General features: G+C 48.1%; 2 protein-coding genes and 4 long non-coding RNA genes across 13 annotated transcripts; 3 read left to right on the top strand and 3 right to left on the bottom strand.

The window, feature by feature from the left end:
• The first annotated feature begins 15110 nt into the window (after positions 1-15110).
• LOC310835504 lies at positions 15111-74263 on the top strand. Its single transcript, XR_014559683.1, has 6 exons — positions 15111-15147; positions 20570-20639; positions 22394-22478; positions 24866-24926; positions 71720-71804; positions 74191-74263. It is a non-coding gene; the product is annotated as an uncharacterized lncRNA (long non-coding RNA).
• LOC310835505 lies at positions 28796-42426 on the bottom strand. 4 transcript variants are annotated; one of them, XR_014559684.1, is made up of 6 exons: positions 42330-42426; positions 39433-39523; positions 34812-35007; positions 31657-31745; positions 30294-30432; positions 28796-28924 (listed from the first exon to the last, which is right to left on the bottom strand). It is a non-coding gene; the product is annotated as an uncharacterized lncRNA (long non-coding RNA). The 4 variants fall into 4 exon arrangements; XR_014559686.1 differs by lacking the exon at positions 42330-42426 and adding an exon at positions 41319-41358; XR_014559685.1 differs by lacking the exon at positions 34812-35007 and having other exon boundaries at positions 42330-42424.
• Positions 42812-50122, top strand: LOC310835503 (zinc finger RNA-binding protein-like). The gene is made up of 5 exons (XM_083720126.1): positions 42812-42878; positions 43581-43815; positions 47539-47653; positions 48681-48899; positions 49287-50122. The coding sequence occupies exons 1-5, from the start codon at positions 42832-42834 to the stop codon at positions 49880-49882; spliced, it is 1212 nt and encodes a 403-aa protein (XP_083576252.1). The 5' UTR covers positions 42812-42831; the 3' UTR covers positions 49883-50122.
• Positions 62303-63683, bottom strand: LOC310835482. The gene is made up of 3 exons (XR_014559676.1): positions 62769-63683; positions 62575-62630; positions 62303-62392 (listed from the first exon to the last, which is right to left on the bottom strand). It is a non-coding gene; the product is annotated as an uncharacterized lncRNA (long non-coding RNA).
• A 4071-nt stretch (positions 74264-78334) lies between the features above and the next one.
• Positions 78335-90942, bottom strand: LOC310835506. Its single transcript, XR_014559688.1, has 5 exons — positions 90909-90942; positions 89025-89115; positions 81196-81284; positions 79833-79971; positions 78335-78463 (listed from the first exon to the last, which is right to left on the bottom strand). It is a non-coding gene; the product is annotated as an uncharacterized lncRNA (long non-coding RNA).
• A 1378-nt stretch (positions 90943-92320) lies between these two features.
• LOC310835550 (zinc finger RNA-binding protein-like) lies at positions 92321-112303 on the top strand. Of its 5 annotated transcripts, none has more exons than XR_014559698.1 (19): positions 92321-92468; positions 93168-93402; positions 97144-97258; positions 98287-98505; positions 98893-99191; positions 100676-100861; positions 101156-101393; positions 102244-102404; positions 102723-102842; positions 103500-103624; positions 104694-104835; positions 105498-105721; positions 106033-106204; positions 107040-107181; positions 108836-108933; positions 109181-109320; positions 110097-110208; positions 110980-111077; positions 111979-112303. XR_014559698.1 is itself a non-coding variant. In XM_083720246.1 (19 exons), exons 1-19 carry the CDS (start codon positions 92422-92424, stop codon positions 112153-112155), a joined length of 3006 nt encoding a protein of 1001 aa, XP_083576372.1. In that variant the 5' UTR covers positions 92321-92421; the 3' UTR covers positions 112156-112303. The 5 variants fall into 5 exon arrangements, 4 of the variants coding, with proteins under 4 accessions (XP_083576372.1, XP_083576373.1, XP_083576374.1 ...); XM_083720246.1 differs by having other exon boundaries at positions 109225-109320; XM_083720247.1 differs by having other exon boundaries at positions 107043-107181; positions 109225-109320.
• The last annotated feature ends 1550 nt before the right edge of the window (positions 112304-113853 follow it).

A 113853-nucleotide genomic window follows, 5' to 3' on the forward strand; every position in this document is an offset into this window, starting at 1 on the left:
ATGGCCACACGAGGGCACTGTTTATTTTCCTATTGAGGTCTATTCCAGTAATGGCCACCCGAGGGCACTGTTTATTTTCCTATTGAAGTCTATTCCAGTAATGGCCACACAAGAGCACTGTTTATTTTCCTATCTATGTCTATTCCAGTACTGGCCACACGTGGGCACTGTTTATTTTCCTAACCATGTCTCTTCCAGTACTGGCCACACGTGGGCACTGTTTATTTTCCTAACCATGTCTCTTCCAGTAATGGCCACACGAGGGCACTGTTTATTTTCCTATTGAGGTCTATTCCAGTACTGGCCACACGAGGGCACTGTTTATTTTCCTATCGATGTCTATTCCAGTCCTTGCCACACGAGGGCACTGTTTATTTTCCTATCGATGTATATTCCAGTACTGGCCACACGAGGGCACTGTTTATTTTCCTTTTGCGGTCTATTCCAGTTATGGCCACACGAGGGCACTGTTTATTTTCCTTTTGAGGTCTATTCCAATTATGGCCACACGAGGGCACTGTTTATTTTCCTATTGAGGTCTATTCCAGTAATGGCCACCCGAGGGCACTGTTTATTTTCCTATTGAAGTCTATTCCAGTAATGGCCACACAAGAGCACTGTTTATTTTCCTATCTATGTCTATTCCAGTACTGGCCACACGAGGGCACTGTTTATTTTCCTATCTATGTCTATTCCAGTAATGGCAACAGCCTTAACCGTATAGTATTTTAATTTATTGGAATTGGGTTGGGGAAGCTCCCCTTAGCTACAGCAACACCAGAGTAACTGGCTGTGATGCTAATAATAATTATTAATTTCTTATTTATATAAAATAAAGTGCAAATCTCCATTGCTTTCCCCCTCAGGCCACCCTTAATGTATTGGAAACTGAACCTGAACAATGTATTGTGCAGATGAAGCACTGCTTGAAGCCGTTGTTTTGTAACCAGCTAATTCCTCAAGATCCCAATTCCTCCACTTTTTATTAAATACAGTTTCCTTGTGGTTCTTTTGTAGATTCCTGCCTTGCGGCGGGTGGGACTGGATGACCCTTGGGGTCCCTTCCAGCTAGATGCATAATAATAATAATAATAATAATAATAATAATAATAAATTATATGATTCTTTGGAAAGGGCTTCAGAAAGAATAAACAGGGGGGAAAGCACATTTCTTCCCGTTAGTCGTCTGCTGGCTCCTTTCCCACTTGATTCTTTCTTCCACTGCAATCTGGGCTGGACATATTCTATGTCTGCTTGGACGGGGACCCCTCTTGCCCTTCTTGGGAAAATAATGGACATTACTGATATTTCTTAGGTCTGAATTCCTTCTCTGAAAAGGAGGAGGAGGAAGAAACTTCGCCGGAAGAAGGGAGAAGAGGAGGTGGAGGAAAAGTCAGCTGCAGACATGAAGGTAAAAGGGGAAAAATAGAAATATACACATAACATTTAAGAACATTTTTAAACGCCCCCAGTCCTGATATATCACACCGACCCCGCCTAACTAGCACAGTAAAAATACAGTAAAAATACAGGAAAGTGTTTTTATTTCTTTGATTGGCACCTCCTGGCTTCCCCACACGTTGGTGAGGTTTGTTTCCTTTTCCTTTTCTTGTTAGGCCATCTAAAGGGGACACAGCAATGGGTGGAAAACTGAATTTCTTCAGATGAACCATTGCTTTAACCAGGTACCATATTTTTCTGAGAGGGCCAGGCTAATCTCAAAACAAAATAAAAAAATTCCTTCCAGTAGCACCTTAAAGACCAACTAAGTTAGTTTTAGATAGAGCTTTCGTGTGCATGCACACTTCTTCAGATACCTCTCGATAGCCTTAAGAGCTGGAAACCTGCATGGGCTGTTGATTTAAAGAGGAAAACATGCGCACACGGGAAAGAAATCCCCCAGGTTCCTAGACACAACCCACGCTTGATATTCACTCAGGTTCCAGGGGTGGCATTTTATTTTCCTACTGTTTATTTTCCTATCTATGTCTATTCCAGTACTGGCCACACGAGGGCACTGTTTATTTTCCTATTGAGGTCTATTCCAGTCCTGGCCACACAAGGGCACTGTTTATTTTCCTATCCATGTCTATTCCAGTCCTGGCCACACGAGGGTACTGTTTATTTTCCTATCGATGTCTTTTCCAGTAATGGCAACAGCCTTAACCGTATAATATTTTAATTTATTGGAATTGGGTTGGGGAAGCTCCCCTTAGCTACAGCAACACCAGAGTAACTGGCTGTGATGCTAATAATAATAATTAATTTCTTATTTATATAAAATAAAGTGCAAATCTCCATTGCTTTCCCCCTCAGGCCACCCTTAATGTATTGGAAACTGAACCTGAACAATGTATTGTGCAGATGAAGCACTGCTTGAAGCCGTTGTTTTGTAACCAGCTAATTCCTCAAGATCCCAATTCCTCCACTTTTTATTAAATGCAGTTTCCTTGTGGTTCTTTTGTAGATTCCTGCCTTGCGGCGGGTTGGACTGGATGACCCTTGGGGTCCCTTCCAGCTAGATGCATAATAATAATAATAATAATAATAATAATAATAAATTATATGATTCTTTGGAAAGGGCTTCAGAAAGAATAAACCGGGGGGAAAGCACATTTCTTCCCGTTAGTCGTCTGCTGGCTCCTTTCCCACTTGATTCTTTCTTCCACTGCAATCTGGGCTGGACATATTCTATGTCTGCTTGGACGGGGACCCCTCTTGCCCTTCTTGGGAAAATAATGGACATTACTGATATTTCTTAGGTCTGAATTCCTGCTCTGAAAAGGAGGAGGAGGAAGAAACTTCGCCGGAAGAAGGGAGAAGAGGAGGTGGAGGAAAAGTCAGCTGCAGACATGAAGGTAAAAGGGGAAAAATAGAAATATACACATAACATTTAAGAACATTTTTAACCCCCCCCAGTCCTGATATATCACACCGACCCCGCCTAACTAGCAAAGTAAAAATACAGTAAAAATGCAGGAAAGTGTTTTTATTTCTTTGATTGGCACCTCCTGGCTTCCCCACACGTTGGTGAGGTTTGTTTCCTTTTCCTTTTCTTGTTAGGCCATCTAAAGGGGACACAGCAATGGGTGGAAAACTGAATTTCTTCAGATGAACCATTGCTTTAACCAGGTACCATATTTTTCTGAGAGGGCCAGGCTAATCTCAAAACAAAATAAAAAAATTCCTTCCAGTAGCACCTTAAAGACCAACTAAGTTAGTTTTAGATAGAGCTTTCGTGTGCATGCACACTTCTTCAGATACCTCTCGATAGCCTTAAGAGCTGGAAACCTGCATGGGCTGTTGATTTAAAGAGGAAAACATGCGCACACGGGAAAGAAATCCCCCAGGTTCCTGGACACAACCCACGCTTGATATTCACTCAGGTTCCAGGGGTGGCATTTTATTTTCCTACTGTTTATTTTCCTATCTATGTCTATTCCAGTACTGGCCACACGAGGGCACTGTTTATTTTCCTATTGAGGTCTATTCCAGTCCTGGCCACACAAGGGCACTGTTTATTTTCCTATCCATGTCTATTCCAGTAATGGCCACACGAGGGCACTGTTTATTTTCCTATTGAGGTCTATTCCAGTCCTGGCCACACAAGGGCACTGTTTATTTTCCTATCCATGTCTATTCCAGTAATGGCCACACAAGGGCACTGTTTATTTTCCTATCCATGTTTATTCCAGTACTGGCCACACGAGGGCACTGTTTATTTTCCTATTGAGGTCTATTCCAGTCCTGGCCACACAAGGGCACTGTTTATTTTCCTATCCATGTCTATTCCAGTACTGGCCACACGAGGGTACTGTTTATTTTCCTATCGATGTCTTTTCCAGTAATGGCAACAGCCTTAACCGTATAGTATTTTAATTTATTGGAATTGGGTTGGGGAAGCTCCCCTTAGCTACAGCAACACCAGAGTAACTGGCTGTGATGCTAATAATAATAATTAATTTCTTATTTATATAAAATAAAGTGCAAATCTCCATTGCTTTCCCCCTCAGGCCACCCTTAATGTATTGGAAACTGAACCTGAACAATGTATTGTGCAGATGAAGCACTGCTTGAAGCCGTTGTTTTGTAACCAGCTAATTCCTCAAGATCCCAATTCCTCCACTTTTTATTAAATGCAGTTTCCTTGTGGTTCTTTTGTAGATTCCTGCCTTGCGGCGGGTTGGACTGGATGACCCTTGGGGTCCCTTCCAGCTAGATGCATAATAATAATAATAATAATAATAATAATAATAAATTATATGATTCTTTGGAAAGGGCTTCAGAAAGAATAAACCGGGGGGAAAGCACATTTCTTCCCGTTAGTCGTCTGCTGGCTCCTTTCCCACTTGATTCTTTCTTCCACTGCAATCTGGGCTGGACATATTCTATGTCTGCTTGGACGGGGACCCCTCTTGCCCTTCTTGGGAAAATAATGGACATTACTGATATTTCTTAGGTCTGAATTCCTTCTCTGAAAAGGAGGAGGAGGAAGAAACTTCGCCGGAAGAAGGGAGAAGAGGAGGTGGAGGAAAAGTCAGCTGCAGACATGAAGGTAAAAGGGGAAAAATAGAAATATACACATAACATTTAAGAACATTTTTAAACCCCCCCAGTCCTGATATATCACACCGACCCCGCCTAACTAGCACAGTAAAAATACAGTAAAAATACAGGAAAGTGTTTTTATTTCTTTGATTGGCACCTCCTGGCTTCCCCACACGTTGGTGAGGTTTGTTTCCTTTTCCTTTTCTTGTTAGGCCATCTAAAGGGGACACAGCAATGGGTGGAAAACTGAATTTCTTCAGATGAACCATTGCTTTAACCAGGTACCATATTTTTCTGAGAGGGCCAGGCTAATCTCAAAACAAAATAAAAAAATTCCTTCCAGTAGCACCTTAAAGACCAACTAAGTTAGTTTTAGATAGAGCTTTCGTGTGCATGCACACTTCTTCAGATACCTCTCGATAGCCTTAAGAGCTGGAAACCTGCATGGGCTGTTGATTTAAAGAGGAAAACATGCGCACACGGGAAAGAAATCCCCCAGGTTCCTGGACACAACCCACGCTTGATATTCACTCAGGTTCCAGGGGTGGCATTTTATTTTCCTACTGTTTATTTTCCTATCTATGTCTATTCCAGTACTGGCCACACGAGGGCACTGTTTATTTTCCTATTGAGGTCTATTCCAGTCCTGGCCACACAAGGGCACTGTTTATTTTCCTATCCATGTCTATTCCAGTAATGGCCACACGAGGGCACTGTTTATTTTCCTATTGAGGTCTATTCCAGTAATGGCCACACGAGGGCACTGTTTATTTTCCTATTGAAGTCTATTCCAGCACTGGCCACACGAGGGCACTGTTTATTTTCCTATTTATGTCTTTTCCAGTAATGGCAGCAGCCTTAACCGTATAGTATTTTTATTTATTGGAATTGGGGTCCCTTCCAGCTAGATGCACCATAATAATAATAATAATAATAATAATAAATTATATGATTCTGGGGAAAGGGCTTCAGAAAGAAGAAACAGGGGGGAAAGCACATTTCTTCCCGTTAGTCGTCTGCTGGCTCCTTTCCCACTTGATTCTTTCTTCCACTGCAATCTGGGCTGGACATATTCTATGTCTGCTTGGACGGGGACCCCTCTTGCCCTTCTTGGGAAAATAATCGACATTCTTGATATTTCTTAGGTCTGAATTCCTGCTCTGAAAAGGAGGAGGAGGAAGTAACTTCGCCTGATGAAGGGAGAAGAGGAAGTGGAGGAAAAGTCAGCTGCAGACATGAAGGTAAAAGGGGAAAAATAGAAATATACACATAACATTTAAGAACATTTTTAAACCCCCCCAGTCCTGATATATCACACCGACCCCCCCTAACCAGCACAGTAAAAATACAGTAAATGCACACTTCTTCAGCATGCACACTTCTTCAGATACTTCTCGATAGCCTTAAGAGCTGGAAACTTGCACGGGCTGTTGATTTAAAGATGTCTATTCCAGTACTGGCCACACGAGGGCACTGTTTATTTTCCTATCCATGTCTATTCCAGTACTGGCCACACAAGGGCACTGTTTATTTCCCTATCTATGTCTATTCCAGTACTGGCCACACGAGGGCACTGTTTATTTCCCTATCCATGTCTATTCCAGTCCTGGCCACACGAGGGCACTGTTTATTTTCCTATCCATGTCTATTCCAGTACTGGCCACACGAGGGCACTGTTTATTTTCCTATCCATGTCTATTCCAGTACTGGCCACACGAGGGCACTGTTTATTTTCCTATCCATGTCTATTCCAGTACTGGCCACACGAGGGCACTGTTTATTTTCCTATCCATGTCTATTCCAGTACTGGCCACACGTGGGCACTGTTTATTTCCCTATCCATGTCTATTCCAGTCCTGGCCACACGAGGGCACTGTTTATTTTCCTATCTATGTCTATTCCAGTCCTGGCCACCCGAGGGCACTGTTTATTTTCCTATCTATGTCTATTCTAGTACTGGCCACACGAGGGCACTGTTTATTTTCCTATCTATGTCTATTCCAGTCCTGGCCACACGAGGGCACTGTTTATTTTCCTATCTATGTCTATTCCAGTCCTGGCCACCCGAGGGCACTGTTTATTTTCCTATCCATGTCTATTCTAGTACTGGCCACACGAGGGCACTGTTTATTTTCCTATTGAGGTCTATTCTAGTATTGGCCACACGAGGGCACTGTTTATTTCCCTATCTATGTCTATTCCAGTATTGGCCACACGAGGGCACTGTTTATTTCGCTATCTATGTCTATTCCAGTACTGGCCACCCGAGGGCACTGTTTATTTTCCTATCCATGTCTATTCCAGTACTGGCCACACGAGGGCACTGTTTATTTTCCTATCCATGTCTATTCCAGTACTGGCCACACGAGGGCACTGTTTATTTACCTATCCATGTCTATTCCAGTAATGGCCACACGGGTTCACTGTTTATTTTCCTATCCATGTCTATTCCAGTACTGGCCACACGAGGGCACTGTTTATTTACCTATCCATGTCTATTCCAGTAATGGCCACACGGGTTCACTGTTTATTTCCCTATCCATGTCTATTCCAGTCCTGGCCACCCGAGGGCACTGTTTATTTTCCTATTGAGGTCTATTCCAGTAATGGCCACACGAGGGCACTGTTTATTTCCCTATCCATGTCTATTCCAGTCCTGGCCACCCGAGGGCACTGTTTATTTTCCTATCCATGTCTATTCCAGTACTGGCCACAAGAGGGCACTGTTTATTTTCCTATCCATGTCTATTCCAGTACTGGCCACACGTGGGCACTGTTTATTTTCCTATCCATGTCTATTCCAGTACTGGCCTCACGAGGGCACTGTTTATTTTCCTATCCATGTCTACTCCAGTACTGGCCACACGAGGGCACTTTTTATTTTTCTATTGAAGTCTATTCCAGTAATGGCAACAGCCTTAACCGTATAGTATTTTTATTTATTGGAATTGGGTCGGGGAAGCTCCCCTTTGCTACAGCAACACCAGAGTAACTGACTGTGATGATAATAATAATAATTAATTTATTATTTATATAAAATAAAGTGCAAATCTCCATTGCTTTCCCCCTCTGGCCACCCTTAGAATCAAAGAATCATAGAGTTGGAAGAGACCACAAGGGCCATCGAGTCGAACCCCCTGCCAAGAAGGAAATAATGTATTGGAAACTGTACCTGAACAATGTATTGTGCAGATGAAGCACTGCTTGAAGCCGTTGTTTTGTAACCAGCTAATTCCTCCAGATCCAAATTCCTCCACTTTTTATTAAATGCAGTTTCCTTCTGGTTCTTTCGCATTTTCCTGCCTTGCTGGGGGTTGGACTGGATGACCCTTGAGGTCCCTTCCAGCCAGATGCATAATAATAATAATAATAATAGTAATGAATTATATGATTCTTGGGAAAGGGCTTCAGAAAGAAGAAACAGGGGGGAAAGCACATTGCTTCCCGCTAGTCGTCTGCAGGCTCCTTTCCCGCTTGATTCTTTTTTCCACTGCAATCTGGGCTAGGAATATTCTATGTCTGCTTGGACGGGGACCCCTCTTGCCCTTCTTGGGAAAATAATGGACATTATTGATATTTCTTAGGTCTGACTTCCTGCTCTGAAAAGGAGGAGGAGGTAGAAACTTCGCCGGACGAAGGGAGAAGAGGAGGTGGAGGAAAAGTCAGCTGCAGGCATGAAGGTAAAAGGGGAAAAAATAGAAATATACATATAACACTAAAGAACATTTTTAAACCCCCCCAGTCCTGATATATCACACCGACCCCGCCTAACCAGCACAGTAAAAATACAGTAAAAATACAGGAAAGTGTTTTTATTTTTTTGATTGGCACATTCTGGCTTCCCCCACGTTGGTGAGGTTTGTCTCCTTTTCCTTTTCTTGTTAGGCCATCTAAAGGGGACAAAGCAATGGGTGGAAAACTGAATTTCTTCAGATGAACCCTTGCTTTAACCAGGTACCATATTTTTCTGAGACGGCCAGGCTAATCTCGATAGCCTTAAGAGCTGGAAACCTGCATGGGCTGTTGATTTAAAGAGGAAAACATGCACACACGGGAAAGAAATCCCCCAGGTTCCTGGACACAACCCACGCTTGATAATCACTCGGGTTTCATGAGTGGGATTTTATTTTCCTACTGTTTATTTTCCTATCCATGTCTATTCCAGTAATGGCCACACGGGTTCACTGTTTATTTTCCTATCTATGTCTATTCCAGTACTGGCCACACGAGGGCAATGTTTATTTTCCTATTGAGGTCTATTCCAGTAATGGCCACACGAGGGTACTGTTTATTTCCCTATCTATGTCTATTCCAGTACTGGCCACACGAGGGCACTGTTTATTTTCCTATCTATGTCTATTCCAGTAATGGCCACACGACGTCGCTGTTTATTTTCCTATCTATGTCTATTCCAGTACTGGCCACACGAGGGCACTGTTTATTTTCCTATTGAGGTCTATTCCAGTTATGGCCACACGAGGGCACTGTTTATTTTCCTATTGAGGTCTATTCCAGTAATGGCCACCCGAGGGCACTGTTTATTTTCCTATTGAAGTCTATTCCAGTAATGGCCACACAAGAGCACTGTTTATTTTCCTATCTATGTCTATTCCAGTACTGGCCACACGTGGGCACTGTTTATTTTCCTAACCATGTCTCTTCCAGTACTGGCCACACGTGGGCACTGTTTATTTTCCTAACCATGTCTCTTCCAGTAATGGCCACACGAGGGCACTGTTTATTTTCCTATTGAGGTCTATTCCAGTACTGGCCACACGAGGGCACTGTTTATTTTCCTATCGATGTCTATTCCAGTCCTTGCCACACGAGGGCACTGTTTATTTTCCTATCGATGTATATTCCAGTACTGGCCACACGAGGGCACTGTTTATTTTCCTTTTGCGGTCTATTCCAGTTATGGCCACACGAGGGCACTGTTTATTTTCCTTTTGAGGTCTATTCCAATTATGGCCACACGAGGGCACTGTTTATTTTCCTATTGAGGTCTATTCCAGTAATGGCCACCCGAGGGCACTGTTTATTTTCCTATTGAAGTCTATTCCAGTAATGGCCACACAAGAGCACTGTTTATTTTCCTATCTATGTCTATTCCAGTACTGGCCACACGAGGGCACTGTTTATTTTCCTATCTATGTCTATTCCAGTACTGGCCACACAAGGGCACTGTTTATTTTCCTATCCATGTCTATTCCAGTCCTGGCCACCCGAGGGCACTGTTTATTTCCCTATCCATGTCTATTCCAGTACTGGCCACACGAGGGTACTGTTTATTTTCCTATCGATGTCTTTTCCAGTACTGGCCACACGAGGGCACTGTTTATTTTCCTTTTGCGGTCTATTCCAGTTATGGCCACACGAGGGCACTGTTTATTTTCCTATTGAGGTCTATTCCAGTAATGGCCACCCGAGGGCACTGTTTATTTTCCTATTGAAGTCTATTCCAGTAATGGCCACACAAGAGCACTGTTTATTTTCCTATCTATGTCTATTCCAGTACTGGCCACACGAGGGCACTGTTTATTTTCCTATCTATGTCTATTCCAGTACTGGCCACACGAGGGCACTGTTTATTTTCCTATCCATGTCTATTCCAGTCCTGGCCACCCGAGGGCACTGTTTATTTTCCTATCCATGTCTATTCCAGTCCTGGCCACACGAGGGTACTGTTTATTTTCCTATCGATGTCTTTTCCAGTAATGGCAACAGCCTTAACCGTATAGTATTTTAATTTATTGGAATTGGGTTGGGGAAGCTCCCCTTAGCTACAGCAACACCAGAGTAACTGGCTGTGATGCTAATAATAATAATTAATTTCTTATTTATATAAAATAAAGTGCAAATCTCCATTGCTTTCCCCCTCAGGCCACCCTTAATGTATTGGAAACTGAACCTGAACAATGTATTGTGCAGATGAAGCACTGCTTGAAGCCGTTGTTTGGTAACCAGCTAATTCCTCAAGATCCCAATTCCTCCACTTTTTATTAAATACAGTTTCCTTGTGGTTCTTTTGTAGATTCCTGCCTTGCGGCGGGTGGGACTGGATGACCCTTGGGGTCCCTTCCAGCTAGATGCATAATAATAATAATAATAATAATAATAAATTATATGATTCTTTGGAAAGGGCTTCAGAAAGAATAAACCGGGGGGAAAGCACATTTCTTCCCGTTAGTCGTCTGCTGGCTCCTTTCCCACTTGATTCTTTCTTCCACTGCAATCTGGGCTGGACATATTCTATGTCTGCTTGGACGGGGACCCCTCTTGCCCTTCTTGGGAAAATAATGGACATTACTGATATTTCTTAGGTCTGAATTCCTTCTCTGAAAAGGAGGAGGAGGAAGAAACTTCGCCGGAAGAAGGGAGAAGAGGAGGTGGAGGAAAAGTCAGCTGCAGACATGAAGGTAAAAGGGGAAAAATAGAAATATACACATAACATTTAAGAACATTTTTAACCCCCCCCAGTCCTGATATATCACACCGACCCCGCATAACTAGCAATGTAAAAATACAGTAAAAATGCAGGAAAGTGTTTTTATTTCTTTGATTGGCACCTCCTGGCTTCCCCACACGTTGGTGAGGTTTGTTTCCTTTTCCTTTTCTTGTTAGGCCATCTAAAGGGGACACAGCAATGGGTGGAAAACTGAATTTCTTCAGATGAACCATTGCTTTAACCAGGTACCATATTTTTCTGAGAGGGCCAGGCTAATCTCAAAACAAAATAAAAAAATTCCTTCCAGTAGCACCTTAAAGACCAACTAAGTTAGTTTTAGATAGAGCTTTCGTGTGCATGCACACTTCTTCAGATACCTCTCGATAGCCTTAAGAGCTGGAAACCTGCATGGGCTGTTGATTTAAAGAGGAAAACATGCGCACACGGGAAAGAAATCCCCCAGGTTCCTGGACACAACCCACGCTTGATATTCACTCAGGTTCCAGGGGTGGCATTTTATTTTCCTACTGTTTATTTTCCTATCTATGTCTATTCCAGTACTGGCCACACGAGGGCACTGTTTATTTTCCTATTGAGGTCTATTCCAGTCCTGGCCACACAAGGGCACTGTTTATTTTCCTATCCATGTCTATTCCAGTACTGGCCACACGAGGGTACTGTTTATTTTCCTATCGATGTCTTTTCCAGTAATGGCAACAGCCTTAACCGTATAGTATTTTAATTTATTGGAATTGGGTTGGGGAAGCTCCCCTTAGCTACAGCAACACCAGAGTAACTGGCTGTGATGCTAATAATAATAATAAATTTCTTATTTATATAAAATAAAGTGCAAATCTCCATTGCTTTCCCCCTCAGGCCACCCTTAATGTATTGGAAACTGAACCTGAACAATGTATTGTGCAGATGAAGCACTGCTTGAAGCCGTTGTTTTGTAACCAGCTAATTCCTCAAGATCCCAATTCCTCCACTTTTTATTAAATGCAGTTTCCTTGTGGTTCTTTTGTAGATTCCTGCCTTGCGGCGGGTTGGACTGGATGACCCTTGGGGTCCCTTCCAGCTAGATGCATAATAATAATAATAATAATAATAATAATAATAATAAATTATATGATTCTTTGGAAAGGGCTTCAGAAAGAATAAACCGGGGGGAAAGCACATTTCTTCCCGTTAGTCGTCTGCTGGCTCCTTTCCCACTTGATTCTTTCTTCCACTGCAATCTGGGCTGGACATATTCTATGTCTGCTTGGACGGGGACCCCTCTTGCCCTTCTTGGGAAAATAATGGACATTACTGATATTTCTTAGGTCTGAATTCCTTCTCTGAAAAGGAGGAGGAGGAAGAAACTTCGCCGGAAGAAGGGAGAAGAGGAGGTGGAGGAAAAGTCAGCTGCAGACATGAAGGTAAAAGGGGAAAAATAGAAATATACACATAACATTTAAGAACATTTTTAACCCCCCCCCAGTCCTGATATATCACACCGACCCCGCCTAACTAGCAAAGTAAAAATACAGTAAAAATGCAGGAAAGTGTTTTTATTTCTTTGATTGGCACCTCCTGGCTTCCCCACACGTTGGTGAGGTTTGTTTCCTTTTCCTTTTCTTGTTAGGCCATCTAAAGGGGACACAGCAATGGGTGGAAAACTGAATTTCTTCAGATGAACCATTGCTTTAACCAGGTACCATATTTTTCTGAGAGGGCCAGGCTAATCTCAAAACAAAATAAAAAAATTCCTTCCAGTAGCACCTTAAAGACCAACTAAGTTAGTTTTAGATAGAGCTTTCGTGTGCATGCACACTTCTTCAGATACCTCTCGATAGCCTTAAGAGCTGGAAACCTGCATGGGCTGTTGATTTAAAGAGGAAAACATGCGCACACGGGAAAGAAATCCCCCAGGTTCCTGGACACAACCCACGCTTGATATTCACTCAGGTTCCAGGGGTGGCATTTTATTTTCCTACTGTTTATTTTCCTATCTATGTCTATTCCAGTACTGGCCACACGAGGGCACTGTTTATTTTCCTATTGAGGTCTATTCCAGTCCTGGCCACACAAGGGCACTGTTTATTTTCCTATCCATGTTTATTCCAGTACTGGCCACACGAGGGCACTGTTTATTTTCCTATTGAGGTCTATTCCAGTCCTGGCCACACAAGGGCACTGTTTATTTTCCTATCCATGTCTATTCCAGTACTGGCCACACGAGGGCACTGTTTATTTTCCTATCGATGTCTTTTCCAGTAATGGCAACAGCCTTAACCGTATAGTATTTTAATTTATTGGAATTGGGTTGGGGAAGCTCCCCTTAGCTACAGCAACACCAGAGTAACTGGCTGTGATGCTAATAATAATAATTAATTTCTTATTTATATAAAATAAAGTGCAAATCTCCATTGCTTTCCCCCTCAGGCCACCCTTAATGTATTGGAAACTGAACCTGAACAATGTATTGTGCAGATGAAGCACTGCTTGAAGCCGTTGTTTTGTAACCAGCTAATTCCTCAAGATCCCAATTCCTCCACTTTTTATTAAATGCAGTTTCCTTGTGGTTCTTTTGTAGATTCCTGCCTTGCGGCGGGTTGGACTGGATGACCCTTGGGGTCCCTTCCAGCTAGATGCATAATAATAATAATAATAATAATAATAATAATAAATTATATGATTCTTTGGAAAGGGCTTCAGAAAGAATAAACCGGGGGGAAAGCACATTTCTTCCCGTTAGTCGTCTGCTGGCTCCTTTCCCACTTGATTCTTTCTTCCACTGCAATCTGGGCTGGACATATTCTATGTCTGCTTGGACGGGGACCCCTCTTGCCCTTCTTGGGAAAATAATGGACATTACTGATATTTCTTAGGTCTGAATTCCTTCTCTGAAAAGGAGGAGGAGGAAGAAACTTCGCCGGAAGAAGGGAGAAGAGGAGGTGGAGGAAAAGTCAGCTGCAGACATGAAGGTAAAAGGGGAAAAATAGAAATATACACATAACATTTAAGAACATTTTTAACCCCCCCCAGTCCTGATATATCACACCGACCCCGCCTAACTAGCAAAGTAAAAATACAGTAAAAATGCAGGAAAGTGTTTTTATTTCTTTGATTGGCACCTCCTGGCTTCCCCACACGTTGGTGAGGTTTGTTTCCTTTTCCTTTTCTTGTTAGGCCATCTAAAGGGGACACAGCAATGGGTGGAAAACTGAATTTCTTCAGATGAACCATTGCTTTAACCAGGTACCATATTTTTCTGAGAGGGCCAGGCTAATCTCAAAACAAAATAAAAAAATTCCTTCCAGTAGCACCTTAAAGACCAACTAAGTTAGTTTTAGATAGAGCTTTCGTGTGCATGCACACTTCTTCAGATACCTCTCGATAGCCTTAAGAGCTGGAAACCTGCATGGGCTGTTGATTTAAAGAGGAAAACATGCGCACACGGGAAAGAAATCCCCCAGGTTCCTGGACACAACCCACGCTTGATATTCACTCAGGTTCCAGGGGTGGCATTTTATTTTCCTACTGTTTATTTTCCTATCTATGTCTATTCCAGTACTGGCCACACGAGGGCACTGTTTATTTTCCTATTGAGGTCTATTCCAGTCCTGGCCACACAAGGGCACTGTTTATTTTCCTATCCATGTTTATTCCAGTACTGGCCACACGAGGGCACTGTTTATTTTCCTATTGAGGTCTATTCCAGTCCTGGCCACACAAGGGCACTGTTTATTTTCCTATCCATGTCTATTCCAGTACTGGCCACACGAGGGCACTGTTTATTTTCCTATTTATGTCTTTTCCAGTAATGGCAGCAGCCTTAACCGTATAGTATTTTTATTTATTGGAATTGGGGTCCCTTCCAGCTAGATGCACCATAATAATAATAATAATAATAATAATAATAATAATAAATTATATGATTCTGGGGAAAGGGCTTCAGAAAGAAGAAACAGGGGGGAAAGCACATTTCTTCCCGTTAGTCGTCTGCTGGCTCCTTTCCCACTTGATTCTTTCTTCCACTGCAATCTGGGCTGGACATATTCTATGTCTGCTTGGACGGGGACCCCTCTTGCCCTTCTTGGGAAAATAATCGACATTCTTGATCTTTCTTAGGTCTGAATTCCTGCTCTGAAAAGGAGGAGGAGGAAGTAACTTCGCCTGATGAAGGGAGAAGAGGAAGTGGAGGAAAAGTCAGCTGCAGACATGAAGGTAAAAGGGGAAAAATAGAAATATACACATAACATTTAAGAACATTTTTAAACCCCCCCAGTCCTGATATATCACACCGACCCCCCCTAACCAGCACAGTAAAAATACAGTAAATGCACACTTCTTCAGCATGCACACTTCTTCAGATACTTCTCGATAGCCTTAAGAGCTGGAAACTTGCACGGGCTGTTGATTTAAAGATGTCTATTCCAGTACTGGCCACACGAGGGCACTGTTTATTTTCCTATCCATGTCTATTCCAGTACTGGCCACACAAGGGCACTGTTTATTTCCCTATCTATGTCTATTCCAGTACTGGCCACACGAGGGCACTGTTTATTTCCCTATCCATGTCTATTCCAGTCCTGGCCACACGAGGGCACTGTTTATTTTCCTATCCATGTCTATTCCAGTACTGGCCACACGAGGGCACTGTTTATTTTCCTATCCATGTCTATTCCAGTACTGGCCACACGAGGGCACTGTTTATTTTCCTATCCATGTCTATTCCAGTACTGGCCACACGAGGGCACTGTTTATTTTCCTATCCATGTCTATTCCAGTACTGGCCACATGTGGGCACTGTTTATTTCCCTATCCATGTCTATTCCAGTCCTGGCCACACGAGGGCACTGTTTATTTTCCTATCTATGTCTATTCCAGTCCTGGCCACCCGAGGGCACTGTTTATTTTCCTATCTATGTCTATTCTAGTACTGGCCACACGAGGGCACTGTTTATTTTCCTATCTATGTCTATTCCAGTCCTGGCCACACGAGGGCACTGTTTATTTTCCTATCTATGTCTATTCCAGTCCTGGCCACCCGAGGGCACTGTTTATTTTCCTATCCATGTCTATTCTAGTACTGGCCACACGAGGGCACTGTTTATTTTCCTATTGAGGTCTATTCTAGTATTGGCCACACGAGGGCACTGTTTATTTCCCTATCTATGTCTATTCCAGTATTGGCCACACGAGGGCACTGTTTATTTCCCTATCTATGTCTATTCCAGTACTGGCCACCCGAGGGCACTGTTTATTTTCCTATCCATGTCTATTCCAGTACTGGCCACACGAGGGCACTGTTTATTTTCCTATCCATGTCTATTCCAGTACTGGCCACACGAGGGCACTGTTTATTTACCTATCCATGTCTATTCCAGTAATGGCCACACGGGTTCACTGTTTATTTTCCTATCCATGTCTATTCCAGTACTGGCCACACGAGGGCACTGTTTATTTACCTATCCATGTCTATTCCAGTAATGGCCACACGGGTTCACTGTTTATTTCCCTATCCATGTCTATTCCAGTCCTGGCCACCCGAGGGCACTGTTTATTTTCCTATTGAGGTCTATTCCAGTAATGGCCACACGAGGGCACTGTTTATTTTCCTATCCATGTCTATTCCAGTACTGGCCACAAGAGGGCACTGTTTATTTTCCTAAGCATGTCTATTCCAGTACTGGCCACACGAGGGCACTGTTTATTTTCCTATCCATGTCTATTCCAGTACTGGCCTCACGAGGGCACTGTTTATTTTCCTATTGAGGTCTATTCTAGTATTGGCCACACGAGGGCACTGTTTATTTCCCTATCTATGTCTATTCCAGTATTGGCCACACGAGGGCACTGTTTATTTCCCTATCTATGTCTATTCCAGTACTGGCCACCCGAGGGCACTGTTTATTTTCCTATCCATGTCTATTCCAGTACTGGCCACACGAGGGCACTGTTTATTTTCCTATCCATGTCTATTCCAGTACTGGCCACACGAGGGCACTGTTTATTTACCTATCCATGTCTATTCCAGTAATGGCCACACGGGTTCACTGTTTATTTCCCTATCCATGTCTATTCCAGTCCTGGCCACCCGAGGGCACTGTTTATTTTCCTATTGAGGTCTATTCCAGTAATGGCCACACGAGGGCACTGTTTATTTTCCTATCCATGTCTATTCCAGTACTGGCCACAAGAGGGCACTGTTTATTTTCCTATCCATGTCTATTCCAGTACTGGCCACACGTGGGCACTGTTTATTTTCCTATCCATGTCTATTCCAGTACTGGCCTCACGAGGGCACTGTTTATTTTCCTATCCATGTCTACTCCAGTACTGGCCACACGAGGGCACTTTTTATTTTTCTATTGAAGTCTATTCCAGTAATGGCAACAGCCTTAACCGTATAGTATTTTTATTTATTGGAATTGGGTCGGGGAAGCTCCCCTTTGCTACAGCAACACCAGAGTAACTGACTGTGATGATAATAATAATAATTAATTTATTATTTATATAAAATAAAGTGCAAATCTCCATTGCTTTCCCCCTCTGGCCACCCTTAGAATCAAAGAATCATAGAGTTGGAAGAGACCACAAGGGCCATCGAGTCAAACCCCCTGCCAAGAAGGAAATAATGTATTGGAAACTGTACCTGAACAATGTATTGTGCAGATGAAGCACTGCTTGAAGCCGTTGTTTTGTAACCAGCTAATTCCTCCAGATCCAAATTCCTCCACTTTTTATTAAATGCAGTTTCCTTCTGGTTCTTTCGCATTTTCCTGCCTTGCTGGGGGTTGGACTGGATGACCCTTGAGGTCCCTTCCAGCCAGATGCATAATAATAATAATAATAATAATAGTAATGAATTATATGATTCTTGGGAAAGGGCTTCAGAAAGAAGAAACAGGGGGGAAAGCACATTGCTTCCCGCTAGTCGTCTGCAGGCTCCTTTCCCGCTTGATTCTTTTTTCCACTGCAATCTGGGCTAGGAATATTCTATGTCTGCTTGGACGGGGACCCCTCTTGCCCTTCTTGGGAAAATAATGGACATTATTGATATTTCTTAGGTCTGACTTCCTGCTCTGAAAAGGAGGAGGAGGTAGAAACTTCGCCGGACGAAGGGAGAAGAGGAGGTGGAGGAAAAGTCAGCTGCAGGCATGAAGGTAAAAGGGGAAAAAATAGAAATATACATATAACACTAAAGAACATTTTTAAACCCCCCCAGTCCTGATATATCACACCGACCCCGCCTAACCAGCACAGTAAAAATACAGTAAAAATACAGGAAAGTGTTTTTATTTTTTTGATTGGCACATTCTGGCTTCCCCCACGTTGGTGAGGTTTGTCTCCTTTTCCTTTTCTTGTTAGGCCATCTAAAGGGGACAAAGCAATGGGTGGAAAACTGAATTTCTTCAGATGAACCCTTGCTTTAACCAGGTACCATATTTTTCTGAGACGGCCAGGCTAATCTCGATAGCCTTAAGAGCTGGAAACCTGCATGGGCTGTTGATTTAAAGAGGAAAACATGCACACACGGGAAAGAAATCCCCCAGGTTCCTGGACACAACCCACGCTTGATAATCACTCGGGTTTCATGAGTGGGATTTTATTTTCCTACTGTTTATTTTCCTATCCATGTCTATTCCAGTAATGGCCACACGGGTTCACTGTTTATTTTCCTATCTATGTCTATTCCAGTACTGGCCACACGAGGGCAATGTTTATTTTCCTATTGAGGTCTATTCCAGTAATGGCCACACGAGGGTACTGTTTATTTCCCTATCTATGTCTATTCCAGTACTGGCCACACGAGGGCACTGTTTATTTTCCTATCTATGTCTATTCCAGTAATGGCCACACGACGTCGCTGTTTATTTTCCTATCTATGTCTATTCCAGTACTGGCCACACGAGGGCACTGTTTATTTTCCTATTGAGGTCTATTCCAGTTATGGCCACACGAGGGCACTGTTTATTTTCCTATTGAGGTCTATTCCAGTAATGGCCACCCGAGGGCACTGTTTATTTTCCTATTGAAGTCTATTCCAGTAATGGCCACACAAGAGCACTGTTTATTTTCCTATCTATGTCTATTCCAGTACTGGCCACACGTGGGCACTGTTTATTTTCCTAACCATGTCTCTTCCAGTACTGGCCACACGTGGGCACTGTTTATTTTCCTAACCATGTCTCTTCCAGTAATGGCCACACGAGGGCACTGTTTATTTTCCTATTGAGGTCTATTCCAGTACTGGCCACACGAGGGCACTGTTTATTTTCCTATCGATGTCTATTCCAGTCCTTGCCACACGAGGGCACTGTTTATTTTCCTATCGATGTATATTCCAGTACTGGCCACACGAGGGCACTGTTTATTTTCCTTTTGCGGTCTATTCCAGTTATGGCCACACGAGGGCACTGTTTATTTTCCTTTTGAGGTCTATTCCAATTATGGCCACACGAGGGCACTGTTTATTTTCCTATTGAGGTCTATTCCAGTAATGGCCACCCGAGGGCACTGTTTATTTTCCTATTGAAGTCTATTCCAGTAATGGCCACACAAGAGCACTGTTTATTTTCCTATCTATGTCTATTCCAGTACTGGCCACACGAGGGCACTGTTTATTTTCCTATCTATGTCTATTCCAGTACTGGCCACACAAGGGCACTGTTTATTTTCCTATCCATGTCTATTCCAGTCCTGGCCACCCGAGGGCACTGTTTATTTCCCTATCCATGTCTATTCCAGTACTGGCCACACAAGGGCACTGTTTATTTTCCTATCTATGTCTATTCCAGTCCTGGCCACCCGAGGGCACTGTTTATTTCCCTATCCATGTCTATTCCAGTCCTGGCCACCCGAGGGCACTGTTTATTTCCCTATCCATGTCTATTCCAGTACTGGCCACACGAGGGTACTGTTTATTTTCCTATCGATGTCTTTTCCAGTAATGGCAACAGCCTTAACCGTATAGTATTTTAATTTATTGGAATTGGGTTGGGGAAGCTCCCCTTAGCTACAGCAACACCAGAGTAACTGGCTGTGATGCTAATAATAATAATTAATTTCTTATTTATATAAAATAAAGTGCAAATCTCCATTGCTTTCCCCCTCAGGCCACCCTTAATGTATTGGAAACTGAACCTGAACAATGTATTGTGCAGATGAAGCACTGCTTGAAGCCGTTGTTTTGTAACCAGCTAATTCCTCAAGATCCCAATTCCTCCACTTTTTATTAAATGCAGTTTCCTTGTGGTTCTTTTGTAGATTCCTGCCTTGCGGCGGGTTGGACTGGATGACCCTTGGGGTCCCTTCCAGCTAGATGCATAATAATAATAATAATAATAATAATAAATTATATGATTCTTTGGAAAGGGCTTCAGAAAGAATAAACCGGGGGGAAAGCACATTTCTTCCCGTTAGTCGTCTGCTGGCTGCTTTCCCACTTGATTCTTTCTTCCACTGCAATCTGGGCTGGACATATTCTATGTCTGCTTGGACGGGGACCCCTCTTGCCCTTCTTGGGAAAATAATGGACATTACTGATATTTCTTAGGTCTGAATTCCTTCTCTGAAAAGGAGGAGGAGGAAGAAACTTCGCCGGAAGAAGGGAGAAGAGGAGGTGGAGGAAAAGTCAGCTGCAGACATGAAGGTAAAAGGGGAAAAATAGAAATATACACATAACATTTAAGAACATTTTTAAACCCCCCCAGTCCTGATATATCACACCGACCCCGCCTAACTAGCACAGTAAAAATACAGTAAAAATACAGGAAAGTGTTTTTATTTCTTTGATTGGCACCTCCTGGCTTCCCCACACGTTGGTGAGGTTTGTTTCCTTTTCCTTTTCTTGTTAGGCCATCTAAAGGGGACACAGCAATGGGTGGAAAACTGAATTTCTTCAGATGAACCATTGCTTTAACCAGGTACCATATTTTTCTGAGAGGGCCAGGCTAATCTCAAAACAAAATAAAAAAATTCCTTCCAGTAGCACCTTAAAGACCAACTAAGTTAGTTTTAGATAGAGCTTTCGTGTGCATGCACACTTCTTCAGATACCTCTCGATAGCCTTAAGAGCTGGAAACCTGCATGGGCTGTTGATTTAAAGAGGAAAACATGCGCACACGGGAAAGAAATCCCCCAGGTTCCTGGACACAACCCACGCTTGATATTCACTCAGGTTCCAGGGGTGGCATTTTATTTTCCTACTGTTTATTTTCCTATCTATGTCTATTCCAGTACTGGCCACACGAGGGCACTGTTTATTTTCCTATTGAGGTCTATTCCAGTCCTGGCCACACAAGGGCACTGTTTATTTTCCTATCCATGTCTATTCCAGTAATGGCCACACGAGGGCACTGTTTATTTTCCTATTGAGGTCTATTCCAGTAATGGCCACACGAGGGCACTGTTTATTTTCCTATTGAAGTCTATTCCAGCACTGGCCACACGAGGGCACTGTTTATTTTCCTATTTATGTCTTTTCCAGTAATGGCAGCAGCCTTAACCGTATAGTATTTTTATTTATTGGAATTGGGGTCCCTTCCAGCTAGATGCAACATAATAATAATAATAATAATAATAATAAATTATATGATTCTGGGGAAAGGGCTTCAGAAAGAAGAAACAGGGGGGAAAGCACATTTCTTCCCGTTAGTCGTCTGCTGGCTCCTTTCCCACTTGATTCTTTCTTCCACTGCAATCTGGGCTGGACATATTCTATGTCTGCTTGGACGGGGACCCCTCTTGCCCTTCTTGGGAAAATAATCGACATTCTTGATATTTCTTAGGTCTGAATTCCTGCTCTGAAAAGGGCACTGTTTATTTCCCTATCGATGTCTATTCCAGTCCTGGCCACACGAGGGCACTGTTTATTTTCCTATCGAGGTCTATTCCAGTATTGGCCACACGAGGGCACTGTTTATTTTCCTATCGATGTCTTTTACAGTATTGCTGGGAAACACACAAATGTCTGGGACTCTTTTGGATCTTATGGATAGAAATCCTGCAGGAGCCTTCATCTGAGGGCAGCCCTGTTTAGGGAAGCTTTTAATGTTGAAGTGGTTATTGTATTTGAGTGTTTTGTTGGAAGCCGCCCAGAGTGGCTGGGGAAACCCAGCCAGATGGGCGGGATATAAATAATAGCTTCTTATTATTATTCACCATGGGGTTAGTACCTTCTGCAACTTTTTTCTGAGATGTACCTGTGAACAAAAAATAGGATCCTGATAGCAGTCTCCTTTGTTGCATTGCCTGCATGTTCTTGTGTTGTTGCTTTAGGTGGCCTGCTTATATGAGCTGAAATTGCGCTTATATACTGCAAAATGCATGTTTTGACCAAATACTTACTGACTTCTTGCTGCTGCTAGTGGCCTAAATTCAGACCTGCTTTTTGTTTCCTTGCAGAGATCACCGAAGAGCAGCTTTTGGTTAGGATGCCTACAGAACAAGGACATCATCCAGAACTGGATCCCACTGGATGCCTCAGCAGGTAGTCCATCGTTCTCTCTTTCTCTTAGGGAATCTCCTGGGTGCTGGCCAGGGTGTGATCCGTGGCCTGACTGCGTGAAATACAAGCACCCAGAGTGGAGCCCCAGACTCGGCTTGGAGGCGCACACTCCGTTTGTGGGAGGTGGGAGCAAATGCATTGGTGGGGAGGGTCTGCTGGGAAAGGAAGCTCCAGCTCCAAAAGATCAAGAAGACCCTTGAGCAGGAATGAATCTCACTTCCTAAGACTCAAGGCCATCGAAGGGGAAATACAGTTCAAACAGATAAAATATTCCTGAGAAAATTCCATTCCTCAGCAGTTGGAACTGAGTGGTTAGAGGTAGGTTTGGGGCTGAACTAAAAGTTGTGAAATTCATTTTTCTGAAGGAAATGCTCCCTTTGAGGCTATGACCTTGACGGGAGAAGTACTTTGTGGTGGGAGAGAAGGTTGCTTCAAGTTTGGTTAGCTATTAGTCTTCTCAAAACCAGAATTGGTGTTAATGTGAAGAATCCTGAAACTACACATAATGTGAAATGTTGAGAAATGCGACTCAGCCAGGAAGCTTGGGGCCAGGTCATCAGCATAGCCAGGGTCTTTGTTGGAGGGCAGGACTTTGGAAAGGGGGACAGAGCCAATGGAATTGGTCAGATGGTTAAGGATTTCTAGTGCTGCCCCCCCCCCCCGCTCCCCCTTGGCTACATCAATGGGCCAGGTACTAATTCTGGATCCATTGAGATCAAGTTCATTTGTATGCTTCCGAGTCCAAATAAAATAAATGAGATAAATTAAAAGTTTGAAAGGGGAAATAATTAAAAAGCCAGATTCAAATTCCTAATTGGAAATAACTTACACCTAGAAATTATCATGAATTCTATTCCAGCCCTGGCCACACAGGGTCACTGTTTACTTTCCTATTGATGTTTATTCCAGTAATGGCCACACAGGGTCACGGTTTACTTTAGTACAGTGGTGCCCCGCAAGACGAACGCCTCGCAAAACGAAAAACTCGCAAGACGAAAGAGTTTTCCGTTTTTGAGTCGTTCCGCAAGACGAATTTCCCTATGGGCTTGCTTTGCAAGAAGAAAGCCCATAGGGAAATCTCCGGGGACCTCTTTTAAATGCTGGCGGTGGGGAGCAAAGCCTTTCGCCCCCCTCCGGCCTTCAGAAGAGGTCCAGGAAGGCCGGCGGGGGCCAAAAGGCTTTGCTCCCCACCGCCAGCATTTTAAAAGCAGTCCGGGATAACAGGGAATTGCACTGCACTTTCCCGCTATCCCGGACCGCTTTTAAAATGCTGGCCGTCGGGAGCAAAGACTTTCGCCCACCGCCTGCCTTCCCGGGATAGTGGAGTAGCGCAGCGCGTTTCTCCGCTATCCCGATGGCTTTTGAAGGCAGGCGGGGGGGGGAGCAAAGACTTTCGCCCTCCGCCAGCCTTCAGAAGGGGTCCTGGACCTCTTCTAAAGGCCGGCGGGGGGTGAAAGTCTTTGCTCCCCCCCGCCTGCCTTCAAAAGCTGTCGGGATAGCGGAGAAACGGCAGAGAGATCTCCGCTGTCCCAGGGACTTTTAAAATGCTGGGGGTTGGCAGCGAAAGCTTCGCTGCCGCCCGCCAGCATTTTAAAATCGCCCCAGGACAGCGGAGGCTTCGCTGCCGCCTGCCAGCTTTTTAAAATCCGCTGTCCCGGGGGCTTTTAAAATGCTGGCGGTCGATAGCAAAGCCCTCCTGTCCCCGGAGCTTGCGGGGCGGGAGGTGGGGAGAAGGGCTTTTCTTCCCACCGCCAGCCTTCAGAACAGCCTTCTGAAGGCTGGCGGTGGGAAAAAAAGCCCTTGCCCCCCCCCCCCCAGCCTTCAGAAGAGGTCGGGGGACAGACTGTCCCCGGACCTGGTCTGAAGGTGGTTTCCATAGGAACGCATTGATTGATTTTCAATGCATTCCTATGGGAAACCGTGCTTCGCAAGACGAAAAACTCGCAAGACGAAAAAACTTGCGGAACGAATTAATATCGTCTTGCGAGGCACCACTGTATTAATTTCTATTCCAGTAATGCTTTATATGCTTTCCAAGCTGTGTATGGGGGCTTAAAATAAATAACGAAACAAAGCAGCAGAGAGTAGCAATTGAAACAGACCCCCCCCCCCAATCAGCATTGTTCGAATGATCTCTAGTGTAAATGGAAGGAGACATATCTTTTAGGATCTCTTCTGTATATCTGAGGCAGGTGGGTTTGTGTGCCTGTGGCCTTTGTTGCAGGGAGGAGGTCTGTGTGTGGGTTTGTGGGTTTGGTGGTTGTTCTCTTCTGGGTTTTTCAGAAGAGCTGCCTCGGAGGCTAGGAGTTGGCCAAGGTAGATCAAAAGAACAGACCAAAGCTGTATTTTCTTCTTTATTTTCTTCCTAGATGGGCTGTTCTGCATCTGGCACAACTGGATGCCCAAGGCTGCCATTGGGGCGCAGAGCAGGTGAGGAGCGTCAGCATGACTGTCTAGTTTTTCATTTGTGATGATTTTTTTTTTATGTACACAAATATCCATGCATGACTGCCAGACACTTCTCTTGGCCTTTATTATGACCTTTATTATTTATTTAGTTTTAGTTACATTTTTTAATGTTTATATATACACACACATATACATATATATACACACACACACACACACACACATATACATATACACACACACATCTACAGTACATACATATATATATACACACAGTACATACACACATATAAACACACACATATATATGCATGCACACACACACACACACAGATATACTGCATATATACACACACACGCACACACACATCTACAGTACATACATACATATATAAATATATACATACATACATACACACACGCACAGTACATACACACACATATATATACAGTACATGCACACACAGATATACTGCATATATACAATACATAGACACACATATACACAGTACACATACATATATATACAGTACACACACACACACACATATACATATATATACACACACACACACACACACACATATATACATATACACACACACATCTACAGTACATACATATATATATACACACAGTACATACACACATATAAACACACACATATATATGCATGCACACACACACACAGATATACTGCATATATACACACACACACACGCACACACACATCTACAGTACATACATACATATATAAATAAATATATACATACATACATACACACACGCACAGTACATACACACACATATATATACAGTACATGCACACACAGATATGCTGCATATATACAATACATAGACACACATATACACAGTACACATACATATATATACAGTACACACACACACAGATATACTGCATATATACAATACATAGACACACATATACACAGTACACATACATATATATACAGTACACACACACACACACACACACACACATATATATATACAGTGTGTGTGTGTGTGTGTACATACACCTATATAAGCAGTACACACACACACACATATAAACATATAAATATACGTGTCTTTATGTTTATATATATACACACATATATACAATACACACACACATATACATTATGCAGTACATACATACGCACAAACATATATTATGCAGTACACACACACACGCACACGCACAAACACACACAGTACATACACGCACACACATCTACAGTACATACACACATATAAACAAACACACATATATATATATAGTGTGTATACATACACCTATATAAACAGTACATACACACACACATATACACAAATATAAATATACGTCTGTGTGTCTTTATGTTTATATATATACACACCTATATACAGTACACACACACAAATATATTATGCAGTACATACACCCATGTACACACACACACACACATATACAGCACACACATAAACAGTACCTACACACACATATAAACAGACAAACAAACACATATATGTACACACAGTACATACTGTATTTTTGGCCCCATAGGACGCACCAAGTTTTTTTGGGGGGGGGGGATTTTATTTTCGCTCAAGCCGCTTGTGGGGCTGGCAGTGGGGAGAAGCGCTCTTCTCCCCACTGCCCGCCTGCAGGCCAGGTCCGGGGACAGCGGGAAGACGCGCTGCGCCTCCCCCCCGTCCCCGGAACTTGTGGGGCTGGCAGTGGGGAGAAGAGCGCTTCTCCCCACTGCCAGCCCCACAAGCTCCGGGAACAGCGGGAAGACGCGCTGCACCTCCCTGCTGTCCCCGGAGCCTGTGGGGCTGGCAGTGGGGAGAAGCGCTCTTCTCCCCACTGCCCACCTGCAGGCCAGGTCCGGGGACAGCGGGAAGACGCGCTGCGCCTCCCCGCTGTCCCCTGAACCTGTGGGGCTGGCAGTGGGGAGAAGCGCTCTTCTCCCCACTGCCCGCCTGCAGGCCAGGTCCGGGGACAGCGGGAAGACGCGCTGCGCCTCCCCCCCGTCCCCGGAACTTGTGGGGCTGGCAGTGGGGAGAAGAGCGCTTCTCCCCACTGCCAGCCCCACAAGCTCCGGGAACAGCGGGAAGACGCGCTGCGCCTCCCTGCTGTCCCCGGAGCCTGTGGGGCTGGCAGTGGGGAGAAGCGCTCTTCTCCCCACTGCCCGCCTGCAGGCCAGGTCCGGGGACAGCGGGAAGACGCGCTGCGCCTCCCTGCTGTCCCCGGAGCTTGTGGGGCTGGCAGTGGGGAGAAGCGCTCTTCTCCCCACTGCCCGCCTGCAGGCCAGGTCCGGGGACAGCGGGAAGACGCGCTGCGCCTCCCTGCTGTCCCCGGAGCTTGTGGGGCTGGCAGTGGGGAGAAGCGCTCTTCTCCCCACTGCCCGCCTGCAGGCCAGGTCCGGGGACAGCGGGAAGACGCGCTGCGCCTCCCTGCTGTCCCCGGAGCTTGTGGGGCTGGCAGTGGGGAGAAGCGCTCTTCTCCCCACTGCCCGCCTGCAGGCCAGGTCCGGGGACAGCGGGAAGACGCGCTGCGCCTCCCCCCCGTCCCCGGAACCTGTGGGGCTGGCAGTGGGGAGAAGCGCTCTTCTCCCCACTGCCCGCCTGCAGGCCAGGTCCGGGGACAGCGGGAAGACGCGCTGCGCCTCGCCTGCTGTCCCCGGAGCTTGTGGGGCAGTGGGGAGAAGCGCTCTTCTCCCCACTGCCCGCCTGCAGGCCAGGTCCGGGGACAGCGGGAAGACGCGCTGCGCCTCCCTGCTGTCCCCGGAGCTTGTGGGGCTGGCAGTGGGGAGAAGCGCTCTTCTCCCCACTGCCCGCCTGCAGGCCAGGTCCGGGGACAGCGGGAAGACGCGCTGCGCCTCCCCCCCGTCCCCGGAACCTGTGGGGCTGGCAGTGGGGAGAAGCGCTCTTCTCCCCACTGCCCGCCTGCAGGCCAGGTCCGGGGACAGCGGGAAGACGCGCTGCGCCTCCCTGCTGTCCCCGGAGCTTGTGGGGCTGGCAGTGGGGAGAAGCGCTCTTCTCCCCACTGCCCGCCTGCAGGCCAGGTCCGGGGACAGCGGGAAGACGCGCTGCGCCTCCCCCCCGTCCCCGGAACCTGTGGGGCTGGCAGTGGGGAGAAGCGCTCTTCTCCCCACTGCCCGCCTGCAGGCCAGGTCCGGGGACAGCGGGAAGACGCGCTGCGCCTCCCCCCCGTCCCCGGAACCTGTGGGGCTGGCAGTGGGGAGAAGCGCTCTTCTCCCCACTGCCCGCCTGCAGGCCAGGTCCGGGGACAGCGGGAAGACGCGCTGCGCCTCCCCCCCGTCACCGGAACTTGTGGGGCTGGCAGTGGGGAGAAGCGCGCTTCTCCCCACTGCCAGCCCCACAAGCTCCGGGAAGACGCGCTGCGCCTCCCTGCTGTCCCCGGAGCTTGTGGGGCAGTGGGGAGAAGCGCTCTTCTCCCCACTGCCCGCTGCAGGCCAGGTCCGGGGACAGCGGGAAGACGCGCTGCGCCTCCCTGCTGTCCCCGGAGCTTGTGGGGCAGTGGGGAGAAGCGCTCTTCTCCCCACCGCCCCCTGCAGACCAGGCAGGCACACGTCTCCCCGCCGGCCTCCTCCACACTACATCGGGAGACAGCAGGATGGCGCCATTCCGCCTCCCCGCTGTCCCCCGACCTTGTGGGGCTGGCTGTGCGGCTCTCCTGAAGCCTGGAGAGCGTGAGGGGTCGTGCGCACCGACCCCTCTCGCTCTCCAGGCTTCAGCAAAAGCCTGCATTCGCCCCATAGGACGCATACGCATTTCCCCTTCATTTTTGGAGGGGAAAAAGTGCGTCCTATAGGGCGAAAAATATGGTATATAGACACCCCCCCATATTTACAGCCCCCCGATAGCAATTCAGGAATGCTCCCTGTTCAGAGGGAAAAGCAGCAATATACCAGACGATCGTCTTGTCCAGAGACTCATTCTTCAAGATGCAAACTTCACAGATATCAACTTCAACGAAGGAGCTACTTCGATTGTGCCGGAATGACTTCCTACCAAAAATAATAATAATAATAATAAAATTTATTTATATCCCGCCCTCCCCAGCCGAAGCCGGGCTCAGGGTGGATAAGAACAAGAAGATAATACAACATTCTAAAATCATTTCATTATACAATAAAGTAAATAAAAATAAAATAGAAATAGAAATAAAAGATTCTGCATCTAAGCAATCTCAAGTCTACACCCAGGTTTTCAAATCTCAATTCTACACCCAGATTTTCAAATCTCAATTCTACACCCAGATTTTCAAAGGCTGCGCCTTTTCTATTATATTATCTTTATATGATAGCTCCTGATATCTTTGCTTCTAAGCACCAATGGTTCCAAACTCTCTGCAGGAAACAGAGTCTGTTGTCAACGCAGAGAGGGAATTTGCCTGTTACATCGACAGGTCAATCCCCAGGTGAGAGCGGTAGATCCCTGCCAGAATAAAAATAAATAAATAAAATAAATAAAAATAAAAATGGGAGATCGTCAGAGGGGCTGATGGAAGTCCCAAAAGATTGTATAAGAGGTGGAATTTGGGATGATATGACTAGAATGTGTATCTGCTGTGTGGGGAGGAAACTTCTGATCCAAGGTCTTGAGAACTAACAAGCTCAGCTGTCCCAAGCTAAGTTATTCTCCAACTAGCTGACCATTGGTGAATTGAAACATAATCCAGAATTTTGATTGGATTTGGGTTCCGTTTCCACGTGGGGTTTTAGAAAGAAAGACCCTAGGAAAGGAGCTTTGAGTGCAAATCGCCCTTCTGTCCACCTGCCATTCGATTGCTTGTCTTTGCAATGAAGATTTCTACTGTCTTTGAGATGGAGATTCAACTGAGGACTCTGGAACCATTTTAACTTGGCCCTTGTTCTCATTTTGTAAGTACGTTAGCTAGCAATACTCTACCATGTTCTTATTTTTTCTGTCTGAAACGTTGTAAGAGATGGGCCTGCTTTTAAGTAGGTTTAATCTTGTTCTTAAATAAATTTTTAAAAGAGAGCTTTCTTGTTGTCCTGTGTGCCTTTCTGGGGGGAAAGCCTGAGACCAGAGTCTGACCTACTGAACCTGTGGAATTTCTGCCTGCATTTTGTGGAAGCAACTTGCAGGGTGGGCCAGCCGGGAACTAGGAAGAATAACCTTCTCCCTTGGCTTAATCTTCCGGCTCTCCCCGGGTACAAGGGAGTGGTGGCAGCAACTCCCCGTTCCTCTAAGCCTGGTCCCGCTGGGTTGTAGGACAGGGGAGGGAGGGGCGAGAACATTACTACATGGGGTCAGCGTGGTGGGACTACACCCCCTGACATTACTACACCACCCCTGAGGGATGTAAACCACAAAGGAGCACATTAGGATGCAAGAGGAAGTGGGACTTACAGGAGATCTCTCCAGGATGGTGGAAAGATGATCCGGAGAAATGGCCAGAGCAACTGCAAGACTCCAGGACCAGCCAAGCCCCAAACGCATCAGGCCGGGAGAACCAAGCGAGGCAGCGCAAACGCCCAGCAGACGCCTTCTGGAGAAAGAGACAGGCTTCAGTTCATTTGTCTGGCATCCGCATTTGATGAAGTATGCAGTTGAGCAGGGTCAGAAACTCAAGATATATAGGCCCATTTTCATAGTTCCAGATGCCCCATACTTATATCGTGTGCCCTGGGTCGCTGATTTACGTTGGAGCAGAGGCAGATGGGGCAGGGGGACGGCTGGAAGGGGACGATCCTGCTGGGGGTGGTCAGCTGGCCTTGCGCCCCTCTGCCTGCCGACAACCACACCTCCCTTCAAGGAAGGCTCTTTTCCTTTCTTCTTGAGATATCGGGAAGGCACCCCAAGGGTCATCCAGCCCAACCTGCTACCAGGCAGGAACTGGCCACCTCACCCCCTTTGTGTCCCCAGCCCAGCTGGACGCTGCCCTCTTCAAAGGCCCTTGGAGGGCGATTGAGGGATCCACGGAGGGATCCACCCTTCTCCTGCAGCTGCCCCCCTTGCCCTCTCCTTTGGCTGCCTGAAGTTCTCGGGGTGACTGCTCATCTGCTGACAACATTTATACCTCCAGGCAAAGGGAAAACCATGCGTCAACTCTGAAGGCTCAGAAATGTGGAAAGTGCTTTTCTTGAGAGCACCTCTCGGCTGCAAGTGTCCCAAACTGGGGTGAAGTTGCTGGTTTGTCAATATTAACTACTCCTCCTTTATTGATCTGAATTACTCAAACGGGTTCTAGTGCTGGCCAGTTCATCAGGGGCTGTAGACCCAAACTAGGTTCAGGGATGCTCCATTAGACAAACCAGCCAGCTCCCTGCCTCTCTAAGTCACTGGGCTTGCTTGCAAATGCCTCTTCCAAAACATTTATCTTAAGATGTACATGCAAGCGTACCAGTTTTGGAGGCTAATTCATCTCCGCTTGGATTATGTGGATAAATCGATAGGAGAAAGAATCAATTATCTGGTTAAAGCAATGGTTCATCTGAAGAAATTCAGTTTTCCACACATTGCTTTGTCCCCTTTAGATAGCCTAACAGGAACAGGAAAAAGGAGACAAACCTCACTAACAAGGGGGAAGCCAGGAGGTCCTGCCCTACCCCAATCAAATAAATAAAACACTTTACTGTATTTTTACTGTACTGTTTGGGTGGTTGGTGTGATATATCAGGAGAGGGGTTGTTTAAAAATGTTCTTAAGTGTTATATGTTAATTTCTATTTCTCTTTTTCTCTTTTTCTATTTCTATTTTTTCCCCCTTTTACCTTCATGACTTTTCCTCCACCTCCTCTTCTCCCTTCGTCTGGTGAAGCTTCCTTCTCCCCCTCCTCCTTTTCAGAGCAGGAATTCAGACCTAAGAAATATCAATAATGTCCATTATTTTCCCAAGAAGGGCAAGAGGGGTCCCCGTCCAAGCAGACATAGAATATGTCCAGCCCAGATTGCAGTGGAAGAAAGAATCTGAATTGCAACTTATTACCAAACTTAAAACCATGGAGAGACCTGGCCTGAACAAAGACATTGGATTCTTATCTCATTATACATGACAAAGCCATTTTTCGCCTTCTCACCCCTTGCTTTTTCCTGTAAGACCTATTGCAGTCGTTAAGAGTCGTCAACAGGCTCATCACAGCTATCTGCCAATCACCCATTCCCACCACCCTTCTGAGCAATACCCCTCCCCACCTTCTCACTATATAGAAGGGTCTGGTGACTTCTGTTTCAGTGTATCTGAAGAAGTGTGCATGCACACGAAAGCTCATACCTAGAATTAACTTAGTTGGTCTTTAAGGTGCTACTGGAAGGAATTTTTTGTTTTGTGCACCAAATGTTCCTCTCTTAAATGGCACTTTGAAGGCTGCTTAAGTATAGTTCAGGGATCCGCACCTCTCCTGCAGCTGCAAATTCAGCCAGGAAGCCAACATGGCCATCCACTATTCTTGACTGGAAACAGAGGAAGTGCTGCTTACATCCTCCCTGGGAGCATTTCAACAGTCAGGGGGGAGGCCCTGATCCCTAAGCCTAACCCCATGCCTCTCCCTAAACCCATCCCTAACAATGACGCTAGACTTACAACAGCAGACTTACAACTTCTGACCTTTGTAAAAGGTAAAGGGACTCCTGACCATTGGGTCCAGTCGTGGCAGACTCTGGGGTTGCAGCGCTCATCTCGCTTTACTGGCCGAGGCCGGCATATAGCTTCCGGGTCATGTGGCCAGCATGTCTAAGCCGCTTCTGACAAACCAGAGCAGCGCACGGAAACACCGCGACCTTCCTGCCAGAGCGGGACCTATTTATCTACTTGCACTTTGACGTGCTTTCGAACTGCTAGGTGGGCAGGAGAAGGGACCCTGCAAAGGGAGCTTATCCCGAAATGTTAATTCGAACTGCCAACCTTCTAATTGGCAAGTCCTAGGCTCTGTGGTTTAACCCACAGCGCCACCTGCGTCCCTTCTTTCTGACCATAGACCCCTAGTTAAAAACTACTTTCCGTGGCCTTTATTACTCCAACCCCAAATTGTCCTGCTTGTTGTGCATCGGGCTAGAAGTAGCATTTTCATTAGAGAAAACATCTCATAAAGAGATTTTTCTACACCTGCAGACTCAGGTGTGCATTGCAGGGGAGTCCCAAAAGAAAACAGTCTTCCTGACCCAGGGGGTAGGGGAATTAGGGTTAGGGGATAAAGACTATACTTTTTTTGGGAAGCCTGTTTTTTATGACTCGTTTCTACAGTTGTGTGTGCACTGCAGTTGTGTGTTGGTGAAGGAAAACGCAGACTGATCCTGGTGCAAGCGCACTGCTTCAGGAGACAGGGGTCCCGTCCCAACGCTCAACACCTCAAACCCAGAGGATTCCAAGACAATTTGGCTCCTACCGTTCTCCGTACGGGTGCTCCTCCTCTTCCGGGCAGGCGCTGGAGGTGGGATAAAGGCCTTGTCTGTCATGATTAGGGAGGGAAGACAGATTAGGGGGGAGAAGGCAGAGCGTTCTCTCCGTCTCCCCCTTCTGCCCAGAAGTGTGCGCAGGCAAGACCACTCACTTCAGGAATCCTCGTTTTCCCCCTCCCTTTCCTTTTCCATGCATAAGTAGGCTTGTGCCCGATGACACTAAGGAACAAAGCACAGCCCATGCAGAGAAATATCAGTGCGCCTGATTTCTTTCAGACGGACTGAAAGTGTAGGAGTATAAAACAGGCACAATTAAGTAGCTACCAGGGAAGGGGAAGTAGTTGGCCTAACCCCTAACCCTCTAAGCCCAACCCCTAACCCAGTGGCAGTGGAGGGGAAGTGGTTGGCCATTATACAACTAACCGGGAGGTGTGTTTTACTGTTTCTTCTTTTTGTGGCACTTTCTAGCTCTGAGGAATGTGCAGGCGTCTCTTACGGAGATCCTCCTGCAACCTTGGTGTTCACAGTACCAAAAGGTGGTAGCATTGAACTATTAGGAGTAACACCCTAAAGTGAGGAAACTTTCCCATGATACAAGTATTGCTCTTTCTGTTTCTTTCTGAAGCACATTCCAAAGAATCATATGCTGCTGCATATATATCAATATCTGGAAGGGACCTCAAGGGTCATCCAGCCCAGCCCACTACAAGGCAGGAATATGCAGGAGAGCCAACACCAACCTTGGTTGTGCTGTCAGTCTTGCCCTATGAAAGGGCACTTTTAAGGCACTTGAAACTGCAGCTGCAAGTTGCGCCATTCAGCACACCTTGCCATCCCCTTTTGCTGACTGAGAGCGGAGGAGGTGCTGCTTACAGTCTCCCCAGGAGCATTTCAACAGTCAGGAAGAGGCCTGAAGCCTTCAGGGAGATTGTACATCTGCTAAGAACATTTATGCCTCCAGAAAAGGAAACAACCATGAGCCTGCTCTAAGGGAACACTCATGAGCCTATAAAGTGCTTATGTTTAGAACACCTCTCTTAACATTACAAACTGCTCCAAATTTCCAAAACGCATACAAATACGTGCCAGTATTTGTCAATATAAATGATTCGAATGGCTTTCAGTTTTGGCCCCTGTTGCAGGGGCTCAGCCCATTTAGTCTGGTGGCATTAGGGCTCCAAGCCTATGTGCATAACGGGGGACAGTCTTAAATCTTTGCTTCACCCCTGCTGTAGGGCACATTACACAGTTGATTTTTAAGGACTGACACAAACCCCCACTGCCAAACTGTATTAAGACAGTACTAAATAATAGGGTTTCTATTTTTGGAGAGACCGGGGGGAAATGCAATCTCCCTGACCATCAAAGAATAGAGACTGTTCTCTGGGAGGTTGCCAGGGTTACGGGTGTGAGGATAGGAAAAGAGACACTTCAACCAGCTGTTTGAGCTGAAATCCACCTTTGGAGAAGGCAGGCTGCGCCTCTAGAAAGGACCGGGCCTTGTGGAAGTGTAGGAACTGTGCGGTCTTACCGATTTAGAGAGATAGCTAGGTATTTCCCACCGTTCCCTTTACTCCTTGCTGCTAAGAAGCGTTTCCGGTGGATGGAAGTGGACTTAGGCAGATGTGACATTCGACATTAAGGAATAAAGCATTGCCCATGCAGGCAACCCATCTTTTTCCACTGCTGCCTTGCCTCTTTTTCTTCTCTTTCCTTTGGCTGCCAAGCTGCTGGGTGAATCAGGTGTTTGGTTAAAGGAGGTGTTTGGGACTTGTCTCAAAAGATCCCCTTTCCCCCTCTTGCCCCACAAGGCAGCAGCAGGAGGACCATGGCACTGGCATCTTTGGGGCACTGGCATCTGGTCTCAAAAGATTCCCTCTTCTCCCTCCCTCCCTCTGTCCGGCAAAAATTCCCTCTTCCTTCTCCTCCCCCATTTTGGGAGAAGGAATTCAGCACAGCCCATAGAGACCTGAGAAATAACGGGGGGGGGGGGCATTTTTTTCAGGAGAACTGAAAGAGCGGTCTGCATAAAAACAGGCACAGGATCTGTCAAACCCTTTCCAAAGAATAATGATGGTATATAAGCCTCTGGAAGGGACCCCAAGGGTCATCCAGTCCAACCCGCTGCATCAAAGGAGTGCCTTACAGGGCAACAATCCTGCAACCTTACTTGTGTAGCAAATGTTGCCCTCTTAAATGGCACACCTCTCCTGCAGCTGCAAGTTCAGCCCTGAAGCCAACATGGCCATCCACTATTCTTGACTGGAAACAGAGGAAGTGCTGCTTACATCCTCCCTGGGGGCATTTCAACAGTCAGGGGGAGGCCCTGACCCTGACACCTAAGCCTAACCCCGACCCTAACCCCTAGACTTAAAACAGCAGACTTTCAACTTGTGACCTTTGTCAAGGGTAAGGGTAAAGGGACCCCTGACCATTAGGTCCAGTCGTGGCCGACTCTGGGGTTGCGGCGCTCATCTCGCTTTACTGGCCGAGGAAGCTGGCATATAGCTTCCAGGTCATGTGGCCAGCAGGACTAAGCCGCTTCTGGCGAACCAGAGCAGCGCACGGAAACGCCGGTTACCTTCCTGCCGGAGTGGGACCTATTGATCTCCTGGCATTTTGACGTGCTTTCCAACCTCTAGGTTGGCAGAAGCAGGGACCCAGCAACGGGAACTCAGGCCGTCATTGCGGGGCTTCGAACCGCCCATCGGCAAGTCCTAGGCTCTGTGGTTTAACCCACAGTGCCACCCACCTCCCGTAACTTAAAGGAATGCTATTTCTGTTTCTTCTTTCTGAAGCACATTCCAAAGAATCATATGATGCTGCATATATATCTATATCTGGAAGGGACCCCAAGGGTCATCCAGCCCAACCCAGTGCAAGGCAGGAGTATGTAGGAGAATCACCAACCTTGGTTGTGCTGTCCATGTTGCCCTATGAAAGGGCACTTTTAAGGCAATTTAAACTGCAGCTGCAAGTTGCGCCATGAAGCACACCTTGCCATCCCCTTTTGCTGACTGAGAGCGGAGGAGGTGCTGCTTACAGTCTCCCCAGGAGCATTTCAACAGTCAGGAGGAGGCCTGAAGCCTTCGGGGAGATTGTACATCTGCTAAGAACATTTATACCTCCAGAAAAGGAAAAAACCATAAGCCTGCACTAAGGGAGTGCTCATGAGTATATAAAGTGCTTTTCTTTAGAACACCTCTCTTAACATTACAAACTGCTCCAAATTTCCAAAACGCAAACATACGTGCCAGTCAATCTAAATGATTCAACTGGCTTTTAGTTTTGGCCCCCGTTGCAGGGGCTCAGCAGGGGACAGTCTTAAATCTTTGCTTCGCCCCTGCTGTAGTGCACATTGCACAGTTGATTTTTAAGGACTGACACACACAAACAGCCCCCAAACTGTATTGAGACATTACTAAATAATAGGGTTTCCATTTTTGGAGCTACCGTGGGAAAATGCAATCTCCACGACCATCGAAGAGTAGAGACTGTTCTCTGGGAGGTTGCCAGGGTTACGGGTGTGAGGATAGGAAAAGAGACACTTCAACCAGCTGTTTGAGCTGAAATCCACCTTTGGAGAAGGCAGGCTGCACCTCTAGAAAGGACCGGGCCTTGTGGAGTTGTAGTGACTGTGCGGTCTTACTGATTTAGAGATAGATAGGTATTTCCCACCATTCCCTTTGCTCCTTGCTGCTAAGAATCTTTTCCAGTGGATGGAAGTGCACTTAGGCAGATGGACCTGCCTTTTGTAACTTCATGGAGATGTCTGGGAGCTGCCTTGCCTCTTTTTCTTCTTTTTCCTTTCTCTGCCACGCTGCTGGTGAATCAGGTGTTTGGTTAAAGGAGCTGTTTGGGACTTGTCTCAAAAGATCCCCTTTCCCCTTCTTGCCCCAAAAGGCAGCAGCAGGAGAGCCCTGGCACTGGCATATTTGGGGCACTGGCATCTCGTCTCAAAAGATTCCCTCTTCTCCCTCCCTCCGTCAGGCAAAACTTCCCCCTTCCTTCTCCTCCCCCTTTTTTGGAGCAGGAATTCAGCACGCCCCATAGAGACCTGAGAAATATCAGGGGGGTGGATTATTTCAAGAACTAAAAGAGGGGTCCGTGTAAAAACAGGCACAGGATCTGCCAAGCTCACATTAATGTGCAAGGAATAATAAAGATGCTCACAGGAAGCAAGGTGACTATCGCATCATACAACTAACTGTAAAGAACGCTATTTCTCTTTCTTCTTTCTGAAGCCCTTTCCAAAGAATAATGATGGTATGTAAACTTCTGGAAGGGACCCCAAAGGTCATCCAGTCCAACCCGCAGCATCGCAGGAAAATGTGGAGTCCCTTACAGGGAACAGTCCCGCAACCTTGGTTGTGCAGCAAATATTGCCCTCTTAAATGGCACTTTGGGGATGCACACCTCTCCTGCAGCTGCAAATTCAGCCATGAAGCAAACATAGCCATCCACTATTCTTGACTGGAAACAGAGGAAGTTCTGCTTACATCCTCCCTTGGGAGCAGTTCAACAGTCAAGGGGAGACCCTGACCCCTAAGCCTAACCCCAAGCCTCTCCCTAACCCCAACCCTAACAACAACCCAAACCCCAACCCCTAGACTTACAACAGCAGACTTACAACTTCTGACCTTTGTCAAAGGTAAAGGGACCCCTGACCATTAGGTCCACTCGTGGCCGACTCTGGGGTTGCGCTACGCATCTCGCTTTATTGGCCGGCGTACAACTTCCGTTTCATGTGGCCAACATGACTAAGTGTTTGGCCATCATACAACTAACCTGTAGGTATGCTTATCTGTTTCTTCGTGTGGCACTTGGCAGCTCTTAGAAATATGCAGGCGTCCCTTATGGAGATCCCCCTGAAACCTTGGTGCTCACAGTACCAAGAGGTGGTAGCATTTAACTGTTAGGTGGCACAGCCTAAAGTGAGGCACCTTTGCCATCATACAACTTAAAGGAATGCTATTTCTCATTCTTCCTTCTGAAGCACATTCCAAAGAATCATATGATGGTGTATATATCTATCTTGAAGGGACCTCAAGGGTCATCCAACCCAGCCCACTGCAAGGCAGGAATATGCAGGAGAGCCAACACCAACCTTGGTTGTGCTGTCAGTCTTGCCCTATGAAAGGGCACTTTTAAGGCACTTGAAACTGCAGCTGCAAGTTGCGCCATTCAGCACACCTTGCCATCCCCTTTTGCTGACTGAGAGCAGAGGAAGGGCCTCTCCCGGAGCATTTCGACAGTCAGGAGCAAGCCTGGCGTTCTCGGGGTGATTGCACATATGCTAACATTTATACCTCCAGGCAAAGGAAAAACCATGAGCCTACTCTGAAGGCTCATAAATGTCGAAAGTGCTTTTCTTGAGAGCACCTCTCTGCTGCAAGTGTCCAAAACTGGTGTGAAGTTGCTGGTTTGTAAATATTAAATCTTCCCACTTTATTGATCTGAATTACTCAAACGGCTTCTAGTGCTGGCCACTACAGCAGGGGCTGATCCCCATTTCTTCTGCTGCTGTTCAATTCAGAGTATCTGCTCAAAAAATCAAACAGAAAGCAATGGAGGGTTGCCATTAAGGCTGGGGGGAGGGGGCAAACAGGGTCTTATAGACCCAAACTGGGTTTTGGGATGCTCCATTAGACAAATCAGCCAGCTCACTGCCTCTCTAATTCACTGGGCTTGCTTGCAAATTATCTTTTTTAATTTCTCCTCTTCCAAAACATTTATCTTAAGATTTAACGTGCAAGTGTACCACTTTGGGATGCTAATTAATTTCCGCTTGGATTATGTGGATAAATCGATAGGTGAAAGAATCGGTGCCTTGAGTAATTACCTGGTTAAAGCAATGGTTCATCTGAATAAATTAAGTTTCCAACCCATTGCTTTGTCACCTTTCAATAGCCTAACAAGAACAGGAAAAAGGAGACAAACCTCACCAACATGGGAGAAGCCAGGAGGTGCTAGCCTACCGCAATCAAATAAATAAAATTATTTTACTGTATTTTTACTGTACTATACTGTGGTGGTTAGGGGGGATGAGGCCAAGCCCCACTTCGATGGGTGTAATATAGAAGGAGTGGGGTTGTTTAAAAATGTTCCTATATGTTATATGTTAATATGTCTTTCTATTTTTTCCCTTTTACCTTCATGACTTTTCCTCCATCTCCTCTTCTCCCTTTATCACCCGAAGTTTCCTCCTCCTCCTTTTCAGAACAGGAATTCAGCAGAGCAGACCTAAGAAATATCAAGAATGTCCATTATTTCCACAAGAAGGGAAAGAGGGATCCATGTCAAAGCAGACATAGAATATGTCCAGCCCAGATTGCAGTGGAAGAAAGAATCAAGTGGGAAAGGAGCAAGCGTACGACTAACTGGAAGAAATGTGTTTTTCTTCTTTATTTTTTTCTTGCTTATTCTTGTTTCTTCTTTCTAAAGCACTTCCCCAAGAATCACCTAATGGTGCATCTAGCTGGAAGGGACCCCAAGGGTCATCCAGTCCAACCCGCCGCAAGGCAGGAATCTGCGAAGGAACCACAAGGGTTCATTTCATAATAATAATAAAAATAGTAATAAGTGAAAGAATTGGGATCTTGAGGAATTAGCTGGTTACAAAACCAGCAGTGCTTCATCTGAATAATACACTGTTCAGGTACAGTTTCCAAGACATTAAAGGCGGCCTGAGGGGGAAAGCAAGGGAGATCTTATTTTGTATAAAGAATAAATTATGATTATTATCACAGCCAGTTACTCTGGAGTTGCTTCTCCCCCCCAATTCAAATCAATAAAAATACTATAGTGCTAATGCTTAGGGGGGAAGAGGCCATGTCCCACTTGGGTGGGTGTAATTTATAATAATAATAATAATAATAATAATAATAATAATAATTTAACATTGAATGATTATAATAATGAATTACTCTTTCCCAGCCACCAACAGAATATTTTTTTTAAATGATAAAACCTAATATACTACAAACTTCCCTCACCTTTTTACAATAAAAACCATTAGAATAATGCTAACAATTTAAAAATGAAGGATAATCCTCATTTATTCCCCTTCCCCCACAGAATACTAAAAAATTCGACAAAACGTAATATATTACAAACTTCACTCGCATTTTCTAATAAGAAGAAGAATATAAAAATCCATGATGATGATAATCCTTTATCCTTATTTCCCGCCCACTCCCAAGGCCACCAAACTCACGCGCGTCCTTCGAGAAAATGGCGAGGGAAACGCTGAGGAGAAGAAGCGCCAAAAGCCGGCCATCATGCGACCTGGGATTGGCCCAAAGGCCGACCTATCGCCGCCGAGTTAACTGCTGCTGCGGCTGCGGGCGCGGGCGTGGAGCGAGGGGGTTCCTGGAGCGGCCATTTTGGACGAGGGCAAGGGGACTGGAAAGAGGGAACGGACCGGAGGGCCTTCGACGGCGATAGGTGGGCCTTTGGGCCAATCCCAGGCCGGGCGGTGGGCGGGGCCAGCCCTTTCCCGCTTTTTCTCCTGGCAGCTGCTTCTCCTCAGCTGTTTCCCACGCCCTGGTGTTGCTGCAGCCAAGGGGAGCTTCCCCGCCCCAATTCGAAGAAATAAAAATACTCTACTGTTAAGGCTTAGGGGGAAAGAGGCCACGTCCCACTTGGGTGGGTGAGATTTATAATAATAATAATAATAATAATTATTATTATTATTATTTATTACTCTTTCCCAGCCAGCAACAGAGTACTTAAAAACACGATAAAACACAATATACTACAAAGTTCCCTAACCCTTTTATAGTAAGAACAATTATAATAATGATGATAACAATTTAAAAAGTAATGATAATCCACATTTATTCCCCTTCCCCAGCCTCTGTGGGCTGCTCCCAACAGAAGATTAAAAAGGCGACAAAACAATATATATTACAAACTTCCCTAAGCCTTTTTATGATAATGACAAAAGTAATAATTTAAAAATCAATGGTGATACAGTAATCCTTTCTTATTGCTGGCTCCCAACAGAATCCAGTATGAAAAAGACGACAAAGCTTACAAGCCTCCTTCACGCAAAGGGCGCGGGAGACGCTGAGGAGAAAAGGCGCCAAAAGCCCGACCTGGGATTGGCCAAAAGGCCGACCTATCGCTGCCGAGCTTTTTAGTGTTCCTGTGGCTGCTGGGCGTGTGCGCTGAGCGGGGGGCATGACGGGAAAGAGGGAACCGGACCGGAGGGGGGAAGAAAGGGCAGAAGACGCGCCACCGCCGCCATGTTGGTTGTGGGCAGTGGGACCTAGCTTGCCGTTGGGTGGCGCTGGTCTCCCTCGTTACGTGGGCGCCTCGTTGGGGGTCCCTGCGGAGAAGGAAGGCCGGAGCCCCACCCCCAATCCCCAACAGTGCCTGAGGGGCCTGGTTTCGCCTTATTCTTATTATTAATGACTATCCTCATTATTAAAACAAAAAAAATTCCTTCCAGTAGCACCTTAAAGACCAACTAAGTCAGTTCTTGGTATGAGCTTTCGGGTGCATGCACACTTCTTCAGATACACACGTGTGCATGCACACTTCTTCAGATACATATTTCGTGCATGCACACGAAAGCTCCTACCAAGAACTGACTTAGTTGGTCTTTAAGGTGCTACTGGAAGGAATTTTTTTTGTTTTGACTATGGCAGACCAACACGGCTACCTATCTGTAACTATCCTCATTATTCGCCTTCTCCTTATTCTCCTCCTCCTCCTCCTCCTCCTCCTCGCAGCGCTTCCCTGAGCGCTGCTTCCAAGCTCCCTCAGGAGCAGCCCAGGTAGACTGCCTCTGGCCCCGGAGGCTCCGCCAGAGCAGAAGAGGCACCTGGGAGGCCAGGGGAGCCCCACAAGGTCTTTTGGGGTGCAGGGCCCAAGTCCGTGTATCTGCCTCAAGGGTCATCTTTGACCCCCAGCCAAAAGGTCGACTTTTCCGGGACATTGTTTACTCTGGCCCAAGGTTGTCCGGAGCTGCCATTTTCATTAGGGAAAAGGTCCCCGAAAGAGACTTTTCCGCATCTGCGGCGGCCTCAGGAACTGCTCCGACCTGTGATTGGCCAAGAGCCACGAAAAGAGCGGTCTGTTTCCGCCTGATCCCGCCCCCCTCCACTTCCAACATAGAGGCGCTTCCGGTGACTGCTTCCCTCTTCCAAAATGGCGCCGGCGGCAACATCCGCCCTGTTCTAACATGGAGACTTCCCATGAACTTTCTTCATTTCTTTATTATTATTATTCTTCTTGAGAAGCGGGACGTCCCTCTTTTCCTTGGAGGCCATGGCTGCTGTGGAGAAGCAGCAGCTGCTGCCCAAGGCGACCTGGTCCTCGAGGTGCCCCCTTTCGACTCCTCTCAGCATCGCGGTCAAGGCGGACCGGGGAGGGGCGGGGCTTGTTGCTGAGAGAGACGGAGCCACGTCGCACGCACGCACGCACGCACGCACGCTCGGATGCCGGCCGGCTCGCTCGCTGGCGCGTCGCCCGTTTCCCGGCGTGCCTCGCGCGCCCTCCGCGCTCCCCCGCCCCCCCCCCGGTGGCCCAGCGTAGACGCCAAGATGGCGGCCAGCAATTACTACGGCTTCGCGGCCGGCGCCCCGTACAGGTGGGTGGGCGGGCAGCAGGGGCGAGGGCGGCCGGGGGAGGGTCTGGCCGCGCCCCGCCTCGCTCCTGCACAGCAGCCCGGCCAGGGGGGCCGAGAGGCGGAGCGGCAGGACAGACTTCCGCAAGGCTTCAGCTGCCGGTGCAACCACCCTGCCTTGGAGGCTGATGCTGGCGCCCCTTCCCCTCGGGCGCCTCCTCCACTTATGGGAGAGGACAGACATCCACCTTTCTGGAGTTGGCCCAACCTGGTGCCCGCCCTCCAGATGTTCTGGACTATCAATCCCACCAGCCCAAGATTGCATGGAAGTTGTACGTGACACGAAGCCTGGCAACTCCAGACCGGCTATGTGGGAATCGCTTGCACACCAGTGTGGTGTAGTGGTTAAGAGCAGTAGTCTCGTAATCTGGGGAACCGGGTTCGCGTCTCCGCTCCTCCACCTGCAGCCGCTGGGTGACCTTGGGCCAGTCACACTTCTCTGAAGTCTCTCAGCCCCACTCACCTCACAGAGTGTTTGTTGTGGGGGAGGAAGGGAAAGGAGAAGGTTAGCCGCTTGGAGACTCCTGAAGGGGAGTGATAAAGCGGGATATCAAATCCAAACTCTTCTTCTTCTTCTTCTTCTTCTTCTTCTTCTTCTTCTTTCCCTTGGCGGCCACCACTTTTTTTCACCCTCATCAGTCTCTCACTTGTCGTCTTCCTTTTCAGTGCCCAGCCTGCTCCAGCTTACTGCCACCCCGCGACAGCAGCCAGCTACACCGTCCAGCAGAGCCCTGCGATGGAGCACGCTGTGGCCCCCGCCTATACTCCAGCTATACAGGCAGCCAGGTCTGTGGCACCTGCAGCATATGGGGGCTACCAGCCACCGTCAACGCAAGACTACGGTTATGGGATACGGCAACCAGAGCCAACCCCCCAGCCAACTGTCACCCAGAACTATCAGGTAGCTGCTAATCAGTATCCTCACATCGGTGGGTTGGGTTGAACACAGGGGAGGCAACTAGCGGCCCTGCAGATGTTGTTAGACCCCTAAGCTACAACATTCATTCCAAATATCTAGGAATGATGGGAGTGATGGCCACAGGTGCCCCTTGCCTGATATCTTAGGGGCTGGAATAAAAGTATTTTGCATACTGGTGCTTTATAATTGTCCTGCTCCGTGGGGTGTTCTCTGGGTCTAGGGTCTCAGTCCCAAACACTTCCCATGAGAATGGGATTCACAGTGCAGCATTGCCTCAGCAAGCCATGGTCAGGTCCGGGGAATCATTCAGCTGTAAGTCCAGGCAAGGGGGTGGGGGAAGGACCCAGAATCAGGAGCCAGAGACCTGTCTTGTTTCTCGCAAGAGGCACACATTTTATGAGCTAGTCCCCACCACACAGACCAAAGCCTAACTGCAGCTGCTGGTGGCAAATAAGTTCCTGGGTTGGTTCCTCCAGATCTGTGTGATGACTGTGCGAGTCCACATTCTGTTGCTGCTCTTTGGCCTTTTGGTGCCAGTGTTCTTGAGGACGGTAGGATAGGTCCACTACCTCCTCCTCCTCCTCCAGCAGGTCTCCCACTGGTGGCAGGAACCTCTGGCACTGGGTGGTCAGGTTTGGCCATAACGAGCAGCTGACTCTCAGGAGAACGGAATGGCAATAGTGAGCCTTTCCATCATATTTCTTTGTGGGGTCCAAAGCCCGCTGTGTCCCAAGATCCCATATGTGCAGTGGGAGGAGGGGCTGCACCACTTCAGACGGCAGAGACTGCTTTATATGCTCTTCCACTGTGTGTGTAAAAGCAGAACAAGGGGGGGGGGAGCTCTTTGCAAACTGCTGCGTTAACAGCACCAAAGTGACTTCCCTGGCACACAAGCCTGGCCAGAGCGTCTGGAAGTCCTGGGCTGCCCAGATGAGAAGACCCCCCCTTTTTTTTTGCTTCCCTGATGGGATCGAAAGGAAAGCAGAGCAAGACGTTGGGCACCATTCTACTGTCTTAGGGACTCCACTCCAGATTTGTGCCGGGTTTACTCCTGAAGCTTCTCTTCTCCCTTCCCATAGGTGTCAATAAATTCCATGCAGGTTAGTGAGCAGGTTGGCAGGGGAGGGGGAGGACGCCCATCCTTCATCTGGTGGTCTGCTGGAAGAAGGAAGACCTCCTCCATGCTCATCCAGTCCCCTGTAGGCTAATATTTTTTTCAGACTTATAACCTTTGTGGGCTTATTTACAAAGCTGTTGCAGTGCATGTTTTATGTGTGTCTAATATACATATAATTGTGGGAGAGGGGGAAGAGTGAGTTGGAATCTGACCATTCTAAACACGTCTAGTCTGGATCCACTTGTATCCAAGTGGACGGCTTGACAAAGAGCTGTGCTGGCTGGGGCTGGACAATGTCTGTTCATTTCCAAGGCCCTTAGCAACTTGGGTCCAGGTTATTTTAAGGATCAGCGGACCCATTAGTGATCCCTGGGATCTTTGGAGGAGTCTCTGTTGGTGATCCTGCATGGCATACAATGACCAGAAGCCATTAATTCAGGCCCAAGCCTGTGGAACTCCATCCCACCTGAGATGAAATAGGCATCATCCTTGCTGAACTTAAGGCACATGGCAAAGGCAGGCATTTTAATGTAGTGTTTCAGATTATTTGGTTTTATGATGAATTTTTGTTTTATTCTTCACATGGTTGGTTTTTAAGAAAACAACTTAGTCGTGCTAATATATGTTACTGGCATCCATCTGTCTTCACTCTGGGGGTGAAGTCTAAATGCTGTGTTAGCAGCATCAAAGTGACCTCCCTGGGGCGCAAGCCTGGCCAGAGGTTCTGGGGGTCCGGGCTGCCCAGACAACAAGACCCCCTTCTTGCTGTCGCTGACGGGGTCCAAAGGAAAGCAGGCCAATACATTTGGCTGCAGGCGTTGCTGGAAGGAGGTGGACAAGGTGCCGTCCACTTGTCTTAGAGACTCCACTCCAGATTTGTGGGGGTTTTACTTCTCCCTCCAGGCAGTGGAGCTTTTGGATCAGAGTTTTCCTTCTTCTAGATGGGCTCCGTTCCCAGGTGTGCAAGCGCCACCTGCCCTTCACTTCCCTCTGCAACCTCCATCTGACCCCCTCTTGGTCTTGTCCACTTAATCTGCTGGAGCCTGTCTTGCCGTGCAGGGGAAGGCCCTGACTGGCCAGGGGGTTGAGGCCTATTAGCTACCCTCACCTGGTTTAACCAGCCAGTCAAGGCTCTTTCACAGGGTGTGGCTGTTGTCATAGAATCGTAGACTGAGAAGGTATCCCAACCCACTGCGATGCAGGAATCTCATCTAAAGCATCCCTGACAGATGGCAATCCAACCTCCACTTAAAAATCTCCAAGGAAGGAGAGGCCACTACCTGCCAAGGGAGTCCGTTCCACTCTCAAATAGCTCTTCCTGATACTGAGTCGGAATCTCCTTTCTTGTCTCCTCTCTTCCAGGCTAAATATCCCCAACTCCTTCAACCGTTCCTCATAAGGCCTGGTTTCCAGACCCCTTGATCATCTTGGTTGCCCTCCTCTGCACTCGTTGCAGCTTGTCAATATCCTTCTTAAATTGTGGTGCCCAGAATTGTCACATACTGACAGCTTCTAGGAGCCGCAGGTGAGAGCGGAGTGCAGGGGGGGCACCAAAGGAGCATGATGTGTCCCCCACAAAGGTACTACCCCTCCCCTAACACCTCATACACCTTTGCTAACATATAAATACAATAATAATAATAATAATAATAATAATAATAATGATTTTATTATTTATACCCCACCCATCTGGCTGGGTTTCCTCAACCACTCTGGCCGGCTTACCCAGTGGACCAATACAGCAACTGTTTTGGAGAGCAACTGAAATCAATTCCTTTCTCACTTTAGTGGGCTACACACACACATAGCTATATGGGTATGATTGAAGCTATAAATTTGTTCTCAGAGCAGCTAGGGGGAGAATTCTTTTCCCCAAGCATCTGAAGAAGTGGACCTGAAGTAGTGTGCATGCACAAGAAAGCTTATACCAAGAACAAACTTAGTTGGTCTCTAAGGTGCTACTGGACATTTTTTTATTTTTTTTATATATATTTCAACTGCGTCAGACCAATACGGCTACCTACCTGAATCTTTCCCCAAGCAGTACAACCTGGGATAACTTTTCTTTTTTAAGCATCTATTTATTTTTACAATTAATATACTGCCTCTTCCAGCTGGTCAGAAACTGCATTGCAGGGGGAATATGGAGGAAACAAACAGAAAGGAAGGAAATCTGATGGGATGGAATAATAGGGCAACTTCAGGAGTCATCAGGCATCACCTTCAAATGAGGTTGGGGGCTCCATGTAGATCCTGGACTGCTCCCCTTTGCTTGAGTGGAATGAGAGAGCCACAGTGATGTCTCAAGCATTCCCCAGGTGTTGCTGCACTAAATTGGGAGCTCCAACACCTGTCTTAGCTCCAACACCTGTCTCCATCCCTGTCTTAGGAGGAATCAATTGAAGGTGTGTAAAAGTGTCCCTGGCTTTTGTGCCCCCCCCCAATATTTAAGCTACCTTAAATAAGCCACCCAGAAAAGGCTCCTATCAGCCAAAAGATGCTCTGGGTTATGGGTCGCCCTGTGGAAGGCATCCGGTCGGCTTGTGTTCCCTCACCTGCTTACTGACAGCCAAGTTTTGTTTTGGCAGGATGGCTACAGTTACGGCCGATCCCCAACAGCAGGCGGCTATGAGACCAAACCATATTACCAGACGGTGGTCACGCAGCCCCAACACGTGGCCACGGACTCGTACTACCACTCGAGTGAGTTCACATAGAAAGAAAAAAAATCACTGTTCAGGTGTGTTCAGAATACTAGAGGCTTGTGGAAGCATTTGTGAAGTAGTTTCCAGTAACAGCTGTGTTGGTAACGAGGAAGGTTTGGGAAGCAGGCATGGCGATGGGGGTCATCTTAAGCTGCCCCCTCCCGGAGCCACTGGACCTGTCCTGCACTGCAATCTCACGCTGCTTTGAAGCTGGTTTAATAGAACCAGGAAGTTCACTTTGTGTTGGAATAAAGATGAGTGCAGTTACTCCTTTGTAAACAGTTCATACAGGTTTGGAGCTGTCTGGAGGAGCGGTTCTCCCAATATGAATCTGCCTGGGCTTTGAGATCTTGGGGGGGGGGGGGCGTGTTCCAGTTCCTCCACCTGCACAGGCATGTTTGGTGAGGACATGAGACAAGGCCTTCTTGGTGGCTGCTCCCAGACTGTGGAACTCACTTCAGCCTAGTTGGCTAGGCTAGGTCTCCATCTGCTTTCCTTTTGCCAGCAGGCAAAGACTTTTATTTTGCCATGCCTTTGGCCACCAACTGGCTGTTGTGGGTGGTCTTGTGAGGCTGAATGTTGTTGGGGTTTTGTTTGTGCTTTCAAGGGGTTTTAAATGTTTCAGCACTGCATTTTTAAAGGGTTGCTTATTTAACAGTTTTTTAATATTTATATTTGTGTGCTTGTTTAGATTTGTGCTGGGAGCTGCCTTGGGCCCCGCATTGGGAGAAAGAGAGGATAGAAATAAAATAAATAAAATAAGGTGGTTTATTTATATGTTGCTGTTCCCTGTTGCTGAGGAGTCTGGTCAGGCAAATGTAATGAAGGATTGTATGTTAGCTGTTCTCTAGCCTCATTGAAATGAATGGCTCTTAGTCATGTTCTTCAGGTTCACTGGGTCTCCTCTGAGGAGAATTTAATTGGATGGAAGCCAGACAAAGCCCAAGGAGCTCAGGCAGGCAGAATCCGGGCAGAAGTCGCCTGCTGCTCTCTGGTCTTCAGCGACTGCTCTCTGTCCTTCGTAGACTCCCAGAGCAGCTACAGCCAGCCTGCGGCCGTGTACAGTCCAAGCCAGCCCCAGAGACAAGTGACCACCGTTAAGCCCGTCCAGACTGTGACTGCTTCCTCATCCTATAGCACCTACCCAGCCTCCACGACATGCCAGCAGAACATCTCTGCCTCCTCCATCCAGTCGTACGCCCCTTCCTCTTCCACCTACAACTCCTCTCCTGCATCCTACTCTGGTAAGAGCTTCTCAAAGGCCTTGCTTCCTCTTTCCCACTTCCTTTACCGCAAGGGTGCAGAGCCTGTGTGGCCCCAATCCCCATTGTCATTGACTGTGCTGGCTGCAACTGATGGGAGTTGGTAGTCTCAACAACATTGACCTGTTTCCTCATCCCTGCCCTAGGAAACATCCCCTTTCTCAGGAGACAGTGCCTCTTCTAAGTACCGGCAGTAAAGAAATGCTGCTTCTTAGAGCAGGGCTGGGGAACCTGTGGCCCTCCAGAGGTTGCTGGGCTCCAGCTCACCTGCTGGCTAGCCAGGCTGGCTGGGACTCAGGCGAGTTGGAATGGCTGTCGCCTGCCCCTGCTTTGCTCGTCGGGCATCAACAGGAGGTCTTCTTTCTCCAGGGTCAAACTACTCCAGCTATGATGCCACTGCGTACGCGGCAGCCAGCGCTTCCTACTACCAGCCCCCCCAGCCGTCGCTCGTGCAGCAGCCGCCGCCGCCGCAGCCCCTGCCTCCCACGCAGCAGCAGCAGCCCAAGCCCATGGGGGGCTCACTGTGGAGCGACGGAGGCAGCAGCAACTCCACCAGCAGCTACAGCAAGAAGCCCCAGTACCCCAGCAAGCTGCTCAAGCCCAAGGGGCCCCCCAAACAGCCTCAGCTTCACTACTGTGAGATCTGCAAGATCAGCTGCGCAGGCCCCCAGGTGAGTCTGGCTTCTTCCCTTTCGGTTCTTTGGCCAAGATTTGTCTGCTGTCTCCTGATGAGCTACTCAGGGTGCCTTAACAATCATTTGAAGCCAAGCATAAAAATAGGCCACGATGCAAATGAAAAACTCATGTCTTACCTCCCCCAAAACCCTGGCAGCTGTAGTTTCTTAAGGGAGTTGGGAATTGTGATGGGTTCCCAGGATTCTGTGGTGGGAGCCATGTGCTTCATGGTGTGGCTGAGATACAACGAACGCATCAGTTTTTTCCTGATAAAAGAAGTACCTGCCTGAAATGGAGAGGTTTTCAGCAAATGGCAAAACACTCTGAGAGGAGTCCTCCCAAACCTCATGGAACAAAGAGTTCCATCTTTTAGGTGCCCCCACTCAGAAGGCCCTGCTCTGGTCCCCGGCAGCAGCAGAGCCTCTTGAGCAGACCTTAGGCAGGAACCAGAGGTACAGAGTCTATGCAGATATGGTTCAGGGAGCCCGTGGCCAGGCAAGTGTTGTTGGTCTTCAGCAGGGCCACCTTGACCCACAAGATGGTCAAACTGTGAGGCCGTTTCCCACAAACCACAACCGCCGGCGCCATCCTTGATGTCAGTAGTGGAGATGGGACTATCAGTGTACCCATTGGGAGCCTTAAAGTGTGATCCTGATGGCTCATAGGCAAGGGAAAGCAGGTTTGGGCTGATCAAAAGCTGCTGGATCAGCTGCACCAGTGAATCCCTGAAAGGGAATCCTCTTTCCTCTTGCCACACGAGGGCACTGTTTATTTTCCTATCGATGTCTATTCCAGTCCTTGCCACACGAGGGCACTGTTTATTTTCCTATCGATGTATATTCCAGTACTGGCCACACGAGGGCACTGTTTATTTTCCTTTTGCGGTCTATTCCAGTTATGGCCACACGAGGGCACTGTTTATTTTCCTTTTGCGGTCTATTCCAATTATGGCCACACGAGGGCACTGTTTATTTTCCTATTGAGGTCTATTCCAGTAATGGCCACCCGAGGGCACTGTTTATTTTCCTATTGAAGTCTATTCCAGTAATGGCCACACAAGAGCACTGTTTATTTTCCTATCTATGTCTATTCCAGTACTGGCCACACGAGGGCACTGTTATTTTCCTATCCATGTCTATTCCAGTACTGGCCACACGAGGGCACTGTTTATTTTCCTATCCATGTTTATTCCAGTCCTGGCCACCCGAGGGCACTGTTTATTTTCCTATCCATGTCTATTCCAGTACTGGCCACACGAGGGTACTGTTTATTTTCCTATCGATGTCTTTTCCAGTAATGGCAACAGCCTTAACCGTATAGTATTTTAATTTATTGGAATTGGGTTGGGGAAGCTCCCCTTAGCTACAGCAACACCAGAGTAACTGGCTGTGATGCTAATAATAATAATTAATTTCTTATTTATATAAAATAAAGTGCAAATCTCCATTGCTTTCCCCCTCAGGCCACCCTTAATGTATTGGAAACTGAACCTGAACAATGTATTGTGCAGATGAAGCACTGCTTGAAGCCGTTGTTTTGTAACCAGCTAATTCCTCAAGATCCCAATTCCTCCACTTTTTATTAAATGCAGTTTCCTTGTGGTTCTTTTGTAGATTCCTGCCTTGCGGCGGGTTGGACTGGATGACCCTTGGGGTCCCTTCCAGCTAGATGCATAATAATAATAATAATAATAATAAATTATATGATTCTTTGGAAAGGGCTTCAGAAAGAATAAACCGGGGGGAAAGCACATTTCTTCCCGTTAGTCGTCTGCTGGCTCCTTTCCCACTTGATTCTTTCTTCCACTGCAATCTGGGCTGGACATATTCTATGTCTGCTTGGACGGGGACCCCTCTTGCCCTTCTTGGGAAAATAATGGACATTACTGATATTTCTTAGGTCTGAATTCCTTCTCTGAAAAGGAGGAGGAGGAAGAAACTTCGCCGGAAGAAGGGAGAAGAGGAGGTGGAGGAAAAGTCAGCTGCAGACATGAAGGTAAAAGGGGAAAAATAGAAATATACACATAACATTTAAGAACATTTTTAAACCCCCCCAGTCCTGATATATCACACCGACCCCGCCTAACTAGCACAGTAAAAATACAGTAAAAATACAGGAAAGTGTTTTTATTTCTTTGATTGGCACCTCCTGGCTTCCCCACACGTTGGTGAGGTTTGTTTCCTTTTCCTTTTCTTGTTAGGCCATCTAAAGGGGACACAGCAATGGGTGGAAAACTGAATTTCTTCAGATGAACCATTGCTTTAACCAGGTACCATATTTTTCTGAGAGGGCCAGGCTAATCTCAAAACAAAATAAAAAAATTCCTTCCAGTAGCACCTTAAAGACCAACTAAGTTAGTTTTAGATAGAGCTTTCGTGTGCATGCACACTTCTTCAGATACCTCTCGATAGCCTTAAGAGCTGGAAACCTGCATGGGCTGTTGATTTAAAGAGGAAAACATGCGCACACGGGAAAGAAATCCCCCAGCTTCCTGGACACAACCCACGCTTGATATTCACTCAGGTTCCAGGGGTGGCATTTTATTTTCCTACTGTTTATTTTCCTATCTATGTCTATTCCAGTACTGGCCACACGAGGGCACTGTTTATTTTCCTATTGAGGTCTATTCCAGTCCTGGCCACACAAGGGCACTGTTTATTTTCCTATCCATGTCTATTCCAGTAATGGCCACACGAGGGCACTGTTTATTTTCCTATTGAGGTCTATTCCAGTAATGGCCACACGAGGGCACTGTTTATTTTCCTATTGAGGTCTATTCCAGTAATGGCCACACGAGGGCACTGTTTATTTTCCTATTGAAGTCTATTCCAGCACTGGCCACACGAGGGCACTGTTTATTTTCCTATTTATGTCTTTTCCAGTAATGGCAGCAGCCTTAACCGTATAGTATTTTTATTTATTGGAATTGGGGTCCCTTCCAGCTAGATGCACCATAATAATAATAATAATAATAATAATAATAATAAAAAATTATATGATTCTGGGGAAAGGGCTTCAGAAAGAAGAAACAGGGGGGAAAGCACATTTCTTCCCGTTAGTCGTCTGCTGGCTCCTTTCCCACTTGATTCTTTCTTCCACTGCAATCTGGGCTGGACATATTCTATGTCTGCTTGGACGGGGACCCCTCTTGCCCTTCTTGGGAAAATAATCGACATTCTTGATATTTCTTAGGTCTGAATTCCTGCTCTGAAAAGGAGGAGGAGGAAGAAACTTCGCCTGATGAAGGGAGAAGAGGAAGTGGAGGAAAAGTCAGCTGCAGACATGAAGGTAAAAGGGGAAAAATAGAAATATACACATAACATTTAAGAACATTTTTAACCCCCCCCCAGTCCTGATATATCACACCGACCCCCCCTAACCAGCACAGTAAAAATACAGTAAATGCACACTTCTTCAGCATGCACACTTCTTCAGATACTTCTCGATAGCCTTAAGAGCTGGAAACTTGCACGGGCTGTTGATTTAAAGATGTCTATTCCAGTACTGGCCACACGAGGGCACTGTTTATTTTCCTATCCATGTCTATTCCAGTACTGGCCACACAAGGGCACTGTTTATTTCCCTATCTATGTCTATTCCAGTACTGGCCACACGAGGGCACTGTTTATTTCCCTATCCATGTCTATTCCAGTCCTGGCCACAAGAGGGCACTGTTTATTTTCCTATCCATGTCTATTCCAGTACTGGCCACACGAGGGCACTGTTTATTTTCCTATCCATGTCTATTCCAGTACTGGCCACACAAGGGCACTGTTTATTTTCCTATCCATGTCTATTCCAGTACTGGCCACACGAGGGCACTGTTTATTTCCCTATCCATGTCTATTCCAGTACTGGCCACACAAGGGCAATGTTTATTTTCCTATTGAGGTCTATTCCAGTAATGGCCACACGTGGGCACTGTTTATTTCCCTATCCATGTCTATTCCAGTCCTGGCCACACGAGGGCACTGTTTATTTTCCTATCTATGTCTATTCCAGTCCTGGCCACCCGAGGGCACTGTTTATTTTCCTATCTATGTCTATTCTAGTACTGGCCACACGAGGGCACTGTTTATTTTCCTATCTATGTCTATTCCAGTCCTGGCCACACGAGGGCACTGTTTATTTTCCTATCTATGTCTATTCCAGTCCTGGCCACCCGAGGGCACTGTTTATTTTCCTATCCATGTCTATTCTAGTACTGGCCACACGAGGGCACTGTTTATTTTCCTATTGAGGTCTATTCTAGTATTGGCCACACGAGGGCACTGTTTATTTTCCTATTGAGGTCTCTTCCAGTATTGGCCACACGAGGGCACTGTTTATTTTCCTATCCATGTCTATTCTAGTACTGGCCACACGAGGGCACTGTTTATTTTCCTATTGAGGTCTATTCTAGTATTGGCCACACGAGGGCACTGTTTATTTTCCTATTGAGGTCTCTTCCAGTCCTGGCCACCCGAGGGCACTGTTTATTTTCCTATCCATGTCTATTCTAGTACTGGCCACACGAGGGCACTGTTTATTTTCCTATCTATGTCTATTCCAGTACTGGCCACACGAGGGCACTGTTTATTTCCCTATCCATGTCTATTCCAGTCCTGGCCACCCGAGGGCACTGTTTATTTTCCTATTGAGGTCTATTCCAGTAATGGCCACACGAGGGCACTGTTTATTTTCCTATCTATGTCTATTCCAGTCCTGGCCACCCGAGGGCACTGTTTATTTTCCTATCCATGTCTATTCCAGTACTGGCCACACGAGGGCACTTTTTATTTTTCTATTGAAGTCTATTCCAGTAATGGCAACAGCCTTAACCGTATAGTATTTTTATTTATTGGAATTGGGTCGGGGAAGCTCCCCTTTGCTACAGCAACACCAGAGTAACTGACTGTGATGATAATAATAATAATTAATTTATTATTTATATAAAATAAAGTGCAAATCTCCATTGCTTTCCCCCTCAGGCCACCCTTAGAATCAAAGAATCATAGAGTTGGAAGAGACCACAAGGGCCATCGAGTCGAACCCCCTGCCAAGAAGGAAATAATGTATTGGAAACTGTACCTGAACAATGTATTGTGCAGATGAAGCACTGCTTGAAGCCGTTGTTTTGTAACCAGCTAATTCCTCCAGATCCAAATTCCTCCACTTTTTATTAAATGCAGTTTCCTTCTGGTTCTTTCGCATTTTCCTGCCTTGCTGGGGGTTGGACTGGATGACCCTTGAGGTCCCTTCCAGCCAGATGCATAATAATAATAATAATAATAATAATAGTAATGAATTATATGATTCTTGGGAAAGGGCTTCAGAAAGAAGAAACAGGGGGGAAAGCACATTGCTTCCCGCTAGTCGTCTGCAGGCTCCTTTCCCGCTTGATTCTTTTTTCCACTGCAATCTGGGCTAGGAATATTCTATGTCTGCTTGGACGGGGACCCCTCTTGCCCTTCTTGGGAAAATAATGGACATTATTGATATTTCTTAGGTCTGACTTCCTGCTCTGAAAAGGAGGAGGAGGTAGAAACTTCGCCGGACGAAGGGAGAAGAGGAGGTGGAGGAAAAGTCAGCTGCAGGCATGAAGGTAAAAGGGGAAAAAATAGAAATATACATATAACACTAAAGAACATTTTTAAACCCCCCCAGTCCTGATATATCACACCGACCCCGCCTAACCAGCACAGTAAAAATACAGTAAAAATACAGGAAAGTGTTTTTATTTTTTTGATTGGCACATTCTGGCTTCCCCCACGTTGGTGAGGTTTGTCTCCTTTTCCTTTTCTTGTTAGGCCATCTAAAGGGGACAAAGCAATGGGTGGAAAACTGAATTTCTTCAGATGAACCATTGCTTTAACCAGGTACCATATTTTTCTGAAACGGCCAGGCTAATCTCGATAGCCTTAAGAGCTGGAAACCTGCATGGGCTGTTGATTTAAAGAGGAAAACATGCACACACGGGAAAGAAATCCCCCAGGTTCCTGGACACAACCCACGCTTGATATTCACTCGGGTTTCATGAGTGGGATTTTATTTTCCTACTGTTTATTTTCCTATCCATGTCTATTCCAGTAATGGCCACACGGGTTCACTGTTTATTTTCCTATCTATGTCTATTCCAGTACTGGCCACACGAGGGCACTGTTTATTTTCCTATCTATGTCTATTCCAGTAATGGCCACACGACGTCGCTGTTTATTTTCCTATCTATGTCTATTCCAGTACTGGCCACACGAGGGCACTGTTTATTTTCCTATTGAGGTCTATTCCAGTTATGGCCACACGAGGGCACTGTTTATTTTCCTATTGAGGTCTATTCCAGTAATGGCCACCCGAGGGCACTGTTTATTTTCCTATTGAAGTCTATTCCAGTCCTTGCCACACGAGGGCACTGTTTATTTTCCTATCGATGTATATTCCAGTACTGGCCACACGAGGGCACTGTTTATTTTCCTTTTGCGGTCTATTCCAGTTATGGCCACACGAGGGCACTGTTTATTTTCCTTTTGAGGTCTATTCCAATTATGGCCACACGAGGGCACTGTTTATTTTCCTATTGAGGTCTATTCCAGTAATGGCCACACGAGGGCACTGTTTATTTTCCTTTTGAGGTCTATTCCAATTATGGCCACACGAGGGCACTGTTTATTTTCCTATTGAGGTCTATTCCAGTAATGGCCACACGAGGGCACTGTTTATTTTCCTATTGAAGTCTATTCCAGTAATGGCCACACGAGGGCACTGTTTATTTTCCTATCCATGTCTATTCCAGTACTGGCCACACGAGGGTACTGTTTATTTTCCTATCGATGTCTATTCCAGTCCTGGCCACACGAGGGCACTGTTTATTTTCCTATCTATGTCTATTCCAGTCCTGGCCACACGAGGGCACTGTTTATTTCCCTATCGATGTCTATTCCAGTCCTGGCCACACGAGGGCACTGTTTATTTTCCTATCTATGTCTATTCCAGTCCTGGCCACACGAGGGCACTGTTTATTTTCCTATTGAGGTCTATTCCAGTAATGGCCACCCGAGGGCACTGTTTATTTTCCTATCCATGTCTATTCCAGTACTGGCCACACGAGGGCACTGTTTATTTTCCTATCCATGTCTATTCCAGTACTGGCCACACAAGAGCACTGTTTATTTTCCTATCTATGTCTATTCCAGTACTGGCCACACGAGGGCACTGTTTATTTTCCTATCTATGTCTATTCCAGTACTGGCCACACGAGGGCACTGTTTATTTTCCTATCCATGTCTATTCCAGTCCTGGCCACCCGAGGGCACTGTTTATTTTCCTATCCATGTCTATTCCAGTACTGGCCACACGAGGGTACTGTTTATTTTCCTATCGATGTCTTTTCCAGTAATGGCAACAGCCTTAACCGTATAGTATTTTAATTTATTGGAATTGGGTTGGGGAAGCTCCCCTTAGCTACAGCAACACCAGAGTAACTGGCTGTGATGCTAATAATAATAATTAATTTCTTATTTATATAAAATAAAGTGCAAATCTCCATTGCTTTCCCCCTCAGGCCACCCTTAATGTATTGGAAACTGAACCTGAACAATGTATTGTGCAGATGAAGCACTGCTTGAAGCCGTTGTTTTGTAACCAGCTAATTCCTCAAGATCCCAATTCCTCCACTTTTTATTAAATGCAGTTTCCTTGTGGTTCTTTTGTAGATTCCTGCCTTGCGGCGGGTTGGACTGGATGACCCTTGGGGTCCCTTCCAGCTAGATGCATAATAATAATAATAATAATAATAATAATAAATTATATGATTCTTTGGAAAGGGCTTCAGAAAGAATAAACCGGGGGGAAAGCACATTTCTTCCCGTTAGTCGTCTGCTGGCTCCTTTCCCACTTGATTCTTTCTTCCACTGCAATCTGGGCTGGACATATTCTATGTCTGCTTGGACGGGGACCCCTCTTGCCCTTCTTGGGAAAATAATGGACATTACTGATATTTCTTAGGTCTGAATTCCTTCTCTGAAAAGGAGGAGGAGGAAGAAACTTCGCCGGAAGAAGGGAGAAGAGGAGGTGGAGGAAAAGTCAGCTGCAGACATGAAGGTAAAAGGGGAAAAATAGAAATATACACATAACATTTAAGAACATTTTTAAACCCCCCCAGTCCTGATATATCACACCGACCCCGCCTAACTAGCACAGTAAAAATACAGTAAAAATACAGGAAAGTGTTTTTATTTCTTTGATTGGCACCTCCTGGCTTCCCCACACGTTGGTGAGGTTTGTTTCCTTTTCCTTTTCTTGTTAGGCCATCTAAAGGGGACACAGCAATGGGTGGAAAACTGAATTTCTTCAGATGAACCATTGCTTTAACCAGGTACCATATTTTTCTGAGAGGGCCAGGCTAATCTCAAAACAAAATAAAAAAATTCCTTCCAGTAGCACCTTAAAGACCAACTAAGTTAGTTTTAGATAGAGCTTTCGTGTGCATGCACACTTCTTCAGATACCTCTCGATAGCCTTAAGAGCTGGAAACCTGCATGGGCTGTTGATTTAAAGAGGAAAACATGCGCACACGGGAAAGAAATCCCCCAGGTTCCTGGACACAACCCACGCTTGATATTCACTCAGGTTCCAGGGGTGGCATTTTATTTTCCTACTGTTTATTTTCCTATCTATGTCTATTCCAGTACTGGCCACACGAGGGCACTGTTTATTTTCCTATTGAGGTCTATTCCAGTCCTGGCCACACAAGGGCACTGTTTATTTTCCTATCCATGTCTATTCCAGTACTGGCCACACGAGGGCACTGTTTATTTTCCTATTGAGGTCTATTCTAGTATTGGCCACACGAGGGCACTGTTTATTTTCCTATTGAGGTCTATTCCAGTATTGGCCACACGAGGGCACTGTTTATTTTCCTATTGAGGTCTATTCCAGTACTGGCCACACGAGGGCACTGTTTATTTTCCTATTGAGGTCTATTCCAGTATTGGCCACACGAGGGCACTGTTTATTTTCCTATTGAGGTCTATTCCAGTATTGGCCACACGAGGGCACTGTTTATTTTCCTATTGAGGTCTATTCCAGTAATGGCCACACGAGGGCACTGTTTATTTTCCTATTGAGGTCTATTCCAGTATTGGCCACACGAGGGCACTGTTTATTTTCCTATTGAGGTCTATTCCAGTATTGGCCACACGAGGGCACTGTTTATTTTCCTATTGAGGTCTATTCCAGTATTGGCCACACGAGGGCACTGTTTATTTTCCTATCGATGTCTTTTCCAGTAATGGCAACAGCCTTAACCGTATAGTATTTTTATTTATTGGAATTGGGTTGGGAAAGCTCCCCTTAGCTACAGCAACACCAGAGTAACTGCCTGTGGTGATGATAATAATAATAATTAATTTCTTATTTATTAAAATAAAGTGCAAATCTCCATTGCTTTCCCCCTCAGGCCACCCTTAATGTATTGGAAACTGAACCTGAACAATGTATTGTGCAGATGAAGCACTGCTTGAAGCCGTTGTTTTTTAACCAGCTAATTCCTCAAGATCCCAATTCCTCCACTTTTTATTAAATATAGTTTCCTTCTGGTTCCTTCGCAGATTCCTGCCTTGCGGCGGGTTGGACTGGATGACCCTTGGGGGCCCTTCCAGCTAGATGCATAATAATAATAATAATAATAATAATAATAATAATAATAATAATAATAAATTATATGATTCTTGGGAAAGGGCTTCAGAAAGAATAAACCGGGGGGAAAGCACATTTCTTCCCGTTAGTCGTCTGCTGGCTCCTTTCCCACTTGATTCTTTCTTCTACTGCAATCTGGCCTGGAAATATTCTATGTCTGCTTGGACGGGGACCCCTCTTGCCCTTCTTGGGAAAATAATCGACATTCTTGATATTTCTTAGGTCTGAATTCCTGCTCTGAAAAGGAGGAGGAGGAAGAAACTTCGCCTGATGAAGGGAGAAGAGGAGGTGGAGGACAGGTCAGCTGCAGGCATGAAGGTAAAAGGGGAAAAAATAGAAATATACATATAACACTAAAGAACATTTTTAAACCCCCCCAGTCCTGATATATCACACCGACCCCCCCCCTAACCATCACAGTACAGTACAGTAAAAATACAGTAAAGTGTTGTTATTTATTTGACTGGGGTAGGGCAAAACCTTCTGGCTTCCCCCATGTTGGTGAGGTCTCCTTTTTTCTTTTCTAAGGGTGACTAACAATTGGTTGAAAACTTAATTTCTTCAGATCAACCAGGTACAGTGGTGCCTCGCAAGACGAAATTAATTCGTTCCGCAAGTCTTTTCGTCTTGCGAGTTTTTCGTCTTGCGAAGCACGGTTTCCCATAGGAATGCATTGAAAATCAATCAATGCGTTCCTATGGAAACCGCCTTCAGACCAGGTCCGGGGACAGTCTGTCCCCCTGTAGCCTTTTTAATCCATGGGTAGGAATAATTGTTGCACCCGAGCAGAGACAAAAGGAGTCAAACAACACCAAGGGGTTAATCCAGAGAAAGAGCGTTTTATTCTGCCATCCGGGGGGGGGGGGGCAGAGGCACCTGTGTGATTCAGTTCACAAAAAGACAGGCCGCACCGAAAACATTTTACAAGCAGGTTTTATCCTTTTTCCAAACCCCTTTTTTCCTCTCCCCCTTCACAGATTCTTACATAGAAATGTTGCTTTTCGTTCTCTGGCTCTCCTCCCGGAAGTATGTTGCAAATCAATGTACCGGGACAAGGTTATCTGGGATCTGGGAAGCGAAAGCTTTTACTGTTCTCAGCTATGGGTTTGTTACAGCGTTTTTGTTACAGAGGACTGCTTAGCTCATGCTTTTTGTCTTAGAGGAAAATGCAGTTTTTAAAATGCGTACGCCGAGGCCTGGCTGGGGGGGGGGGATTCACAAACAGGTTTTTTTAGGGCTTTCTGGGGTAACCCTAACTGTACCCCTTCACCCCGACCTCTTCTGAAGGCCGGCGGGCGGGGGGGGGAAGTATTTGTTTCCCCCCGCCTGCCTTCCCGGGACAGTGGAGACTTCTCCGCTGTCCCGGGGGATCTTAAAACGCTGGCAGGCGGCAGCGAAGGCTTCGCTGCCGTCCCCCAGCATTTTAAAAGCCCCCGGGACAGTGGAGACTTCTCCGCTGTCCCAGGGCGATTTTAAAACGCTGCCGCTCGCCAGCATTTTAAAATCGCCCCGGGACAGCGGATGAATTCTCTGCTGTCCCGGGGCGATTTAAAACGCTGCCGCTCGCCAGCATTTTAAAATCGCCCCGGGACAGCGGATGAATTCTCTGCTGTCCCGGGGCGATTTAAAAGCCCCCGGGAAGGCAGGCATGGGGGACAAAGACTTTTGCCCCCCTCCAGCCTTCAGAAGAGATCCTGGACCTCTTCTGAAGGCCGGCGGGGGGCAAAAGTCTTTGTCCCCCATGCCTGCCTTCCCGGGGGCTTTTAAATCGCCCCGGGACAGCAGAGAATTCACACACCCGCTGTCCTGGGGCGATTTTAAAATGCTCCCGGACGGCTTTTGAAGGCGGGGGGGGGGGAGCAAAGACTTTTGCCCCCCGCCCGCCTTCAGAAGAGGTCCAGAGGGCTCTCCAAGCTGCGGATAGCAGCCTGCTGCCCCTCGCGCGGGGCAGCAGGCTGCTATCCGCAGCCTAGGCGGGAACTCTTCTGAAGGCTGGCGGGGGAGAAGGGCTTTCCTCCCCACCGCCAGCCTTCAGAACAGCCTTCTGAAGGTTGGTGCTGTTCTGAATGTTGGCGGTGGGGAGGAAAAATGCCTCCTCCCACCGCAAGCCCCGGGAACAGAGGAGAAGCGCTGCGCACCTTCCCCTCTGTTCCCGGACCTGTCCTGAAGGCTTGCGGTGGGAGGAGGGCTTTCCTCCCCACCGCCAACATGCAGAATGCTGTTCTGAATGTTGGCGGTGGGGAGGAAAAACCCTCCTCCCACCGCAAGCCCCGGGAACAGAGGAGAAGCCCTTCGCGCCTTCCCCTCTGTTCCCGGACCTCCCACCGCAAGCCTTAGGACAGGTCCGGGAACAGAGGAGAAGGCGCGCTGCGCTTCCCCGCTGTCCCCAGAGATTTCCCTATGGGCTTTCGTCTTGCGAAGCAAGCCAATAGGGAAATTCGTCTTGCGAAGCCGCTAAAAAATCAGAAAACCCTTTCGTCTTGCGGGTTTTTCGTTTAGCGAGGCATTCATCTTGCGGGGCACCACTGTAATTGATTCTTCCACCTATCGATTTATCCACATAATCCAAGCGGAGATTTATTACCATCCCAAATGCTAACTTGCACGTTACATCTTAAGATAAATGTTTTGGAAGAGGCCTAAATTAAAAAAGAGAATTAATTTCCAAGCAAATACTTGAATGCCCAGTGAATTAGAGAGGCAGGGAGCTGACTGGTTTGTCGAATTTGAGAAAGGGGCCAGTCTGTTGGCACGCCGACGGGCAGCTCCACGATCCGGACCTGGTCCTGCGAACGCAAAGCGGGTAGTTCAGGGCCAGGCTGCCTCTGGGGCTGGGGGTGGGACAGGGAGTCCCGGGTGCGAGGGCCTCCCCTCTTGAAAGGCAACCTTGCCGATGCCCTCGAACTGGGGCGCCTCTCTTCGTATGCCCGTGTGTCTCTCGAACCCCGGATCCCCCAAGCATTGGACCTCCCCTCCCCTTCACCATCGCTCACCTGGCGGCGCTCCTTGCACCCGCCTCCGGCCACTTATGCCACATTGTCCACCGCGATGGTGCCCGTGCCACACCACTCGCCAGTGCCCGCTTCCAGCACCGCCTGCAAGACATGGGTTCAAAGCAGCAGCTCCTCCTGTCAGGAAGGAATTTGAATCCGACACCTGCTGAATGTCTCACCCCAGAGGCGTGCCAAAGTGGCAGGGAGTCCCAAAGGGGAATTGGGAGTCTCTTTTTCGAACTGAAAAGCCCCACGTCTTGATAGGGCATCCAGTGGCAGGCAGTCCCAAAGGCCCCAGACTTTCTGAGATGGCTTACCTGGAACTTGCCACCACTGTCAAGGATAAGCCTCTCCTCCCGCCAGACCAGGTGCGCTCCCCCTGCGGGCCAGACAGGAGCACCCGGGGGGAAAGGAAGGCAGAGTCAGGTGGGCAGGGGGTTCAGGTGTCGGAGGCTCTGCTAGAATTCCCTTCCCGCAGCAGGGAGTTCCACCGACCCAAGCCAAACCCAACTCACCGCCTTCTCCCCGGAAAGCCATGCGGTAGCGGAAGCAGCCGGCGCCTTTAAGGGTCTTCTTGGCGAGGCGGGCGGCATGGTGCCCGCCGCCCACCTGGATGGAGATAATCAGGAGAGAAGCCCGGTTCCTCGCACCCAGACCCGGCTCAGAGCAAACCGTTCTTGCGACGCTTCCTTCCGATCCCCTTGGCCCACCTCGCAGGGTCGTAAGCCTCCCGCCCCAGACGCATGGGGGTACAGCGTGCGAGACTCACCGTCGGTGCCCGGCCCGGCCCAATCCCAGCTCCGTCAGTCGCCATGGGGCTTCCTCCAGCCGCAGGAGCCGGATTCCAAATCGCATGAGAAGCCAGAGCTGTTGATCCCCTGGCCCTCTTTTGCACCCGGAACCCTTTGGTCACGCGGCGCTACAACTCCCAAGACTTACCTCCAGGTCATCAGGCGCCACAGGACGGCACAGCCCCTCCATCGCCACCTGCGCCCGAGAGAGGGGGGTGCACATGCTGCCCCAAACTCGAACCCGGCACCGTTCCCCCAACCCAACGCCGTGACAATATAAAGAATAGGAAAAGATAATACAAAAATGATAATAAGAAATGCTATTTGTTCATTAATATTTGTTCATTGGTCTGTGAACCGCCCTGTATATAAAAATTTCATTCCTCTCATGTGAAAAGTCTATGGCGACACCACCCCTTCGAGGGCATCCCTCCCTCCGCTGAAATCCCTTGCTAGAGCTGAAGCTGCAGGTTCGAGTTCCGCCCTCTTGCGGGGCGAAAATTCCCTTTGTAAATCTAGGCCCGCCTGCCAGCTGACTGAATAGACTTGCAGCGCTTGCCACCTTGGGAACTCCCTGCCACTGGACACGAAGAAATCCACTCGCCTCTGGAGGTGGGGAAGTCTACTTCTTGGGAACTCCCTGCCACTTGACTCGCAGGCCAGCACCTTCTGGCATCCTAGGCCCTCCCAGCCTCTTGCTCTCCAACCCGCACCATCTGGGGAACTGCCCGCCACTTGCTGATCTGGGAAGAGGCAGGCATTGGACGGTGTCAGCAGAGTTTGGGGGGCAGAGACCAGCCTCGCCGGGGGGAAAGAACCTGTGGGACAACTGGCTCTGGTCCTGGGTTCGAATTGGAGCCACAGCTCAGCTTGCCCTCGAAATCCACCAGCTTGCCCCCTGAGACTTGCCCTCAAAGATCCATTGCAGAGAGCAGCTCCCTCCTTTGGAACTCCCCACCAAGCGATAGTTTGGGGGTGCAGAAACAGGATCAAGGATGGATATTTTACATTTCATTTGAGGTTTTGAGAAATCTTGAGCCATCAAGAAATTCTTGGCAAACTGATAGGAATGGTTTAAGTCATTTGGTCGAGCCAATGTCTATATTTATTATGTATATTTACGTATATATTTATTATGTGTGTGTATCTATATATATGTATAATACGTATATATATTATCCTATACCCTCCCTTCCTCCCAGGCAGCTTTGAGAAATTTAGGATGGGGAAATCATTACAAAACTAGTAACGATTCTTCAAATTGAAGCATCCTCCTCGTTATCATCATTATTATTATCATTAATAGCACGCATTCCCAGCAAACCCAGACAGGGACTCCCGGCAGCTTATGGATCCAGGCACCCCCAATCTGTGGTCCTCCAGATGTTTTGGGACTACAACTCCCATGATCACTAGCAAACAGCACCAGCAGTCAGGGATGATGGGAATTGTAGTCCAAAACATCTGGAGGGCTGCAGGTTGGGGGTGCCTGGATAAAATGACAGGATATATAATTATATAATATAATAACATAACATCAATATGTAATAATGAGGAGAAGCCAGGCCCCTTAGGCACTGTTGGGACTCCTCCCAGAGGAGATTTTTTTTGGGGGGGTCCCTCCGGCCTTCCTTCTCCGCAAGGACCCCCAGAAGCATCTAGTCTGATCCCTGAAATGCAGAGATGCAGAAATCTAGTCTAGCCCCTGATGCCCTCAACCAACATGGCGCCTCCGCCGCCACCTCTAACGTCCTTTCTTCCCCCCTCCGGCCCCTTGCCCTCTTTCCAGTATTGATGTCTATTCCAGTACTGGCCACACGAGGGCACTGTTTATTTTCCTATTCATGTCTATTCCAGTAATGGCCACAGGGGGTCACTGTTTATTTTCCTATTCATCTCTATTCCAGTAATGGCCACACGGGGTCACTGTTTATTTTCCTATTGAGGTCTATTCCAGTTCTGGCCACACGAGGGCACTGTTTATTTTCCTATTGAGCTCTATTCCAGTCCTGGCCACACGAGGGCACTGTTTATTTTCCTATTGAGGTCTATCTCAGTTCTGGCCACACGAGGGCACTGTTTATTTTCCTATTGAGCTCTATTGCAGTCCTGACCACACGAGGGCACTGTTTATTTTCCTATTGAGGTCTATTCCAGTTCTGGCCACACGAGGGCACAACAAAACAAAAAATTCCTTCCAGTATCACCTTAAAGACCAACTAAGTTAGTTCTAGGTATGAGCTTTCGTGTGCATGCACACTTCTTCAGATACACTGAAACAGAAGTCACCAGACCCTTCTATATAGTGAGAAGGTGGGGAGGGGTATTACTCAGAAGGGTGTTTATTCCAGTAATGGCCACACGGGGTCACTGTTTATTTTCCTATCTCTGTCTAACCCTCCCAGAAGGGATTTTTTGGGGGGGATCCCTGCAGCCTTTCCTCCCTGCAGGGACCACAAGAGGCGTCTAGTCTGACCCCTGAAATGCAGAAATCTAGTCTAGGCCCCACTGCCCTCAACCAACATGGCGGCGCTGCTGCCTCTTCCGCCCTTTCTTCCCCCTCCCTCTTTCCAGTCCCCTTGCCCTTATCCAAAATGGCCGCCCTAGCAACTCCCTCGCTCAATCCAATCTTGGCTACGATAGGTGGGCCTTTGGGCCAATCCCAGGCCGGGCGGTGGGCGGGGCCAGCCCTTTCCCGCTTTTTCTTCTCCCAGCTGTTTCTCAGCTGCTTCTCCTCAGCTGTTTCCTGCGCCCTTTGGGCGCCTTTTTCATGCTTGAAAACAACAATCAATTATTATGAGCATTTCATTTTAAATCATGATTATTATTATTATTATTATTAGAAAAGGAGGCAAAGTTTGTAATATAGTATGTTTTGTCGCATTTTTAATATTCTGTGGGGAGCGGCTGGGAAAGGAGAATAAATGAGGATTTTTCTTCATTTTTCAATTCCTATCCTTATTATTATAATGGTTATTCTGATAAAAGGCTGAGGGAAGTTTGTCGCATATGATGTTTTATCATTTTTTAAATATTCTGTTGGCGGCTGGGAAAAAGCAGTACATTATTATTATTATCATTAAATGTTAAATTATTATTGTTATAATTATTATAAACCCCACCCATACACCCAAGGGGGACATGGCCTTAACAGCATAATATTTTTATTTATTCGAACTGTATCTTGGAAACTGTATCTGAAACAATGTATTTGTTGCAGAAATGACAGACGACATGTTACAAATCTGATGCCTGAGTGTATCCTAACCACTTGACAGCTGTAAAAATCATATCAAATCCCCTCCTTTGCCACTTTCCTCCATTCCAAAACCCTTTTCCCCTCAAAAAGGGACTCCAGGAAGGGATTCTTGGCCAAGGAAAGCCTTATTAATAATAATGATAATAATAATAATAATAATAATAATATTATCTGACATATCCCATCCCAAAACTTGCCAACAATTATCATGGTTATTCTTATAAAAGGGTGAGGCAAGTTTGGAGTATATGACGTTTTCTCGTTTTTTAAAAATATCCTGCTGTTGGCTGGGAAAGAGTAATAAATTATGAGTATCATTAAATGTTAAATTATTATTATTATTTTTATTAATCACACCCACCCAAGTGGGACATGGCCTCTTCCCCCCCTAAGCCTTAACAGTATAGTATTTTTATTTATTTGAATTGGGGCGTGGGGAGAAGCAACTCCAGAGAAACTGGCTGTGAAAATAATAATCATTTCTTATTTATATAAAATAAAGTGCAGATCTCCATTGCTTTCCCTCTCAGGCCGCCTTTAATGTATTGGAAACTGTACCTGAACAATGTATTGTGCAGATGAAGCACTGCTTGAAGCCGTTGTTTTGTAACCAGCTAATTCCTCAAGATCCCAATTCCTCCACTATTTATTAAATGCAGTTTCCTTGCAGTTCCTTTGCAGATTCCTGCCTTGCGGTGGGTTGGACTGGATGACCCTTGGGGTCCCTTCCAGCTTGATGCACCATTATATGATTCTTGGGAAAGGGCTTCAGAAAGAAGAAACGGGGGGGGGGGGCACATTTCTTCCCGTTAGTCGTCTGCTGGCTCCTTTCCCACTTGATTCTTTCTTCCACTTTAATCTGGGCTTGAAATATTATGGATCTGCTTTGACATGGACCTCTTTCCCTTCTTGTGAAAATAATTGACATTATTGATATTTCTTAGGTCTGAATTCCTGCTCTGAAAAGGAGGAGGAGGAAGAGGAAACTTTGCATGATGCAGGGAGAAGAGGAGGTGGAGGAAAAGTCAGCTGCAGGCATGAAGGTACAAGGGGAAAAAATAGAAATATACATATAACACTAAAGAACATTTTTAAACAATATATCACACCGACCCCCCTAACCAGCACAGTAAAAATACAGTAAAGTGTTTTTATTTATTTGATTGGGGTAGGGCAGCACCTCCTGGCTTCTGCCATGTTGGTGAGGTTTGTCTCCTTTTTCCTGTTCTTGTTAGACTATCTAAAGGGGACAAAGCAATGTCTTGAAAACTTAATTTCTTCCAGTGAACCATTGCTTTAACCAGATAATTGATTCTTTCACCTATAGATTTATCCACATAATCCAAGCGGAGATGAATTAGCATCCCAAAGGGGTCCACTAGCACACAAAGGATAATATTTGAATTCACTGGGCATTCAAATACTTGAGGCAGGGAGCTGGCTGATTTGTCTCATGGAGCATCCAAAACACTTTGGATCTAGAAGACCCCAGCTTTAATGGCAACCCTCCATTGCTTTCTGTTTTGCCTGGAGGTATAAATGTTGTTAGCAGATGAGCAGTCACCCCGAGAACTTCAGGCAGCCAAAGGGGATGGCAAGGGGGGCAGCTGCAGGAGAAGGGTGGATCCCTCAGTGGATCCCTCAATCGCCCTCCAAGGGCCTTTGAAGAGGGCAGCGTCCAGCTGGGCTGGGGATACAAAGGGGGTGAGGTTGGAGTCCCTTCCCGATATCTCAAGAAGAAAGGGAAAGAGCCTTCCTTGAAGGGAGGTGTGGTTGTCGGCAGGCAGAGGGGTGCAAGGCCAGCTGACCACCCCCAGCAGGATTGTCCCCTTCCAGCCGTCCTGCTGCCAAGACCCACCTGCCTCTGCTCAGACGTAAATCTGCGACCCAGGCTTAAAAGCCAGAACATATAAGCCGAGCTAACGGCGCACAGAGAGTGGTGTGAGGCTTGTGGAACCATGGGTTTATTAATCATAAATCAGGACAAAAACATGTTGTTGTGATGATAAAAGGAGGTAAAGCTCATTTGTAGGCTTCAGAATCCAAAGGAGATAAATCAAAAGTTTGAAAGGGGAAATAATTTTAGAGCCATATTCAAATTCCTGCGTGGAAATAACTTACACCTAGAAATTATCATGAATTCTATACCAGCACTGGCCACACGAGGGCACTGTTTACTCTCCTATCGATGTCTATTCCAGTCCTTGCCACACGAGGGCACTGTTTATTTTCCTTTCGATGTCTATTCCAGTACTGGCCACACGAGGGCACTGTTTATTTTCCTTTCGATGTCTATTCCAGTACTGGCCACACGAGGGCACTGTTTATTTTCCTAACCATGTCTCTTCCAGTAATGGCCACACGAGGGCACTGTTTATTTTCCTATCTATGTCTATTCCAGTAATGGCCACACGGGGTCACTGTTTATTTTCCTATCTATGTCTATTCCAGTAATGGCCACACGGGGGCACTGTTTATTTTCCTATCGATGTCTATTCCAGTAATGGCCACCCGAGGGCACTGTTTATTTTCCTATCCATGTCTATTCCAGTACTGGCCACCCGAGGGCACTGTTTATTTTCCTATCCATGTCTATTCCAGTACTGGCCACACGAGGGTACTGTTTATTTTCCTATCGATGTCTTTTCCAGTAATGGCAACAGCCTTAACCGTATAGTATTTTAATTTATTGGAATTGGGTTGGGGAAGCTCCCCTTAGCTACAGCAACACCAGAGTAACTGGCTGTGATGCTAATAATAATAATTAATTTCTTATTTATATAAAATAAAGTGCAAATCTCCATTGCTTTCCCCCTCAGGCCACCCTTAATGTATTGGAAACTGAACCTGAACAATGTATTGTGCAGATGAAGCACTGCTTGAAGCCGTTGTTTTGTAACCAGCTAATTCCTCAAGATCCCAATTCCTCCACTTTTTATTAAATGCAGTTTCCTTGTGGTTCTTTTGTAGATTCCTGCCTTGCGGCGGGTTGGACTGGATGACCCTTGGGGTCCCTTCCAGCTAGATGCATAATAATAATAATAATAATAATAATAATAAATTATATGATTCTTTGGAAAGGGCTTCAGAAAGAATAAACCGGGGGGAAAGCACATTTCTTCCCGTTAGTCGTCTGCTGGCTCCTTTCCCACTTGATTCTTTCTTCCACTGCAATCTGGGCTGGACATATTCTATGTCTGCTTGGACGGGGACCCCTCTTGCCCTTCTTGGGAAAATAATGGACATTACTGATATTTCTTAGGTCTGAATTCCTTCTCTGAAAAGGAGGAGGAGGAAGAAACTTCGCCGGAAGAAGGGAGAAGAGGAGGTGGAGGAAAAGTCAGCTGCAGACATGAAGGTAAAAGGGGAAAAATAGAAATATACACATAACATTTAAGAACATTTTTAAACCCCCCCAGTCCTGATATATCACACCGACCCCGCCTAACTAGCACAGTAAAAATACAGTAAAAATACAGGAAAGTGTTTTTATTTCTTTGATTGGCACCTCCTGGCTTCCCCACACGTTGGTGAGGTTTGTTTCCTTTTCCTTTTCTTGTTAGGCCATCTAAAGGGGACACAGCAATGGGTGGAAAACTGAATTTCTTCAGATGAACCATTGCTTTAACCAGGTACCATATTTTTCTGAGAGGGCCAGGCTAATCTCAAAACAAAATAAAAAAATTCCTTCCAGTAGCACCTTAAAGACCAACTAAGTTAGTTTTAGATAGAGCTTTCGTGTGCATGCACACTTCTTCAGATACCTCTCGATAGCCTTAAGAGCTGGAAACCTGCATGGGCTGTTGATTTAAAGAGGAAAACATGCGCACACGGGAAAGAAATCCCCCAGGTTCCTGGACACAACCCACGCTTGATATTCACTCAGGTTCCAGGGGTGGCATTTTATTTTCCTACTGTTTATTTTCCTATCTATGTCTATTCCAGTACTGGCCACACGAGGGCACTGTTTATTTTCCTATTGAGGTCTATTCCAGTCCTGGCCACACAAGGGCACTGTTTATTTTCCTATCCATGTCTATTCCAGTAATGGCCACACGAGGGCACTGTTTATTTTCCTATTGAGGTCTATTCCAGTAATGGCCACACGAGGGCACTGTTTATTTTCCTATTGAAGTCTATTCCAGCACTGGCCACACGAGGGCACTGTTTATTTTCCTATTTATGTCTTTTCCAGTAATGGCAGCAGCCTTAACCGTATAGTATTTTTATTTATTGGAATTGGGGTCCCTTCCAGCTAGATGCAACATAATAATAATAATAATAATAATAATAAATTATATGATTCTGGGGAAAGGGCTTCAGAAAGAAGAAACAGGGGGGAAAGCACATTTCTTCCCGTTAGTCGTCTGCTGGCTCCTTTCCCACTTGATTCTTTCTTCCACTGCAATCTGGGCTGGACATATTCTATGTCTGCTTGGACGGGGACCCCTCTTGCCCTTCTTGGGAAAATAATCGACATTCTTGATATTTCTTAGGTCTGAATTCCTGCTCTGAAAAGGGCACTGTTTATTTCCCTATCGATGTCTATTCCAGTCCTGGCCACACGAGGGCACTGTTTATTTTCCTATCGAGGTCTATTCCAGTATTGGCCACACGAGGGCACTGTTTATTTTCCTATCGATGTCTATTCCAGTATTGGCCACACAAGAGCACTGTTTATTTTCCTATCCATGTCTATACCAGCACTGGCCACACGAGGGCACTGTTTACTCTCCTATCGATGTCTATTCCAGTCCTTGCCACACGAGGGCACTGTTTATTTCCCTATCGATGTCTATTCCAGTCCTGGCCACACGAGGGCACTGTTTATTTTCCTATCGAGGTCTATTCCAGTATTGGCCACACGAGGGCACTGTTTATTTTCCTATCGATGTCTATTCCAGTATTGGCCACACGAGGGCACTGTTTATTTTCCTATCGATGTCTTTTACAGTATTGCTGGGAAACACACAAATGTCTGGGACTCTTTTGGATCTTATGGATAGAAATCCTGCAGGAGCCTTCATCTGAGGGCAGCCCTGTTTAGGGAAGCTTTTAATGTTGAAGTGGTTCTTGTATTTGAGTGTTTTGTTGGAAGCCGCCCAGAGTGGCTGGGGAAACCCAGCCAGATGGGCGGGATATAAATAATAGCTTCTTATTATTATTCACCATGGGGTTAGTACCTTCTGCAACTTTTTTCTGAGATGTACCTGTGAACAAAAAATAGGATCCTGATAGCAGTCTCCTTTGTTGCATTGCCTGCATGTTCTTGTGTTGTTGCTTTAGGTGGCCTGCTTATATGAGCTGAAATTGCGCTTATATACTGCAAAATGCATGTTTTGACCAAATACTTACTGACTTCTTGCTGCTGCTAGTGGCCTAAATTCAGACCTGCTTTTTGTTTCCTTGCAGAGATCACCGAAGAGCAGCTTTTGGTTAGGATGCCTACAGAACAAGGACATCATCCAGAACTGGATCCCACTGGATGCCTCAGCAGGTAGTCCATCGTTCTCTCTTTCTCTTAGGGAATCTCCTGGGTGCTGGCCAGGGTGTGATCCGTGGCCTGACTGCGTGAAATACAAGCCCCCAGAGTGGAGCCCCAGACTCGGCTTGGAGGCGCACACTCCGTTTGTGGGAGGTGGGAGCAAATGCATTGGTGGGGAGGGTCTGCTGGGAAAGGAAGCTCCAGCTCCAAAAGATCAAGAAGACCCTTGAGCAGGAATGAATCTCACTTCCTAAGACTCAAGGCCATCGAAGGGGAAATACAGTTCAAACAGATAAAATATTCCTGAGAAAATTCCATTCCTCAGCAGTTGGAACTGAGTGGTTAGAGGTAGGTTTGGGGCTGAACTAAAAGTTGTGAAATTCATTTTTCTGAAGGAAATGCTCCCTTTGAGGCTATGACCTTGACGGGAGAAGTACTTTGTGGTGGGAGAGAAGGTTGCTTCAAGTTTGGTTAGCTATTAGTCTTCTCAAAACCAGAATTGGTGTTAATGTGAAGAATCCTGAAACTACACATAATGTGAAATGTTGAGAAATGCGACTCAGCCAGGAAGCTTGGGGCCAGGTCATCAGCATAGCCAGGGTCTTTGTTGGAGGGCAGGACTTTGGAAAGGGGGACAGAGCCAATGGAATTGGTCAGATGGTTAAGGATTTCTAGTGCTGCCCCCCCCCCCGCTCCCCCTTGGCTACATCAATGGGCCAGGTACTAATTCTGGATCCATTGAGATCAAGTTCATTTGTATGCTTCCGAGTCCAAATAAAATAAATGAGATAAATTAAAAGTTTGAAAGGGGAAATAATTAAAAAGCCAGATTCAAATTCCTAATTGGAAATAACTTACACCTAGAAATTATCATGAATTCTATTCCAGCCCTGGCCACACAGGGTCACTGTTTACTTTCCTATTGATGTTTATTCCAGTAATGGCCACACAGGGTCACGGTTTACTTTAGTACAGTGGTGCCCCGCAAGACGAACGCCTCGCAAAACGAAAAACTCGCAAGACGAAAGAGTTTTCCGTTTTTGAGTCGTTCCGCAAGACGAATTTCCCTATGGGCTTGCTTTGCAAGAAGAAAGCCCATAGGGAAATCTCCGGGGACCTCTTTTAAATGCTGGCGGTGGGGAGCAAAGCCTTTCGCCCCCCTCCGGCCTTCAGAAGAGGTCCAGGAAGGCCGGCGGGGGCCAAAAGGCTTTGCTCCCCACCGCCAGCATTTTAAAAGCAGTCCGGGATAACAGGGAATTGCACTGCACTTTCCCGCTATCCCGGACCGCTTTTAAAATGCTGGCCGTCGGGAGCAAAGACTTTCGCCCACCGCCTGCCTTCCCGGGATAGTGGAGTAGCGCAGCGCGTTTCTCCGCTATCCCGATGGCTTTTGAAGGCAGGCGGGGGGGGGAGCAAAGACTTTCGCCCTCCGCCAGCCTTCAGAAGGGGTCCTGGACCTCTTCTAAAGGCCGGCGGGGGGTGAAAGTCTTTGCTCCCCCCCGCCTGCCTTCAAAAGCTGTCGGGATAGCGGAGAAACGGCAGAGAGATCTCCGCTGTCCCAGGGACTTTTAAAATGCTGGGGGTTGGCAGCGAAAGCTTCGCTGCCGCCCGCCAGCATTTTAAAATCGCCCCAGGACAGCGGAGGCTTCGCTGCCGCCTGCCAGCTTTTTAAAATCCGCTGTCCCGGGGGCTTTTAAAATGCTGGCGGTCGATAGCAAAGCCCTCCTGTCCCCGGAGCTTGCGGGGCGGGAGGTGGGGAGAAGGGCTTTTCTTCCCACCGCCAGCCTTCAGAACAGCCTTCTGAAGGCTGGCGGTGGGAAAAAAAGCCCTTGCCCCCCCCCCCCCAGCCTTCAGAAGAGGTCGGGGGACAGACTGTCCCCGGACCTGGTCTGAAGGTGGTTTCCATAGGAACGCATTGATTGATTTTCAATGCATTCCTATGGGAAACCGTGCTTCGCAAGACGAAAAACTCGCAAGACGAAAAAACTTGCGGAACGAATTAATATCGTCTTGCGAGGCACCACTGTATTAATTTCTATTCCAGTAATGCTTTATATGCTTTCCAAGCTGTGTATGGGGGCTTAAAATAAATAACGAAACAAAGCAGCAGAGAGTAGCAATTGAAACAGACCCCCCCCCCCAATCAGCATTGTTCGAATGATCTCTAGTGTAAATGGAAGGAGACATATCTTTTAGGATCTCTTCTGTATATCTGAGGCAGGTGGGTTTGTGTGCCTGTGGCCTTTGTTGCAGGGAGGAGGTCTGTGTGTGGGTTTGTGGGTTTGGTGGTTGTTCTCTTCTGGGTTTTTCAGAAGAGCTGCCTCGGAGGCTAGGAGTTGGCCAAGGTAGATCAAAAGAACAGACCAAAGCTGTATTTTCTTCTTTATTTTCTTCCTAGATGGGCTGTTCTGCATCTGGCACAACTGGATGCCCAAGGCTGCCATTGGGGCGCAGAGCAGGTGAGGAGCGTCAGCATGACTGTCTAGTTTTTCATTTGTGATGATTTTTTTTTTATGTACACAAATATCCATGCATGACTGCCAGACACTTCTCTTGGCCTTTATTATGACCTTTATTATTTATTTAGTTTTAGTTACATTTTTTAATGTTTATATATACACACACATATACATATATATACACACACACACACACACACACATATACATATACACACACACATCTACAGTACATACATATATATATACACACAGTACATACACACATATAAACACACACATATATATGCATGCACACACACACACACACAGATATACTGCATATATACACACACACGCACACACACATCTACAGTACATACATACATATATAAATATATACATACATACATACACACACGCACAGTACATACACACACATATATATACAGTACATGCACACACAGATATACTGCATATATACAATACATAGACACACATATACACAGTACACATACATATATATACAGTACACACACACACACACATATACATATATATACACACACACACACACACACACATATATACATATACACACACACATCTACAGTACATACATATATATATACACACAGTACATACACACATATAAACACACACATATATATGCATGCACACACACACACAGATATACTGCATATATACACACACACACACGCACACACACATCTACAGTACATACATACATATATAAATAAATATATACATACATACATACACACACGCACAGTACATACACACACATATATATACAGTACATGCACACACAGATATGCTGCATATATACAATACATAGACACACATATACACAGTACACATACATATATATACAGTACACACACACACAGATATACTGCATATATACAATACATAGACACACATATACACAGTACACATACATATATATACAGTACACACACACACACACACACACACATATATATATACAGTGTGTGTGTGTGTGTGTACATACACCTATATAAGCAGTACACACACACACACATATAAACATATAAATATACGTGTCTTTATGTTTATATATATACACACATATATACAATACACACACACATATACATTATGCAGTACATACATACGCACAAACATATATTATGCAGTACACACACACACGCACACGCACAAACACACACAGTACATACACGCACACACATCTACAGTACATACACACATATAAACAAACACACATATATATATATAGTGTGTATACATACACCTATATAAACAGTACATACACACACACATATACACAAATATAAATATACGTCTGTGTGTCTTTATGTTTATATATATACACACCTATATACAGTACACACACACAAATATATTATGCAGTACATACACCCATGTACACACACACACACACATATACAGCACACACATAAACAGTACCTACACACACATATAAACAGACAAACAAACACATATATGTACACACAGTACATACTGTATTTTTGGCCCCATAGGACGCACCAAGTTTTTTTGGGGGGGGGGGATTTTATTTTCGCTCAAGCCGCTTGTGGGGCTGGCAGTGGGGAGAAGCGCTCTTCTCCCCACTGCCCGCCTGCAGGCCAGGTCCGGGGACAGCGGGAAGACGCGCTGCGCCTCCCCCCCGTCCCCGGAACTTGTGGGGCTGGCAGTGGGGAGAAGAGCGCTTCTCCCCACTGCCAGCCCCACAAGCTCCGGGAACAGCGGGAAGACGCGCTGCACCTCCCTGCTGTCCCCGGAGCCTGTGGGGCTGGCAGTGGGGAGAAGCGCTCTTCTCCCCACTGCCCACCTGCAGGCCAGGTCCGGGGACAGCGGGAAGACGCGCTGCGCCTCCCTGCTGTCCCCGGAGCTTGTGGGGCTGGCAGTGGGGAGAAGCGCTCTTCTCCCCACTGCCCGCCTGCAGGCCAGGTCCGGGGACAGCGGGAAGACGCGCTGCGCCTCCCCCCCGTCCCCGGAACCTGTGGGGCTGGCAGTGGGGAGAAGCGCTCTTCTCCCCACTGCCCGCCTGCAGGCCAGGTCCGGGGACAGCGGGAAGACGCGCTGCGCCTCCCCGCTGTCCCCGGAGTTTGTGGGGCTGGCAGTGGGGAGAAGCGCTCTTCGCCCCACTGCCCGCCTGCAGGCCAGGTCCGGGGACAGCGGGAAGACGCGCTGCGCCTCCCCGCTGTCCCCTGAACCTGTGGGGCTGGCAGTGGGGAGAAGCGCTCTTCTCCCCACTGCCCGCCTGCAGGCCAGGTCCGGGGACAGCGGGAAGACGCGCTGCGCCTCCCCCCCGTCCCCGGAACTTGTGGGGCTGGCAGTGGGGAGAAGAGCGCTTCTCCCCACTGCCAGCCCCACAAGCTCCGGGAACAGCGGGAAGACGCGCTGCGCCTCCCTGCTGTCCCCGGAGCCTGTGGGGCTGGCAGTGGGGAGAAGCGCTCTTCTCCCCACTGCCCGCCTGCAGGCCAGGTCCGGGGACAGCGGGAAGACGCGCTGCGCCTCCCTGCTGTCCCCGGAGCTTGTGGGGCTGGCAGTGGGGAGAAGCGCTCTTCTCCCCACTGCCCGCCTGCAGGCCAGGTCCGGGGACAGCGGGAAGACGCGCTGCGCCTCCCTGCTGTCCCCGGAGCTTGTGGGGCTGGCAGTGGGGAGAAGCGCTCTTCTCCCCACTGCCCGCCTGCAGGCCAGGTCCGGGGACAGCGGGAAGACGCGCTGCGCCTCCCCCCCGTCCCCGGAACCTGTGGGGCTGGCAGTGGGGAGAAGCGCTCTTCTCCCCACTGCCCGCCTGCAGGCCAGGTCCGGGGACAGCGGGAAGACGCGCTGCGCCTCGCCTGCTGTCCCCGGAGCTTGTGGGGCAGTGGGGAGAAGCGCTCTTCTCCCCACTGCCCGCCTGCAGGCCAGGTCCGGGGACAGCGGGAAGACGCGCTGCGCCTCCCTGCTGTCCCCGGAGCTTGTGGGGCTGGCAGTGGGGAGAAGCGCTCTTCTCCCCACTGCCCGCCTGCAGGCCAGGTCCGGGGACAGCGGGAAGACGCGCTGCGCCTCCCCCCCGTCCCCGGAACCTGTGGGGCTGGCAGTGGGGAGAAGCGCTCTTCTCCCCACTGCCCGCCTGCAGGCCAGGTCCGGGGACAGCGGGAAGACGCGCTGCGCCTCCCTGCTGTCCCCGGAGCTTGTGGGGCTGGCAGTGGGGAGAAGCGCTCTTCTCCCCACTGCCCGCCTGCAGGCCAGGTCCGGGGACAGCGGGAAGACGCGCTGCGCCTCCCCCCCGTCCCCGGAACCTGTGGGGCTGGCAGTGGGGAGAAGCGCTCTTCTCCCCACTGCCCGCCTGCAGGCCAGGTCCGGGGACAGCGGGAAGACGCGCTGCGCCTCCCCCCCGTCCCCGGAACCTGTGGGGCTGGCAGTGGGGAGAAGCGCTCTTCTCCCCACTGCCCGCCTGCAGGCCAGGTCCGGGGACAGCGGGAAGACGCGCTGCGCCTCCCCCCCGTCACCGGAACTTGTGGGGCTGGCAGTGGGGAGAAGCGCGCTTCTCCCCACTGCCAGCCCCACAAGCTCCGGGAAGACGCGCTGCGCCTCCCTGCTGTCCCCGGAGCTTGTGGGGCAGTGGGGAGAAGCGCTCTTCTCCCCACTGCCCGCTGCAGGCCAGGTCCGGGGACAGCGGGAAGACGCGCTGCGCCTCCCTGCTGTCCCCGGAGCTTGTGGGGCAGTGGGGAGAAGCGCTCTTCTCCCCACCGCCCCCTGCAGACCAGGCAGGCACACGTCTCCCCGCCGGCCTCCTCCACACTACATCGGGAGACAGCAGGATGGCGCCATTCCGCCTCCCCGCTGTCCCCCGACCTTGTGGGGCTGGCTGTGCGGCTCTCCTGAAGCCTGGAGAGCGTGAGGGGTCGTGCGCACCGACCCCTCTCGCTCTCCAGGCTTCAGCAAAAGCCTGCATTCGCCCCATAGGACGCATACGCATTTCCCCTTCATTTTTGGAGGGGAAAAAGTGCGTCCTATAGGGCGAAAAATATGGTATATAGACACCCCCCCATATTTACAGCCCCCCGATAGCAATTCAGGAATGCTCCCTGTTCAGAGGGAAAAGCAGCAATATACCAGACGATCGTCTTGTCCAGAGACTCATTCTTCAAGATGCAAACTTCACAGATATCAACTTCAACGAAGGAGCTACTTCGATTGTGCCGGAATGACTTCCTACCAAAAATAATAATAATAATAATAAAATTTATTTATATCCCGCCCTCCCCAGCCGAAGCCGGGCTCAGGGTGGATAAGAACAAGAAGATAATACAACATTCTAAAATCATTTCATTATACAATAAAGTAAATAAAAATAAAATAGAAATAGAAATAAAAGATTCTGCATCTAAGCAATCTCAAGTCTACACCCAGGTTTTCAAATCTCAATTCTACACCCAGATTTTCAAATCTCAATTCTACACCCAGATTTTCAAAGGCTGCGCCTTTTCTATTATATTATCTTTATATGATAGCTCCTGATATCTTTGCTTCTAAGCACCAATGGTTCCAAACTCTCTGCAGGAAACAGAGTCTGTTGTCAACGCAGAGAGGGAATTTGCCTGTTACATCGACAGGTCAATCCCCAGGTGAGAGCGGTAGATCCCTGCCAGAATAAAAATAAATAAATAAAATAAATAAAAATAAAAATGGGAGATCGTCAGAGGGGCTGATGGAAGTCCCAAAAGATTGTATAAGAGGTGGAATTTGGGATGATATGACTAGAATGTGTATCTGCTGTGTGGGGAGGAAACTTCTGATCCAAGGTCTTGAGAACTAACAAGCTCAGCTGTCCCAAGCTAAGTTATTCTCCAACTAGCTGACCATTGGTGAATTGAAACATAATCCAGAATTTTGATTGGATTTGGGTTCCGTTTCCACGTGGGGTTTTAGAAAGAAAGACCCTAGGAAAGGAGCTTTGAGTGCAAATCGCCCTTCTGTCCACCTGCCATTCGATTGCTTGTCTTTGCAATGAAGATTTCTACTGTCTTTGAGATGGAGATTCAACTGAGGACTCTGGAACCATTTTAACTTGGCCCTTGTTCTCATTTTGTAAGTACGTTAGCTAGCAATACTCTACCATGTTCTTATTTTTTCTGTCTGAAACGTTGTAAGAGATGGGCCTGCTTTTAAGTAGGTTTAATCTTGTTCTTAAATAAATTTTTAAAAGAGAGCTTTCTTGTTGTCCTGTGTGCCTTTCTGGGGGGAAAGCCTGAGACCAGAGTCTGACCTACTGAACCTGTGGAATTTCTGCCTGCATTTTGTGGAAGCAACTTGCAGGGTGGGCCAGCCGGGAACTAGGAAGAATAACCTTCTCCCTTGGCTTAATCTTCCGGCTCTCCCCGGGTACAAGGGAGTGGTGGCAGCAACTCCCCGTTCCTCTAAGCCTGGTCCCGCTGGGTTGTAGGACAGGGGAGGGAGGGGCGAGAACATTACTACATGGGGTCAGCGTGGTGGGACTACACCCCCTGACATTACTACACCACCCCTGAGGGATGTAAACCACAAAGGAGCACATTAGGATGCAAGAGGAAGTGGGACTTACAGGAGATCTCTCCAGGATGGTGGAAAGATGATCCGGAGAAATGGCCAGAGCAACTGCAAGACTCCAGGACCAGCCAAGCCCCAAACGCATCAGGCCGGGAGAACCAAGCGAGGCAGCGCAAACGCCCAGCAGACGCCTTCTGGAGAAAGAGACAGGCTTCAGTTCATTTGTCTGGCATCCGCATTTGATGAAGTATGCAGTTGAGCAGGGTCAGAAACTCAAGATATATAGGCCCATTTTCATAGTTCCAGATGCCCCATACTTATATCGTGTGCCCTGGGTCGCTGATTTACGTTGGAGCAGAGGCAGATGGGGCAGGGGGACGGCTGGAAGGGGACGATCCTGCTGGGGGTGGTCAGCTGGCCTTGCGCCCCTCTGCCTGCCGACAACCACACCTCCCTTCAAGGAAGGCTCTTTTCCTTTCTTCTTGAGATATCGGGAAGGCACCCCAAGGGTCATCCAGCCCAACCTGCTACCAGGCAGGAACTGGCCACCTCACCCCCTTTGTGTCCCCAGCCCAGCTGGACGCTGCCCTCTTCAAAGGCCCTTGGAGGGCGATTGAGGGATCCACGGAGGGATCCACCCTTCTCCTGCAGCTGCCCCCCTTGCCCTCTCCTTTGGCTGCCTGAAGTTCTCGGGGTGACTGCTCATCTGCTGACAACATTTATACCTCCAGGCAAAGGGAAAACCATGCGTCAACTCTGAAGGCTCAGAAATGTGGAAAGTGCTTTTCTTGAGAGCACCTCTCGGCTGCAAGTGTCCCAAACTGGGGTGAAGTTGCTGGTTTGTCAATATTAACTACTCCTCCTTTATTGATCTGAATTACTCAAACGGGTTCTAGTGCTGGCCAGTTCATCAGGGGCTGTAGACCCAAACTAGGTTCAGGGATGCTCCATTAGACAAACCAGCCAGCTCCCTGCCTCTCTAAGTCACTGGGCTTGCTTGCAAATGCCTCTTCCAAAACATTTATCTTAAGATGTACATGCAAGCGTACCAGTTTTGGAGGCTAATTCATCTCCGCTTGGATTATGTGGATAAATCGATAGGAGAAAGAATCAATTATCTGGTTAAAGCAATGGTTCATCTGAAGAAATTCAGTTTTCCACACATTGCTTTGTCCCCTTTAGATAGCCTAACAGGAACAGGAAAAAGGAGACAAACCTCACTAACAAGGGGGAAGCCAGGAGGTCCTGCCCTACCCCAATCAAATAAATAAAACACTTTACTGTATTTTTACTGTACTGTTTGGGTGGTTGGTGTGATATATCAGGAGAGGGGTTGTTTAAAAATGTTCTTAAGTGTTATATGTTAATTTCTATTTCTCTTTTTCTCTTTTTCTATTTCTATTTTTTCCCCCTTTTACCTTCATGACTTTTCCTCCACCTCCTCTTCTCCCTTCGTCTGGTGAAGCTTCCTTCTCCCCCTCCTCCTTTTCAGAGCAGGAATTCAGACCTAAGAAATATCAATAATGTCCATTATTTTCCCAAGAAGGGCAAGAGGGGTCCCCGTCCAAGCAGACATAGAATATGTCCAGCCCAGATTGCAGTGGAAGAAAGAATCTGAATTGCAACTTATTACCAAACTTAAAACCATGGAGAGACCTGGCCTGAACAAAGACATTGGATTCTTATCTCATTATACATGACAAAGCCATTTTTCGCCTTCTCACCCCTTGCTTTTTCCTGTAAGACCTATTGCAGTCGTTAAGAGTCGTCAACAGGCTCATCACAGCTATCTGCCAATCACCCATTCCCACCACCCTTCTGAGCAATACCCCTCCCCACCTTCTCACTATATAGAAGGGTCTGGTGACTTCTGTTTCAGTGTATCTGAAGAAGTGTGCATGCACACGAAAGCTCATACCTAGAATTAACTTAGTTGGTCTTTAAGGTGCTACTGGAAGGAATTTTTTGTTTTGTGCACCAAATGTTCCTCTCTTAAATGGCACTTTGAAGGCTGCTTAAGTATAGTTCAGGGATCCGCACCTCTCCTGCAGCTGCAAATTCAGCCAGGAAGCCAACATGGCCATCCACTATTCTTGACTGGAAACAGAGGAAGTGCTGCTTACATCCTCCCTGGGAGCATTTCAACAGTCAGGGGGGAGGCCCTGATCCCTAAGCCTAACCCCATGCCTCTCCCTAAACCCATCCCTAACAATGACGCTAGACTTACAACAGCAGACTTACAACTTCTGACCTTTGTAAAAGGTAAAGGGACTCCTGACCATTGGGTCCAGTCGTGGCAGACTCTGGGGTTGCAGCGCTCATCTCGCTTTACTGGCCGAGGCCGGCATATAGCTTCCGGGTCATGTGGCCAGCATGTCTAAGCCGCTTCTGACAAACCAGAGCAGCGCACGGAAACACCGCGACCTTCCTGCCAGAGCGGGACCTATTTATCTACTTGCACTTTGACGTGCTTTCGAACTGCTAGGTGGGCAGGAGAAGGGACCCTGCAAAGGGAGCTTATCCCGAAATGTTAATTCGAACTGCCAACCTTCTAATTGGCAAGTCCTAGGCTCTGTGGTTTAACCCACAGCGCCACCTGCGTCCCTTCTTTCTGACCATAGACCCCTAGTTAAAAACTACTTTCCGTGGCCTTTATTACTCCAACCCCAAATTGTCCTGCTTGTTGTGCATCGGGCTAGAAGTAGCATTTTCATTAGAGAAAACATCTCATAAAGAGATTTTTCTACACCTGCAGACTCAGGTGTGCATTGCAGGGGAGTCCCAAAAGAAAACAGTCTTCCTGACCCAGGGGGTAGGGGAATTAGGGTTAGGGGATAAAGACTATACTTTTTTTGGGAAGCCTGTTTTTTATGACTCGTTTCTACAGTTGTGTGTGCACTGCAGTTGTGTGTTGGTGAAGGAAAACGCAGACTGATCCTGGTGCAAGCGCACTGCTTCAGGAGACAGGGGTCCCGTCCCAACGCTCAACACCTCAAACCCAGAGGATTCCAAGACAATTTGGCTCCTACCGTTCTCCGTACGGGTGCTCCTCCTCTTCCGGGCAGGCGCTGGAGGTGGGATAAAGGCCTTGTCTGTCATGATTAGGGAGGGAAGACAGATTAGGGGGGAGAAGGCAGAGCGTTCTCTCCGTCTCCCCCTTCTGCCCAGAAGTGTGCGCAGGCAAGACCACTCACTTCAGGAATCCTCGTTTTCCCCCTCCCTTTCCTTTTCCATGCATAAGTAGGCTTGTGCCCGATGACACTAAGGAACAAAGCACAGCCCATGCAGAGAAATATCAGTGCGCCTGATTTCTTTCAGACGGACTGAAAGTGTAGGAGTATAAAACAGGCACAATTAAGTAGCTACCAGGGAAGGGGAAGTAGTTGGCCTAACCCCTAACCCTCTAAGCCCAACCCCTAACCCAGTGGCAGTGGAGGGGAAGTGGTTGGCCATTATACAACTAACCGGGAGGTGTGTTTTACTGTTTCTTCTTTTTGTGGCACTTTCTAGCTCTGAGGAATGTGCAGGCGTCTCTTACGGAGATCCTCCTGCAACCTTGGTGTTCACAGTACCAAAAGGTGGTAGCATTGAACTATTAGGAGTAACACCCTAAAGTGAGGAAACTTTCCCATGATACAAGTATTGCTCTTTCTGTTTCTTTCTGAAGCACATTCCAAAGAATCATATGCTGCTGCATATATATCAATATCTGGAAGGGACCTCAAGGGTCATCCAGCCCAGCCCACTACAAGGCAGGAATATGCAGGAGAGCCAACACCAACCTTGGTTGTGCTGTCAGTCTTGCCCTATGAAAGGGCACTTTTAAGGCACTTGAAACTGCAGCTGCAAGTTGCGCCATTCAGCACACCTTGCCATCCCCTTTTGCTGACTGAGAGCGGAGGAGGTGCTGCTTACAGTCTCCCCAGGAGCATTTCAACAGTCAGGAAGAGGCCTGAAGCCTTCAGGGAGATTGTACATCTGCTAAGAACATTTATGCCTCCAGAAAAGGAAACAACCATGAGCCTGCTCTAAGGGAACACTCATGAGCCTATAAAGTGCTTATGTTTAGAACACCTCTCTTAACATTACAAACTGCTCCAAATTTCCAAAACGCATACAAATACGTGCCAGTATTTGTCAATATAAATGATTCGAATGGCTTTCAGTTTTGGCCCCTGTTGCAGGGGCTCAGCCCATTTAGTCTGGTGGCATTAGGGCTCCAAGCCTATGTGCATAACGGGGGACAGTCTTAAATCTTTGCTTCACCCCTGCTGTAGGGCACATTACACAGTTGATTTTTAAGGACTGACACAAACCCCCACTGCCAAACTGTATTAAGACAGTACTAAATAATAGGGTTTCTATTTTTGGAGAGACCGGGGGGAAATGCAATCTCCCTGACCATCAAAGAATAGAGACTGTTCTCTGGGAGGTTGCCAGGGTTACGGGTGTGAGGATAGGAAAAGAGACACTTCAACCAGCTGTTTGAGCTGAAATCCACCTTTGGAGAAGGCAGGCTGCGCCTCTAGAAAGGACCGGGCCTTGTGGAAGTGTAGGAACTGTGCGGTCTTACCGATTTACAGAGATAGCTAGGTATTTCCCACCGTTCCCTTTACTCCTTGCTGCTAAGAAGCGTTTCCGGTGGATGGAAGTGGACTTAGGCAGATGTGACATTCGACATTAAGGAATAAAGCATTGCCCATGCAGGCAACCCATCTTTTTCCATTGCTGCCTTGCCTCTTTTTCTTCTCTTTCCTTTGGCTGCCAAGCTGCTGGGTGAATCAGGTGTTTGGTTAAAGGAGGTGTTTGGGACTTGTCTCAAAAGATCCCCTTTCCCCCTCTTGCCCCACAAGGCAGCAGCAGGAGGACCATGGCACTGGCATCTTTGGGGCACTGGCATCTGGTCTCAAAAGATTCCCTCTTCTCCCTCCCTCCCTCTGTCCGGCAAAAATTCCCTCTTCCTTCTCCTCCCCCATTTTGGGAGAAGGAATTCAGCACAGCCCATAGAGACCTGAGAAATAACGGGGGGGGGGGGGGGGCATTTTTTTCAGGAGAACTGAAAGAGCGGTCTGCATAAAAACAGGCACAGGATCTGTCAAACCCTTTCCAAAGAATAATGATGGTATATAAGCCTCTGGAAGGGACCCCAAGGGTCATCCAGTCCAACCCGCTGCATCAAAGGAGTGCCTTACAGGGCAACAATCCTGCAACCTTACTTGTGTAGCAAATGTTGCCCTCTTAAATGGCACACCTCTCCTGCAGCTGCAAGTTCAGCCCTGAAGCCAACATGGCCATCCACTATTCTTGACTGGAAACAGAGGAAGTGCTGCTTACATCCTCCCTGGGGGCATTTCAACAGTCAGGGGGAGGCCCTGACCCTGACACCTAAGCCTAACCCCGACCCTAACCCCTAGACTTAAAACAGCAGACTTTCAACTTGTGACCTTTGTCAAGGGTAAGGGTAAAGGGACCCCTGACCATTAGGTCCAGTCGTGGCCGACTCTGGGGTTGTGGCGCTCATCTCGCTTTACTGGCCGAGGAAGCTGGCATATAGCTTCCAGGTCATGTGGCCAGCAGGACTAAGCCGCTTCTGGCGAACCAGAGCAGCGCACGGAAACGCCGGTTACCTTCCTGCCGGAGTGGGACCTATTGATCTCCTGGCATTTTGACGTGCTTTCCAACCTCTAGGTTGGCAGAAGCAGGGACCCAGCAACGGGAACTCAGGCCGTCATTGCGGGGCTTCGAACCGCCCATCGGCAAGTCCTAGGCTCTGTGGTTTAACCCACAGTGCCACCCACCTCCCGTAACTTAAAGGAATGCTATTTCTGTTTCTTCTTTCTGAAGCACATTCCAAAGAATCATATGATGCTGCATATATATCTATATCTGGAAGGGACCCCAAGGGTCATCCAGCCCAACCCAGTGCAAGGCAGGAATATGTAGGAGAATCACCAACCTTGGTTGTGCTGTCCATGTTGCCCTATGAAAGGGCACTTTTAAGGCAATTTAAACTGCAGCTGCAAGTTGCGCCATGAAGCACACCTTGCCATCCCCTTTTGCTGACTGAGAGCGGAGGAGGTGCTGCTTACAGTCTCCCCAGGAGCATTTCAACAGTCAGGAGGAGGCCTGAAGCCTTCGGGGAGATTGTACATCTGCTAAGAACATTTATACCTCCAGAAAAGGAAAAAACCATAAGCCTGCACTAAGGGAATGCTCATGAGTATATAAAGTGCTTTTCTTTAGAACACCTCTCTTAACATTACAAACTGCTCCAAATTTCCAAAACGCAAACATACGTGCCAGTCAATCTAAATGATTCAACTGGCTTTTAGTTTTGGCCCCCGTTGCAGGGGCTCAGCCCACTTAGTCTTGTGCCATTGGGGCTCCCAGCCTAAGTGCATAGCGGGGGACAGAGTTAAATCTTTGCTTCGCCCCTGCTGTAGTGCACATTGCACAGTTGATTTTTAAGGACTGACACACACAAACAGCCCCCAAACTGTATTGAGACATTACTAAATAATAGGGTTTCCATTTTTGGAGCTACCGTGGGAAAATGCAATCTCCACGACCATCGAAGAATAGAGACTGTTCTCTGGGAGGTTGCCAGGGTTACGGGTGTGAGGATAGGAAAAGAGACACTTCAACCAGCTGTTTGAGCTGAAATCCACCTTTGGAGAAGGCAGGCTGCACCTCTAGAAAGGACCGGGCCTTGTGGAGTTGTAGTGACTGTGCGGTCTTACTGATTTAGAGATAGATAGGTATTTCCCACCATTCCCTTTGCTCCTTGCTGCTAAGAATCTTTTCCAGTGGATGGAAGTGCACTTAGGCAGATGGACCTGCCTTTTGTAACTTCATGGAGATGTCTGGGAGCTGCCTTGCCTCTTTTTCTTCTTTTTCCTTTCTCTGCCACGCTGCTGGTGAATCAGGTGTTTGGTTAAAGGAGGTGTTTGGGACTTGTCTCAAAAGATCCCCTTTCCCCTTCTTGCCCCAAAAGGCAGCAGCAGGAGAGCCCTGGCACTGGCATATTTGGGGCACTGGCATCTCGTCTCAAAAGATTCCCTCTTCTCCCTCCCTCCGTCAGGCAAAACTTCCCCCTTCCTTCTCCTCCCCCTTTTTTGGAGCAGGAATTCAGCACGCCCCATAGAGACCTGAGAAATATCAGGGGGGTGGATTATTTCAAGAACTAAAAGAGGGGTCCGTGTAAAAACAGGCACAGGATCTGCCAAGCTCACATTAATGTGCAAGGAATAATAAAGATGCTCACAGGAAGCAAGGTGACTATCGCATCATACAACTAACTGTAAAGAACGCTATTTCTCTTTCTTCTTTCTGAAGCCCTTTCCAAAGAATAATGATGGTATGTAAACCTCTGGAAGGGACCCCAAAGGTCATCCAGTCCAACCCGCAGCATCGCAGGAAAATGTGGAGTCCCTTACAGGGAACAGTCCCGCAACCTTGGTTGTGCAGCAAATATTGCCCTCTTAAATGGCACTTTGGGGATGCACACCTCTCCTGCAGCTGCAAATTCAGCCATGAAGCAAACATAGCCATCCACTATTCTTGACTGGAAACAGAGGAAGTTCTGCTTACATCCTCCCTTGGGAGCAGTTCAACAGTCAAGGGGAGACCCTGACCCCTAAGCCTAACCCCAAGCCTCTCCCTAACCCCAACCCTAACAACAACCCAAACCCCAACCCCTAGACTTACAACAGCAGACTTACAACTTCTGACCTTTGTCAAAGGTAAAGGGACCCCTGACCATTAGGTCCACTCGTGGCCGACTCTGGGGTTGCGCTACGCATCTCGCTTTATTGGCCGGCGTACAACTTCCGTTTCATGTGGCCAACATGACTAAGTGTTTGGCCATCATACAACTAACCTGGAGGTATGCTTATCTGTTTCTTCGTGTGGCACTTTGCAGCTCTTAGAAATATGCAGGCGTCCCTTATGGAGATCCCCCTGAAACCTTGGTGCTCACAGTACCAAGAGGTGGTAGCATTTAACTGTTAGGTGGCACAGCCTAAAGTGAGGCACCTTTGCCATCATACAACTTAAAGGAATGCTATTTCTCATTCTTCCTTCTGAAGCACATTCCAAAGAATCATATGCTGCTGCATATATATCAATATCTGGAAGGGACCTCAAGGGTCATCCAACCCAGCCCACTGCAAGGCAGGAATATGCAGGAGAGCCAACACCAACCTTGGTTGTGCTGTCAGTCTTGCCCTATGAAAGGGCACTTTTAAGGCACTTGAAACTGCAGCTGCAAGTTGCGCCATTCAGCACACCTTGCCATCCCCTTTTGCTGACTGAGAGCAGAGGAAGGGCCTCTCCCGGAGCATTTCGACAGTCAGGAGCAAGCCTGGCGTTCTCGGGGTGATTGCACATATGCTAACATTTATACCTCCAGGCAAAGGAAAAACCATGAGCCTACTCTGAAGGCTCATAAATGTCGAAAGTGCTTTTCTTGAGAGCACCTCTCTGCTGCAAGTGTCCAAAACTGGTGTGAAGTTGCTGGTTTGTAAATATTAAATCTTCCCACTTTATTGATCTGAATTACTCAAACGGCTTCTAGTGCTGGCCACTACAGCAGGGGCTGATCCCCATTTCTTCTGCTGCTGTTCAATTCAGAGTATCTGCTCAAAAAATCAAACAGAAAGCAATGGAGGGTTGCCATTAAGGCTGGGGGGAGGGGGCAAACAGGGTCTTATAGACCCAAACTGGGTTTTGGGATGCTCCATTAGACAAATCAGCCAGCTCACTGCCTCTCTAATTCACTGGGCTTGCTTGCAAATTATCTTTTTTAATTTCTCCTCTTCCAAAACATTTATCTTAAGATTTAACGTGCAAGTGTACCACTTTGGGATGCTAATTAATTTCCGCTTGGATTATGTGGATAAATCGATAGGTGAAAGAATCGGTGCCTTGAGTAATTACCTGGTTAAAGCAATGGTTCATCTGAATAAATTAAGTTTCCAACCCATTGCTTTGTCACCTTTCAATAGCCTAACAAGAACAGGAAAAAGGAGACAAACCTCACCAACATGGGAGAAGCCAGGAGGTGCTAGCCTACCGCAATCAAATAAATAAAATTATTTTACTGTATTTTTACTGTACTATACTGTGGTGGTTAGGGGGGATGAGGCCAAGCCCCACTTCGATGGGTGTAATATAGAAGGAGTGGGGTTGTTTAAAAATGTTCCTATATGTTATATGTTAATATGTCTTTCTATTTTTTCCCTTTTACCTTCATGACTTTTCCTCCATCTCCTCTTCTCCCTTTATCACCCGAAGTTTCCTCCTCCTCCTTTTCAGAACAGGAATTCAGCAGAGCAGACCTAAGAAATATCAAGAATGTCCATTATTTCCACAAGAAGGGAAAGAGGGATCCATGTCAAAGCAGACATAGAATATGTCCAGCCCAGATTGCAGTGGAAGAAAGAATCAAGTGGGAAAGGAGCAAGCGTACGACTAACTGGAAGAAATGTGTTTTTCTTCTTTATTTTTTTCTTGCTTATTCTTGTTTCTTCTTTCTAAAGCACTTCCCCAAGAATCACCTAATGGTGCATCTAGCTGGAAGGGACCCCAAGGGTCATCCAGTCCAACCCGCCGCAAGGCAGGAATCTGCGAAGGAACCACAAGGGTTCATTTCATAATAATAATAAAAATAGTAATAAGTGAAAGAATTGGGATCTTGAAGAATTAGCTGGTTACAAAACCAGCAGTGCTTCATCTGAATAATACACTGTTCAGGTACAGTTTCCAAGACATTAAAGGCGGCCTGAGGGGGAAAGCAAGGGAGATCTTATTTTGTATAAAGAATAAATTATGATTATTATCACAGCCAGTTACTCTGGAGTTGCTTCTCCCCCCCAATTCAAATCAATAAAAATACTATAGTGCTAATGCTTAGGGGGGAAGAGGCCATGTCCCACTTGGGTGGGTGTAATTTATAATAATAATAATAATAATAATAATAATAATAATTTAACATTGAATGATTATAATAATGAATTACTCTTTCCCAGCCACCAACAGAATATTTTTTTTTAAATGATAAAACCTAATATACTACAAACTTCCCTCACCTTTTTACAATAAAAACCATTAGAATAATGCTAACAATTTAAAAATGAAGGATAATCCTCATTTATTCCCCTTCCCCCACAGAATACTAAAAAATTCGACAAAACGTAATATATTACAAACTTCACTCGCATTTTCTAATAAGAAGAAGAATATAAAAATCCATGATGATGATAATCCTTTATCCTTATTTCCCGCCCACTCCCAAGGCCACCAAACTCACGCGCGTCCTTCGAGAAAATGGCGAGGGAAACGCTGAGGAGAAGAAGCGCCAAAAGCCGGCCATCATGCGACCTGGGATTGGCCCAAAGGCCGACCTATCGCCGCCGAGTTAACTGCTGCTGCGGCTGCGGGCGCGGGCGTGGAGCGAGGGGGTTCCTGGAGCGGCCATTTTGGACGAGGGCAAGGGGACTGGAAAGAGGGAACGGACCGGAGGGCCTTCGACGGCGATAGGTGGGCCTTTGGGCCAATCCCAGGCCGGGCGGTGGGCGGGGCCAGCCCTTTCCCGCTTTTTCTCCTGGCAGCTGCTTCTCCTCAGCTGTTTCCCACGCCCTGGTGTTGCTGCAGCCAAGGGGAGCTTCCCCGCCCCAATTCGAAGAAATAAAAATACTCTACTGTTAAGGCTTAGGGGGAAAGAGGCCACGTCCCACTTGGGTGGGTGAGATTTATAATAATAATAATAATAATAATAATAATTATTATTATTTATTACTCTTTCCCAGCCAGCAACAGAGTACTTAAAAACACGATAAAACACAATATACTACAAAGTTCCCTAACCCTTTTATAGTAAGAACAATTATAATAATGATGATAACAATTTAAAAAGTAATGATAATCCACATTTATTCCCCTTCCCCAGCCTCTGTGGGCTGCTCCCAACAGAAGATTAAAAAGGCGACAAAACAATATATATTACAAACTTCCCTAAGCCTTTTTATGATAATGACAAAAGTAATAATTTAAAAATCAATGGTGATACAGTAATCCTTTCTTATTGCTGGCTCCCAACAGAATCCAGTATGAAAAAGACGACAAAGCTTACAAGCCTCCTTCACGCAAAGGGCGCGGGAGACGCTGAGGAGAAAAGGCGCCAAAAGCCCGACCTGGGATTGGCCAAAAGGCCGACCTATCGCTGCCGAGCTTTTTAGTGTTCCTGTGGCTGCTGGGCGTGTGCGCTGAGCGGGGGGCATGACGGGAAAGAGGGAACCGGACCGGAGGGGGGAAGAAAGGGCAGAAGACGCGCCACCGCCGCCATGTTGGTTGTGGGCAGTGGGACCTAGCTTGCCGTTGGGTGGCGCTGGTCTCCCTCGTTACGTGGGCGCCTCGTTGGGGGTCCCTGCGGAGAAGGAAGGCCGGAGCCCCACCCCCAATCCCCAACAGTGCCTGAGGGGCCTGGTTTCGCCTTATTCTTATTATTAATGACTATCCTCATTATTAAAACAAAAAAAATTCCTTCCAGTAGCACCTTAAAGACCAACTAAGTCAGTTCTTGGTATGAGCTTTCGTGTGCATGCACACTTCTTCAGATACACACGTGTGCATGCACACTTCTTCAGATACATATTTCGTGCATGCACACGAAAGCTCCTACCAAGAACTGACTTAGTTGGTCTTTAAGGTGCTACTGGAAGGAATTTTTTTTGTTTTGACTATGGCAGACCAACACGGCTACCCATCTGTAACTATCCTCATTATTCGCCTTCTCCTTATTCTCCTCCTCCTCCTCCTCCTCCTCCTCGCAGCGCTTCCCTGAGCGCTGCTTCCAAGCTCCCTCAGGAGCAGCCCAGGTAGACTGCCTCTGGCCCCGGAGGCTCCGCCAGAGCAGAAGAGGCACCTGGGAGGCCAGGGGAGCCCCACAAGGTCTTTTGGGGTGCAGGGCCCAAGTCCGTGTATCTGCCTCAAGGGTCATCTTTGACCCCCAGCCAAAAGGTCGACTTTTCCGGGACATTGTTTACTCTGGCCCAAGGTTGTCCGGAGCTGCCATTTTCATTAGGGAAAAGGTCCCCGAAAGAGACTTTTCCGCATCTGCGGCGGCCTCAGGAACTGCTCCGACTTGTGATTGGCCAAGAGCCACGAAAAGAGCGGTCTGTTTCCGCCTGATCCCGCCCCCCTCCACTTCCAACATAGAGGCGCTTCCGGTGACTGCTTCCCTCTTCCAAAATGGCGCCGGCGGCAACATCCGCCCTGTTCTAACATGGAGACTTCCCATGAACTTTCTTCATTTCTTTATTATTATTATTCTTCTTGAGAAGCGGGACGTCCCTCTTTTCCTTGGAGGCCATGGCTGCTGTGGAGAAGCAGCAGCTGCTGCCCAAGGCGACCTGGTCCTCGAGGTGCCCCCTTTCGACTCCTCTCAGCATCGCGGTCAAGGCGGACCGGGGAGGGGCGGGGCTTGTTGCTGAGAGAGACGGAGCCACGTCGCACGCACGCACGCACGCACGCACGCTCGGATGCCGGCCGGCTCGCTCGCTGGCGCGTCGCCCGTTTCCCGGCGTGCCTCGCGCGCCCTCCGCGCTCCCCCGCCCCCCCCCCGGTGGCCCAGCGTAGACGCCAAGATGGCGGCCAGCAATTACTACGGCTTCGCGGCCGGCGCCCCGTACAGGTGGGTGGGCGGGCAGCAGGGGCGAGGGCGGCCGGGGGAGGGTCTGGCCGCGCCCCGCCTCGCTCCTGCACAGCAGCCCGGCCAGGGGGGCCGAGAGGCGGAGCGGCAGGACAGACTTCCGCAAGGCTTCAGCTGCCGGTGCAACCACCCTGCCTTGGAGGCTGATGCTGGCGCCCCTTCCCCTCGGGCGCCTCCTCCACTTATGGGAGAGGACAGACATCCACCTTTCTGGAGTTGGCCCAACCTGGTGCCCGCCCTCCAGATGTTCTGGACTATCAATCCCACCAGCCCAAGATTGCATGGAAGTTGTACGTGACACGAAGCCTGGCAACTCCAGACCGGCTATGTGGGAATCGCTTGCACACCAGTGTGGTGTAGTGGTTAAGAGCAGTAGTCTCGTAATCTGGGGAACCGGGTTCGCGTCTCCGCTCCTCCACCTGCAGCCGCTGGGTGACCTTGGGCCAGTCACACTTCTCTGAAGTCTCTCAGCCCCACTCACCTCACAGAGTGTTTGTTGTGGGGGAGGAAGGGAAAGGAGAAGGTTAGCCGCTTGGAGACTCCTGAAGGGGAGTGATAAAGCGGGATATCAAATCCAAACTCTTCTTCTTCTTCTTCTTCTTCTTCTTCTTCTTCTTTCCCTTGGCGGCCACCACTTTTTTTCACCCTCATCAGTCTCTCACTTGTCGTCTTCCTTTTCAGTGCCCAGCCTGCTCCAGCTTACTGCCACCCCGCGACAGCAGCCAGCTACACCGTCCAGCAGAGCCCTGCGATGGAGCACGCTGTGGCCCCCGCCTATACTCCAGCTATACAGGCAGCCAGGTCTGTGGCACCTGCAGCATATGGGGGCTACCAGCCACCGTCAACGCAAGACTACGGTTATGGGATACGGCAACCAGAGCCAACCCCCCAGCCAACTGTCACCCAGAACTATCAGGTAGCTGCTAATCAGTATCCTCACATCGGTGGGTTGGGTTGAACACAGGGGAGGCAACTAGCGGCCCTGCAGATGTTGTTAGACCCCTAAGCTACAACATTCATTCCAAATATCTAGGAATGATGGGAGTGATGGCCACAGGTGCCCCTTGCCTGATATCTTAGGGGCTGGAATAAAAGTATTTTGCATACTGGTGCTTTATAATTGTCCTGCTCCGTGGGGTGTTCTCTGGGTCTAGGGTCTCAGTCCCAAACACTTCCCATGAGAATGGGATTCACAGTGCAGCATTGCCTCAGCAAGCCATGGTCAGGTCCGGGGAATCATTCAGCTGTAAGTCCAGGCAAGGGGGTGGGGGAAGGACCCAGAATCAGGAGCCAGAGACCTGTCTTGTTTCTCGCAAGAGGCACACATTTTATGAGCTAGTCCCCACCACACAGACCAAAGCCTAACTGCAGCTGCTGGTGGCAAATAAGTTCCTGGGTTGGTTCCTCCAGATCTGTGTGATGACTGTGCGAGTCCACATTCTGTTGCTGCTCTTTGGCCTTTTGGTGCCAGTGTTCTTGAGGACGGTAGGATAGGTCCACTACCTCCTCCTCCTCCTCCAGCAGGTCTCCCACTGGTGGCAGGAACCTCTGGCACTGGGTGGTCAGGTTTGGCCATAACGAGCAGCTGACTCTCAGGAGAACGGAATGGCAATAGTGAGCCTTTCCATCATATTTCTTTGTGGGGTCCAAAGCCCGCTATGTCCCAAGATCCCATATGTGCAGTGGGAGGAGGGGCTGCACCACTTCAGACGGCAGAGACTGCTTTATATGCTCTTCCACTGTGTGTGTAAAAGCAGAACAAGGGGGGGGGGGAGCTCTTTGCAAACTGCTGCGTTAACAGCACCAAAGTGACTTCCCTGGCACACAAGCCTGGCCAGAGCGTCTGGAAGTCCTGGGCTGCCCAGATGAGAAGACCCCCCCTTTTTTTTTGCTTCCCTGATGGGATCGAAAGGAAAGCAGAGCAAGACGTTGGGCACCATTCTACTGTCTTAGGGACTCCACTCCAGATTTGTGCCGGGTTTACTCCTGAAGCTTCTCTTCTCCCTTCCCATAGGTGTCAATAAATTCCATGCAGGTTAGTGAGCAGGTTGGCAGGGGAGGGGGAGGACGCCCATCCTTCATCTGGTGGTCTGCTGGAAGAAGGAAGACCTCCTCCATGCTCATCCAGTCCCCTGTAGGCTAATATTTTTTTCAGACTTATAACCTTTGTGGGCTTATTTACAAAGCTGTTGCAGTGCATGTTTTATGTGTGTCTAATATACATATAATTATGGGAGAAGGGGAAGAGTGAGTTGGAATCTGACCATTCTAAACACGTCTAGTCTGGATCCACTTGTATCCAAGTGGACGGCTTGACAAAGAGCTGTGCTGGCTGGGGCTGGACAATGTCTGTTCATTTCCAAGGCCCTTAGCAACTTGGGTCCAGGTTATTTTAAGGATCAGCGGACCCATTAGTGATCCCTGGGATCTTTGGAGGAGTCTCTGTTGGTGATCCTGCATGGCATACAATGACCAGAAGCCATTAATTCAGGCCCAAGCCTGTGGAACTCCATCCCACCTGAGATGAAATAGGCATCATCCTTGCTGAACTTAAGGCACATGGCAAAGGCAGGCATTTTAATGTAGTGTTTCAGATTATTTGGTTTTATGATGAATTTTTGTTTTATTCTTCACATGGTTGGTTTTTAAGAAAACAACTTAGTCGTGCTAATATATGTTACTGGCATCCATCTGTCTTCACTCTGGGGGTGAAGTCTAAATGCTGTGTTAGCAGCATCAAAGTGACCTCCCTGGGGCGCAAGCCTGGCCAGAGGTTCTGGGGGTCCGGGCTGCCCAGACAACAAGACCCCCTTCTTGCTGTCGCTGACGGGGTCCAAAGGAAAGCAGGCCAATACATTTGGCTGCAGGCGTTGCTGGAAGGAGGTGGACAAGGTGCCGTCCACTTGTCTTAGAGACTCCACTCCAGATTTGTGGGGGTTTTACTTCTCCCTCCAGGCAGTGGAGCTTTTGGATCAGAGTTTTCCTTCTTCTAGATGGGCTCCGTTCCCAGGTGTGCAAGCGCCACCTGCCCTTCACTTCCCTCTGCAACCTCCATCTGACCCCCTCTTGGTCTTGTCCACTTAATCTGCTGGAGCCTGTCTTGCCGTGCAGGGGAAGGCCCTGACTGGCCAGGGGGTTGAGGCCTATTAGCTACCCTCACCTGGTTTAACCAGCCAGTCAAGGCTCTTTCACAGGGTGTGGCTGTTGTCATAGAATCGTAGACTGAGAAGGTATCCCAACCCACTGCGATGCAGGAATCTCATCTAAAGCATCCCTGACAGATGGCAATCCAACCTCCACTTAAAAATCTCCAAGGAAGGAGAGGCCACTACCTGCCAAGGGAGTCCGTTCCACTCTCAAATAGCTCTTCCTGATACTGAGTCGGAATCTCCTTTCTTGTCTCCTCTCTTCCAGGCTAAATATCCCCAACTCCTTCAACCGTTCCTTATAAGGCCTGGTTTCCAGACCCCTTGATCATCTTGGTTGCCCTCCTCTGCACTCGTTGCAGCTTGTCAATATCCTTCTTAAATTGTGGTGCCCAGAATTGTCACATACTGACAGCTTCTAGGAGCCGCAGGTGAGAGCGGAGTGCAGGGGGGGCACCAAAGGAGCATGATGTGTCCCCCACAAAGGTACTACCCCTCCCCTAACACCTCATACACCTTTGCTAACATATAAATACAATAATAATAATAATAATAATAATAATAATAATAATAATAATAATGATTTTATTATTTATACCCCACCCATCTGGCTGGGTTTCCTCAACCACTCTGGCCGGCTTACCCAGTGGACCAATACAGCAACTGTTTTGGAGAGCAACTGAAATCAATTCCTTTCTCACTTTAGTGGGCTACACACACACATAGCTATATGGGTATGATTGAAGCTATAAATTTGTTCTCAGAGCAGCTAGGGGGAGAATTCTTTTCCCCAAGCATCTGAAGAAGTGGACCTGAAGTAGTGTGCATGCACAAGAAAGCTTATACCAAGAACAAACTTAGTTGGTCTCTAAGGTGCTACTGGACATTTTTTTATTTTTTTTATATATATTTCAACTGCGTCAGACCAATACGGCTACCTACCTGAATCTTTCCCCAAGCAGTACAACCTGGGATAACTTTTCTTTTTTAAGCATCTATTTATTTTTACAATTAATATACTGCCTCTTCCAGCTGGTCAGAAACTGCATTGCAGGGGGAATATGGAGGAAACAAACAGAAAGGAAGGAAATCTGATGGGATGGAATAATAGGGCAACTTCAGGAGTCATCAGGCATCACCTTCAAATGAGGTTGGGGGCTCCATGTAGATCCTGGACTGCTCCCCTTTGCTTGAGTGGAATGAGAGAGCCACAGTGATGTCTCAAGCATTCCCCAGGTGTTGCTGCACTAAATTGGGAGCTCCAACACCTGTCTTAGCTCCAACACCTGTCTCCATCCCTGTCTTAGGAGGAATCAATTGAAGGTGTGTAAAAGTGTCCCTGGCTTTTGTGCCCCCCCCCCCCCCAATATTTAAGCTACCTTAAATAAGCCACCCAGAAAAGGCTCCTATCAGCCAAAAGATGCTCTGGGTTATGGGTCGCCCTGTGGAAGGCATCCGGTCGGCTTGTGTTCCCTCACCTGCTTACTGACAGCCAAGTTTTGTTTTGGCAGGATGGCTACAGTTACGGCCGATCCCCAACAGCAGGCGGCTATGAGACCAAACCATATTACCAGACGGTGGTCACGCAGCCCCAACACGTGGCCACGGACTCGTACTACCACTCGAGTGAGTTCACATAGAAAGAAAAAAAATCACTGTTCAGGTGTGTTCAGAATACTAGAGGCTTGTGGAAGCATTTGTGAAGTAGTTTCCAGTAACAGCTGTGTTGGTAACGAGGAAGGTTTGGGAAGCAGGCATGGCGATGGGGGTCATCTTAAGCTGCCCCCTCCCGGAGCCACTGGACCTGTCCTGCACTGCAATCTCACGCTGCTTTGAAGCTGGTTTAATAGAACCAGGAAGTTCACTTTGTGTTGGAATAAAGATGAGTGCAGTTACTCCTTTGTAAACAGTTCATACAGGTTTGAAGCTGTCTGGAGGAGCGGTTCTCCCAGTATGAATCTGCCTGGGCTTTGAGATCTTGGGGGGGGGGGGGGCGTGTTCCAGTTCCTCCACCTGCACAGGCATGTTTGGTGAGGACATGAGACAAGGCCTTCTTGGTGGCTGCTCCCAGACTGTGGAACTCACTTCAGCCTAGTTGGCTAGGCTAGGTCTCCATCTGCTTTCCTTTTGCCAGCAGGCAAAGACTTTTATTTTGCCATGCCTTTGGCCACCAACTGGCTGTTGTGGGTGGTCTTGTGAGGCTGAATGTTGTTGGGGTTTTGTTTGTGCTTTCAAGGGGTTTTAAATGTTTCAGCACTGCATTTTTAAAGGGTTGCTTATTTAACAGTTTTTTAATATTTATATTTGTGTGCTTGTTTAGATTTGTGCTGGGAGCTGCCTTGGGCCCCGCATTGGGAGAAAGAGAGGATAGAAATAAAATAAATAAAATAAGGTGGTTTATTTATATGTTGCTGTTCCCTGTTGCTGAGGAGTCTGGTCAGGCAAATGTAATGAAGGATTGTATGTTAGCTGTTCTCTAGCCTCATTGAAATGAATGGCTCTTAGTCATGTTCTTCAGGTTCACTGGGTCTCCTCTGAGGAGAATTTAATTGGATGGAAGCCAGACAAAGCCCAAGGAGCTCAGGCAGGCAGAATCCGGGCAGAAGTCGCCTGCTGCTCTCTGGTCTTCAGCGACTGCTCTCTGTCCTTCGTAGACTCCCAGAGCAGCTACAGCCAGCCTGCGGCCGTGTACAGTCCAAGCCAGCCCCAGAGACAAGTGACCACCGTTAAGCCCGTCCAGACTGTGACTGCTTCCTCATCCTATAGCACCTACCCAGCCTCCACGACATGCCAGCAGAACATCTCTGCCTCCTCCATCCAGTCGTACGCCCCTTCCTCTTCCACCTACAACTCCTCTCCTGCATCCTACTCTGGTAAGAGCTTCTCAAAGGCCTTGCTTCCTCTTTCCCACTTCCTTTACCGCAAGGGTGCAGAGCCTGTGTGGCCCCAATCCCCATTGTCATTGACTGTGCCGGCTGCAACTGATGGGAGTTGGTAGTCTCAACAACATTGACCTGTTTCCTCATCCCTGCCCTAGGAAACATCCCCTTTCTCAGGAGACAGTGCCTCTTCTAAGTACCGGCAGTAAAGAAATGCTGCTTCTTAGAGCAGGGCTGGGGAACCTGTGGCCCTCCAGAGGTTGCTGGGCTCCAGCTCACCTGCTGGCTAGCCAGGCTGGCTGGGACTCAGGCGAGTTGGAATGGCTGTCGCCTGCCCCTGCTTTGCTCGTCGGGCATCAACAGGAGGTCTTCTTTCTCCAGGGTCAAACTACTCCAGCTATGATGCCACTGCGTACGCGGCAGCCAGCGCTTCCTACTACCAGCCCCCCCAGCCGTCGCTCGTGCAGCAGCCGCCGCCGCAGCCCCTGCCTCCCACGCAGCAGCAGCAGCCCAAGCCCATGGGGGGCTCACTGTGGAGCGACGGAGGCAGCAGCAACTCCACCAGCAGCTACAGCAAGAAGCCCCAGTACCCCAGCAAGCTGCTCAAGCCCAAGGGGCCCCCCAAACAGCCTCAGCTTCACTACTGTGAGATCTGCAAGATCAGCTGCGCAGGCCCCCAGGTGAGTCTGGCTTCTTCCCTTTCGGTTCTTTGGCCAAGATTTGTCTGCTGTCTCCTGATGAGCTACTCAGGGTGCCTTAACAATCATTTGAAGCCAAGCATAAAAATAGGCCACGATGCAAATGAAAAACTCATGTCTTACCTCCCCCAAAACCCTGGCAGCTGTAGTTTCTTAAGGGAGTTGGGAATTGTGATGGGTTCCCAGGATTCTGTGGTGGGAGCCATGTGCTTCATGGTGTGGCTGAGATACAACGAACGCATCAGTTTTTTCCTGATAAAAGAAGTACCTGCCTGAAATGGAGAGGTTTTCAGCAAATGGCAAAACACTCTGAGAGGAGTCCTCCCAAACCTCATGGAACAAAGAGTTCCATCTTTTAGGTGCCCCCACTCAGAAGGCCCTGCTCTGGTCCCTGGCAGCAGCAGAGCCTCTTGAGCAGACCTTAGGCAGGAACCAGAGGTACAGAGTCTATGCAGATATGGTTCAGGGAGCCCGTGGCCAGGCAAGTGTTGTTGGTCTTCAGCAGGGCCACCTTGACCCACAAGATGGTCAAACTGTGAGGCCGTTTCCCACAAACCACAACCGCCGGCGCCATCCTTGATGTCAGTAGTGGAGATGGGACTATCAGTGTACCCATTGGGAGCCTTAAAGTGTGATCCTGATGGCTCATAGGCAAGGGAAAGCAGGTTTGGGCTGATCAAAAGCTGCTGGATCAGCTGCACCAGTGAATCCCTGAAAGGGCATCCTCTTTCTCGCAGCAGCCGATGCTTGCAGAAAACAGGTAAAGGCAAAGCCTCGGGCACATGGAAGCTCTTTGCAAGCCCTGCCTTGGCTTTGATGCCAGGACTTCAGAATGCCTAAAGGGTTCCTCAGAGCTTCCCTGCCCCTGCTTTACAGTGCCCGGCTGGCTTGTCTTGCCCTGGTTGCTTACGAAGCCCCTCAGATTTTCTAAGCAGTGTACGAATGGTTCCTCTAGCTCCTTGTTCTGTATTCATCAGGATAACAGATGCTTTTGGAAAGCCCTCCCACCCAAACAGTCCTTGAATACAGCAGCTGTCCCCTGTTTACTCGGCAAAAGGATGGTGTTCAGAGATCTACATCCTTTGAACATAGCAGTTCTCTTTAGCTCTGACAGGGAATCATTGTGGACAGAGCTGTTCTCCATAAAAGACATTCCTCTTCTCCCTTTAGAGCAAGGCTGAGAAACCTGAGGCCTGGTCGGGACTCTTCCCCCAGCCGTGCCTTCTCCGCAGGCCTCGCACCTCACTGACCCTGACCAGCCCTCTCCTCGACTGCTTTTGCAGGGCCGGAATGTCTCTCCAGAGTGCCATAATGCCTCTTTGCACCACCTCCAGACACAGCTCACCTCCCTGCACCAACACAAGGCCCATCCTGGATCGCCCTCCACTTCTTAGACGTGCCGTAGGCCATAAAAACGTTTCGGGGCAAGAGGATCCTGCCATGTCCTTCCTCCCACCCCCCTGCAGACTTACCGGGAGCACCTAGAAGGACAAAAGCACAAAAAGAAGGAGACGGCACTGAAGACAGGGAGCCAGGCGGGGGGCAGCGGCCTACGGGGGGTCCAGACCCAGCTGCACTGCGAGCTCTGCGATGTTTCTTGCACCGGGGCAGATGCTTACGTGGCCCATATCCGAGGAGCCAAGCACCAAAAGGTCGAGTGTTCTGGGAAGCGCAGGGGGGCACCGGGAGGGAGGATCTTATGGGAGACTTTGGTCCACTCCAGGGCGTGGCCCCTCCGCCTTAGGTCTCCTGGGGCGGAGGCCGGGGACAAAGCGAGCGTTGGCTGACTGCCTCTGGCTCCCACTCCCTTTGGCCTTTCTGCCTTCCCCAAGGGGCGCCAGCTGCTCCTGCCCAGAGCCAAGCTGTGGTGAGCTGACGCTGCCCAAGGACTGGGGAGCCTGTGCTGGGCCACGTCTCCCCTCCGCTGAAGGACATGTGTCTTCCAGGTCCTCAAGCTGCACACCAAGTTGGGGAAGCCCATCCCTTCCGTCCAGCCCATGATGCCCAGCGTCTCTGTGAGTTCTGCCAATGGCTCTGCCAGCAAGCCAGCTCTGCACCCCCCTGTCTCCACCACGCCCAGCGTGCTGGCAAAGCAGGCTGTGGGCACAGCCAACAGCACACCCAGCCCAAGCAAGCCGCTTTCTGCCAAGAAGCCCCTGGGGCAGGCAAAGCTCTTGTTTCCAGGTAGGAACTGTGGCGAGGGGGCTGGGCGAGGGGCTTTGCAGAGAGGCGTTCTCTGGGGAGTGATCTCTCTGCGCCGGCCGGGGGGTGAGGTGGTCGAGGGGACTCCCTGTTTCTGACTGCAGGTGGGGGGGGGGCTGCAGCCCTCCAGGTGTAGCTGGACATACATCCATCATCCCTGACCATCATCCCTGACCATTGGCAATGCAGGCTGAGAGTTGTAGTTCTGCAGTGTCTGGAGGGCTACCAGTTCCTGATCTAAGAAGGCATTTCTCCATATCAAATAGAGGCAGTCTTCCATATTATTGCGTATTATTCATAGGGAAGTGGTGGGGAGGGGTTCGGGGGGGGGGTGAAATTGGCAAAGACAAACTCCATGAGGCCTGGTTCCCTTTTATTTCCTTTATCATTGGCTGCCTAGCACACCAGGGAGGGCTAAGTCTCCTCCACGCCATACATTCAAAGCACATGGCTTTCCCCAAAGAACCATGGGAACTGTAATTTGTTAAGGGTGTTGGGAATTATAGATCTCTAAACTACAGCTCCCAGGATTATTTTACGGAAACCATGTATATTAAGTGCACTTTAAATGTGTTGTGTGCCATTTTACCCTAGTCTACAGTGCAATACGGGTTTTGTCTCTAAAAAAAACCCCAGGGCCTTCCAAAATCTGACACACACCCCCCCAGATCTGCGACCTGAAGTGGTACAGGCCATTCTTAGGACCTCATTCCGCTGCATGCATGGCTGCCTCCTTGGTCACTGGCCAAGTTGACCTGTAAGGGGAAGTTCTTTCATAAAAGCAAAGGGTGGCCAGGTCAAGATCTGAGAACCTCCATGGCTGTTTTATCAGGAGCAGGCAAAGCTCAGGTGACAAGCGCAAAGCAGGAAGGGGCAGAAGGGGTGTCCGCGAAAGCCGCGAGGCCAGCAGACGAGTCCCCCCTCAGCAGCTCCGGAGATGGTCTGAGGGACCTGCTGGACGTGCAGCCTGTGGGTCACGATTATGTCGAAGAGGTAAAGCAAAGGGAAAGGGAGGATGTGCCTCCTTCACGGAAATATTTGCCGGTCATCTGTCAGGGATATTAACTGAGTTACTTCAGATATCTTTTCCACCAAGGCAGTGTAAATGGGGCAGGAGAGCTCTTTGGAGCCAGGCTTCCAAGGTTGCTCCCTTGGCTCAATCCTGCTTTCCCCTCTGCCTCTCCCTGCATCTCTCCCTATGGAAGATCTGGCAAGGTGGGGGTTTTCAGGGCCTGGTTTCTGTCACACGGGGGAGATCTTAGCTTTCCTGCCTCTAGCCCGGCTGAGACGATGCATCTTGCACCTCTCCAGGTCCACAATGACAAAGGCAAGATGGTTCGCTTCCACTGCAAACTTTGTGAGTGCAGCTTCAATGACCCCAACTCTAAAGACATGCACTTGAAGGGCCGCCGGCACAGGCTGCAGTACAAGGTGTGAGGGCTGGGAGGGCCTGGTGTGGGCTGGGCCTCCATGTCTGGCAAGACCCACCTGCTGTGAGAGGGGTGCAGGGAGCCTGTTTGCTTCTGAGGGGCCAAAGACAGCACTGGGTGAAGCAGTCTTTGGCCCCTGGGCCTGGGGGGTTTCCCTCCTCTCTTCTACGCATCCTCTGCGGCCCCTTTTGTTCCCATCATCCCGCATTCCAGTTAGAGGCAGATTGGTGAGTCTTGAAGCTTCCATTTTGATTTCCAATAATATATTTGATGTAATCTTGTTCTGGAATGCAGAAATTAATGATGGGAGCGCTGGGGAGGCCTTGGGCCAAGGCCCTGTTTCTGGAAGTCAGTTCTGCCAGTTGTAAATTGGCCGCAATTGTAGCCTCCACAACACTGGGTCAGGACTGCAAGATAGGAAGGGACCTCTGTTAATGCCCACCATTTTGAAACGCAGCTAGCTCTTCTGGATTCCCACACTAGAGAGTCCTGGGAAGTGTGCTTTGTATGGGTGCCAATAGATCTTCCCGAATTGAGCAGCTGGGAAACGATTTGGGGCACCAGTTCCTGGTCCCTCTGGATCTTTGCCCCTGGACACAGCTTGTAGCAGTAACTGAACTGCTCTATTCTGAGCCTGATGGCAACAAACCTCTTGCAGAAGAAGGTCAACCCTGACTTGCCAGTCGAGATCAAGCCCAGCAACCGAGCTCAGAAGAAGCAGCAGCTGCGCTCCCTGGGGAAGAGGCGGCGAGAGGAAGAGCAGCGCTGGCACCTAGAGATGAGGCGAGTCCTGGGGAAGGGGCTGGGGGCGGAGCATCCCCTTTGCGTGCAACAGCAGGTCCCAGGTTCAGTCCCTGCCTGAAACCTTGGAGAACTGTGCTCAGTCGGTGTAGACATTGCTCAGCTGAATCGGCTGACTCAGGAGACCGGGAAAGCTGCCTTGAAGTGCTGGATCCATGTTTGCTTTCTCGCTCTTAAATGTCAGGTTCCAACTCTGGCTGGCCTTTTGCAGGTTGATGGCTGTACTCTTATCTGTGGAAGAAGAGGGAGGGAGGGCAAGAAGCCTTCTTGTGACTGTTCTTCTTGTTGTTATATTATCAATATTATCCAGCACCATCAGAAACCCAGAGGAAATATAGACAGTCTCTTCTCCTGAGCAGCTTACAGTCTAAACTGGGCAGTGTAGGATTAATAACAGGAAGCCAGGAGACGCAGAGGCCAGTTTAGGCATAACCCTCACCGTTGTTTAGCTTTGCTCACATGAGTTCTGGTCTCACATGTTTTCCCACTTTTCCTGTCAGAGGAGGAGTAGATTGGAAATTTGCTTTTTGAACTAATCACAGTTCCTTGCTGCATCCAGGCACGTACGAAGGGAAGCGGGGGGGGGGGGCACATGTCTGGTTAAACCACTGTTTGTTTAAACAAGCCAGCTTTGTGAAGCACAATTTTGATCCTGATTACTTTGAGCAAGCCATTGTTCCAACTCATCACAGTTTTGTCTGAGTTTGGTGCATTGGAGAACTCGGTTGAGTTTCCTGCTGTCCTCCTCGGAGGCAGGGAGGCAGGATGAAATTCGTGAGCTTGAGGCTGGTGCTCAGAATGCGGAATAACAGTTTAGCGTAGCATCTGAAAGGGCAGGGCAGGAAGAATGTGAATGCACAGTGTCACAGGAGGAAGAAGCCTTGGAGGCAGACCAGGATGGATGGACTGAACAAAAAGATACAGTCCTCACTCCATGTCCAGAGGGTTCCCTGCTGTTGGTCCATATCCTGGCTGGTCAGCTGCTGTCCCTCCTTCCTGTGAGAGAGCCAGGCTCTTCTAATGCAGCATTTCTCCCGCCTTTCCCCTCCAGGCGCTATGAAGAAGAAATGTACTGGCGTCGGGTGGAGGAGGAGCAGCTGTACTGGGAGGAGCAGCAGCGGCGGCACCTGGCGGCAGACTGGCCCCCGCCACCCCTCATGGGCAGGCCTGGAGTGCCAGTCCCCCCTCTCTTGGTGGGTATCCGGATTTGGGTGGCATTTCCTTCAAACCCCAGGCTCCCTGCAAAGCCAGCCAGCTGAATCACACCGTGAATCTATTCCAGTGTAACTCTAGACCTGAAGAAGCCTGGCTCTTTGGCTCTTCACATGGCTGCCAGGGGGATTTGGAAGCATCCATTTACTGGTTTGAACTGACCAGTTTCTGGTTGCTCATGAACTGTGGTTATTCTAAACCGGGAGTTTGGCACCCTGACATTGGCAAAGGTGAGGCTCACATTCAGCACCAGCCAGGTTATTGGCACTGACAGTGGGCTGAACACTGACCTCAGGGGTGGGGCAGGGGATTGCGGGTGGAGGAGAAACCTGTGTCAGTTCTAGTTAGGGCTGCAGGCAGGAGGATCCATGTTCTTGGCTGAAACTCTAAATTTATTGAAAGAAGCCAGAATCAAAACTGATTTCTGCTCCTGGCTTGCTTCAATGAAAAATAGTTTAAACATATCACTGTTCCCAGTTTGGATATAATGAGAAACTGTGTTTGTGTGAACCAGGAAGTGAGTGCTTCTGGTTTCTCTTCCTGACTGTTAGAAGAAAAGTGGGGCTTGTAAAAGTGCAAAGCTCAGTCATATCGCGCTGAACTGTGATTCCCCCTGAAGTCTGACCTGTGCCTTTTCCTCTAGTTGACAGACTCCTTCTGTCCATTTGATCTCCCTCAGCCCAGCCGGCGACCGGACTCTTCTGATGACCGCCACATCATGACAAAGCACTCCAGCATCTACCCAACAGAAGACGAGCTGCAGGCCATTCAGAAAGCTGTCTCTCACTCTGAGCGTGCCCTTAGGCTCGTCTCCGACTGGCTGGCGGAGCAGGAAACAGAAAAAGAGGAAGGCAGTAAAGAGAAAGGGTAATGCTTTCAGGCCGCCTATGTTCTTGACCTTCACTCGAATTATGCTCACAAACAACCCTGTGGGGTAGAACAGGCTGAAAGAGGGGGACTGGCTCAAAGTCACCAAGTCTTCCTAGTCACTCCCAACCACGAGGCCAGGCTGCCAACAGGGGAATAACCTGCTCCCCTTACTTGAGGGGGGCAAGTAGCAGCGGCACACAAGTGCTTTGGACATCCCTGCTGGAACCCTTCCTGATGCATTTAATCACCCGTGCTAGGCAGCTAGTCCTCATGAGCACACTTCCTTTCCTGCCCCCTCCTTTCAACAGGAAGGCAGATGACCCTCCCCGGCTTCTGAAAGGGGTAATGAGAGTTGGCGTCTTGGCAAAAGGGCTGCTTCTCCGCGGAGACAGGAATGTTCGCCTGATCCTGCTGTCGGCCCAGAAACCTACCCTGGCTCTTCTCCAGAGCATCACGGAGCAGCTGCCCCAGCAGCTGGAGGTAAGGAAGGCCTCTCTGTGCTCCGCAATCAGACTTGCCAACCTTTGGAGAGGAGGATGTGTGTATTTATATATATTTTAGCTGTCGTTTGTTAAATTTCTATTCTATTCAAATCCTGTGTCTGGATGGGCCTGCTGAAACAGAAAAGGTTCGCAGCAGGGATCTAAAAAGAAAACAGTGGTGGGGCCCACCTGACATCAATAGGCAGGGAGTTCCAAAGGACAGCTGCTACTAAACTAAAGGAATAACTCCTTACTGATGCCAAGTGGACCTTAATGATCACATTGGCATCTTACGTGGAACTGGAATTGTCTCACTCTGTTCTTCAGTTGCTGTTTTTTAGTCTGCCTTTTATTTGAGTTTTATATTGTGGCACTTTGTACACCACCCTGGAATCGTTCGAGGAAGAGCGTTTAAGAAAAATACCTAAGTGTATAACAAATGACAAGAGGCATGACACAGTTTCCACAGAAAAAGCAGGTCCCTGCTTCCAGTGAATCCAAGATCTGGCCTCTTGGGCCTCACTTCCTGGCTTTGGGACTCTCCCCCGCCTGCCCCACACCCTCCTTGAGGGCCTCTGCCTGGCTGGAATGTGTCCTTGGAGCTCTCACCGCTGTCTCCTGCTTGCTAGATGGAGCAGCTGTGTGCAGAAACCTCTGGCTCTTGCACACCTGTGGGACAGTCGTGTCTGTTGGGCTAGCATCAGCACCACTGGCACGCAGCTCCTGGCTGATTATCCTCAGGGAGTTTTGCCATCTCTGTCCTAGTCTGTATTGGGCAGGTGGGCATATCTCAAAGGCTGATGGAGTTCTCGTTTTCTCCTCATCTGTCCCAGAAGGTGACGAGCGACAGTTACGTAGTGCTGCCCAACTCTGAGGAAGCCAATATTGTAATTGCGTCATGCAGAGAACCCCAAATGCAGGTAACAGTTTCATTGACGTCTCCCTTGATGAGAGAAGAGGCCGCTGCAGATGCAGGTGAGTTTTCAGAACTTTATTTATAAAAGTTTAAACCTCGGAGTTGTGTATAGGAACATAAAAACCTTTAAAAGCAGAACAGAGCAGAACGTTTGGGTCCTCAAGGAAAGTTTTCAGTAAGTGTGTGGGCCTGTCAGCATGAAAAAAGTCTTCAAGAGACACCTGAAATTCAAATTTGAGGGTGTTTGCCAAATCACTCCTGGAAGAGCGTTCGACAGCATTCACTTCAACTAAATTTTACTCACTAGTAGACCCATTGAAATTAATGTATATCAGCGTAGCATACGGAGCTGGAGATTCTTCTGGTGCTGTTTGTGTTGCCTTGTTTTACCTCCCCCCCCCCCTTTTAGGAGAGGGGAAAGGGTTGGCATCTGGGCAGATCTGTGGTCCACCACCAGGGGGCAGCACCCCAGAAAGAAGGGTGAGGCTCTCTCCCTCCAGCCTCCCTGCTTCTCTGCCCTGGGAGACGGCTGGCATCTGGTTTCCCCAGAGGATGCTGCCCCAGGAGTCCTGGGTGCCAGAGACGGCCTTTGATGTCATCCCCTTAACCCCAGGAGCTCAGGCCTTGGCTGGAAGCCACCCTGGAGATCATTTGATCAAAAGGTTGGGCCCTGTATCATTTAAAATAGAAATAACCTGACCTTCCGCTCTGGCTCTGACCAAGTTTCCACATCACCATCTCAAAGGAACTTGGAACTGCCCAGGGGTGTTTTGTGGAAGTCTTCCTAGCTAGAATCAATGCTTGTGGGTGGCTAAGCATTCTGCTTCCATGCCTGCTCTTTCGTAATGGTGCTGAAGCCCACTCATTTATGGGCGGCTGGAAGGAGCTGCTGGGGGTTGGGGGGGGGAGAGAAGGCAAAGAAAATTGCTTTTGCAGCCTTACTGTAGTGGCAGATCTCACGAGAAAGCTCTCCCCCAGCTGTGGTTGCCCATTAAAGCAGGAAGAAAAAGGGAATGCGGTTTGAATGCAAATGGCAAGGGAACCCCTCCTTTGCCAGGGCCGTTCCATACAACGTCTTGGGTGCGCCCATGTCTGGCCAGTGTTCCCTGTAGGAAACTCACAGGCTTGTAAAGGAGGGGTGTGGGTGCATCTCCGCTGTGTGGAGGGGGCTCTCCTTTCGCGTGCTGCCGTGTGCACCCATGTGGGTTGAGGAGGGGGAACATGGGGACGGAAGAAAAGCCTGGCTGGACCAGGCCAAGGGCCTCTCTGGGCATCATCCTGCTCTCACGCTGGCCACGCAGATGCCCCAATGGGATGCCCACAGGTAGACCTTGAGCACAAGAGCAGCTCTTCCCCACTTGTGATTCCAGCAACCTGGTATTTAGAGACTTTTACTGATAGTGGAACTAGGAATATCCCCCACTACCTGTAGATGTGATGCTCAAATGGTTTATTACAAGGTGTAATATGCTCAAGATGTGTGTATGGTTCTCTCCCCCACATTTTATCTTCCCAACAACCCTGTGAGGTTAGGGAAGCAAGTTGAGGGGAACTGGCCCAAGGGGACCAGGGAGCCCAGGTCTCCCAGGTGATCCTCGTCCAACATGCTGATTGTTGTGCCACATTAGACAACAGGGTTTGCCTTCTCTTCTGGCTGACTGGGCTGCAGCCTGCCTCTTCCACCTCCTCCCTCCCTTTCTGCTTCCTTCTTAGCAACATCTCCAGAACCTCAGCTCCACTCTGCAGAGACCTTGAACAAAGATAGGTGCCTGGAGTCCCTGGCTGCTCTTCGCCATGCAAAATGGTTCCAGGTAAGAGAGGCCAGTTGGGCCAAGGGCTGTGTCCGCCCCCCTGGCCCCCAAGAAGGAGGGTCCAGTTAAGCCACCAAGGCTTAACTTGGTGTTTTTTAAATCTTAGGATTTCAAATCCACGGTGACCCATTTCAGAGACAACCCTCGGCTTTGTTAGAGCATCACCACTTTCCCTTTTTCTTAATTTCTTGTGCCCTGACATTTGCTTGTTGTGGAGGGGGACAGTTCATGCTTGTTTTCTTTCAAGACATGGATCCGAGATGGATTTGTTTTTTTTCCCTCTCCACAAAGGCCCGAGCCAACGGCCTGCAGTCGTGTGTGATCATCATCAGGGTTTTGCGGGACCTCTGCCAGCGTGTGCCAACATGGGGTGCTCTTCCAGATTGGGTAAGGAGGCGGGAAGAGGCAGCACCTTTGGGGAATTCACACGCATGCACACGCTTGAACCAACAGTATGATGCACATCACAAGATTAGGCCGTTCCCAGAGTCTTGTTTTTAGCAAGTGAAGTAGACTATATGTTGGGCTTCAGTTCACTCAGGTCATCCTAGGATCCCCTTCTGCATGGGTATAGGGGGGGGGGGAGGCGGTATTCGGAAAGGAGGCCTCTTCAGTGATGGCCCCCAAGAGTGGAGCTCCTCCCTGCTTGGTGCCACAGGTGCCTTCCGCAACCCGGTGCCCTCTTGACCTTGTTGGACTCCCAATCCCACTAGCTGTGTTCAGGGATGGTGGGAGGAGCTTGCCTAATGTTCAGGGACATTGGGAGTTGAAGTCCAAGAGCAAATGGAAAGGAGAATGTGGGGGAAGGTTGGTTTGCATCCATATTGGTCACTTGTTGCTGCTCCGCAATTGGATTCCTCTCACAGAGCTACAATTCCCAGAGTGGTTTAGCCCCTTTTCCCACAGATCTCTGGGGACTGTAGTTCTTTGGGGTGAAGAGTGTCCTCCTCTCAGCACCCTTAACAAACCACAGTTCCCAGGATGCTTTAGGGGAAGGCATGACACTGTTTTAAGTGGGTAGTGCAGACAGGCCATAGTCTGAAGTAAAAAAAAATTGCGAAATGCTTAGTGGCATTACGAAAGGCGCACTTCATTCTCAGCAAGATATTCGCATGTTTATAAACTGCACTTTCCCTATAAGAAGTTGTGCTCTTCTCTTCCAGGCGATGGAGCTGCTGGTGGAAAGAGCTCTGAGCAGCGCCACAGGCCCTTTGGGACCTGGGGAGGCCATGCGGCGGGTCCTGGAGTGCCTTGCCACCGGGATGCTCCTGGCAGGTCAGCTCTGCAAGCTGCGCCAACTGCAGTCTTTCTCCCAGGTTTGGGGCAGGACCACAGCTTCTGGCTCAGAGCACATGCTTCCCCTGCTAAATAGCCCCCATCTCCAGCGTCTCCCAAGTAGAGCCTGGAGGGGAGGGAAGCCTGGAGAGCCAGCGGCCACCAGGGGGCGATGTCCCTAGACCAAACCATGTTCACCCCTCCCTCCTTCTCCCACAAGATTCCTCTCAATGCAGCCCTAAGAAGGTTCTGGAAAACCACTTCCACTGTGTACTAGCTCCAACTTTCTGGATTTGTGCTAAAACTATTTGTTTTCTATTATTACTATTTAAAAACAAGTATCTGGCCTTGACGGCCGTGAGCAACACAGTGAAATCACAAAAGCAGGTGAGCAGACCTGCAGTGCTTGAAATTGGTACTTTGGTGTCAGCACACAAACACCCACAATGCAGCTCAGCAGCCGAGAAAACCCTGGTTGGTGCCTTCTTATTCATTTTAGTTTTCTAAAAGCTCTAACGTAGATTTGCAATCTGCAACAACAAGGGTTTGGGGGAGGCTTAGGTTTCCCCATCCCTGCCCTAAGGAGGATTTGATCCCCAGAAATGAACTGGAGAAACAAACCACTAGGAATGCTCCAAGGATAGGGGGCTCTAGGGGCTCCAGCCCCCTCAATATTTTGAATCTGGGTTGGGAGTGGAATCAGGTTGCTGAAAATCAGAGTTTGCCTCCTTCCTAAGCATAGCCTTGCTGCCGTGTTCTGCTTCCCTGCAGATGGTCCAGGGCTCCAAGACCCCTGTGAGAAAGAGCCCGTGGATGCCTTGCAGAGCATGGCCAGGCAGCAGCGAGAGGACGTCACGGCCAGCAGCCAGGTGGGTGGTGCCTTGGGCTCTTTGCCCGAGAGACCCTGCAGCCCTCCAGGCATCTCCATGGGCAGTGCTGGCTGGGGCGGGGGGAGCTGGGAGCCCCGGCGCTCCTGGAGGACCAGAGGTTCCCAATCTCTGCTGTGGGGCTTGTGAACTTAAAACTAAGCTTATAGGAATCGTGAAAGGCTTCACCAGGACCACCTGCTTCTCCGAGTGCCGCCTGGCTCACTTGCACTTAAGTGTCATGGAAGAGAGACTTTGGTTCGCTACAGCTCTTGGTCTCTCTCTCTTCAGTGTGTCATAGCCCATAGTTGGCTGCTTGCCGTCTCTCTCTAGCCAGAGGGTGTCCTGCCCTTCCTTTGTCGCGAGGGCAGATCTGCCATTTGGCGCTCATTGCCTTCTCTTGATGTCAACCAGCGCCAGGATCCAGAAATGTGGAATTTCCTGTGTCAGCCAAGGGAGCCTTAATTATGAGCACTCACCTAGAAATTCCTCTGAGTTAGGACAGTGTAGTTTAGTAGCAGCAGGAGGAGGAGGAGGAGGAGTCGCTTGTTACCTAAACTAAACATAAACACATTATACCATAAAAGAGAAACCATAGAAAACATTAACATTTTCATGTAGCACCAACATTCATTAATGTTTATCTATATACTTTTTGCTCTAAGCTGATTGGGGAATGTTTGCTGCACCCTCAAGAAGTCATTTATAGATATCCTTAAAATGGGAGCGCTATTCACTTCTTTCAAAATAGCAATGAAGTGGGAACGCAGTGTGCTGGGAAAGCAGGAGTAGTTTAAAGCTTAAGGCCTGGTTAGAAAGGGAATGATTCTGCCTGACACCTAAAGATATGTAGGGTTCAGAATCCTAACCCTGTGTGCATCTTTGCCTTTCTCCCTCGCCGCAGCATGCCTTGAGGATGCTGGCTTTCCGTCAGATCCACAAAGTCCTCGGCATGGAGCCCTTACCTCTGCTGAAAAACCGGCCCGGCCCACACAATCGGAAGAGGCGGCGGGACATTGAGGAGGAGACCGAGGGTGAGGGGAAGAAGGACAAGAAAGAGGGGGAGGAGGGCGGGGCCTAACCACTCTTCCACAGTTGCAAAATACGGTTTTTGTTTAGTCTAAAATTTTGGTAATTTTGGTGTGTTCCCCCCCTTTAAAAAAGAAATAATACTGTAGATTGTTTTAATACTGTGCTTCAGTCATTAAAGGGATTCCATCATTCCATAAGAGTGGTCTTGTTTCTGCAGTCTGGAGATACACTTTCCACCTTTCCAAAACAGCCAAACCTCTGACCCTTCTCTCCCTTATCACCCCCTTATCTTTAAAATGCATCTTGTGAAATGATGATTCAGGAATTGCAGGCTTAAGGATTAATTGTTCATTGCTCTGCAGCCTGGTCAGAGTTGGAGGGGATCCCTGGGCTGAACTGAAGCAACTGGCATATCTGCCACTGAAAAACTTCACTTGCTCCATAACATGCGATGCAACTTGCCCCATAATCCTGCCAGCAGCCCTTTGCTGTGGCTTTGGGCTGGCTCCAGCTTTGAGGGCTACATCTCTACTTCAGTGGGTCCCCTGCTGTGCCAGTGGATATTCACTGATGGGCTTGGAAAGGGGGTTGCCATTTTAGTTTCCCACAATGCTTCAGAGGGACGCCTTGTTGCAGACATTGTAGGAATTAAAATGGCCCAGCCTCAGATGGGGTGGCCCATAGCATGGGGAGAGGGAAAGGGGCCAGGGCAGTCAGCTGTTGGGGATGGGCCCCGAGGAGCAAGACAAGGTCTGTGCCATGATTGGTTGGTGGCTGGGATGTCTGGGGAAGGACTGAAACCACCTCCACAGAGAGTTGCTGTTTCCTCAATAGCTTGTTACTCAACTGCAGAGAAGAATAAGGAAGTTCTTCATGAGAAATGGCTGTAGACAGAGTCAGACCGTCTAGCTCAGTATTGTCAAGTCTTAGAGGTAGTGGAGCTCCCAAACCTCTGATGGGAGTCTTTCCCAAACTTTTCTGAAGACAGGCTGTTGGCCCGTGTAGCTCATCTGCAAAGGCAGTCTTGGGTTTTAGACTGGGCTGCAGATTTCAGGGGCTGAACGTGGGACCTCCTGCCTGCAACCCTGCATGCACAGCACCTCCCCAGACTTGGAAAATCCAGGCCCTTCATTCAGGCTCTGTCATGGTGCCTTGGGCACTCGGCTCCCCCAAACCGCACTGCTCCTATCCCTCCACCTGCTTGGGACCCCAAGCCAGAACTGGTAAAGCAGGTCGAAAGCTTGGGGTGGATTTAGCTCTTTGCGTATTAAATCAAAGAAATTGGCCCACTGCCTTCTTTATTGCTCTGGTTTAAGTTTAAGCCAATTTGTGGGAGCAGCTGATCCCATCTCATTCTGGAACAGGTGCACCAGCTCTACAAAGGCATGAGAAAGAGAGGGGGGCATATGGCTTGAACCCCCCCCCCAGCCACCTCAATTTATGCCTGTGGACACAGCGCTTTCCATCCAAAATGTCCCCCCCCACCAACTTCCAGTATCTGGAAAAAACACACTGCAGTTTGTTTGTTTACTTAGAAAGTATTTATATACTGTCCCCTATAAAAACTTCAGGATGACATAAAGCAGCCTAAGAAAACTTTAAAAGCAATGCAGAGCAATATTAAAATCAGTAGTTGTGCAAGGAAATTTTAAAGAACTGCATAGTTTCATGTGTTACCATAAAACAGTATTCAGGGGATGCATGAAAGTCAAAAGGAAGGATGCCCGCAGAATCTGTGACATGGGGC

The sequence above is a fragment of the Podarcis gaigeae genome (assembly GCF_964106915.1).
Source record: "Podarcis gaigeae genome assembly, chromosome: 18".
Lineage (NCBI taxonomy): Eukaryota > Metazoa > Chordata > Lepidosauria > Squamata > Lacertidae > Podarcis > Podarcis gaigeae.

Coding starts and splice junctions, on each gene's coding strand:
- LOC310835503 (XM_083720126.1), top strand. CDS start 42,832: ATGGCGGCCAGCAATTACTACGGCTTCGCGGCCGGCGCCCCGTACAG. Junction 47,654..48,680: donor GGACTCGTACTACCACTCGA/GTGAGTTCACAT, acceptor TGTCCTTCGTAG/ACTCCCAGAGCAGCTACAGC. Junction 48,900..49,286: donor CTCTCCTGCATCCTACTCTG/GTAAGAGCTTCT, acceptor TTCTTTCTCCAG/GGTCAAACTACTCCAGCTAT.
- LOC310835550 (XM_083720246.1), top strand. CDS start 92,422: ATGGCGGCCAGCAATTACTACGGCTTCGCGGCCGGCGCCCCGTACAG. Junction 93,403..97,143: donor CTGTCACCCAGAACTATCAG/GTAGCTGCTAAT, acceptor TTGTTTTGGCAG/GATGGCTACAGTTACGGCCG. Junction 104,836..105,497: donor TGCCAGTCCCCCCTCTCTTG/GTGGGTATCCGG, acceptor CTTTTCCTCTAG/TTGACAGACTCCTTCTGTCC.